Source organism: Vulpes vulpes, chromosome 9 (assembly GCF_048418805.1).
Source record: "Vulpes vulpes isolate BD-2025 chromosome 9, VulVul3, whole genome shotgun sequence".
Classification (NCBI taxonomy): domain Eukaryota; kingdom Metazoa; phylum Chordata; class Mammalia; order Carnivora; family Canidae; genus Vulpes; species Vulpes vulpes.
In genome coordinates this window covers 99,868,305-99,976,083 of record NC_132788.1, presented here as the reverse complement: position 1 = coordinate 99,976,083, position 107,779 = coordinate 99,868,305, and the positions used below count along the sequence as shown (strand labels likewise).

Below are 107,779 nucleotides of genomic sequence, written 5' to 3'. Positions count from 1 at the left end.
CTTTACAGATTGGGCCACCCAGGTGCTGGATTGTCCACTTGAAACTGGTTAATGGGGGGGCGCCTGGGTGGCTCAGTCCGTGAAGCATGCATGGGACTCTTGATCTTGGGGTTGTCAGTTTGATCCCTACATTCGGTGTAGATGCTACTTAAAAGTCTTAAAAACATTTGAAAGATAAAATGGTGAATGGCTTATTTTATGTGAATTTTACCTCTGAATCCAATGTTGGGCTCATCAAATCACTTTTTTCAACAGTGCCAAATGTTTACTCATTCAATTCTGATACCCAACCCTGTGAGAGTGGATTGCCCCCTAGCTCACCACGTTGTCTAATTTATCTATATAAATTAAAGTGTACCTGCATCAGATAGTGTTTTGAGAGGAGGGTAGTGGTATGGGGGCTCTAAGTCTGTTTGTTGAAAACCAACCTCATTGGCCTCAGTGTCCTTATAAAAGATAAAGTGGCCCAATACATATATTTAGATTTTTAAAGATTTTGACATAGGGGTCCCTGGGTGGCTCAGCAGTTTGGCACTGTCTTTGGCCCAGGGCATGATCCTAGAGACCTGGGATGGAGGCCCCCATCAGTCTCCCCACAAGGAGCCTGCTTCTCCCTCTGCCTGTGTCTCATGAATAAATAAAATCTTAAGAAAAAAAAAAAAAGATTTTGACACAGAGTATGAGGGGGTGGGACAGAGGGAGAAGCAGACTCCCCGCTGAGCAGGGAGCCCCACCTGGGACTCCATGTCAGGACCCTGAGGTCATGACCTGAGCTGAAAGCAGACACCTGAGCCACCGAGGCACCCCTAACCTTTTTAAAGGTGCTCTGTAAAGCTCATGGCCCCTGGTGTCTCACAGATCTGGATACTTTTTTTAAATAAAGACTTTATTCATGAAACAGGCAGAGACAGAGGCAGAGGGAGAAGCAGACTCCTCACAGGGAACCCAATGCGGGACTCAATCCCAGGACCCCAGGATCACGCTGAGCCAAAGGCAGATGCTCAACCACTGAGGCACCCAGGTGCCCCCAGATCTGTGGACTGATTTGGGTTATCTATACATCTTTGCTAGGGGACTCTAAAAGTTACTCTAACTGCCCCTGCAAGTGGGAAGTGACCTAAGTGAGGGACCTTGTTTATTCCCGTCCCTTCTGGGGACAGAAGGGCACCCCTTTGTGCAATCCAAGTAGTTACTCCCATCTTGGGGGAGGGGGGCCTGGTAAGCTCAGTGTAGAAGTAAAACGATTCATGTCCTTTCACACTGGGTGGGAGACGAAGAACCACACTGAAATGGAGATTTAATGGTGGGCCTTGGATCACATTTACAAGAGAAACAGAGCAGTTTCAGAGTTTTGTTATCCTTGAGGCTACTGGTGTTCAACGGCACCAGCTTTTTTGCCTCAAGAGAAGCAGCTTCAAAGAGCACACGCAACCTGTGTCCAAGGCACATCTGTGTAGTAGCGGCGACGAGCGCAGACAATTCAGAGACACCATTTTCTTGCGTACTGAGCAATTTATTTGTTTCTAGTTCTTATATTGACTTTTCATAAATATCCATCTCACATCTCCAATAAAGGCCCTTGAGAGCAGGGCCCATCTCTTACTTTTATTGTGAATTAGCACCTGGAACACAGTAGATGCTCAACTCTTTTACCATCTAGTAAATTCCCTCTGGCCAATGCTTCCCCAAATGAGACCGTTCAGGGGTTTGCAGGGAAATAGACCCAGCAGTATCATTTCAAAAGGGAAGCATCTCCCACTTCGATTATATGAAAGTCTAACTGTTGCTTGCTACCCTCTTAACACGTGCTAGCTAGCTTTTCTTTCTCACAGATTCAGAAAACCTCCAAAGGAATAGTATCTATTTGAAATGTATTTATTTCACTATATTCATTTCTTACAGGTAGCATCTATCTATGGCAATTTAGTTTGTTTTCCATTCATGAGAGTGACACCAAGTTTTCTTTTTAAATACGGTTAAGTAGTAGTAACTCAGTTTAAAGGGAAACAAAAACAAAAAACCCTGAAGTAACAGAGGTGGAACAAAAATGAGGTAAAAACGAAAAAAAAGAACAAAAAAACCTCCAAACTAGAAAGGTGATTCAAAGACTAAAGATTGGGAAAATAATGCCCTAGGCAAAATGTCCTCATTCTTGAGGGGCAAGAGGGAGGGCTTCCAAGGGTGCAGGTCTGTTAGATTCAGGAGGCCTTTGAACAGAGTTCACCAATGTGACAGAGCCAACGTCGCAGTAACAAGATCCTGCTACATCTTGTGAGGATCACACACCCATACGCGGTGTGCTACCAAAGCAGGTCAAAAACTGAAGCCAAAGCAAATTCTTAAATCTTAAAAAAATCCTTTATAAAGCAAGATATATCCTAGTATTAAGCTGGTCTCAGGGGAAAAAAAAATAATATAAAGGGCATTCAGCCAGTAGCTGTATTTAACAAGCAAAATATCATCAAAATCTAATGATCCAACTTTTATTATTCCAACTGCAGTGTAGCGACGTCACAGCCACTTGGGGGGAATGTACAACTTCCGCAGCCTTCACACCACGGCAGAAAGCCATACAACTTTAAAGATGATAAGCCCATGAGGTACGCTTTTTTGAAGGAAATGGCTGGGTCTCTTCACCAAGGTTTCCAGCATGTTCCAGTAACACACACCCCAGTTCTGCTTACAAACAAAAGGAGAAAGAGCAATGCATTATGAAATCCATCCCTTGCCACAGGGAGGTGGGTCATTCCGTGGGGGTGACATCTTTGGGCTCTGCCTCAGTCTGTTCTGCTTTGGTTTCTGTGACCGGCGGGGCAGGAGCTGCGCCCCTCACCGCGCCGTCCACTGCGCCGTCCGTCTCTGCCACCACCTCCTGCTCTTCACCTGTGGCTTCGGTGGTTTCACCTCCAGCCTCTGCGTTGGCGTCACCCTTCTCTGGAGCTGCGCCACATGGTGTCTCCACTTCCACCAGCTGCTCAGAGTGGGGACTGTGAGTTGCCTCGGCTGCATCCACGGGGCCTTGCCCTTCGGGCGGCGTGTCACTGCCTTCTGGGGCCGGTGCCCCCTCCCCATCTACTGCTCTCACTGCTGCTGTGATGACCTCAGCCAACACCTCTGCGGCCACCTCCTCGGGTGTCTCCTCCTTCTCACCTCCTAAAGTGTCATCTCCTTCGATTTCTGGGTCGACGGCTTCGCTAGTGAAAGGGTCTTCACCCTGGCCAAGAGGAGCAACAGGTCAGTGCAAAGGTGAGACAAGGGGCCCAGGTTGCTGGGAGTCAGGGTTTTGACGCTGAGCAGCCAACGGGAGAAACCCTTTCAGCTACGGCAGGTGAGTGCATCCCACAGGGGCTCAGCGCCTTCGGCTTCTCGGAAGAGCCTTACGGCAACCATTTTTGCATCTTTACACTTTTATTGTCTTACTTAGTTAGCTAAGGCCTGGAGTACAAATAAAGGGCTGAGTCAAGGGCTGTTCTTGTTTTCAGCACTAGTAATTTTGATATTTACAGTGGGTTTTTGAAAAATGTACTTTTCCCTCCCCCTTCAAAGACTTTTTTGGATGAAGTATTTACAAATATTTACTACAGCTGCCTACCTGCCCCCCCCCCCCCCACTGTTCTGCATTTTTCATTCAAGCATATAATGGTGAAGAAGTTTAAAAAGACCTAGGATTTCTTAACCCAATTAAAACAAAAAAGCCTCATAACAGAAGTTATGACTATTTACAATTTTAGCTTCATTTATTTTATTTTTTAAAGATTATTTATGTGTTTATTAATGAGAGACAAAGAGAGGCAGAGACACAGGCAGAGGGAGAAGCAGGCTCCACGCAGGGAGCCTGACGTGGGACTTGATCCTGGGTCTCCAAGATCAGGCCCTGGGCCAAAAGCAGCACCAAACCACTGAGCCACCAGGTCTACCCAATTTTAGCTTCATTTAAAAGCACACAGCCCTGGTTACGGTTACAAGGGTGCCCCATTCTGCAGATAAGGAGAGTCAGCAACTTGCCCAAGGCCACACAACTACTGAACTCCTGTCAGGACACAGAAGTCAAACTTAGACTAAAAACTGTCTCTGCGGGCACTGAGGCGGACACTTGACGGGATGAGCACTGGGTGTTTTTCTGTATATTGGTAAATTGAACACCAATAAAAATTAATTTATAAAAAAAAAAAACTGTCTCTGGCTTAGAAAATATAAACATCACTGGCAGATTAGCAAATAGGTTTTAAAATGCAGTATTTAGGGGGTGCCTGGTTGGCTTAGGGGAGCACGCGACTCTTGATCTCTCTGAGCAGCCAATGGGGGTCAGGAGTTCGAGCCCCACATTAGGTGTGGAGATAACTTGAAGAAAAAAATTTTTTAAATAAATTCAATAAAATTAAAACCAAAAACACAGGGATGCCTGGGTGGCTCAGTGGTTGAGTGTCTGCCTTTGGCTCAGAATGTGATCCCGTGGTCCTGGGACTGAGTCCCACATTGGGCTCCCTGCATGGAGCCTGCTTCTCCCTCTGCCTATGTCTCTGCCTGTGTCTCTCATGAATTAATAAATCTTTATACACACACACACACGTCTCTCTCTCCAAACACACTGACCAGGCCTGACTCTTAAATTGGTTGCTCTTTCTGGCTTCTTTCCTGGACAACTATCAGCTAACTTGGATTTTTCTGTGAGCATCTTGGCATCATTGCTCAGTACTTCGTGGATATTCAAGGTTTCTCATGGTGAGCCCACAACCATGCCCACAAGTGGGGAATCACAGGAAATCCATTGTTGTGGAATTCCCACTCATGATACATTCTTCAAAACAATCCGAACTGCTAAATACTGCACTCTGGATGCAACTCCATACTTGCAGAGTTCATCCTGCATCCCAAAAGTTTTTCCCATAAACTGCACTCCTCAGCACAAACCTTGAGGTATTTTTCCAGCATCTTCACTATGTGTCTGTTGTTCAAAACACTCTTAGCCACATGAAGACTGGTCTTCTTGAACTGTTCAGCAGCCAACTGTAAAGGAAACCAAACATGGACTTTGACACATGGTGTGCGCAGAGGAGCGAGCAAACAAACTGGCCAGGCTGTACCGAGTTGCCCCGGGAGCAGCCCTAGACAAAAAAGTGACTACCACCTCTCTTCACCATGGCAGATCCTGCAATGCCAGGGTCTGAGAATGAGAGAAAGAAGGCCCTGGAGGGACACCGGAGCTCAGACTATGAAACAGCACAGAGAAGCCTGATAATCTTAAGAGACAGAAGAACAGGCACAACACTGACGTCCAGTACCTTGTGCAGGAGCAAGGCAAGCTTTTTCTTTTTCAGTTCTTTGAGTTCTAGTGACTTTACCAGTAAAATCAGCAGCAGAAGTAGGAATGCTGCAACTATTTGGCTGTTTAGAGCTCAAGCCATTCAAAGGATAATCCCTTGTTTGTACAGTGCTCGGTGGACGAGCTTTCATGAGGTAGGAGATGTGTGGGCAGCACTCAGGACAGGCGGTGAGAGCCCGTGGGCCAGGCATGGCCATGCCCATGCCTTCCATCTGGACTCTGGCCACTCTAGCCCATGAGCAGCACACCTGAGGTGTTAGAGATCTCGTGTCCCACCAAGCCCGAAACATTTGCGATTTGACCCTTTGTAAGAGATCTGCTGATACCCTTGAGCTACATACACATTTAGCCACAGGCCCCAACGGCTAGTGAAGGCCCAGTTAGTTCTTGACTCCGGGTCCCCCAGGCCACTGTGCTCTTCTTAACGACCCTCAGCCCCTGCTTCTGGGAAATCCAGTTTGTCAGGAACTGGGAAATTTCCCTGTGTGGTTTATAGGGAACATTTTTAACATTTTTTAAGGAGAGTTTCAGCTACTCTATGTAAAGTCAACCTCCAGCAACACACTGTTTCACATGATACTAGAAACTGGGACACCTCCTACAGCCTGCTGATGAAATCATAGTCGGTGGAACCTGTCAAGAGCCCCTGATCAGCTAACATTCCCCACAAGACACAGAAGGCTCTGAACATCACTGCCAGAGGCCTGGAAGTGCTGGCCAGGCCTGAAGAGGGGACTCACCCTGCGGTTGTGATTGTGGTCCACCGAATGCAGGTGCCGTTGGAGGAGCTGATGCTGCGCAGGGATTAGCATGTCACAAGCCAGGCAGTGAGCAGCCTCTATCTTCTTGAAAAAGTGTTCCTGGCCAATCCCTGTAGATACAACCCAAGTCTGGTGTGATCCGGGACAGCAGGCAGGTGATGCTCTCCTCCTGCTCCCCAGAAGGGCTCCCATTTTCTCCTGGTAGTCCATGAGGACTAGGTTGGGAGAGAATCTGTGGGGTCATCACCCGCCCTCCAGCATGACTGTGTGGATGGAAGCACCTCCACATCTGGGGGTTTTATTCTTCAACTTTTCTCATCCCTCTGGTCATTTCTCTTCAAAAAAGGAAGACCTCAGAAAGCTTCATATCAGTCCAATAAGCAGCCAGTAGAGCTGGGACATTCATCAGGCCACACTTATGGGCTTTATATTGCGAGACAGCCTGGCTGAGGGTCTTCCTGTCACATTCTCAGCAGCCCTGTGTTGGGCTGGCTTTGTACCCAGCTGCACGCCTTAACAGCATGTGGAATAGTGCACCCCAGGATCCTGACTCACCTTTGAAAGGATCTGGTTTGGGCTTCGTGCTTTCCTTCTCCATCAACTCCTGCCGCCGCTTCTCAATCTTCTTATTCCTGTTCACAATATACTCCTAGAGGAGATGGCACCAAATGAAACGAGGACAGGGTGCTGTATGTGCCTGACTCTCAGTTCACCCAGGGCAGCTGCCAAGCCCCCAGCAGAGGATGGCCCGGTCTCAGCTGTCTCAGCAGCAACGTGGGCAGAACTCATGGGAACTACAATGGCCACAGCGCTTGGGTCTCCCTCTGACCTGGGACTTGTACGCTGTTATTGTGGAAAGTCCAGGCCTCTTATTTCCCTCCCCTTTCCCTTCTCTGTAGGGATCGGATTCCTATAGGACCATCAGGAAACACTCTGACAAAGGCTAAGTGTGCTTTACCTGGAGGAATTCCACTGTCTTGTCAGGGAGTTTGGTACTTATAAACCTCAGTGTCTCTTTGTGAAATTTGCTCTGTAGATGTTTCTGGATTTCTTCATCTTCAAAACTACGAAACTTGCACACAGAACAGGCGAACTGAATCCTGGAGAAGATAAAAAGAGCAATGAGTAGGAATAACCATGGGGATCCTGGGGTGGCTCAGCGGTTTGGCACCCGCCTTTGGCCTAGAGCATGATTCTGGAGACCCGGGATCGAGTCCCACATCGGGCTCCCTGCATGAAGCCTGCTTCTCCCTCTGCCTGTGTCTCTGCCTCTCTCTCTCATGAATAAATAAATAAAATCTTAAAGAAAAAAAAAAAAAAAAAAAAGGAATAACCAGCTCATCTCTGGTCAGAATGGAAACAAGATAGTAATTTCTGTACCCAGGCTTCTGATTGTGTGAGGCATCATAGTAAGTTGCCTCAGGTCTCCCCATTCCAAGAACGGGGGTAAATCTTGCAAGTGTTTCAGGAAAAGGATTCATGCACCCCATCAGTCTTTTTGGCCCAAAGTTCCACAAGAGAACACCCAAAAGTGGAGACTTTCCAAACTGTGGACTACCTAAAAGCCCCAAACCACTGCTCTGGGGGTGTAGTACCTAACTCCATTAACTTCTTTCTATAGCCACCAGGATAATACAGGGTAACCTCATTTTAATGTGAAGGAGTAATTCCTGAAGGCCTTCCACAGCTTAAAATTCACAAAACCCAAGACCAATTTTCCCATGGGACTCCACATAAAGCCCTATCATATCAAATTCTGTGGCTAGAAACTGACATCTTGGGGTGCCTGGGTGGCTTAATCAGTTAAGCTCTGTCTCTGGCTCAGGTCGTGGTCCTGAGGTCCTGGGATTGAGCCCCACATTGAGCTCCCTGCTCAGTGGGGGGCCTGCCCCTCCTTCTGCCTGTTGCTCCCCCCCTTGTGCTCTATCAAATAAATAAAATATTTTGGAAAAAAACTCAAAAAACCAAAAAAATCTGACATCTCTTTGTTGCTTACTTTAAATTTTTTTTTAAGAAAGATTTATTTATTTATTTATTCATGAGAGACACAGAGAGAGGCAGAAACACAGGCAGAGGGGAAGCAGGTTCCCTGTAGGGAGCTCGATTCGGGACTCGATCCACCAGGATGATCCAGGATCACACCCTGAGCCAAAGGCAGATGCTCAATGGGAGCCACCCAGGTGCCCCATGTTGCTTACTTTCAAAACCTCACAAATGCAATCATGCTGTAAGGCAAGAGGAGAGTAGCCTGCAGAGCCCTACGTCCCCACAGTGGGGCACCACTTCCCTTGGCTCTGGGCTAACAGCACAGGCCCTGGGGCACTCAGGATTCCTCAGGTACCAACACAAGACTCCTTCCTGCCAGGTCCCAATGCCTGGCTTCTGACCTCTGGAAAAGGCACAAGACGCTTATGTTTGCACATACGCCTAACAGAAAAGTGAAAAGAAAGCTCTGGGACCCTATGTGTACCAAAGAAGTGCAGGATTCATGACTCTTGCCGCATCTTTACCTCCCCTGTGACAATTTCTCCTAGTCTCTTTGAGGACCCTCCATTGCTAGGGTGGAGTCTAAAGATTCCTTCCAGAAAAAAAAAAAAAAGTCATCTCAGTTCTCCTGGGGCATGAAAATAATCTAGCCATCATATATTCATCTGTTTGAAAAACAAGCATTTTGATGACTTTCTGTTTAACACTCGGAAGCACCTACCTTCCATTCAGTTCCTGGCTTTGTCTCTGCTGTTGGTTGTTTTACTAATGTTTCTTTTGCATTTCTTTGCACAGGGAAAGCACAACCTGATCTGAGCTTTAGGAGCAAGGACTGCCCCTCAAGTCAGAAGGAGAGCCTGTGCATTAAGAAATAGCCACAGGCAGTCAAGGCCAGAGCAACCTAGGGCTCCCATGGCCACCAGTGATTTACATATCTAGTCACCAGCACCTGATCACTGGAAAGGCTGAGAGGCACATGGTGCAGTCACACCAACACCCTTTGCACTTTTGCCATTCTTTTCCATTTAGAGACAAGATTTGTAAGGCAACATCCCTGCATATGTAACTGTCACGGTAACTTCAGAGGTGGTCTGGATTTGGGCAAGACACCCAAAGCACCTTCTTAGCAGCTCTGCTGAACAAAGTTCACCTGTCTGGGGTGACAAATAAGAGCCAGGGACAAGGAAACTCCCCACAGGGGAGCCAGAGAGCCCCCTGCTGGACACAGGCCTCAAAGACTCAGTGGAAGATTGGAATGCCATCTATCCGTGTTCCCCAAGTTTTGCATCTCTGGATCTGAGCGGGATTTCCAAACAGACTCCAGAGGCCAATCAAACTGGCTGCCCCTGCACTGTCAGGTTAAGGTGGATGAACTCAGGAGAACTGGGACAACGCTCAGCTTCCAGCCAAGCTCCCACCTCACCGGCCTCCTCACCTGTCAGCCGCTCGGTCTCGCATTCGGTCTCTCCTCCTTTGCTTTTCTCTTCTCTTCTTTACTTCATCATCCTCATCGTCCTTCTCTCCTGCAACAGAGAAGTTCCTTCGAGATGCCCTGAGGACCCTGCAGAGGAGCTGAGCAGCAGGGCCTCAATGGCGGCCACAGCTCGGCCACCACACCCTGTACCTGCTGCCACCACACACGGCAGGGCCAGGACAGCCTGAGGCACTGGCACCAACAGTCTGTCCAAGGCTCCCCACAGGGATGGGCCTCTGATGCCGAATCCTTGGGAGTTCCCAGGGAGTCACCTTACCCCCTCCCCATGGCCTGATACAGCTGGGATGGCCAGGGAGCTGGCCCGCCCATCCCACTCACACCGTGGCCCACCTGCCTGTCCTTCCCTATCCTGCTTTTCCAATCCAGTGCCCTACCACTGGGTCTTCTCCCAAAGTCACTTAAAGAGAGAGAGAAGCAGTTCTTCCCAGATAAAAGAGGCAGCAGCTGGAAGGCCTCAGAAAATAAAGCAAGCCACTCTACCGCCCTCCGTCCCACCTCTAGGTGGACCATGACGACAGTTCCGTCAGCCTCCTCTGAACTAGGGCCTCAGCAGGTCTGACAGTCCTTGCTGGCCCAAACTCTATCTTCCACTCACAAAAACCGTCCATCTAGGGCTTTCCCAGGGCTATGAGGGAAGCAGTCCTAGAAACAAAAGTGGGAAGAGACCAACTGGTCCTCCGTCGTCCCCAGGGCCAGCGCAGGAGCTCCTCCGAGAGCTGTGCAGCCCAGCGTCCCAGCGTGAGGCCAGGCCAGGCCATGGCGGCTCAGGGCCAGGGCCAGACACTGAGGAAAGGTTGGATAAGCATCTGAACTGTAACCCCTACCCCTGATGCCAGTCACGAGACTGTCCCACGAAGATGGCGACCGGCGTGCGCTGCTCAGAAGCCTCTCAAAAGGGCGTGTGGGGTTTTTGGCAAGAGGTCACTGCCTGAAACTATTACTGCTGTTTAATAGCAAAGTCATCCCGGGTAGGCAGCAGGACCTGTGCGCAATAAACATGTCACCTTTGCTTTAGCATTTGCCCTGCTGCACGAGCTGCTAAATGCTCTGCGTGGTCCCAAGCTACAGGCATAACTGCTTTAGTAAATGAGGTGAGAGGGCCTTGGTGGGTTGGCTCAGCCTAAACACACAGGAGAAGGAGCATCTATGCCAGGGGCCTGCAAGTTTATGGGAGCAGAGCCACAAAGGAGCCAGCGTGTGATTCTTGGGGAAAACCAGCTATGGGCAGACCCATGGAAACAGGAAAAGAAACAAATGGCTTGTGGGTAAGTTCAAGGCCACGCTGTCTCAGGCTGCTTCTCTATGTTCCCCCCAACAAGGTTTAACTTTGCTCTGCTCTTGCCGCTTACTTTGGGCTCTTGGGTCCCCTATAAGGGCACTGGTGAGCCCTGCTGAGCAGTGATGGTCTCTGGAGGATCCTGGGCTTGGGTGTACCTGACTGGCCTCCCCTCCCCACAACCAGCTCCCAACCCGGGCATGTGTCTGAACTCTGTCCCACACAGCAGAGAGCGCTGCTGCTGTCAGCATCCCCACCACAGAGGCTGAGGGCACAACCCTGGGCTGGCAACTGAGGAAAGTGTGAAAAGAAGCCCAGGAAAAGACAGTACAGGGACCTGCACTGGCCAGTAAGTAACAGAGAAGATGGGCTAGAGTATGCCTCTTCTGTTCTTTCTTGCATTTCTGAGACTCTCCCTTCCCTACCACTGCAAGCTGTTGCAGATACTCAGGAATGAGTTTTCCCTCTCCACAGCCTGCCTCAAGTGAGGCAAACAGACCTGTTTCCAGCAAGTGTTGCTCTAAGCCTCAGGGTGGGCATCATGGCCAAGGCCCAGCCAGTGGCCACAGCCCCTCTTCTGCCCTGAGCCACCAGTCCCCTCCATCCAGGCCCCAGGCTTGCTCAGAAGGCCAGCCCGGCTGGAAGCGGGGCACACAGGAAAGTAAGCTCAAAGAGACACCGAGTGATGCCTACCTCTCTGCCTCCCGGGGTCGAAGAATTCATCCTCCTGAAAAAGGGCACACACAAAGTCGGGCTATGAGGTAGAGTTTCCAGAACCCTCCACAACTGACCCAGCACCCTGCCACCACCTGGTCATAATATGTCAGGACAAGTCCCAGGGCGGTGGAAGAGGCTGTGTGTCCTGTCACCGCTCTTGGTTGCCTTCTGAGATTCTGTAATGACCAATGTGCTTTTTTATTAAAGTCACTGGCCCTTTTCCAGTTATTTCTACAGCCAAAGAACCACCCTGGCAAACAAACGCGCACCTGCACAGTTCTGCAGTGGGAGCACCGATGGCCCATTCGTCCGCTCTATGTCAAGAGACTCTGACTGGTGGGATGCCAGTTCCAGCACTCTTTACCGAAAAGGGGCTTTATCAAGTTCCTGGCCATCTGTTCGTATTTATTGATGGTGGTAACAAACCAGGTGTAGATTAAAAAACAATACAACTGAAAATCGAAACACAGTCCTGTTTCTTAGGCATTGGGCTCAAGGTTAAAATAGGTCACCAGCAGAGACAGATTCCCAGAATCAAGATCAAAGCAAGCCCAACAGAGAGTGAGACTCGCTGATAACAGCTGGAAATACACTGTATCCTGCCCACCCCAGAGCTGACCATCAGAAGTACTTGGTCTAGGCCTTCATACACCCAGGTCTCCAGGCCATATCCCAGACACAGGTCAGAACTTACAGGGGCAGCAAGGGCTTACCACCTAGGTGCTTGTGCAGTCATGGCTCATAGGGCCTTATATGCCTTTCTCCTGCACCTGGTATTAAGGGCTGAGCGACAAGGAGGCAGCTCAGCACCAGCACAAGGCTGGCAGTACCTGAGTCTTCAGCCTGAGCCCACACAGCCCACGGCACTTACCACACGTGTGGCCCACGCCCATCACTGAGGACGTGAGAGCGGCTGGGGAGAGGGATGGGAATTTCCTTGGGAAGAGAAGGATTGTTACTAGTACAAAACTCTTAGAATCCTAGCTGCAAGTCAGGCTATTAAATACAATCACAAAGTGGTCAAGTCTACCATAGACGCTGTTGCTGCCTCTTTGGAAGAAAGGCTAACGCAAAGGAAAAATCCCATGCTACAGAAACAAAGGAGGGTGACCAGCGAAGATGGACTTACACCCCTGAATTCTTCATCTCCTGACCGGAAGTCAGCAGCTCCATCATCTACCAGACACAAAGAAGAGGGAAAGTCAGCCCCTTGGAGATTGGCCCACTCCGTTTCACCCTCCCCAGCTTGCCATCCAGGGTGACCGTGCTTGTCCTGACTGCAGTGGGGGCTGCAGGAGCGCAGAGGACACGTGCCACCCTCGAGTTCAACACCTGTCCACTGTACACATGGGTAGGCAGAGCACCAAGCACGAAACAGACTCATTTTACGAAACCACCCAGGGCCTACCGTTTTCGGAAAAATCTCCTTCGCTGTCAGCCCGGGCCAATTTGGCATCTGGCTCATCGTAGATCTGCAACTGCTTCCGTTTCCTGCCCATGCCGTCTGGGCCGCAGCGGTCAAACCCTCTCCGCCTGGGCTACAGACACAAGCACATCCGATGTACCGCTTACCCGGACCATTAAGATACCCCAGAAAAACGGAGAACAGAGAAGTTGTAAGATCAGAGATCAGAGGCAGAAAAGATCTTTTCAGGAAACGAAGATGATAGAGTCGAGCCCCACCCCCACCCCCAATGGAAGAAGTCAAGACACAAAAGGCCACGTGTTATATGATTACATTCGTAAGGAAGGTCTGGGAGAGGAAGCTCTCCAAAGAAGAAAGCAGACTGGCACTTGCCAAGTACAGAGGAGGGGACCAGGACTGGGAAGTACTGCTAGTGACAGTGGTTTGCATCTTTTCTGGTTGACGGCAATGTCGTAAAACTAGATGGTGGTGATGGCTACACAATTCTGTACGTTTTTACTAAAACCCGAACTGTGCACTTAACAATGGGCGAATCGTACGGGATACAAATTTATCTCCATAGAGTTGTTGGCAAAGAAGGCAGATTACAACTTCCGGAGGGCTTACCCGATCCCTCATCCGCGTCTGTGACCGGCCACATCCATAGGGTACTGAGTTGTCATAACCGCCGGCCCCCTGCATGCCCATCACACCGAAGTCGGGGGCCATGGACTGGGAGAACAGGGAAGGAGGCGGCCTGCTGGGGGAGGGGCCGCCAAGGCCCCGTCCACCCACATAGTTCAGCTCTGGCCAGGGAGCAGACAGGGGCTCCGAAGAGGCCGAGGGTGGCATGAAAGGGTCGCTGCGCATGAAGGTGCTGGGGTTGCTCCGGTCCTGGAAGCGGCCCTGGCCCTGGCCCTGGCCCCGGCCCCGCATGAAGCCATCAAGGGAGCCCCGCTCACGGGCTGGGTCCCGGCAGTCGCCATACTGACTGCTAAAGCCACCATTTCGGTCAGGCATGGGGTCAAAGTCATAATCGTAGCTATAGCTGGGACGATAGGGATGGTGCTCCGGGAGGCAAGACCTGGAGTCATAGGACTCGTACGACTGGAAGCGGAAGGAGCTGCAAAGGAAGCAGAACCGTCACTACACTCTAGGCACAAGCCCAAGCCTCCTGCAAAGCTGGCTTCCCAACATTCAGAACAGCACTCCACGCTGCCACACAGCCCTCCTAAATAGTCCGAAGGCAAAACAGAAAAATAACCCCCCTGAACATTGTTGATGAAGTACAGAGCCCTTGACCACAAAAACGAGAGAGTCTACAGGTACCTGAAGCAGAAATAAGGAACCTAGCACACTAGCTAGTTTAGCCAACAGTCATACCTTAAGCCCAATCACTCCGGACTCCAACTAGTCCTATCACAATGACCGCCCCAATAACTGCCCGACTCAACTACTCTGCACACAGGAGGGAGTTGTGGAAAAGCCCTCCCTGAAAGAGGGGGTGCCCACTGCCACCTGCACAAAGCTGGGGTATGTGTGTGTGTCTGTGATAAGATCCCCAGGGAAGGGTTCGGATCCATAATCACCTCTCCCGGTCCTGCATGCCCTCCCCACCGCCGCTGCTCCCGCCCCTGCCTCCTTCCTTGGACATCATGTCCAAACGCTGGTTGATCTTGGCAATGAGAGAGTCAGAATTGTCGGTGCATGGTTCTGGGCCATAAGAAGCCATGTGGACGGCAGGGCCCCCAGCTCCCAGGCCATCGCTGGCCTTGGTGGTCTCCCACGAGGCTGGACCATAGCTGTAGGACGCTCCTGTGGTGACGCTGGTATTCTGGGCTCCATAGTAATTGTAGTTTTCATAACCTGCCATACGAAAGAAGAGCCAATAAGATATCAGCAGCCACAAGGTCAGTCTACAGCAGACACGTCTGGGGAGAAGCACCCCACTACTCATATGAAGGAAGAGCATCAAGGAACCATGCTGTCATCACCCCACACTGTGCACATCACCTGCCAAAAGGCAGGAAGAGAAGGGCAGGGGCACAGCCTCAGCAATGAGTGGTGGGTTTTCTGTCCAGATCCAAATCTTGTTCCCCATCCAAAGCCAGAGGTGGCTGAGAGCCCACAGGTGGCAGGTGGAGCTGCTGCTTCCAGAAGAGAACCACAACCCCCAGCTTCCAGGAAGTTCTTGAGGATGCCCAGACCTGCCAAGCCTTCAGGAGAGCTAGGAGCACAGCTAGAATGGGAGATGGGGATGGGAGGTCCCTGTATCCCAAACCTTCTGTACAGCTGACCCGAGGCTTTCTTGCCCACCCACAGACACCCAGAGGGCCTACCTTGCCAGCTGGCCACACCAGTTCCATAGGCACCTTAGGGAAACAAAACACACAAGAGCTTTGCATACTGAGTTCAAAGTACCTGAAACAGCCTATGACAATTGTCACCTCATTCTACTATCCACAGGTTCAGGGCTGTTGTGGGAAGCACCCCTGGTTGTCCATTAAGGCCAGGAATGGCTGAGACCCACTAGCTGTAAAACTCATTTCCTAAAGAGCACTCAACTAAGCATAACCAAGACTTCTCTTGTAGGCAAGCCTGATCTCCCCCAACAGGACAAGCAGAAAGGACGCTGCAGCATTCCCAGGAAACGGCCGGTGAGGGCCACCAGCCAAGAGGTCAGATCCCCTGGCAGAGCCCTTCAAAAGTGCCAGTTCTTACCAGTAGCTGGAGCCTGGGCACCACTAACACGGACCATGCATCAGTGGAAAATCATGTCCCTAACTCAACTGAGCAAAGGGACATTATGTACCTTAGTGACATGGAGGGCCTCCTCCTGGAAAACTTAGCGATGGGTGAAAAAGTGACTCCACCACCCCTAATGGTGCTAGTGGCAAGTTCCCGGCTCAGAAAACAAAGAGAGCCCTCGTCCCATCCCCTGGAATAAATGCTGGCAAAAAGCAGAAAAACCTCACCACCGGGGAGAGGACATTCTGGTCCCTCAAACATACCGATCATCGTGATCTAGATTCCAGAGCAGGGCCAGCAAATAGGCCCCCACGCCAAATCTAGCCCACTGCCTGTTTCTATATGGCCGGCAAGCTAAAAATGGTTTTTACTTTTTTAAATGGTTGGGGGCAAGGGGATCAAAAGAATATTTCATGACATAGATTTTGAAAGGAAATGCATCATTCATATATCAGAACTCACAGAACTGTGCAACCAGTGATGACTAACTCTGGATTATAATTAACAACAAGGGGGACGCCTGGGTGGTTCAGTGGTTGAGTGGCTGCCTTTGGCTCAGGGTGTGATCCTGGGGTCCTGGGATCAAGTCCCACATCAGGCTCTGCATGGAGCCTGCTTCTCCTTCTGCCTGTGTCTCTGCCTTTCTCTCTGTGTCTCTCATGAATAAATAAAATCTTAAAAGACAATGTATCGACACTGACTTGCTACTGACAATAAATGTACTGAGGCAAGATGTTAATAATAAGAAAAAACTTATTATATCCTTGGCTATTTACTTAGAATAACCAAAATTCCTAAAATAAAAGCTGTCACATACAAAAATTATATTGTATGCAAATTTCAGGGACCTTACGTAATATTACTGCCACACCATCACACCCATTTTTTCATAAACATCTGTAACTTGCACTGCAGGGGAGCCAGTCAGAAAGCCCCCCAAAGCCAGAAAAAAAGTACTGTGTAGCCCTTTACAGAAAAGGTCTCTGGATCCACGGGCTAGCCCCAGTCCTCCTGTCAGCCCCCCACCAGGTTACAATCATGCTAGTGTTGGGGTGGAATCCATGCCTCCCCGTAAGGTCTTACCTTGGGTGTTGGTGGGTCCAGCACTCCATGCCCCATAGCCTGTAAAGAGAAGACATGTGAGTTAGGATCCTACTTGTCACGCCAGACAACGGGTGCTTCTGAGGTGCTCTGAGAAGCTTAAAGTGCTTGCCTTGAAGAAGAGTTTGGTGCCAGCCTCATAGGCAGAGGGCATAACCACAGTACTGTGCCTCTAAAAGTCCTTCACAGCTAGTTGATTGCATTACCACATTCCACCTATCTGTCTTTTCTATCTGCAGAAAAGAGCTGGGGGGAATAGGCTTTGGTGCCTGCTCTGCTGGTAGCCGGATGACGGACCTCGGCCAAAGCCTCAATCTGCAACTCAGGAGGACACAGGACACGCTGACAGCTAACCCAGTAGTAAGACACGGTTGTGCCTCCACCCCCCGTTCGGCTCACCTAGCAGCCATAAGTCCCCTGTAACCAAGAACAAAGTTCAGAATTTGGAGACAACAGGGCCTCTCTAGGCCTCACTTCTCTGTGACTTTGGACCATCCAATGCTCTCCTGGGCCTTTAAGTCCCAGGGCTTCAGCCTGGCCTAACGTATTGGGGCTGCACTCCTCTCTGTGGTGGTTCCTCTTGCCTCTGAGGACTCCCATGTCGGCCCTCTTCACTTCTGTGTCCCTGGAACCTCAAACAGAGCTGGGCACAGGTAGCTATCCATAACTGTCGATGATCCAACTTTTTGGAACAGGAATACCTCTCTTACTAGAACAACCTGAGCCACTAGCTAAGTGCCTAGTGTGTGCTAACACATGACAGGAACTGAGCACATGCTAGTGTCCCTGAGGGCCATTTAGAGATGGGAGAGCTCAGGCTTAGGCATTAGGGTACTTGAAATTTGCTGAAATTTACCCTCTGCAGGCTAGTCTCCCCATGCTACATGACATGTGTACGACAGGAAGAGCAGTGACAAGTAACCAATGACGCGTGACCAACTTGGAGGCACTGGTCTGAGCAAGCGTTGGCTAATCAGGTAAGCTCACTACGCCTCTTCAGATGGGTAACGTTTACCCTGTTGTACCCAGAGGCTCAAGAAGCTGTCACCTGCCCATGATCATAGAGCTGGAGAACGGAAGAACCGGGATGTGCCCTCAGATCAGATCTACGTGCCTCCTACAGCAGGAGAACAACCGTCAAGGTTCAGCAAGTCCTGAGAAGTAACTCTAGGCGGAAAAGCGATTAGGAGGATTCAGGGAGGCCCCACCATTTAAACTGAGCCTGAAGGGTTTTGGCAGATCAGAAGGGAGGGGAATAAAACCTCTTCATGCTCAGGGTGTGCACGGGGCCGGATGACTGGTGAAAGATCTGGTGGGAAGCCGGCGAAGAATTCTAAGACCCAGCTGAACTGAAAAAAGACCGAGAAAGCTAGGGTTGCTAGGGCAACCCAGGGCCCTGGAGACACGCAAGCACACCGTGCACCTCAGGACCTCTCTTGCAATTCCAGGTGCCGGATCCTAACACTGCCACCTTTCAAGACTGGTGCCTTCTCCAGCCGTTGTAGCAAAATGTAACTGCTTGTTTCTCCAACTTCATGTACTCGGAAAAGGACTGCACCCGCTCAAGCCCTGCCCCCCACGTATTCCAAACTTCGGCTGTTCCCAGCGGGCAAACTTGGCTTCCGGCACAGAGCAAACGCCTGCTAAGAATCTCGGGTTCCGGACACCGAGCCCAGGTCGCTCGAGAAGCTCCGTCCTGCCGCAGGCCCTGAGGCCCGAGTGGGGAAGGGGGCCTATTCTCCCTTTCGCAGCCCCCAGCCACCTCCAGGGCACCGCCGCAGCGCACGTCAGGACTCCGACTCTGCACGGAGACGCCCAACACCTGACCCCCGAAGTCCTGGGTCACGCACAGGCCAGGAGCCCGCCGCGACTGACCCCTGCAGAGGCCGCGCTCAGCTCCCCGGCGCTGCATCGCGGGGCTGGCGGGGAGGGACGGCTTCCGGGACCGGCGCGACGGACCACGTGCACCGCGCGGGCCCCGCCGAGCCCCACAGCCCGGGGACAGGCAGCCCAACTCCCTCGGCCTCCAGCCGCGGACCCCGCGCCCCACGAGCTTTCGCCGTGGCTCCGCCCCCTGGCGCCGCCATTTTGTGGCCTTCCAAAGGGGAAGGCGGGCCTCCGAGCGGCGGGGTCCACTGGCCCAGCCTCGCCGCGGCCGAGAGGGAGAAACGGCCGGCACAGCCCGAGGCGCCCCCCGAAGCCCGCCGCAGCGTCTGCCCGCCAAACCCCGCCCGCCTCCCCAAGCCTCGCCGGCCAATCCGCACGCAGCGCCCCGGGAGCGACGGCGCCGAGGTCCAATGAGCAGCGCGCGCGCGCCCCGGCCTCCTCTCCGCTCGGCCGGGTTGGAGTAACCGCGCTCCGCTGTAGGCCTCGGCCTGCAGCCTTGTACGCACCAGCGGCTGCGTCGCCTGAGCAGCGCCCGTCCGCCCCACCCCGCACCGAGGAACCCACACGAACCTCCGTAGCCCTGCTCCATGTCTTCAGCTCGGCCCGCCAGCAGCCCCTTTTTCTAGGCTGCCACAGGACGCATGCGCTCAACACACCTTCCGCCGTCCGCTACTGGAAGACCAGGAGCATACGTCACTCCTCCCGCGCCCCACCATTGGCTGGCTTTCACTGCGCACCCGCCCCTGTCGCCCCAGCGGGCCTTCCGGTTGCTTGGGCTCAGCTTTTACAGCATCTTGGGAGTTTTGGTCCGATCACGCAGTCTTACTGCGCGCAGGCGCTTCCCTCTTCCTTCCCGCCGCCAGTGCGCAGGCGCAGCCCCACCCTCCCCCGGGCCCCGCGCGCAGGCGCACGCCATTCCTTCCTATGCCGATGGTGCCGCATACCAACAAACGAAGGAGAAAGAGATGGGACGGGAAGAGCTTTATTAGGCTCAGCTTCCAGCCTTGGGCACGCGGGTCCTGCCCGCCCGGGGCCCGGGTTACGGTGCGCCCCCGCCACCCTCCTCCTCCTCGTCGTCGGCCTCCACGTCGAGGCCCGGAATACCGCGGATCTGGCGCTGAAGCGCCCCGCCCAGCAGGGGCACGGCCTCCTCCTCCTCCTCGGGGGGCGGTGGCGGTGGCGGAGACGCGGCCCCGGGGGCCGGCTCCGGGGGCACGGGGGGCTGCGCCGGCGCGCCCTCTGCACCCTCCGCGCCCCCTGCCGCTTCGACCAGGGCGCCCTCGTCCAGGGCGCCGCCCTCGGCCTCCTCCTGTTCCTTCTCTTCCTCGGGGCTATCGGTGAACGGGTTCTCACCCTGTGGGGAGGGAAGCGGACACTGAAGGGAGCGAGGACCCGTGGGAGCCGGAGGCCGGGGGCCAGGGGCCGGGGCACCTCACCTTCAGATAGCGCTCCAGCTTCTTGCTGATGATTTTGTTGTTGAGGATGCTGCGGGCTACCATGAGCGAGGACTTCTTGGACTGCTCCATCATGAGCTGCAGGCAAGGCAGGCAGGGCTGGAGAGGCTGCTCTGGGCGCCAGAAAGCCCCCCTCCCACACCCCACTAGATCTGCGGAGCCCTCCCAAACCCCTGGGCTCAGCACAGCCAAGCACTCTAACCACGTGATGTAGGTGTACAAGTGTACCTTGGGTACAAGCGTAGGGCCACTCTACAAGCACGGAGCTAAGACCTGATCTGATCTTTGCTCGAATGCTCCATTCTTCCACACCATACGTACTGTATGTAATTGATTAAAGACATATGTCTTTACAGCTGTACAGCAGAAATCTGATGTGCTTACATAAAAACTACAAACAGTGAACAAATTAGGAAACCTACTAAAAGCCAAAGTTGCAACCTATTATCAAGAAGCCAACTGCCCATACGCAAAGAACTCTTTAGAATCAACAGGGAGGATATGATCTGGAATACAAATGTCAAAGAGTACATTTAAGTGAAATACCTCCTTTTAACCCAAGAATTCCGAGGATGAAGAATTATACCCTAAATGGCAAGGGTGAAGAGAGGGGTCCTACCCTGACGGTGACAAGGTCAACTGTTAACTTTCTGGAAAGCAGTTTGATAAAATGTATCAAAATTAAGTTTGTCTCAAAAATTTGTCTCACTAATTCTTTACAAGAATAAGAATCTATCCTAAGACTTGGAAACATTCATGCACATAGTTGCAGAAAAACTGGAAAACACCTAAAAGTTCTGTGTAGTTAAATAAATCATACATTCAAAAGAACACCATGCAGTCCTTAAAATAGGGCTCATTTCTGGGACCCCTGGGTGGCTCAGTTAAACATCTGACTTCAGCTCAGGTCATGATCCTGGGATCTTGACCCATGTGGGACTTTGTGCTCGGCAGGGAGTCTCCCTCTATATCTGCTCCTCCCCACCAATGGTGCATGCGCTCTCAAATAAAATCTTATTTTAAAAAATAGGGCTTATCTCCCTCTGTGTGCTGAGAAAGGCAGTATGCATAGCATGCCAGAGTTTTTTGTCTGGAAGGATTTACACTGAAATGCTAAGTGGTTTTCCTCAATGGTGGAAGTACAGACAAATCTCACTTTTGTCAGTATGAAGATAATGTATATATAAAGCCACAAGCTGGAAGATGAAGGCTATTTCTGTTGGCATGGGGGAGCCCCACCCCCAGGAACCCTACTGCCGCATCCCAGCCAGCTCTTTATATCATCCTCTCACTTGCCGTTTCTATTCTGTTTCCCCACCTTCACTTTTTCTTTACTCATTTTCTTTACTATTTGGGGAAAATAGGGATAGTCCTCATACATGCTCAAAATGAAACAAGTTAAAGATGCACAATTAGGATGCTAGGTCAGATCATTTTGTCTGCAGCTCATCACTTGCCAACACATGATCCTGTCAGCAAAGATGTACATGCAACTCCCAAGGGAAGCCCACTTACAGGGTTTCCAGATTTTTGCTACAAGAACCAAACGCCACCAGAATAAACTTAAATACTTCCATGTTAGTGCTACCCAACAGGTTCCCCAAAGTGATGGTGTCTCAGTACTCTGCAAAAAAGTTGTAGTACGTTGTAGTAGTAAGTCGGGCTTCCTCCACCTGTATTAAAACAATGTACTTATCCTTTTGCCTCCTCAGCAGCATCAGATGTTCCCACTGTTGGGTACTTTTGCAGTTGAAGGAAAGAAAATAATGTATGCATCCTCTTGTGGCATTTCCCTGCCCACCAGCGAATCTGAGAGATCTGATACGCACATGGGGCCACCTGCCCAGCATTTCTAGGAGGTCATCTTCTCCACGACCTCTGGGTTTCCTGGCTTGCTCAGGAAGGCTTTCTGCAACCTCAAGGTAAACAATCTAAATTTTGCTCTTTTATTTTTCACATTTATTATTTCTGGAATTTAAATATATTGCAGGAGATTAAAGGTCCAGCTTTCTTGTTCAGAAATTTGTGAGATAAACCGGTTTCTCCATTAAATTGACATACAGGTCTATAATAATCCCTTCTCCACAAATCTGAAATCCAGAAGGAAAAAGTTTTCCCCTAAAACTCCATTGTGTTTTTGAGCCATCTTTATTTATACCACTATATAAGTCATTTGAGGCATTACTGATGGTTCAACTATAAGTCACCTTCCCAGGTCCCACCTAGGGATGTTAGTGATCATCCTAAGGTTTCAGATAAGGAACCTGTGCTGACTTTGATAATTACTAAGTTCCAAAACATACTGGGAACCTTCATTAGACTCTATTCTGGTTCCACCACTGTATTACTATGCCAGTATCGCTCTTCGTTTTTAATTGCAGTGGCTTTGAAGAAATATTTTATCTGCTAAGCCAATTCCTTAAACTCAACTATCACTCTTTCTATAATTTTCTGGACTGTTGTTAGACTTTTAGTTCTACAACACAGGGCGCCCAGGTGGCTCAGTGGTTTAGTGCCACCTTTGACCCAGGGCCTGATCCTAGAGACCTGGGATCGAGTCCCACATCAGGCTTCCTGCATGGATCCTGCTTCTCCCTCTGTCTGTGTCTCTGCCTCTCTCCCTGTGTCTCTCATGAATAAATAAAATCTTTAAAATAATAATTCTACAACATAAACTTTAAATCAATTTCTCCAGTCCTCCTCCCCAGAGTATGATGGGAACCCCCATGAACTATCCACATTAATATGAGGAGATGTAGTGTTTGTTTTGCTCTGCTATTAAGTCTCTATGAAGCACACTATATATTCCTTTATTCATTGAAGTCTTGTTTCCTATCCTTGGAGTTTAAGATCCCATACCTTTCTTCTTAAATCTATAGTCCTAGTTATTTTATATACTTTGTGGTTATTTGTGAGTATATTTTCCCCCATTTTCATTTCTAACTGGGTTATTACCAGAATGGAAGCTATTGCTTTCTGGTTATTATCTTGAATTCCACCCTTTATCAAATTCTGTTATTAACACCATTTTGTTGGAATCATTCAGCTCTTCTAAGAATATAATTTGCATATAAAGTTTCTTTTCTAGCATTTCATACAAATACTGTTGCTAATTTTTCTTTCTTTCTTTCTTTCTTTCTTTCTTTTTTTTTTTTTTTTTTTAAGATTTTACTTATTTATTTGAGAGAGAGAGAGTGTGAGTGCACACAAGCCAGAGGCAGAGGAAGAGAGAGAAGCAGATTCCCTGCTGAGCAGGGAGCCCAATGCAGGGCTCTATTCCAGGACCCTGTGATCATGACCTGAGCCAAAGGCAGACACCTAACCGCTGAGCCACCCAGGCATCCCTAAAAGTTTTACTTATAAGTAACCTCTACACCCAACATGGAGTTTGAACTCAACCCCGAGATCAAGAATTACAAGCTCAATGGAGCCAGCCAAACACCCCTACTTAGCACTTTTATTCTTTAATAATAGAATGTATGGTTTCTTTGTTTCTTTTTTAAGTTCTTATTTATTTATTTATGAGAGAGAGGGAGAGACAGGCAGACACAAGCAGAGGGAGAAGCAGGCTCCATGCAAGGAGCCCGATGTGGGACTTGATCCCGGGACTCCGGGTTCATGCCCTGAGCCAAAGGCAGACACTCAACAGTTGAAACCACCCAGGCGTCCCAAAATGTATGGTTTCATTTTGGCATTATCCTTATCCGATTATTGGAACTAAGGTTAAAAAAAAAATCTTCCTTAAAACACAACAGAAGATAGACTTCCAGTATGACAACTTGAGAAGCTACATGGACCTGCTCCCTGGTGAAACTGATAAAGACTATAGAAGAACACAACCCTTTAAAGTCAAGGGAAAAGGTCCTAAGGACATACAGCAAATGAAGAAACACTGAGCAAGGAAAAGCTACTAAAACTCAGTAAAGATTGTGAGTTGTGGTTAAAATATGACCTGTTGCTTCCCTGCCTTCCCCAGCTCAGTGATGGAAACCCCATTCCAGATGTTGCAGCAAGAATACAGGGCTCCGACTCTTCCCAGAAGGATGGAAGGGTTCAGCAGTTCTCATCTAGCCCCTAGCTACCTGCTGCTAAAGCTAGGTTCTAGGAAGGTTCAGCTCGGAGGTGGGGGTTCCCTTCTTTTCTCCTGTCCCCAGACTTCTGGAATGGAGACTTTGCTGAGAATACCAGGTTTCATACTGCTCTTGCTCTGGCTTATTCATAAAGCAGAGGTCTCATGCCTTGGGAGAGGCAAACCAAACCAAGATCGGAGGATAGCTAATGACCCCTCTCCCGAATATCTCCTAAAGCAGCAGATGCTCAGGAATAAGCATTCTATAGTCCCCAGCCCAGCTCCAGAGCACAGGCTTAGGTTTTACCCAGGCACAAGCCTTAAAAGTGAGCTTCTAAATCTTTCCAGAAGAACTCACTTTATTCGAAAGAATGTAAGGAAGTTCAAAACAGAGGGCTCTCTCAAAGCAGTAGAGGGTGTGGGGAAAGCCAATTAAAAGAAGACTAGTAGATTTGATACCAACATAAACTAAACCATCAGCTGCCCTCCTTACCAGAGACCAGTAAAACAGCTAAGAGCCTCCAGGGCTCAGAACTCTTAAACAATGACCTCAAAAATAATCCTATAAAAAGAGACTGGATTTAATTGATTGGATCAGATTAGAGAGCAATTTAATGCCTCAAGGCATTGCTGAAAACAAGACAGCAATCAGCCAACAATTTATGCAGTTTATAATAGTTTAAGTGTAGTCTGGAAAAGAAAAAGAGAACCTTCTCAAAACCACTGTTATCCCAGGCTGGCTGTGCACTTGCCTTGCCCATGGCTTCCTCTTCCAAGGCACCCTAGCAAAGGCTTCACATTGTAGGGATGAAAGAGACTTCAAAAAAATAATTTGACTAGACAAACAAATACAGGAATAAGACTGGGGTGGAAAGAAGGAAAAGGCATGATCATGACACTTTTTCATCAAATACAGAATATCAGTAAAAAGACAAATTATAAAAAACAAAAATAAGTAAGTCTTGGAGCTAGAAAGTACAACTGAAATGAAAAATGCACTAGATGGGGTTGATGGTAGATTTGAACTGGCAGAAGAATTTGAGAATCTATAGATTGGTAGAGATATGATCTGAAAAACAGAGCAAAGGAAGAAAAATATTCTCAGATAACCTTGGGACATCACTAGATGACCCGACATATGCATAATGGTAACACCAGAAGAGGAACAAGATGCAGAAAAAAAAATATATGAAGAAAAAATACATACAAACTTGCTAAATCTGATGAATAAGTCTAACCTAGAGATCCAACAAGCTCAACAAACTCCAAGTAAAATAAATACAAAGAGATACACAAAAAGACTTATCATAATGCTAAAAGCCAAAGACAAGGGAAAAATCTTGAAAACATCAAAAGAAAAATGAATCATCACTTAAAAGGGAATCCCAATAAGGCTAAAGTTTGGCTCCTTATGAGAAACAAGGCCAGAAAGCAGCAAAATAACTTATTTACAACATTCGGGGTGCCTGGGTAGCTCAGCTGGTTAAGCATCTGCCTTTAGCTCAGATCATCCTGGGGTCCAGGGATGGAGCTCAGTAGGGAGCATGCTTCTCCCTCGCCCTCTGCTGTTCCCCCTGCTTGTGTTCTCTTTCAAATAAAGTCTTTAAAGAAAAAGTGTCACCAAGACTTCTATGCCTAGCAAAGCTATCTTTCAAAAATGAGGTGAAATAAATAACATTCCACAATCAAGAATACCTGAGAGAGGGCAGCCCGGGTGGCTCAGCGGTTTAGCACTGCCTTCAGCCCAGGGCCTGATTCTGGAGTCTGGGGAATCGAGTCCCACATCAGGCTCCCTGCACGGAGCCTGCTTCTCCCTCTGCCTCTGTCTCTGCCTCTCTCTCTCTCTCTCTCTCTGTGTGTCTCTCATGAACAAATAAATAAAATGTTAAAAAAAAAAAAAAAAAAAAAAGAATACCTGAGAGAGTATGCTTCCATACCTTGTAAGAAATACCAAAGGAAGTTCTTCAGGCTAAAAACAAGTAATGCCAGACAGTAATGTGAATCCATGTGAAAGACAACAAAGGTAATTATAAAAGAGACACTATATATATGCAGTTCTTTGCCAGTCTTCTTAACTGACTTAAAGGAAGTTGTACAGAGCAATACACACACACACACTCTTGTACTGTTTGGCCTATAACATAGAAATATAACATGTTTGCCAATAACAGCACAAAGGTGGGGGGACTATAGCTGTATTGAACTGATAAGGAAATGAATACAGGTGATAACTTAAATCCACAGGAAAAACCCAAATGAAGAGAACCAAAAATGAGAAATAAGAAGGCTAAGATAACAGAAGCTAGAAGCTAGGAATATAAAATTGCTCTTTCTTCTGTCAGCTTCCTTAAAAGATATAAAATTACATAAAGTAGTTATGATCCTGTATTATACTATTGCCTTTTTGTTATTGGGATTATAACACATACAGATAAAAATTGTAGCAGTAATAACACAAAAACCTCCTATGTAAAGAGAGGTATATAGGAATAACTCAATCCCACTGCAAATAAGTTGTTAAATCTGAAGAAGATTCTGAGAAGTTAATATATGTAAGGTAAGGTCTAGAGAAACCACTCAGAAAATAATGCCCAAAAATGTAGTGCGTGTGTGCGCACGCGTACACAAAACATTAAGGAAATTAAAATGTTACACTAGAAAATTAAAACAGTAAAGAGGGAAGAGAACAAGAGATGTAAATCCAACAATCTCAGTAATAACGTTAAATGTGAATGGACAAGTGATCCAATCAAAAGAGAGTCAAACTGGATTTAAAAAAAAAAAAAAAAGAGCTCAAAAGATCCAAATTAAAAGAGCTAAAACTTATAAAACTCTTAGGAGAAACACAAGGATAAATCTTTGTGACCCTGGATTTAACAATGGATTCTCAGCGATGGCACCCCAAGCACAAGCTAACAAACGAAATAAACTGGACTTTATCACAATGAAACTTTTGTACTGTAGACACATCAAGAAGGTGAGAAATCAACCCACAGATTGGGAGAAAATGTTTGTAAATCATAGATCTGATAAGGGATTTGTGTCTAGAATACACAAAAAACTTGTTTTCAAGATTTTATTTATTTAGGAGAGGAAGAAAGAGAATGCACAAGCATGTGTGCATGGCGGGAGGGGCAGAAAGGGGAAGGGAAAGAGAGAGGAGACAATCTCAAGCAGACTCCCACTGAACATGGAGCCCAACTCAGAGCTTGATCTCACAACTGAGATCATGACCTGAGCTGAAACCAGATCAGGAGTTGGACACTTAACAGACTGAGCCAGCCAGGTACCCCTAAAACATATAAAAAAACTCTTTAACTCAAAAAGACCATACAATTAAAAAACAAATACAGGATCTTAATAGACATTTCTCCAACTCCAAGGACACAGACAAATGGCCAACAAACCCATTAAAAGATGCTGAACATCATGGTCATTAGGGAAATTCAAATAAAAAATAAACAGTGGATACCACTTCATACCCACTAAGAAGGCTAGAATGAGAAAGTCATAAAATCAATGCTAGAGAGGTGTGGAGAAGTCGGAATCTGCACACTACTGCTGATGGGAATATAAAACAGTCCAGACGCTCAGGCAGTTAAACAGAGTTACTACTGGATCCAGACAACACCTAGACTGGTACCCAAGAGAAATAAAAACATATGCCCACACAAAAACTTGTACACATTCAAATGCTTATAATAGCATAATTCACAATAGCCAAAAGATGAAAACAATCCAAATGCCTAAACTAATAAACTGCTAGACCAAACATGGTATATCCATGCAAGAGTGTAAGATTAGGCCATACAAAGGAATGAAGTTCTGACACATGTTACCTGGATGAACCTTGGAAACATGCTGAGTGGAAGAAGCTGATTATAGAAGAGACCACGTATTATGTGACTCCATTTATGTGAAATGCTCAGAATGAGCAAATATGCAGAGACAAACAACTGGTTAGTGGTTGCCTAAGGTAGGGGAAGCATGGGGCAGGAGTTGGGGAGTGATAGCTAAAGGGCACGGGTTTCTCTGAAGTGATAAAAATGTTTTATAATTGATTGTGGTGATAGCTGCACAACTAATATACTAAAAACTACTGCACTGTATGGCTTAAATGGGTGAACTATATGCTATAAATTATATCTCAAATGGTGACCGAAAAAAATAATTAGAAGCTTTCCATTCATATCTATAGTCTGGAATCTTTAAAAATACAGTATTTAAATTGTACTCAAATCTCTGTAAACTAATAACTTCCGGTGCTTTCTAACTTGCAAGTATCTTCTGTCTTTTGTCACCTAAGGAATCCCTCTATTAACAGCTATGGCTTTTTCTTTTTTCAAACTTTTTCTAGGATCAATTTTGAATTTATGTTTTACTGGCTATCACTCATTTCACCTGATTTTCCACATTTTGATACCATGCACCATCCATCCTCTGCAGTCTGCTCTATTCCTACCCCGTTTATCAGCTCCTAGTTCCAGAAACTGGTGTTGGCAAGATCCCCACAAGATTTCCCACTGTTGACAATCAGTGCACTAAGATCAGAGATGAATTTGATGGCCATGGACAAAGGGTGAAAAATGCTATTTCAACTACGCTCCCCAGACTGCTATAATCTGCACATAAATCCCCTCCACCTCCTTCAGGGTCATGGCAGTCAAGCCTCTCCAGGCCTAGATCTGGTCCTGGACCTCTCAGCTCTACTGCCCAGCCCGTCCACCCCGAGTAGACCTCTAACAGCCACCTTCAGCCTAGTGGGTCACCCCTCAATCAAAACACACCTTCCCTGGCTTCTTTGCTAGGCATTGAGGATACACTGGAAAATGCAACCGAGTTTGTTCATCTTCTTGCCAGGCTTGCTCCTTTCCCTGTACCATATCCCTACCCCCTTATCTTAGCAGCTGCTCTGTCCACCTAGGTCCCCAAGCCAGAAGCCTGAGACATCCCAGACTCCTGGTCTCCTGGTCACTTCCTTAAACAGACCCTCTGTCCAGCCTTTCTCATCACTCCCAAAGTGAGGGCCCTCCTGTATCTTGGTACTGCAGCAGTGCCTTGTGCGCTTCCTGCCACTACCCATCTCACTCCACACCAGGTGCCATATCAGCTCTAATCCCCTTAGTGCTCGGCTTAAAAAACTGCTAACAGGACTGAGCCCAGCCCTTCAGCCCAGGCCCCATGAACCCCTCCTCTAGCAACACTCACACTGTATAATTCTTGTTGGGTTTCTGAACCTATTTGGCTAGTGGCTCCTATGCACAACACAGAAGTTCCCGTATCTCACAGCCTTAAGATCCAATTCTAATGCCACCGTCTCCCAGGCAGAGTTCCCATTTCCCTCCCCTCGCCCTGTACCTGCACTGAATACACTGTCAGAAATGTCTATGTCGGCCTGCCCCACCATATCTCCTGCAGTACCTCATGGGCAGAGGTCATAACCCCAGGACCTTCCCAAGTCAATCCACAGGATGGTAGAAGGACACTGGTGGCCACTCACCCTGCGGTTCCGGTTGTGATCCATGGTCTTGAGGTGCTTCTGGATGATCCCAAACTGCATGGGAATGAAGAGGTCACAGGCTGCACAGTGGGCTGCCTCTACCTTCTTCACAAAATGCTCCATGGCAATTTCTGCAGGGGGGAGAAGGAGGGTCACCACGAGTTCCAGGTGCCTGAGACAGACCCAGCAGTTTAGGGAAACCACCAGACCAGCTCCTCACCTCACCCTGCCATTTCCACGTGGGCCTGAGGCTGTTCTCACTGACCCTCCCTGGGGGAACAGAGGGGTGTCGTGACCCCACTCTGAAAACCAGAGGAGGGCAGGCTGAGTCTCTGCCTGCTTGGAGTGGAATGGAACCTACTCACCTTGGGTAAGATCCTGGTCTCTGTAGATCTGCTGGATCAGACCATCAAGGTCCTCCACGGTTTTCCGGAGTTCCTCTGTCTTCTTGGTCTTATTGGCGACATATTCCTGCCGAAGATACCGAGGTTTATGCAGCTGCTCTGTGTTCCTAGGGTTCTGAGCAGCTCAGAGCAGCCATGCTGCTGTGCCAAGGCTCACCTGCAGAAAGTCAGCCGTCTGCCTGGGGAGCTTGGTGCCTACATATTTAAAGTGCTCCTTATGGAACTTGCTATCGAGGTGGCTGGTCATCTCCTCCTCATAGAAGGTCCGGTATTTGCAGAGAGAACACACAAACTGGATCCTGCCACAGGAAAGAAATGCGGGGCTGAGGCCTCGATGGTCCCAGGGAGCAGTGCTGCTGCCTCACCCAACCCAGCTGCGAGCCCTGAAACAGGCCTTGCTCACGGGCCTCTGAAGTGCGGTCCCGGCAGGGGGACAGGCTAGGACCAGTGGGGCTGGGAGCAGAGGGACAGAAAGTCTGCAGGCTGCAGTTACTGCAACGTGGGGGACATGGGAGGAACGCTTCCTTCCCAGACAGGAGGCTGAAACCTGAGGCAGCAGCTGCTGCCACAGGCAAGGAGTCGCTGGAAGGCTGCCGGTGGGCCTCTCTACCAAGGCTGGGCACGAGCGTGTGCATTTGGCCCAGCTGGGGACCGGAAGGAAGGATGCCCTGGCGTGAGCCAGGTGGCCCTGAGGTGCAGAGTGGAGTACGCAGTCCCGAGGCAGGGCCCGAAAAGGTGCTGCATCTTCCTTCTGGGTCTGGGGGACCGAAAGGCCCAGCCCATCCTCTGCTCAGAATGCTTGGGGGTGGTGTCGGGAGGGATGGGAGGCAAGCAGGCCTGGGCTCCTGCTGCCTCATCTTCCTCTTCCAAGAAGAGACCAGTCTGAGCTGGAAGGAGGACGCCCGCCTGGCCTGCCAGAGGGCAGCCTGGAGTCACCTGAGCGAGGTGCTCTGTCTGGGCCTGGTGTCCACAGCAGAAGCCCGGGGTCTGGGGCCTGGGCTGGAGCAGGCCGCCGTGGCAAGGGGCGGAGGAGGCCAGCCGCCACCGAGGCCTCGGGGCGGGTCCCTACCTCTGCCGGACGTCCTTATCTGGGCCACGGGGTCAGCTTTGTCTGGAGAGCCCAGGGGCCGGGCGCCGGCGAGGCTGAGGAAGGTCCAGCAAGAGCAAGAGTCTGAGGCGGAGGAGGAGGAGGCAAGCGCCAGTGCGGGAGCCCTGAGGGCAGACAGACCCGACCAAGGGGCGTGAAGGGCTCAGCCGCAGACAGGCCCGGCCTGACAGGGCCGGCGGGCAGGGCAGAGGGCAGGCCCGAGGCTGCCACAGCCCACAGGTGCTGCCATCTCTCCTGGGCGCGGCGGCGGCCTCTTGGCAGCTAGCTGGGGTGGCACAGGCGCCTTGGACCTTGAGTCTCTGATGAGTTGGCCCCCTCCCGCAGGGGCATCAGGCCCCCAGTGCACCTCGGGGCTCGTGCGCCGAGTGACCTAGCGCTGGAGCTTCTGGGCAACGGTGCCGAGCAGTCGGGTCTCAGGTCAAAGACGCTAGCGGTCGCCAGGCGGCCGCAGTGGGGCGGGGAAGAGTCAGGCCTTGGGAGCTGGGCCTGGCGGGAAGCAGGGTCCATGCACGGCCGAGCAGGTGGCAGCTCCCGAGGGAGGCCAGAGGGCGGCGAGGCGGCAGAGCTATGGCCCTGCTCTCCAGGCGGCAGCCCCAGAGCGAGGCAGAGGCAAAGGAGTGGAGGGAAGCTGGTTACCTTTCTACCATGCGGTCTCTCTGCCGCTTTTTCTGCTTGTCCTGGCTCTTCTTGCCTGCCTGCAACTTGCGCTTGATCTGGCCACTATCATCCTGGATGCTCAGGGCCCCTGTGAAAACAGAGGAGGAGCACAGTCACTGGCTTGGTTCCACCAGGTCGGGGCAGGCCCTGGGGCCTCTGGCTGGATCACCCGCCTTCTACACCAGACAGTCCATTCTGCAAGCAGCCGTCTGAACAAGGACTCTGGCCATGAGCAGGGCTGGGCACCCTGGCCTGGGCCATTTTGAGCCTAGGTCCTGAAGAGGAGAGGAACAGGCTGACCCCACCGCTCTCCAGAACACCCATACTCTGCTGTGGGCCACAGGGAGGCTGGAAGGTAAACAGAAGCCGTCTTGGAGGGGACACTGGCACAGGTTCAGAGGGGCCAGGTAGCGGGATGCAGAGAGGCCATGGCTGAGGCCTACGTGCAGCCCGCAGAGGTAAAGAACCCAAAGCTCACAAAGCTTAGCCCACCCCCCACGGCGCACCGCGGCAACAGTGGGCTGAGGCTGGATTTACTGTTAGGTACCTGCTGGCGCTCATCACTCAGGTAGGGGGACACGGACTCCCAACAGGGGCTGAAGAAGCACTAAGGGAGAGGACACGCAAACCAGAGCCGTAAAAACTGTGAGGGTCCCAGCTTGGACACCAGCCACCGAGTACTTGGAAGTGTGCACTACTGAAGGCCCTGAGGGCAAGGAGGATGCCTGTGCTTCCCGCCAACTCTTTTGCTTGCTGCCCCCACCAGAAGGTAAAACCAATGTGCTAGGCAGGGGCCAATGCCACTCATAGCCTGTCTGTGAAGAATGGTGGAGGTAGTGGGGATGGGAAGGGGGCAGAGGAACAGAAGCCCCCTGCCAGCACCTGCCCAGCCCCACAAGGGAGGGCCCATACTGGCTACATTTCTGTCTCAGCCCTGCCCTCAGCTGGGTCCCTCCAACTGGGAGCGCATGGAAGAGCCTCCCCAGCACCCAGGCCACTCAGAAGACTTACCCTTTTCTGCATCCTCTTTGCCTTCTTCTTTGCCTTCTTCTTTTCCCTCTTCGTCTTCTCCTTCCTAGGATACCATTTGAAAAACCCCACATTAAAGTGTTTATAGTTGTTTATAATGGCTCTGAATGATAAGGCCCTGCTAAGTGCCAGGCACTGGGCCAAGAGCCTCCCCCCCCTTCACCAGCAGCCCTCACGTAGGGGGTTCATTCTACCATTTTCCGGGAAAGAAACCTGGCTTCCAGCTGGGTGGCCTGCTTGCAGCCTGTACTGTTTCCACCAGACCTCCACCTCCCTGTGCTGGGTACATGTGCATGACCAGGATGGCCCATGGCTCCTGGGGAGCACCCTGCTCTGTGGCATAGGGGCTCAGCCAGCCTACCCTCCTCCCCAGGCCCCGCCCACTGGCAACACATGGAGGAGCCCAGCCACTTACTGCTCTGGAGCCCTTCTCCACAGCTTCAGTGCCTTCAGTGCCCTCTGCGGCTTCCCCCTCAGTGCCCTCATCTGGAAAAGAAGAGGAGACAAGCTCAGCCTGGGAGCCCCATGGGGTAGGGGGCGGGAAGCAGCAGCCTACTGCCCAGCTCACCATTGTCTGAATCACTATTATCTGAGCAGTCCGTCCGGGTGGCTTTACTGTCTGGCTCATCAGGACTGCCGCACTGCTTTCTCTTCTTCTTCTTGGTCTGGGGTTGGAAAGAGGGAGCTGGGTCAGGGCAGGTGGCTCCATGCCTCTTGCTCCACCCACTCAGGGGCCAGGAGGGATGAGAGGTCTCCTCCACTCACCCGGAAGTCGGCTGTGGTCCAGGTCTTCCAGGTCCGCCTCATCTGCTTCATGCCATTGCCAAACCCGAAGCCAAAGCGGGAGCCACCTGGGAAGGTGCCCCCGCCACGCATGCCCTGGAACATGCTGTACTCAGGGATGATGTTCTGAGAGAAGAGGGAGGGCAGCCGGGAGGCACCAGGCATGCACTGGCCCCGGGCCCCCATGGGGTCTTCCCACATGCGCCCATAGCCCGAGGCCATCGGCCGGCCACTCCTGGAGTCCCGGGCCCAGCCCTGAGCCCGTGGGCCAAAGGTGTCGCTGCCACGCATGCGGAACTGGTCACGGTAGGCATCGTACTGGCCCTCGTAGGCCATTTCCATCTCAGGGTCAAGTTCGCCATAGTCGTAGCCTGACCGGTATAGGTCGCGCTCGCTCAGAATGGCCCTCGAGTCACAGGCCTCATAGGAATCATATCTGCAGAAGCAGGTGGCAAGCATCAGGGACGCCCTCAGGTTCCACTACCCTTGGGTGGAGCCTACTGTTCCTGTCTATCCCCAAAGCTCCCAGTTCTGGGGACAGGAAGTCGTACTCCAGCACCTACACCACCCTGTCAGAGACGCTTAATGTTCAGGAATGCCAATAAAAAGGCCTCTCAGGAGCCTCTGCACCAGCTAGGGGACTCAAAGAAAAACTGACAATAGGGTGGAGAAGGTCTCAGAGCGCATCAGCCTCAGCCCTTCGGAAGTATGTACATATCTGTGGTAGCCAAAATGCTCAAGGCTATTCCTCAGGGGCAGAGCCAAGCACCCCAGCTGTCCTGTGGCATATGGGCAGTCAAGCATACAAATGCTTGTCCAACAGGGATAATGATGCCCACAAGAAACCCTGTGCTGGTCTCATCCCTTTTGGCTGAGGGAACTTCGAATCTCCCAAAGGACTTCACCACCCAACAGGCGAAGGGAAACAAACTGCAGAGTGCTTCCCAGGAAAGTCACTGAGTTTGCCCAGGGACTAGAGAAAAAGCTCTATCACATTGAACCCTCCATAGCAACTGGAAAGGCAGGCCAAACTTCCCTCCCAGGAGAAAGAGAGCACTGCAGAAAGCTCTTCTAACTGTGGACGCAGCCCACATACCCCTAGTCCCTAAACCCACACATCTTACAGGCATAGGGGCCCCTCCTGGCAAAGCCGGGCAGCCAAGAAGTGCCAGCAGTTGTGGGAGAAGTAGCTAGCACTACCTAGTTGTCACTCCCTCCCTCACCCCTGCTCCCCAGTTCTAGGCTATGGCAAGAAGGTACACAGGCAACTGGCACCAGCAGCGACAGGGTCCACACAGCCACTGAGCCAAAAGCCAAGAAGCCAAGCCCCTCCTGCCTTAAGTAGCCTCAGCTTTGAGTGCAGTGGCTGCCAAGCATGAGGTATGTCTGGGGATCCCTACCTTTTTACTTGCTACAGTGTCAATGCATACAAGTTCCTTTGGCAGCCTCTGCCCCCCCAGTGGCCCTAGGACCTCATCTGAACCCAGCAGTGCCTGGCTTGACTCATCCTTACTCTCTGCTCTCTTTTCATCTGTCAGCTAGAGCCATTAGACTGCTCCACACCACCTTGTGCTATCCTCACTGAAACCTCTCACTAGGGCACAAGGACTTCTGAGCCAGTACTAGTTTAGACAGTGACAAACAAATGCCCACAGCATGATGCTGTGGAATAAGGTAGATCTAGGTGGCAGGCCCAGCTCCACCAGCTATTCCTGGGTGCCTTCAGGCAAGAGTGTGACCTCTTGTGCTTCAAGAATGAGGACAAGAGTTCCTCACAAAGGTGCTTTTGAGGCCCAACAGGCACACATTCGTCAAGCTCAGAAGAGTGGCCTGGAAATGTCCAAATTTTCTCTCTTATGTGGGGATAGCCCAGCTTGCTGTGGTCAGCCCCAAAGGCTCATCATCCTGTTTCATGCCCAGGCCAATCTGTCCTGTCCCAACACTGTGTGGGATACAAAGTCTCATGGGAACTCCAAATGGCTGTCTCCAGAGGGAGGGGCCACTTAACGGTCTGGTCCTGAGTAGAGCCATTCAGAGGACATAGTGAAGCCGGCCCAGTTGGAACTTGTTCTTCCCCCTATAAGCTGGGGGGAGACTGGACAGCAGGCAATTGCAAAGGGCAGGGAGGGGGCCCAGGCCAAAGAAGGGAAGCATAGCAGACCCTGAGCAGTCTTTAGGAGCCCCCAGCAGCAAAGCGAGGGGAAAGGCAGCAGACACAGGAGGCAGGTCAGAGAGGGAGGTGCCAGCAGGCAGCAAGCGTGCCAGCAAAGCCTCAGCCCCTGGGCAGACACCCACTCACCTTTCTCCACCTGAGCCGTACATGCCTCCTTGTATCATGTCTGTCTCCAAGTGTGGCACCATATCTAAGCGCTGGTTAATTCTGGACAAAACGGAATCGGCACTGGCGCTACTCGCAGCACTAGGGTTTGCATTTGTGTCAGAGCTAGGCATTTCCCAAGAGTTTGAAGTGGCCATACCATACCCATAGTTGGTGGTGTTATCCTGGCCATAGCCATAGCCATAGCCATAGTTCTCGTAGCCTGCAAGGAGAAACACAGAGACAGACGGACAGAGATGGCAGGGACAGGGAGAGGAGAGGCAGAGGTAGAGAGACAAACAGAGAAACAAGAACATCTGCTGTCACAGAGACAAGCTGGGGACCCTAGCCACCGGAGGCTGAGTGGGGTCCTAACCACAGAACCTCCTGTCAAAGAGTAGCTGGCCCCAGAGTAACCGGGGCCCCCAAAGGCACCTCCCAATATGCTCTGGGCAAGCCAAGCAGTGGCAGAAAACACACAACCAGTCCAATCCCAAGGGAGAGAACAATAATCATGGGAATACTTGCCTCTGTTAGTCCCAGAGTTCCAAGTTCCATATCCTATAAAAAGTAAAAGCTCAATTACACCTACAATTGATTATAATACAAAAGCTTAATTCAAGTACAAATGAAGGCTATGATTCCCAGTATCTGACTGGTGACAGAAGAGCGAACCTCCCCTGAGAAGCCTTGAGCTTAAGAGCACTCCATAGATGACCCAGGCCCTGCCCTGCCCTGCCCTGGTGCTCGAACTTCTGTGGCTCTGACCATCTGCTACTAAAGGGGCCTTCCCTTGCCAACACTGCCAGCTGAGGAATTTGGCTCTCATACTCCTCCCCTGAGGAGCCAGAATTAGATTACCCCCACTTCCCGCTAACCACCAATCAGAGGACGAGGAGAATGGGTTCTGGTGCCTCACACAGACTGCGTACAAGAAGTACAGCACAGAGCCCACATCTACTCTGAAAACCGTGTCACTCATATCACCCAAAAAAAGCCATCACAGAGAAACTGACCATCCTAGTTCCCTACTTAACAGGCAAGGCCACCAAACCCTTGGATCTCATGTGTGTGCTATGCTGAAACACACCCACAGAGGTAAGGACAATTCCCATCTTGAGAAAACAATCTGGAACATAGATTAAATATGCTCTGGATTTTATCACAGCACATAAGAAAAAAATTCATTCCTTCAGGAACACAAAGCCATCAAGAACTGACGAACTGCAAAGCCAAGTGGGCATTTCAACTCAAGCAAACATGGTTCCTCCAGGGGAGTCCACCAGAACTCTCCCAGTTCTAATCTCCAGTGAGATTCCAGAGTTGTCTCTTATTCTGTATTGTCTCTACCCCGCAGACACACAGGACCTGCTCATCCCAGGGCAGAGATCAAAGCTCAGTGAGAGGGCAGCATAATGAACGGCAGAGTCCAGCCACAGAAGAGCAGGAGTGTATAAACTTGAAAAGATGGACAATAGGGCCAGGCTGAGGTCCTACACTTGGTTCCTCCTCGATCTAGCACATGAACAGAATGAGGAGGTGGAAACTTCAATGACCATTACATTTCATGCACCAGAGAGCTCACAGAGCAAAACTCCTCTTGGTTGGGAAATCAAAGCGGAGGCTTCTCATTGGTTCATTTATTCAGCAATTGTCATCCTGAGCACACAAAAGCAGAGGCTGGTGGTACTGGGCAATTCTCAAGCCTGGAGCACCATCTATTAGAGACGCTTCTAACTAGAAAGCGGCAAAGGACAGCCAGCAGCAGCAGCCACGTAAGGGAGGAGAGGCAAAGGAGTTCTGACAGGTGAGAAGAGAGGCTGGCAGAGACCAGGGAATACTACACACACAGCCCTGGCAGCTAACAAGAGCCTGGTCACATGGATGTCTGCACCAGGACAGTGGGCACTAGCTATTCAAAAGTAAACAGGAGAGGGAAGCAAAGGCAGAGCTGCTGGGCTGTGCTCATGAGGCCTATATACAGTCCTCCAGGGCTTTAGCTGCCAAAAATCTGCCAGAACAGAGCAAGGAGGCACAAAGAAAGAAGCAGGAATGGGTGCTAAACTCTATAAACACAAGGACAGGCAAGGGGACAGGTAGGTGATGGTCTTGAAACAGGACTTGGAAAGCACTCTCTATGTGCTGGCTGCTATGTCCAGAAGAACCCAGACTCCTGGAAGAGTTTCCCAGCCAGGTCCCTTCAAGGGGAAATTTTTGTCTACACTATGAGGCCTGGGGAGTCCCAAGATGGGCCCCTTCCAACAGAACAACAGAGCTCACTTTCACCTTCAGAGGGGGATGAGACTAGTGTTGACATAGGAATTTTAGGGACATATATATATATTTTTAAATAGATTCTATTTATTTGTTAGGGGGGGGGGGCAGGGGGAAGAGAGAGAGAGAGAGGCAGAGGGAGGAGCAGGCTCCATGCAGGGAGCCTGACACGGGACTAGATCCCAGGTCTCCAGGATCAGGCCCTGGGCTGAAGGCGGCACTAAGCTGCTGAGCCACCCGGGCTGCCCGAGACATATTTTTTTTCTAATAAGAGAAAGACAACAGAAGAAGAGAAAAGTAGATGGTCACAGCAAACAAAAGGTATAGAACAAAAATATAAAACAATGTAAACATCCAACTTCAAGGAAATTATAATCTACCTTCTCAGTGACATACTTCATAAAGGCATCAAAAAATAATCCATTAAGCCTCTGTAGTACAAGGAAATGCTTCTAGCCGTAGGCAAATAAATCAGGATACACAATTCTATCTACCTTTAAATTATTCAACTACTTAAACCAGGAATGCTGACAAAAGTATTAAAATGGTGGGATCACAGTTGACTGTTTCCCAAAATGTTATTTAAATGTTGTTATATTGGGGGAAAAAGTTGTTATATTGCTCTTATAATTTAAGCCAGAAGGAAATATAAAAAATATAAAATTGTCTTTACTCTTTCAGATTACCACCTACATAAAAAACAACAACAACAACAAAAAAAAAAAAAACCCCACAACTCTACGAGTTACAAGAATAATCAAGCTTAGCAAGGTTTATTAGTAGATATATATATATATGGAAAATCGGGATCCCTGGGTGGCGCAGCGGTTTGGCGCCTGCCTTTGGCCCAGGGCGCGATCCTGGAGACCCAGGATCGAATCCCACATCGGGCTCCCGGTGCATGGAGCCTGCTTCTCCCTCTGCCTGTGTCTCTGCCCCTCTCTCTCTCTCTCTCTCTCTCTCTCTCTCTCTCTCTGTGACTATCATAAGTAAATAAAACTTAAAAAAAAAAAAAAAAAAACCTAAAAAAAAAAAAAAAATCAACCCAGGGGATGCCTGGGTGGTTCAGCGGTTGAGCCCATCTGCCTTTGGCTCAGGGCGTGATCCTGGAGTACCAGGATCAAGTCCCACATCGGGCTCCCTGCATGGAGCCTACTTTTCCCTCTATGTCTCTGCCTCTCTCTTTCTGGGTCTCTCATGAATAAATAAACAAAAGCTTAAAAAAAAAAAAAAAAAAAACCCGGGATGCCTGGGTGGCTCAGTTGGTTGAGCACTGTGATCATGATCCCAGGGGCCTGGGATCGAGTCCCACATCTGGCTTCCTGCTCAGTGGGGAGTCTGATTCTCCCCCTCCTTCCCACTTGTGCTCTCTCTATCCCTGTCTCTGTCTTTCTCAAATAAATAAAACCTTTTAAAAAACTTAAAAATAGGGGATCCCTGGGTGGCTCAGCAGTTTAGTGCCTGCCTTCTGCCCAGGGTGTGATCCTGGAGTCCCGGGATCAAGTCCTGCATCAGGCTCCCTGCATGGAGCTTGCTTCTCCCTCTGCCTGTGTCTCTGCCTCTCTCTCTCTCTCTCTCTCTCTCTCTCTGTCTCTCATGAATAAATAAAATCTTTTTTAAAAAATTAAAAAATAAAAATAAATTGAATGACATTGTATTGATGGATCAGAAAACTTAATATCGTTAGTATGTTAATTCTTCCAAACAAATCTATAGATTCAAGGCCACTGGACTCAAAATCTCAGCAGGAATTCTTACAGAAATTGACAAACTGATTCTAAAAATTTATATGCCAAAAAAAGGGGAACTAAAATATCCAAGTCAATTCTGGAAAAAGAATAAAGCTGGAGAACTTCAATTAACTGACTTCATGACTCATTATGTAGTAATCAAGATGGGCTGGTACTGGAGGACATTCAGATACACAGGTGACCAGAATTAGAGTCCAAAATCAGACCGCCCCATATACAGTTCAAACTGATTTTCAACCAAGCTGAAAAAAGAACATTGACCTATACTGCACACTCTATAGAGATACTAACTCAAAATGGATCACAGAACAGATGTAAAACATAAAACTAAAAAACAAAAAAAACAAAACAAAAAAAAACATAAAACTAGGAGGCACCTGAAAGAAAACTCAGAAGACAATCTTGGTGACCTGGAGTCAGGCAAAAATTTCTTAGATGTGACCCCCAAATTACCATATACTAAAAAGAAAAAAAAGATTGATAAATAAGACGTCTTCAAAATGAAGAACTTGTGTTCTTTGAAAGATACTACTGATGAGAATAGACAAGCTACAGGCTGTGAGAAAAGATTTGCAAATGGCACATCTGCTAAAATGTTCCTGCCCAGACTATGTAAACCAGAGGGAAAAGAATACAAAAAAGCTGTGTAATCTGGGACTACAGTTTGGTTAGAAGGGATGAGGCAGACAGGGCAGGATAGGGAAGCCATACACACCAAGTTTCTACTTGTTTAGGAAGTATCGGATACCTTCTTACTCAATTTCAGAACATTTTAAGTCTCCTTCTCCCCCTGGGACTAGTTGCAAATACTTCAGGAAGCTTACAACCATTTATTCAACGACTCCTGAGATAATGCCATGGTGTAGGCTCAGTCTCTCCCCAGACCCTAGTAGTACAACAAATTCTCCATCTGAGCAAGCAAAGTGTTATCCTTATTAATTCCAAAGAGGGCTCTTCATGAGGTCACAGACTACATGGTCACAGATCACAGAAAGACTAGCATTTATTGGCAGGCGGTTAGAGGTTGCCAGAACATACCAAGAGAACATCTATGGATTCTGTCGAGTGGCTACTTCTGAGTTAAAGATTTAATGCATCTGACCGTGACTGAAAAATCAATTGGACATTTCCCCTCTATCCTGTGTGAGAAGCCCACTGGCTTGAGATGGTCTGACTGATGGTCTCTAAAAACCCTGCTAGACCCAGGGAGGTAGCCTCTCTTACTTACAGGTCCCACACAGTAGAAGCTAAATTGATGGCTTGGTTTCTGCTCAGACCAATCCTCTGGACTTTGATTGGCCACTCTCCTTCCCAGGCCCTCAAGGGGATTTTCTGAGGCCAGACCTTTGTCACAGACCATATGCACTTCCAACAAGATGTTCCAGGATCAAAGGAATCAATCATTTACAGTTCCAAGAACTCCAGCTTGCTCAGTAAGCAGACATCTTTCCCATTACTGCCTCCAAGGGAAGTACTAGCCATTCCACTGGTCCACCACACCGCTGTCTTTAAGATTGCATTTGGACCAGCAGACAGTGAGAGCAAAGTCAAAGGCAACTAAGATACCAGCTTGCTCTGCCACTAGAAGGCAGAGTATTCACCCTCTGGTTCCCCGGGGACCCACACTTACCATAATCACAGGTGGGCTGAGCGCTCGTGTCTGAGTAGGTCGACTGCAAAGTGGTTTCAGATCCCTGGACAAAGCCTAAATATATGCACAGTGTGGTTAATTTCCCAAAACAAGCCACATGGAGATGACCTAAGACTGCCCTTCAGTGTAAACTGGCTGGCAGTCCCTCCCCTCAATGGAAAGCCTCCAAGAACTACAGCTTCTCAACACTTTAATTATACCTCCAGAACATATTAGCCAATTAAAAGACAGGCTATATTTAACTTGCCACATTAGAAGACCTGGATAAAAATGTTCATACATTTTAAATCAATATTCAGTTTCAATAAATGAGTACCCAAATTATTCAGTTAAATGAGGAAAATACTTATATCAAATGACAGAAAGGTGAGTGGCCTCCAATTCAAACAAGGATGGAAGTTGGTTCCGAACAATGTTAGGGCAAATAATACCCCTTCCCTTCCCCCAAATCTGAAACTGAAACTGCTTTGTATTTTTTAGTTTTCTCACAAAAACCGTGTACATTACGATTACCTCTCGAAAGCAATTACTTGGGGGTGAGCAGGTTTTCACCGAACAAATATTATACATAGTATGCATATTATTTCCTATTTTCTCAATTCTCAAAACTATTTCTCAATTTAAAATGAATTGGTACCAAGTAAGGAAAACTTGAACCTCTATCAGAAACTTTTGCTCTTAAATGATGAATCCTGACACTATATATTTTTTTTATAATAATTTTATTTTTTATTGGTGTTCAATTTACCAACATACAGAATAACACCCAGTGCTTATCCCATCAAGTACACTCTCCTTAAAAGTGCATTTACAGGGCAGCCGGGTGGCTCAGTGGTTTAGCACTGCCTTCAGCCCAGGGTGTGATCCTGGAGTCGGGGAATTGAGTCCCTAGTCAGGCTCCCTGTGTGGAGCTTGCTTCTCCCTCTCCCTCTCTGTGTCTCTCATGAATAAATAAATAAAAAACCTTAAAAAAAATAAAATTACATTTACAAATATTTTAAATGATTTACCCTTAGCACTGAAACTACATACCGTAAGAGGCAATTATTTGCTTATTCTCATCAGATTCAATTCATGACCTAAAAATTAAAGCCAGTGCCTTTAATGCTTTTTTTCAACAAAAGTATACACCAAGTGCCTCTCCTGGGGTAGGCATTCACATGTTGACAGTCTCTCTAGCTCCTCTCTTAGGACCACAGCAACAAAGATGACCATAACAGCAGCCAACACTGAACAGGTGTTTCCCCTGCAGGGTGCTAAGAGCTTTATCTGCATTATTTTACTTCATCCTCAACACAGCCAACAAAGGGGACAGGGCCAAGATCCCTTACCCTGTAATTCCCAAGTCCAAAAAGGTCTGAAAACCAAGTGTTCTCCTCATATGTGGTGCCAACACTCATTGTGGGGCAAAAGTAACCTGTGAGGACATTAGGATTTTTCTTTACCCAACATGGTATAGAAATAATGCATTTAATTAAATAATGCATTTAATTACTGCCCTAGACCCCAGTGGGGGTGTTGTGGAATGCCCTCTCAAGCTAGAATTCCAAAATATACCCAGCTCCAAGGGTTTCAAGTAAAGAACAGCAGAGGCACACTGTCTTTACTTCCCAGAGGAGGGATCAGAGACTGAGGCACTGGGGAAGGAGGAAGATAAAAGTACCCACACTAACCTTTTTTACCTTCCCTAATTAAAGAGGGTACATTATAATGGACTCCCTAAGGGACCCAGGACCTTCCCAAGAGGTCCGCATCCGAAATACTGAATGCATGCTTTGGATGATTCACTTTGGGGAGGCCCAACAGTGTAAAAATCTGTACCCTACACCTACCTTCTCCACTGTTTGCTCAACTAGCTTCCGGAAACCTGTTTGTTCAGTAACACAGCCACCAGCAAAATGGCTCCAGCCTTTAGGTAACCTGGCTTATACACGTTTGCGGCTGCAGCTGGAACCACCACACCCTGCCAGGAATACTAACTGGAACACAACAGAAGAGCTACAGAGCAAGAGATCTAGGTCTATTGAGGGGGGCCCTCGTTCTTCCCTGAGAAAAAAGAAAGACAATCCACTAAACCTTCAGAGATCAATGGCAACCTCTGCTCTAGTTCTGTCCTTTCCATGTTAACATTTTGTTCCACAATACTGTCTATCTCTAGAACAGGAAGTTATGCTTCAATTGTGAATAAATTCTTGTCTGGTTCATGAATCCTTCTCTTTTTGGTTTGATTTACCAGCCTGATCAGCTCTGGGTGAAAAAATAAAATAAGTGTTTGCCCCTATAATTACACCATGGATTTATGATAATTACACATCATGATCCCTCCTTCCCTCTTAGTCTGAAAGACTGTGACATCTTTTCACTCAAAAATACAGAAAACTTCTCCATTTTCTTCTTCTTTTTTTTTTTTTTTGAAAGGGAATCCTTTGAAGAAATGGCTAAAATGACTAAAAACTAGAGGACAACTGGAATGAGGTTAGGTTGACTCCAACCTCTACCATTTGGTGGTAACCAGCCTCCAAGATGGCTTCTACTCATTCTTGCCTCCTGAAATTGCTGTCCCTTCCCAAACTAACAGAGGTAGCAGTGTAACCAATAAGATTGCAGAAATAACTCAGTAGGACTTTTAAGGCTTCTGCCTTGCTCTCTATTAGATCATCCACTCTGGGGACAACCAGCCACCATGCTGTAAGGACCTGCAAGCCCACATGGTTAGGAACCCAAAGCTACTAGCATCAACCTGCCAGCCATGTGACTTAAGAGTCATCTTGGAGATGGATCCTTTAAGCCTCCATCAAGCCTTCAGATAACTACAGTCCCAACTGACATCCAAAATGTAACCGCACGAGACATCCCAAGCCAAACCATTCAGCTAAACTACTTACACATTACCTACACACACACACACACAAAACTGTGAAATCAATGTTCTTATAAAAGGTTTGGTAGCATCTGAGGGCCTGATTTTAGATTTTTCTGTCCTGTTTTTCTATTGCTCCCATCCTTCCCCGTGGTGTCAGAGATGGAGTCCCCTTCCCCGAGTACACATAAAGTGACTGGGTTCAAAAGCTGGACAAGTTATTGAAAAAATTACTTATTTTAATCACCTCCCATGCTTAATAATAATGGTAACATTTGCTTCAAGGCCTCCAGAACTCCTTTTTTTTTTTATTTTTCTTTTTTTCTTTTTTTCAGAACTCCTTCTTAAAGGCAAATTGTTTGAAATGTGACTTAAGGGACGCCTGGTGGCTCAGTTAGTTAAATGTCAGCCTTCAGCTCAGGTCATGATCCCAGGGTCCTGAGACAGAGCCCTGCATTGGGCTCCCTGCTCTGCGGGGAGCTTGCTTCTCCCTCTCCCTCTGCTCCTGCTCCCCTTGCTTGTGCTTTCTTTCTCTGTCAAATAAATCTTAAAACAAACAAACAAACAAACCCAACAACATACAAAGCAAACAGTGAAATGTGACTTAAATTTTTTTTTTCTTTAGTGGTCTGCTTCTTAAAAGGGAAAGACAATATAAAGCTGCTGTGGTTTTCAGTTGATTAAGATCAAGGAAAAAGTAATCATTACCTCATTATCATGGCTCCCTCAGCAAACCAAGAATTAGAGCCTACAGGTCTGGAGTTGAAATTCAGATCTGGCCACTAACTCAGTCTCCTTGTCCATAAATATAAATTCTCCATTATTAAGCTACTCTATAGCACCCAACCATTCACCTTCTATTGTTGTTGTTGTTTTTTTTTCTCCCCAGCAGTTCTGCTCCTGAAACCAAAGAACTATCTTCCAGTGCTCACTAAGACTTGGTGAAAAGGGTTACATCTCAATTCCAGAGATGTCAGCGACTACCCTAGTGACTTTCCTCCTGAACCAGAAAGCTACAGAAAGACTGGGGCAAGGTTGTCCAACTTTGGTACTACTGATATTCTGGGCTGGATAATTTATTTGTGGTGGGGGCTGCCCTGTGCATTAGAGGATGTTTAGCAGTATTTCTGGCCTCTATCCACTGGATGATGGTAGCAACTCCACTCCCAGAGGTGACAATTAGAAACATCTCCAAACGTTGCCAAATGTACTGGGGGGCGGAGGTGGAGGGAAGAATCACCCTTGGTTGAGAACCACCGGCCTAAGGGATGGCTCCTTGAAAAACTAGGATTCTTGCCAAGCTCCTCACCTGGGGGCCAGAGGAGGGAGGCCTGGCATCACTTCCCTGCTGAGGCCAACATAAAGCAGCCTAAGGAACAGCCCCAAAGGCTCCAGTTCCATTGTCAGACCCCAACATTCCAAGCAGAATGTAGGTAACCCGGCAACCATACCTGCTCAAGCCTAATTCTCCCGTCAAATGGGGAGGCCTCGTCTATGGCCCCGGGCTGAGAAGCTTCCTGTGTTACTGCCAAGGCAGACGCAGGCGTGCTTTCAAATTCCCCCACAAGCGTCCAAGCATAGCCCAGGGCCCCCTCTTTGATCTCATCACCCACCTTCCCCTTTGCTCAAATCCCACTGGCCTCGCTAGCTGATCTAACCAGACGGTTTCTGCTCCTGGGCCTGTATGTCGATGGCCTCGCGGGTTAGATACCTTACCCCCTTCATCCCACTCAGGTCTCTGACTCAAACGTCACCTTTATACGTGGATCCCACTCACCCCCACCCCACCACTGCCCCTGAGCAAGCCCCTCGGCGTCAGATCGCCGGGGAATACATCCTACGTTCATTGGTTTCCCTGCTAAGGTCCGCCCCTAAGCTGCTAGAGGATTTCCTGTCCATGTCTCCGCGCCTGTTCAGCACCTGACACCATGACTGCGACAGATGGTGAATGAATTAATGGGGAGGCCGGTCATTCCTCGCAGGGCTCACGCTCGGCCCCTCGGATCCTCCGCTCCTCGCCCGGCGCCTCTCCCGGCCTAGGGCAGACAAAGGGGCCGGGGGGCGGGCAGCCACGCATTCCGCAGGGAAACTGCGCGGGGGAGGCTGCGGCAATGGCGACGGCGGCCCAGCCCTCTGACCCCTGTGTCGGGCTGAGGCCTGAACAACGGCGACCTGGGGCGTCTAGGTCCGAGGCCGGGCCAAGCGGGGAGGCGATGCGCGCAGAGAACGCAGGTGCGCAGGCGGGGCCCTCGGACACAGGCGCCAGAGGGCAGGACCTCGGGCAGCCGCGGGCCGGGACGCGAGGCCAGGAGCGCAGAGAACTGAGGCGCCAAGGCGTGAGCCGGGGGAACCAGAGGCGACGGGCCCGCGGCGCCATTTTGTGACCGCAGAGAGGGCAGCGTCCGGGCCCCGGGGGAGGTGAGGGCGAGCCCGCTGTGGCTCTGGCGCGTCCCTGTCCTTCCCCCGCCGAAGCCCAACCCCTACCCTGCGGGCCCACCTGTGTAGCTCATGGTGGCAGCGAACACTGCACCCGAGGAGTCAGGCAGCTGTCCGACACGTCCGACGCCGGGGTAGCGGCGACAGTCCCCGGGGCCCCTTCTAACACAGCCGAGCCCCACCCCCCGCCCCCATTGGCTCGCGTCGGACTCTGGCCTTACTCCTATTGGAGGAGAGCGCTGTCTATCCCAGCCCGTTGTCAGGCTAGCGACGGATGGCGCTGCCGATCTCGTGAGGGCCCCGCCCCCCGTTATCCCAAGCCCGCGGTGATTGGCTGAAAGAAGCAGGCCGGGAGAGAGAATCTTGCAGATTTCGAAGAGGCGGAGCCGTGTGCTACGGGAAGACCCGAGGCCCAAGCGCGACGGGGCCGGAGGGAGCGCCGGTGCCCTGGAGGACCGCCAGAGGGAGTCGGAACTACCGCCCGAGGCACTGTTCCAGTCTCCGCAGCGCTACGGACCTGCCGTGCAAACCCAGCTCGTTTCTTAACTTCCCTGGCCCTCAGCTCCTAAACGAGCACGGTGCGGCCTCGCTGGAATGAAAATTACAACTAAGTATCACGCAAGATGCTGGGCTCCAATCCAGTTCAAACGTATGAGACAATGTATATAAAGAAACAGGTCCAAGGTGGGGTCGCGGGGTGGGGTGGTTCTAAATAAATGTTACATTTTGTGGTTAATTGTTGCATTATGATAATGGATTTATTTGTATAGCATGTTTATATTGTATACGTAATATTTGTACTGTTTATCATCTCAGATGCTCCCCTCATTCCTGCAAGGTCCTTTTTAAAAGAATTTCCCATTTAAAAGATAAAACTGAAAAAAAAAAAAAAAAGATAAAACTGAGGTTTGGAATTCATGACTTGCCCGAGGTCCCTGGCACAAGTGTTAAAGCTCGAACTCCCTTCTATAGCCCTCTGGGTTTGTTCCTGTAGCAGTGCAGTCTGGCGCCAGCCCTGTGTCCTCAGCATCCTCACTGGATGTGTGGCATCCACTTTTAGAGACCTCTCAGAACTTCTGAGAGATGACTTGACAGAGCAGCAGATACTGAAAATGGTACTTAACAGCTGTTTGTACATATGCTTTTTGTTTTACAAGTTCGTTTTAAAGTATGAGCAGTGTTGCTGATGTCTTGATATGAACGAAGTGTCAATCTCTTTAGGTAGAATGACGTATTTAAAAGTCCCTATCCTTCAGAGAAAGTCTGAAATATTAAGAGATTGATTCACATAATTATAAGGATGTGATTCACCATAATTCAGATGAGGAAAAGGAAGGGGGTATTAAAAAAAAAAAAAAGGAAGGGGGGTATTGAGTTATAGTTGAAGAGATTGGTCTTGAGTTGGTAACTGATAGATGGGGGTTCGTTTTCTATCCTATTTTTGTATGGTTGGGATTTTCCATAAAATCTTATTAAATGGCATATGCAGAGTTTGCTGCCACATGGGACAAGGCTTATGATGTGTTAAGAAACTCCAAATACGAAGCATACAAAACTGATTAATATGCACTCCAGCTTTAAGGCTCACTGCAGTGTTACCCTCAGATGCCTGCCTGTTCTCCAAATTAAAGCTGAGCCCCCTGGACACCTCTTAGAGACCCTACAGCTTCCTTCATGGCACATACCACAGCCATCATTTTACCTTCATTGGGTGATTTTATTAACATCCTATGCTCTGCTTCTGAAACGGAACGGCCTGAGAAGAGAAGAAGCATGCTCAAAATTTTAGGAAAAGATCCCTCTGTGCTAAGAACCTTAGGCTACCCTTTTGAGGACCTGCACGGCTATCACTGCATGTGTTCATGGGAAGGAACTTCCCATGTTATTTTATAAGGTCTTGTGCCATTTGAATTTTTTGTAATCCAGCTTCCATCATTTTTATATTTTTAAAGCTGATAAAAAGCTGAAAGGGGAAGTGCCTTTGGGTCAGCTCTCATCCCCAGAGATGCCCTTCTCTGCTTTCAGAGTCTTAGACTTGCCCACTCCCAGTGTGGGATGGACAGAAGTGCTTGAGTCTTTCTCCTACCAGGTGAGATGTGTGCCCTGACCTCCTCTCAGGACCAGAAAAGCCAAGAGTGTAGGCCAACGCTACTCTTGTGGGCATATTACCACAGCTTGTTAGCCTGTCCCTCCCAGACAGAGGCACAATGGGGGTCCTGGGGCAATAGCATTCAGGGTAAAGGAGGCCTCTGCTGTCTACACCCCAAGAGGTTATTCCCACTTTCCAGCCCTTGGCCACTGAAGTGAAGATGATGAGCTGAAAAACCGCATGCAATAAACAAGAAGGAGCAGCCAACAAAATCTCTTAAAATCTCAGAAATGTTCAATAAACATTTGCAGAGCGAGAAAATAAATAACATCATGGAGCCAGCAGCTCCCTATTCCCCTCGTGTGATTCGGGTTCAGGGTGCTTGTGTCTCCAGACAAGTCATAGGTCTTGAAGGCAGGCTGGCCCCAGCTCTCCAAAGGCTGCCAGCAACTGTGCACTTCTCCCTCCCCACGCAGGTCCCCCACACCCTCCCTGGACAGCTTCTGCCCTTGGAGAGCCCTTCCGGCTTCATCACTTCATCCTGGCCCCCTTCCTAGACCAGCTGCCCAGAGTCTTGGTTCCTCTCCTCTGCTTACAGGAGCCGCTTCACCAGCCAGCCAACCAGCCAGAGCCCCCCACCAACCGTGCCATTGAAAGCCAACAGCTGGGAACTTGGGCTCATCCCCAGCTGGGTCTGGTGAGCTTGGCGGCCAACAGGAAAACCCAGGGCCTCCGGGGGCTCTGGGAGGAGGCGGCTCAATTCCAGCCCCGGCTGCCAGACGATGCCAGCCTGTCCACTCGACAGAAAAACACACGCTGGCCGCCTGCCCCGGGGTGTTTCCAGAAGAGAAATTTAATCTAATTTACATACTTCTAGGTACATCGATAACCAAAATGTGGCCACTGAAAAAAGTTAAAAGGTCAATCAGCTCCCGGTCTCTAGCTGGCCCAGGATTGCAAAATAAAAAGATCCACGTTCCTTATTCTCTACACAAAACGCGTTTTTAAAAAAGTGAAAGGTCTAGGGAGCTATACATAGAAAGCAACAGTGAAAAGAGGGAGGGGGGTGGGGGTGGGGGAGGAGAGTCCCATCCCCACCCCCTCCTGGGCCCCGGAGTCCCCCAAGGCTCTGGGGGGGCCTTGACATGGCAGGAGGCAGCTGTCAGCTCTGAGCTCTTCCAGGCTGGGAAGGCCCCTGGGAGGGGGCGGCCAACAAGGATTTCCGTGGCATCATGGGCTCAGTGGGGGGCTCCCGGGCCCCAGCAGGACCTCAGAGGGAGCGTGCCTTCCCCTGAGCAAGCACCGTGGCATGATGTGGTCGTTTGACTCAGGAACTGGGGGGCTGGGGCAGATCCCGGGTCTCACGAGGTGCGTGCGTGCATGTGTGTGTGTGTGTTTGCGTGTGTGTGTATATGTGTGTGTGCGCGTGAGTGCGTGTGAGAGGATATTCACAGGGGCAGGAGGGAACCAGGACAGGGGTCTTTGGGGTCTTTGCAAATGGCCACGGATGGCAAACATAGCCCCGCCTGGCTGCTAGATTCGGGGGAGCGCTGGCCTTCCTCCCCTTCACCAGATCAGCTGCCACCGCAAGAGACCTGGCCTCTGCCCCTGCTGGACCAGGTGGGCAAGGCTGAAGGAAGATGCGCTGTGTGTGGCCCAGAGCCCTCGGGCTGGGGGAAGGGCCGCTAGCTGGCTCCTGGCGCCCCGGCTGTAGTGTGCCCGGCCCCCAAGGGGTACCGGTTTGAGGTTTTGGCTTGCTCCTTTGGAAACGGAAAAGAAAGAGGAAGGAGAGGGTGGAAGAGACGGAGGAGAAAGAGGAGACAGAGGTGGCACGAGAGGGAATTTGGAATGCTTTTGTGTTAGGGTGCCTCTGCCGCCGCTGTCTGTGCCTGCGGGGCCCGGGGCTCCTCAGGCGGGGGGTCCGCTTTGGAGAAATTCATCTCCAGGATGTGCCGCTGTAAGTGCCGCACCCACTCCTCCTGGATAGAGAGGGGCCCCTGGAATTCCACCTCACAGAACCTGTGTGGAAGGAAGAGAGAGAGAGAGAGAGAGAGAGGAGTGGCCACTGCCATGAGGAGAGGCAGATGTGTAGCCCTGCCCATGTCCCTGAGCACACCTGCTGCTACTCAGTGTGGAGAGAACATGCCTGAGATTTCAGGGAAGGGGACCCAGAAGCCAGATATTTCCTCATGGTCAGCTCCCTGTACCCATTCCAGGATCAGGGTAAGGTCCCCTAAAGACCCCCATCTCTATGTTCAGGGCAGTCAGCTGGCTCTGATGCTGGGAAAGTGCCACTGCCAAGTGACTAAAGCATGTGATCTGAGAGGGGAGAGAAAGCCCAGAGAAGCAGATCCTACCCCGCCAGGCTTTAGGACAGATGGACAGCAGCTGGGGAAAGGGGGTCAGGCACTAACTCACTCCCACCCTGCTCATGCACCCAACTCACCAACTCCCCGGGCTTGAGGTCCCAAGGGAGGCCTCACAGAACAGGGGCTCAGGACCTGAGCTCATGACTCCAGAGACCTGGGTTCTAATCTTACTTCTGACTTGACCTATGTGGCCTGAGGCAGGCCACCTTAAGTCTCAGACTCAGTTTCCTGGCCTCTGATGTATGCCCGGACTCTGGTAAAAATGGACTAAGATCTATTTTTTTCTTAATCAGGCAAGTACTTGTTGAGTGCTTACCGTATGTCAGGCACAGTTCGAGTGCTTTATAAATATTCAACTTTTTAAATCCTCACAGCTAATCTGTTACCAACCCCATTGGTATAGGTGGGAATATGGAAGCATGGGGTGGGAAGCCCTTGCTCAAGGTCACAAGGCTGATGAGTGTCAAAGCCAGCACTGGAACCCTCAGGGTCCCAGCTCACTGCCCTGAGGTGATGCTGTTGAGAAGCTCTTAGCCTGGGTCCAGCCACACTCGAAGGCAGTCCTTGAGGCTCTATCTCTTGACCCCCACGAACCCATGTCCTTTTCAGAGGCACTTGGTGACCCAGCCCTAAGTGGGTGGTCTTTCTTCCCCACCCACCCAGGGGGCTGCATACCTGCACTTGAGGGTGTAGATGTTGCCAACAAACTTGACCAGTGATGTCTGGGGGGGCCGGGGTACCAAGGAGGGGACCGGCCGGACCCGGGGCGGGGGCTGCCGCACCTCCTCCAGCTTCTGCTGTAGATCATTGGCCTCTTCGCCCCCCCGGACCGCAGAGGCATCTGGAGGGCGGGCTTGTCGGCGCTCAAATTCTGAGGCGTGGAAAGGTACAGAGAGGGACAGGAGATAAGCCGGAGGGCAAGATTTCTGGGGAGGTTCCTGCCCTTTTTTATTTTTTTTTTAGGTTCCTGCCTTTAAAGCAAGATGGGACAGTTGGTGACTGGATGCTGCCTGGGCCTTGGGACAGGTTGGATTGTGGCCAGATGGGCAAACAGGTGAGAATGATCGGGGAAGTGACTAAGAGCAGATGCACAGTGGAGAATCCTGGTGGCAGGAGCCCCTTGCCCTTAAAACCCCCTCCACCAGCACTCACTGTTGATGTTCTGCCGCTGGTGCTCCTCGGCCTTCACAGTGCCCGGAGGGCTGGCTGCCAGAGGCCGCTCACCACTGTCTGCTGCCCGGCCAGCCTCAGGCCCTGGCTCACCCCCAGCACTACGGCCCACCACAGCCAGGCCCCCAGGTGCCAGCCCGAGGGGTGGCCGCTTGTCGCTGTCGCGGCCATGTCCGGCGCTGCGGAACTTCTTGGTGAAGGGGCGGCCGCCCTGGATGTAGCTGCGGTAAGCCCCCACCTTCTGAGGCCGGTGCTTGATCCACTCGCTCAGTGTCTCAATGGGTGAGCCGTTCACACACCACTCGGTCACGCCAAATTGCCGCAGGTGCGCCCGCGCGTGGCTGGCCAGGGCCTTGCGGTTTTCGAAGTAAAGGCCACACAGCTCACAGCAGGCCTCAGTGGCTGCAGGCAGAGGGGGTGTTGCTGAGTCCCAGCCCAAAGGGAACAAAAGTACCCAGAAGGCCCTGCCCAGGTCAGGAGTCAGTCCCGCCTCCCACTGGGGCCTTGCCACGGGCCTCTGCTGGGGGTCAGTGTATGTGCGGCACTGCCAGGCCCTGCGGGCCCCAGCAGATGCCCTCCCAGGACCCTGCCACCCACTGCTTACAGGAGTGGGAGGTCTTCTCGTGGAGGGTCTTTGCCTTGAAGGGCAGTTCGGTCTGGATGTAGGTCTTGGCCTTGACCTCTGCTGGGAGGAGGCGGTCCTCCTGCAGGGGCCGCTTGGCTGCCACTGAGCCCAGATAGCCAGTGGCTGTGGGCTTGGCACCAGTGATGGGCGCCAGGCTGAGCTCTCGAGGAACCTGGGCCGGCCCAGCTCCTGGTTTGCCTGGGCGGCCAGCCATTGGCACCAATGGCAGGGGGGCCTGCACAGGCCCAGGAGCAGCCGTGGGGGGCCCGTCCTCAGCCAAGGCAGGGGCCAGGTCTCCGGCTGGCGGCTCTTTCTTGATGAGGCACGGTTTGGACTTCTTCTTGAGGATCTCCCGCAGTGTGTCGATGGGCGAGCCGTTGACGGACCACTCGGTCACACCCATCTGCCGTAGGTGGGAACGCGCGTGGCTCGACAGGCCCTTGCGGTTCTCGAAGAATTCACCGCAGAACTCACAGCGGATGTCACGCACAGGCTCTGCCCGGGACGCTGCAGAGGGTCCAGGGTGGAGGGAGGGGAAGGAGAAGGAGGCAGCTGCTGCGGCGGGAGGCTCGAAGCTCAAGGCTAACATTAAGTGCCTGGCTGTCCCGTCCATGCAGCCCCAGACCCAAATGACCCACTCCCTCATCTGCTTCCAGGGGCCCTTGTGTACATTCAGCCCTTCTGCTTGCTCTGTCACCTCAAATTCACCTCATCTGGCTTCAAGATGATTCCCTGTGACACCAAGAAGCAGTGAGGAGCAAACCATCCCGGGCTCAGGCACTGGCTTGGCTGTGACCCCCTATGTTACACTGGGCCAACCACTTCCCCTCTGAGCCTCAGACTCCTCCTCTACAAAATGCAGATGAAAACCTCCACCGGGTGGGAGCAGCTCCAAGCATGTGGCACACAGCTGATATGAAATGCACATGAGCACCGAAGCAGAGGCCTGGGCCATCCTCGCCTGCTCAGCACACGACTCAGCCAATTCGAGCAGAGAGAACACAGTGACAAGGACAGTAAGACTACTGACTAAAGTATACATATGGCTCCGTTTAAGCGGGCACCGTGCTAAGTGGTTTACACTACTTTGGAACTACACGGAGCTGGGACCATGCTTATCTTCCACCTCCAAGAAGAGGAAACCTGCCCAAGGTCACATACTGCTGGAGTGGAAGAGCTGAGCACTTAATTTGAACTTGTCTCCAAATGTCAAGCACGTAGCAACCAGGAATGTCAGAAAGAGGGTGCAGCCGCCCACTCCCAGTGCCTATACTCCAGCCCATGGGAGAATCACTAACTGACCCATGTAATCCTTCTCCTTAGGAATCTGGTTGGTAGACACTACCAATCGACTGAAGATGGCCCGAGACGTAAAATCTTCTGGGCATCACTGAGTGGCACAATTCTGCCTCCCCAACATGGATGGAGACTCAAGGAGTAGCTCAGTTAGAGGCCTACAGAGCAGGATTGCACAGCTAACCCCTTGTCCTCTGGTTCTGGGTAGCCTCTGTTCTATTTCTACCCTGGGTGCTCAGGGTACCCATCAAATGAGGGGGGCGGGGGGAGACCCCTCTATGTGTTCTCACTGCCCTGCCCCTGGGGTCACACTTACACAGGTTCAGGGGGGCCATGTCTTCCCGTGGCGCCACCCAGGGACCCTCAGATGGGTGTGGCTCCCCATGAAGGGCCCCTGGTAGCATCTCCCGTTTGATCTCCACCCGCATTTGTTCAGGCTTCAGCTTCTTGGGCAGGGAAGGTGCGGCCAGGCCTGGGAACATCTTCCGGGCCGTGGGAGGAGGAGAGGCAGTTGGTGAGTGGCCCAGGGGGCTGCCTGGTGGCGGTGGCAACTTCTTGGCCAGGGGTGAGAGGTGAAGGTCTGCGGGGCTGCGGGCTTCCAGCGAGCTGCCAGGACCTCCGCTGCCCACCACCTTGGCCAGGGCTTTCGGGCTGGGCCCTGGTGGGTTAGGGGGGCCACCAGGCCGGGACTGGGTCCGTCTCTTGAGGATCTCCCGTAGTGTGTCAATGGGTGAGCCGTTGACATACCACTCAGTCACGCCCATCTGCCGCAGGTGCGAGCGCGCGTGACTTGATAGGCCCTTGCGGTTCTCGAAGAACTCACCGCAGAACTCGCAGCGGATGTCTCGAGCTGGTTCTGGGCCCGAGGCTGCAGCAGGAGAAAGGAGTAATTAGCATCATGGGGAATCATTAGCATCGTTGTCTGTGGGTCTCCTGGTCAGCTGGGCTGGGCAGCAGCATGCCCACAGGTTGGGATGGTGGTGGAGGGCAGGTGCAAGTGAGGGACTGAAGGGCAGGGGGCAACTCAGCAAGAGCGAGGGGAGGCTCCAGAGAGCGCATGGGCCCTCAGTCCTGGCAGAGGATGGAACCAAGACTCCACAGCTCTGCGGGTCCTGGGTCCCAACAAGGACAGGGGCAAGAGGGCAGGAAGTAGCAGCCTAAGTGCCAAATGCCATCCAGACCAGGGGCAACCATGGACACTTTTCACACCAAAAGGCAGCACCCCACCCTTGGCCTTCATTCTCAGGGAAGGTCACAGTCATGGAGGTCAAAGGCCAAGAGAGAGGGCCTAGCAGCCAACTGCCAACAAGATCTCTGGGCAGAACCAGCCCACTGCCAAGGGCCCCTGTCTACTCCCTGCCCTGGCAGGAAAGGAGTAGGGAGGGGGCTACGACCCCCCCGGGAGGGGCGCCAGGGCCCGCAGGGAGGAGGGAGCGGCTGAAGCGAGAACCTACAGAGGTTGAGAGGAGACGGCTCCACATCAGAGGCCCAGAAAATGCCGGCGGCTGCGGCGGCCGAGAGGTCCTGCTTCCCCCAGGGGCTGGCCGTACCCGCGGCCTTCAGCTTGGCCTTCTTGGCCGGCGGTGGGGGGGGGAGCAAGGAGAGGGCCGCAGAGGTGGGAGGAGGCCGCCCCAGCTGGGCCAGGGTGCCGCGCCCGGGTGGGAGGCGGATCTGGACGCCGTCCCTCCTGATGAGCCCGTGGAGCACGTCTATGGGGGATCCCTTGGCGTCCGGGTCGCTGACGCCCAGGTGGCGCAGGTGGGCGCGGGCGTGGCTGGACAGGCCCTTGCGGGTCTCAAACCAGGCACCGCACAGCTGGCAGTCCAGCTCTCTGCCCCCGTCACTATCTAAAGCTGCGGAGACAAAACACAGGGGGGGGTTCACGGCCGCCACCTTGGCCGGCCCTGGGGGACTGAGGCAAGAAGACCTGATATGATTTAAGGCTTCCCAGGCCATTCAGGGTTCAAGATTTGTGCCGCAGATTTATTTTAAGAGGTTTTGGGAAACAGAAAGTCCTGTTCCCTGCCTAGCCCTCTGGCATCAAGGTGAGTGTGGAGAGCTTAAGGATGTGGGGTGGAGAGGTGGTGGCCAAATTCCAGTGGCACAATCTGATGCTCCCAGGGCCTCTTCCCTGGGACCCCAGCGGTGGGAGCTGTGTGGGTGCAAAGCAGGGGCCCCACCCAGCTGCCGAGCATCATATAGCCAAGGGCAGACCTGCCCAGGGCCTTGCTCCCAAAAGCAGAGCAGACAATGGAAGCGGCTTCATGGGAACATGAGGTGCCAACTGGGATGCCCCATTGGGCAGGGGGCCAGACCTCGGGCTCATCCCAGACTAACATAAATGTGAGGGAAGGCCTGACTTCCGAAGGGATGCCATGCTAAACCTCCTCACTGTACCCGGGAGGGTGGGGGTGGTTCTTTCTAAACCCTTCTTTGCCATGCCCACAGGCAGCCCAGGAGGTCTGGCTCCACCCATGGGCACAGAAGTGCCTCTGCACAGACAGCCAGGAAGATGTGAAGACAGGGCCAACTACAAAACTTCCTGTCAGGTGGACCACCTCCCTGCCTGTAGGACCCAAGATGCCCTTCTGGGGAAGACAGGCCCACAGGACTTCTGGTTACCTTCATTCACTACCCCAACCCTCAGGCTCAGAGAAGGCCAAATGCCCCTAAGTGGTGAGGATGACCCTGGCAGGCTTAGCAGCCACAGCCAAACCTCCAGAGGGAAGAATAGCAAAGTAGAGTGGGAGGCAGATGATAATATGCTGCAAGGCCAGCCCAACAGGAGACACAGTGCTCTGACCAATATTCTGACCCAGTGGACCCAGGACCTAGGAGCTGTAGCCCCCACCATCCCCACCCTGGGCTCTGCAGCCCTCCCGGTGCCAGGACCTCCCTCAGCTCCCGGGACCCGCACTCACTGAGGTTCAGGGGCCCTTCATCCTCAGACTGAGGCCACTGTGCCTTTGGGGAGGCTGGCCGGGGGCTCAGGGACAGCTGGGGGCTCTTGTCCTCAGGATTCTTGGGGGTGGGGGAGCCCGCCAGGGCGAGTGGTGCCTTCTTGAGGAGTGGGGAGCTGGGTGGGTGGGCCAAGCCCTTGGTAGAGAAGCCAGGAGGTGACTTGATGGCCTTGTTGACAGCAGGGGCATCCAAGGGCTTGGCCAGGGCAAGCAAGCCAGGCCGGGGGGCACCGGCGACCACCTCCTTTGGTGAGTTGGACTTCTTAGACAGGCCTGGGGGCAGCCCAAGGGGTGTGTCAGGCAGGCCCTTCTGCTTCACAAGCTCGTAGAGGAGGTCAATGGGGGCACCGCTGCTCTCCGATTCGGCCACTCCCAGCTGACGCAGGTGGGAGCGTGCGTGGCTGGACAGGCCCTTGCGTGTCTCAAAGCAGGCACCGCAGACCTCGCAGGTGGTCAGACTCTGGGCTGGAGGGCGAGATGGAGGCCAAGAGAGCTGGCTGTGAGGTCCCTTAAGCCCTGCCCTCCCACTGCCCCTCCCCCCAGGATCCCACTTACCCAGGCTCCCTACAAGCCTCCCTGATCCTTAAAATGACCCTAATTAGGCAGGGATCAGCCTGTCCAGTTTGCAAATAAGGAAACTGAGTCTCAGAGAGGGAAGAGTTGTGCCAACGGCACACAGCAGGAGGCAGAGCCCTTCTGTGGCCCGGGCAGCAGAATGCCTTTCGGATATCCAACATACCAGGGTGTCCTGGCAACAGGTGTTCACACAAACACTGACCTGCCAGTCACAGTGCTTCCCAGAGCTGTCCTTGCCAGCCTCTGCAGCTCAACTCATGCCCCAAACACTGGGTTGGAGGCCCCAGCCAACAGTCCCTCTGGTGCCCTACACCCTGTCTTGTGCAGAGCCCTTATCACTGCCTGTGTCCTCCTCTGCCTCCCTGCTCTAAAACTTCAATAAGTCCAGCATAGTGCCTATCAACTACTTAATAATGATCTGAATATCAACATACAGACAAGACAATATCATACAAAAGATCACATAGCTAATGAGGGCCAAAATCAGCAAATAAATTGGGTCTGAGTGTGAGCTCCTGAAAACTGTGCTGTTTCCCTGGGTGCCCCTCCCCCACCCGGTGAGGGTATATCTCAAGGCCATGCATGCCCAGAGCAGCAGAAGCTGAACAGAAGACAGCCAGATGTCTCCTTAGGGCTTTGGGGTGAAGAGAAAGCTGTGGACCCCACACTAACCCCCAGGCCCAAGAGTTCCCTGTGAGTGTGACCAGCCGGGCCTGCACCCCCACCATGCCACCTGGGTCACTCACCCTTGAGATCTGGCAGCTCCTGCTTGCTGCCATGAGGAACCTCTGCAGCCACTTTGCTGCTCAGCCGATTGGCCACCTGTTCCAAGGGCCCAGGGACAGGCAGGCTCTTCTTGGGGAGCGGGGGGGAGCCCAAGTCCATGGCCACCATTGTGTTTTCCTCAGAACCCAGGCCTGTGAGGTCAGGAAGACAGGCTCAGCCCAGGCTGGGTGGGAGCTGTCTACTCCCATAAGGACTGAGAGTAGGGGCATGGAGCCTTCTTCCTCATCCTTGGCATCTGCTCTCACTCTGGGAGGCAACTCACCATATGAGAACAGAGGCTCCATCCAAACCCCCAGCACCAGTGAGATGCAGGGATGTCACGGCTGCCCACTGACAGCGGGGCCGAGGAGCAGTTTCCACCCACCAGAACACACACTGGTTGGGGCAGGGACTCCGATCCTAGACCTGACAAAGTATCTCTCTAGGCAGAACTTGTGCAGGGGAGCATGTCAGTCTTGGGAGCAGGTAGGTGGCAGTCAGAAGGGAGATCCAGTAAGAGAAGGCCTGAGTCAGAGGCCAGAGAAGCAATGCAGAGTTGACAAGCCAAGGACAGGAAGGAGGCTCCGCAGGACTCACGGGGGAATCTCCACCCCACAGGGCACCTGGGGCTGCGGAGGCGACTCGGGGCTGCCTAGTGGTCTGCTTATCACAAGCTGAGCCCTAAGTGGGGTAAGGGGAGAACTGGGAGCCCGGATCAGCCGAGATCTGAATGGGGACAGGAAAAGCGAGAATCACAGAACTTTGCAGGAAGTTTCCGAGGCCTCGGACAAGTCAGGAAGCCTCCCTGGATGAGGTGTACAGGAGAACAGGGAGTGGAAGGCATGTGTTCGCGGTCTACTCTTCTCGGAGAAGGGGGCCCGCGGGGCCTGCTGAGCCCCGGGTGTCGTGTTCAGGGCGGGGAGACAGCTCTGAGGCTGAAGAAAACTGTGTGTCAGATGGAGCTTTGCAGCCGGTCAGGCCTACGAGCAGGAAGCCATGAAGGTTCTCCGCTCGGCTGGAGTCCTACGGAGGCGAGCAGAAGGGAGGCAGGGGGGGCCACGAGGCCCGGGACACCGAGGACTTTGTCAAAGTCGCCGGGTGGAGTGGGCGCGTCTGTCAGATGGTGCAGGGACCGTGTCTGAAGTGACTCGGAGCGGGCTTCTGCGCCGCAGGGCCGGAGACTGTGGCGAGGGGCGCTCCCGGGGCTCCAAGGGGGACAGGGGACACCTGTCAGGCAGGGTGAGGGTCCCACGGAGCGGCGGCGGACAGTGTTTCTGAAGCCCGGGGCCCCGCGAGCTGCGACAGGAGGCCCCGGGCCCGCGCGACTGGAGGGCCTGGGGGGAGGGGGAGTCCCAGAGACCGGGCGGCGGGCGGCGGGCGGCGGGCGGCGGGCGGCGGGGGCGGCGGCAGGGGGCGGGCGGAATGCCGACTTTGCCCTCCCCGCACCCTCCCCGGCGCGGGCTCTTACCCGGCGCGGGCGCCGGCCCGGGCCCCGGCTCCGGCTCGGCCTTGGGCCCGTCCCGCGGCGGCGGCGGCGGCGGCGGGGGCGGGGGCGGCGGCGGCGGCGCGGGGAGGGCCGCGGGGCCCGGGCTCGGGGGGCTGGGCGGGGGCGCCCCAGCGGGCGCGCGCTCCCGGGCGCCCCCCGCGCGCGGCCCCGCCGCCGCCTTGCTCTCCGCTTTTGTCACTCGGCACTGGGCGGTGGAGGCGGCCATCTTGGCTCCGGCGCACGCGGGGCGGCCGCCCCAGGCGGGAGCAGCCGAGCGCCGAGCGCCGCCGCCGAGCCCGCTCCGTTCCGCCCCGCCCCTCGGGGCGCGCCCAGGGCGGCCGGCCGAGCGCCGAGCGCCGCGAGCGAGTGAGCGAAACGCTTGCCCGGGCCCCGCGGGCCGGGGGTGGGGGGGTGGGGCGGGAGCCTCAGGGAGCCGCCCGCACCCTGGCTCGGGGACGCACGCACGCCGCGCTGGGCGCGGCCGCCAACCGCACTCCCACCCCTGGCCTGGACGGGATGGGACGCTCTCCCCCCCGCCCCCGACCCCGAGCGCCCCTAAGGCTAAAATGGGAATCCTCGGACCACACGCATTTGCCTTCCCCGCGTCCAGCTTCCTGGAGCGCCCACGGGCGGAGCTAGGACCTGCCCGGGGGTCCTGTTCCATCCTCTATCCTGGAATTCTCCCTTCGTGTCGGAGATCTGGAAGACACCAGATCCCAGCTGGGAGGGCCCCACATCATCCTGATATCTAAATGTCCCCCCGACGCCGCCGGCGCTGTCCCGCAGTCCCGCGGAGCTCCCCACACGGTCGCGAGCACCCCATTCCAGGCACAACCTGCTTCTTCCCAACATCAAACCGATTGCCCCCAGCTGTTTCTTGACAGCTGGGTGGGGCCAGAATCTGACGGTTGCCCCGCCCCCAACCTGGCACCCGCCCCTACAGCCCACTTAGGTGCGAGATGCTTCTAGGAACAATCAGGGCAGGCCGGGTGCCCAGACCTAGCCTTAATCTTGGACATCCTTCTGGAAGGCAAGGCTTCCAGGCTCTTCGGAACCACCCATAAACAGCCCTCCAGCCCACCAGGTGTTAACTGAAAGACTGTTCAGAGCCACCCCACCCCCACCCCATCCCCCACCACGGACAAGGCCCGGACAGTACCAGACTGAATCCTGACACCCCAAAGACTTAGCCATCTCCATTAGCACTGACCGGGGGCTGCCACGTTGGTCTTCTAGTGGAAACAGGTTGACCAGAGCTGAGGCTGACTACTGGACACACCCTGCCATCCCTGAGGGGCTTGACCCAGTGCCAAGTAAGGAGTGTGAGCCTGACATTCAGACCTCTACCAGAGTGACAGAAGAAGAAGAAAAGAAGAAGAAGAAGAAGAAGAAGAAGAAGAAGAAGAAGAAGAAGAAGAAGAAGAAGAAGAAGAAGAAGAAGAAGAGCAAGCAAGCGGGGCTGTAGCTTACAGACTACCTCCTGTGTCCCCCAGCCATCCTCAGAGCCAGCTCCACTTCTCAGCCATCCCTGAGGCACTGCAAACCCAGCCAAGTGTGTGAGCTGAATGCCCAGGGGACAGCCTTCAGCAGAGGCAAGAAGCCTGAGGTCAGGTCCCTACTCTGGCTCTTTCCAAACTGTGTCCTCAACCAGCCACTCTGTCCTTTCTGTGCCTCAGATTCCTTGTCCAAGGAGGAGAGGGAGCTTTCACAGCACCACCCTCCACTTTGCAGACCCTCAGATGCCCTTTACTGGTAAGGGGGCTGGCAAATGGGTCCAGTGGAGTTCAGAGCACAGATGGAGGTAGGACCCTGGGAGCTCCAGGTAGGAGAAACCCAAGGAAACCTCAGTGCCACGCGGCCCCTAGACAGTTCCTCTGTTCAGAAACTTCTCCATTCCCCAGAGCCCACTGACTCCTCACTGCCAAGTTCTCTGCTTTGAGTTCAGTAAAGGCTCCTACAAAGTCAGGCTTTGCAAGGCTGGGTCCTACAGCTTTTTACTCCCCCAGTGGTGCCCAGCCCCAGGCTCCTTCACCAAAATATTACTTCCGGATTTTCCAAGCCATCTTCCACTGGAGAGACCACCGAACATGGTGTTCAGAAATCTAGCTCTGCTGCTTCGTGGCTATGTGGCAAAGCAGATGACCCACAGCTTCCTTGTCCACAAAACAGCAACACAGCAATCCTTAGCCCCACAGAGCTGTTTGAGGCATAAATGAGATAAAACCTTAGTATACAGCAAGTATTCAGTTATGGGAGGGGTTATCAATGCTGCTGGACAAAGTAGGCACTACTGAAAATCCAGAATGTAGACTCTAGCTCTGCAATGTTTGGCAGAATTACCACTAACCTTGCACTAGCCACGTTTCACATGCTCAACACCATATGTGGCCAGTAGTAACCTATGCGCAGAACACCTATCTAGAGAACCTTTCCACCTCATAAAGTTCTATAGGACAGTGCTGCTCTAGACAGATGATTTTAAGAGCAAGGATGCTGGAACCTGACCTGTCTGGAGTTTCAAGTCCCAGCTCCACCACTTCTGGCCATGTGTCCTTGGACCAGTTAATTAATTTCGTTGTGCCTCAGTTTCCTTATCTGTAAAATGGGGATAATAATAATAACACCTGCCTTATAGCATTGTTGTGAGGATGCAAATAAGCTTGTGTTTGTAAAATTCTTAGAACATATCTGGCTCCCAGTAGAAGGTGACTAAGCATGTGTGAAAATCACTGTCAGGTAGGGCAGGGATGAATTGGATCCAGGAGTAACCCTGGACCAGCCCCTGAATAAAACATAAATAACCTCTAAGTGGCATGGCAGTTGTGAGGACAGTTGTCAGTATACTTTGTAAAGTGACTTGAAACACTACCAGAAAAGTGGAGTGGCTGCCCCCTCCCACCTCCTCTCATCTCTCTGGGGCCCTGAGAAGGGTCAGGGCCCCACCCCATCCACACCCTCTCCCCTTACCATCTCCGTAGGCTGGCCCAGGGTCCTCAGCCCAGGTGGGTGGAAAGGGCACTGCGAGAGGTAAGCGGGGCCGACGCGAGGTCAGGAAGCCACTGGGTGACCCCCCAGGCTCGCAGCCCAGGGGGCTGGGGGGCCGCTCAGCAGCGGAGGTGGCCAACAGCTCTTGCAGGATGTTGATGGGTGACACGGTGAGCTCCCAGTTAGTGATGCCGAAGTCACGTAGGTGGGCCCGGGCGTGGCTAGAGAGGCCGGCTCGGGTGTCGAAGCCAGCCCCACAGAAGTCACAGCGCATTAGGCTGAAGGTGCCTGGGTCGAAGTTAGCCACTGTGGAGGAAGAGAGGATATGGACTGCCTGGAGGGGTGACCCACTGGCCCCAGCCCTCCCCGTTCCTGGGGTTGCTCCCCCTCCACAGATCACACAGCCAGTGCCATCCCTGACCCTAGACACCTCCCTTTCCCTTTGTCATTCATGCTCCTGCCTGCATCAGCTCCTGTCTGCTCCACGTGTTCTCCAATCCTCCCACTCCAGGAAGCCCTTTCTGCCTGACCTTCCAGGTTTCCCTTCACATAGTTCTCAGCATCAGGGACTCCACCCCCCAGAAACCCTCCTCCAGTTGTGCATTTGCAATCCTTTGGCTGAGTGTTTGATTAATATCCTTCCCGTGTCTAGAGCGCATGCCTATTTTTGCTCACTATCACTCCAGTGCTGTCAATGAAATCTTTGTTGAATGAAGAAATGGCCAAATGGATGGGATGTTCTCCTCTGGAGAGCCTGCTTGGATGCCCCCAGGTGGAGTCAGGGACCTCCTGTCCATTTCCTCAGACCCCAGTTTCCCCCATCACAGCCCTGGTCACTCACCATTGTAAGAACCTGGTTTTATGGCTGTCTGCTCCTGGCCCCTTACCCCCAGTACATGCACACTTGCACACATGCACGTGCGCGCGCACACACACACACACACACATACTCGTATGCACTCCCTCAAACAGCACACCAGCACCTCCCCCAAGTGGGATCCATGTCTGCCAGCGTCAGAACCACCCAGGGCACTCGTGTTGGAGACAGACCTCCAGAATCAGAACCCTGGTGCCTGGGAATCTCCATACCTCACAGGCTGCCCCGGGGGTTCTGAAGCCGGCCAGGGTCCCACACTCCTATTACTGGGCCGTGAACTCCAGGAGAGCAGGGACTGCTGTTTCCTTTTCTGCTGTGTCCCCAAGTGCCCAGAACAGAGGGGACCTCTCTCAATAAATATTTGTCGAATGAAGACATCAGTGAAATTCCCTGCCTGGGGCTGCCTCCTCTGCCCATACTCCTTCCTCCAGTTGCCGGAAGGGCCAGGGCATTGGGGCATCCCCACACCTCCACCGATGCGGTGGCCTTTGCCGCAGCTCCCAGTCTTCCAGAAGGGGAGGCCCTGACTTCCCCCTGCTTGGCACTATGGGATGATTTAGAGTGAGGATTGCTTGGTTCAGAACTCAGCTGCCCAGCTGTGCGTCTCTTGGGCCTCGGATGGAGGTGGGTGCCGGAGCGAAGCCGCCCTACCTTTTTTCTTCTTCTTCTGGAAGGAGAACCTGCGCTCAATGGCCTTCACCTCCTCGGCAGAGATGAAATGCCGCACATTGTAGCTCACGCCTACACGGTTCAGGTGGCCCCGGACATGGTTGGCCAAGCCGATGCCGTTGTGGAAGCGATCGGGGCAGTAGGGGCACTTCCGCTCCTCGTGCTTCAATGCCACTGCTGGGTCCCCATCGAGGAGCATGTCCAGCCCCAGTGGGCCGCCCAGCGGCGCATCCAGGAGCAAGAAGTCCAGGGGGTGGGCGCCCCCCAGCCCCAGCTCCTCAGGCTGCAGCCTTGGGGGCATCCTGGTCGCTGCAGCCATGACCTGTGGCCCCAGCTTTGCCAGCAGCACAAGTGGCACCATCCCTCGGAGCTGCTGCTGCTGTGCCCGAGAGGCCTCAGCTGCCCTCAGAGCTTTTCGGAAAGTCCGCTTCAGGTCCAGGGCCAGCTGTGGGATGAGGCCAGGGGCAGCTAAGGGTGGAAAGACCCCATTTTCAGGGGAAAAGTCCATCTCTGAGACCAGCGGTATGTCTTCCTCCTCCTCTTCACTCCAAGGGTGTCTCCGGTCCCCCAGCTGGGCTGGGAGCCCCTGCAGGTGGACCATGCTCTTGTTTCTACTGGGCTGTAAGGAGTAGGGGGCAGATGCCAGAGGGGAGGGAAAGGCTGGCCTTCCTGGGGGCCTTGGGTCTGAGCCGTGCAGAAGTGGCTTTGACAGTGGGAAATCCCTCACGCCCAGCTGCTGGCAGCCTGGGCCAAAGGCCAGGCTGGGGTCATATCCAGCAGGGTTCTCCTGCCATGTGGGGGCCAAGAGAGCTTCAGCTTTGCCAAAGTAGTCCTCAGCAGCATCAGGGAAGCGGGCATATGCATCCTGGCTGGTGCCTGGCTGGCTGGCAGGGTCCTCCTCGAAAGCCTCGGCGTCCTCCTCCCAGTGGGGATGGGCATGCGCAAGCCTCATGTGCTCCCTGAGCAGGCTCTCACTGGGCGCCGGGAAACCGCAGAAAACGCAGCCACTGAGCCCTGAGGAGGTTCGGTAGGGTCGATAGGTGAGGGTGGTAGCATCGGGGCCTGGGCTGCCAGCCCCACTGCCGCCCCCAAAGGGCTCCCTGGCAGGCTGGCCTGGAAGCTCGCGCACGTGCAGTTTGGCATGCTGCACAAAGGCCTTGGAGGAATTGGTGCCAAAGACACACTTGGGGCACTGCAGCCGTGCCTCCCGGCCCTCATCACCAGGCACCTGCTTCAGTTTCTGGATCTCTTCAATGATCTTCTCCCGGGAGGCCTGGTGCAACTGCCGGTGCTGCTCCAGGGCACTGGGGTCAGCAAAGGCCCAGCCGCACTCCCCACAGGCCAGCGGGGCCAAGTCAGCAGGTGGCTCCTGACCCGGCGCTCGGCGGTGCTGGCTCATGTGCTCCAGAAGGTGCTCCTTCTGCTTGAAGTAGATGCTGCACTCAATGCATGGGAACACGGCTGGCTCCTCATCCTCGTCCTCATCCGGGCTGGCCACCCCCTTGGCCACCTCCTCCAGCAGCTCACACAGGTAGGGCCCTGTCCGGATCGGGGAAGGCAAGGGCTGGAGCCGCTCCACGGACGCCTCCGAGTTCACCGTCCAGGTCTGTGTGGCCACCTCCGAGGCCGACCTAGGCAGGCCCCACTCAGATGGCTGAGCCAGCTCTTCGAGGTCTGCCAGGTGCTCCCTGGTGTCCACCACTGTCACATCCAACGTCTTAGTGGTGTCTTCTACCGGCACGAGCACCGTCCTGAAGGAGGTGAGGGGCAGGGGCTGGGGCGGCAGGTCCAGGTGCAGCCCAGCATCCTGGGGTGGGGCCGGCTCATCTGTATCTTGGAGCCAGTCGAACCTGGGGTGGCCCCGGGGGGCCTTCTCCAAGAGCTTTGCTTCACCCTGATGGTGCAAGAACCTTCTAGATCCCTCAAGCTCAATGTGGGGCTTCACAGTCCTCACAATGACTGAGTCCTCGAACCTCCGTTCAGATGGGATGCCCTCCCTGGCTTCCTGGACCAGGGGGTGCTCCCAGGACCCCTGGCCATCAGGGGGGCCGGGGAAGTGGCCCAGGAGGTGGGGTGGTGGGGAGCCCGGCTGGAAGTCCAGGCTGCCTCCATCCCAGCAACTGCAAGGAAGTGCCAATGGGGACAGGTTAGCCACAGGCCTCAATTTCTCTTCCTTGGGCAGGGGAGGGGGTTCCTCATAGGCAGCCTGAGATAAGCCCCAGAGACCCAGCCCGAGGGTGACCTCAGAGGGGCTGGGAGTGTGGAGGTGAGGGTGGGGAGGTAGGGGGAATAGATGTGGCCCTTCCAGAGCTATTAGACCAAAAAGCACCTTCAGCTCCCAGGATGCACCTGTCCATGTAGCCCAGCCCCGTTCCATGGTGGGAGAGTGTGCAGGGTCCACCAGTGGTCACACCAGGGTCACAGGGCATGTCCTCAAGTCTGGTGGCACAGTCAACTCTCATCTGTCCCGCAGGAAGACCAAGGCTCTGATCTGTGCCCCCAGCTGCCTAAGACCAAGAGGTTTTCCCCAAACCAAGGTGATTTAGTTCATTTAGCCTCACTTTCCAGCAAATGTGGTACAACTCTGTGGTATAAACAATTCAGGGAAATGCCCTTTCCCCCTGCAGCTCCCCTCTTGGAAGGGCAGAGTTAGTAGTGGTAGAAGGATCCTGCTCAGCCTCTGGCCCTAAGGACCCTGACCTCCTTGGGGGAAAGGGGGCAAAGCAACCTCACTGAGCCTCAGTTTTCCAATCCTAAAAATGAGAACGAGACCCCCAAGCCAGGAGCCTCTGTGTCCTTCTGCAACATCTAAGGAGCTTTCTCATATCCACAATAGAAGAAAAGTTCACATGAGGGATGTGCTCATTTAAATGGTCACAACTAGAGCCCTTCAAATGGGGACCTTGACTCGGACCCTGGGAAGTGTAGGGAGGACATGACTCCATGCTGGAGAAATGCTTCACTTTACCAGATGCCTGGTTTATGGTAAGCCCACAACCAACATGGGTTCTTATCATGACACTGATAAATCTCCCTTCGTTTTCAGGACTCTGCCTCCAAGAGGGGCTATCGATTACGCCCACCAAAAAGTGCAGAAAGGGGTTCCATTGAGAGGCAGAGCAGAAAACACAGGGTCATCTCTCTCAGCCCCATTGGTGATACCAACAGGACCACCCACCCTCCAGGTCCATGACAAAGATTAGAGGGGGAAACCCGTGCCAAGAGGCTAGTACACAGCAAGCGCTCAACTAATGGGAGCTCTCATTGACACATCGCAATGTTTATTACATATTAGCACCCACCCAGACTTTATAAAGGGTTGCTGCTGTCACCACTATTGTCATTTCCTGCTCCTGTCCAACCTCTCTGGGGTCCTCAAAGCCAGTTTGTGAGATGCATCTTAGGGACTTTATTTTACAGATGGGGAAACTGAGGCTTAGAAAGGACTGACATCATTCTAAGGGTCATCTGGCAGAGACAGGACTCCAAGGGTCTAACCTTCAGGCTCCTGTCCCTCTGGCCCTGCTCCTGGCAGGGATAATGAGAGTTGACTGTCTGTGTTCAACCCAGTTTTCCCCACCCCCTGCACATGCCCAGGGGCTTGCCTGCTGGGAGCCATCTCCTCCTGCCTGGCCTCCTGATTCCCTCCTTTCCCCTTCTCACTCCCCAGGGGCTTCCTTTGGGGCCTAGGCACATCCTGCTTGCCCCCCTGCCCTCCCTGAGGTCAGGGCCAGCGTGGCACTCACCAGCTGCTGATCCGATGGGTGGCGGAGGTGGCACGGGGGAGGGCTTCGCTGAGGCCAGGATGGGGCTGCCCGTCTGCAACAGAGAGGGGAGACCCTGAGGGGCTGGGGTCCCCCTGGCCGGGGTCCTTCACAACACCCCAGCTCTGGGAGCCCTGCCGGGCACCTCGAAGGGCCTAGCCGGCTCCGCACCCCTCTCTGAGAGGCCTTTGGCCTCTGCACTCCTGAGCCCTGAAAGGAGTCTCTTTGGAGGAGTCTCCTGGGGGACCCTGGGGCTTCCTGCCTTCAACCCTTCTCTCTTTACTCCCACCCAGCAAGCCAAGGTGATTCTTAAAAATCATACCCTGGTAAAAACTCCCCTGACTTATTATACCTATGATAAAAACCAGATTCCTGACCACTACCTACAAAGCCCTGTGGCGAGGTGGGACCTCTGCAGGTCTCTCCAGCCTTGATTCCCTTTCCTTGCCTTTGCTGGCTCTGTCCTGACTCCTCTTGATGCCTCAAGCCCACCCAACTTTTCCTGGCCCCAGGGCCTCAATATTGGCTATTCCTTCTGTCTGGAGAGTCCTTCCGTGCTCGCTTCAGCAGCACATATACTAAAATTGGAGAGTCCTTCCCTGGCCACTGACCAACGTGAGCCTCTATGACTTTCTCTCTTGTCACCTGTTTCATTCCTCTCTTCACCCTCTCCCAAATTGCCTGGTTCCTCTTATGGATTACGGTTTGCCTGCGCCCCTGCTGGCACTTGAGCACCCCCTGAGGGAGGAGACTTTTTCAGCCTCATTCACTGTAGCCTCCCAGTGCCTGGCACACAGCGGGTGCTCAACCAATACTTGCCAGATGATGAATGAGGAACTCTAAGCCTGAGCTGCAGAGTGCCTGTCCCTGCCTCCCAGGCCCCCTTCCAGGCTTCAGTCCTAGAATCAAATCCCCTCCTGGGACCCCTCACACAGATAGAGCCAACTCTCCATTATCCGCCTGTGGAGCCAACGCCTGGAGCGACCACAGGAATCCTGGCCTGTGCCTCCTCTGCCTGCCACACTCGCCTGACATGGGTGAATGTGCCAGTTGGGGTACAGGCCAACTGCCTGGGCCAAGGTTAACACACGGGGGGAACTTGTGCCCCGTCCAGAGCCTGACAGATGCAATTGCTGGATTAGCTTCAACTGGAGGATGGTCCAGAAAGAGGGCTAGGGCCAGGGCTAGTTCTTTTTCTGATCCCCCATGGTTCAATTTGCCCAGGAAATTGAGAGCTGTCAGGAGCCAAAGAATTAAAAGTGCCATCAGGGGTAGCGTGGGGGATCAGAAAGTCATGGTCACTGGCTAAGGGTCTTTCTACTGCGCCTCAGAGAAGGTCTGTGACTGTCACATGGCTTCTGGAAGGTGAGGGTGGCAATGGGGGTACATAAATTTGCACTATCGAGAGCAGTTTCTCAACCATGACTTTCTGTGCACTGGCCTCTCCCCACTAGATGCTGGTAACCCCCCGGCCCCTGGCCCTGCAGTCATGACAACCAAAAATGGCTATAGGCACTGCCAAAGCATCCCTTGCAGGCAGAATGGCCGCCATTTGAGGACCCCTGGAGTAGGCTGATGGGGAGCAGGGCCAGGCAGGTATATGTTCGGGTGCCAGGGTGAGTGTCAGGGTGGGAGGTCGAGGTGAATGTTAGAGAAGGTGTGAGGGTTAGGAAAGCAAGGCCTGGACCAGCCAAGGGAGAGAGACCCCACCAAAATGGGGTCTCTTGAGAACACAAGATCAGAAATGTGAGCTCCTCTGGGAGGGCAAGTGATTCAGTGGCAACAAGATCCTGCACAGCCTAGAGGTGCAGGTCTGAGGGTTTGGGCATCCTGCTTCTGAGATTCTGGGACCCCAGCTGCCGAGATTCTGGGCGTCCCAGATTCGTTGGTTCTGCGATTGGCGTTGTCTAAGGATTCCACGAGCCAGGGGGCTGTGTTGGCCTCTTTGAGCAGCTCCAGCGAGGCTCCTATTTTTAGTGGCAGCATTTTGGAAGAAGCAGGCCAAGCAAGGCCCCGTGTCTAAGACACCTGGGGGCTGGGGGGCTTGCCCAGAGGCCTCCATAGCTGGCGGGGATCCAGAAGTCCCTGCAGGTCAGACGAGGTGCCTGGATGCAGCCCTTGGTAGTGGCCACGCCAAAGGGCCCTCATGGACTCCTGCTATCTGCGGGTCCCCGAGAGGGTTTGAAAATGAGAGAGGAAAAATGATAAGGGTATCCGCAAGCAGCTTCAACCCCAAGCCAGGCAGCTTGGCATCATGGCCAAGAATATAGACTTTAGAGGTAGACAGATCCAAGTTCAAGGCCCAGTGGTGACCGAAGGGCACGCCTTTCCCACCTGTTTCCTCCTCTGTATAAAGGAAACAGCTACCACCCATCTCGCAGGGCCAGCGACGGATGCCAAGGAGATCACACAGTACATGCTCCATCCAGAGAGGCGGCGATGGGGGGAAGGAAGGGCTGTGAGGGTGCCTGGGACGGGGGTCAGGGCTGGCTCGGAGTCATCCCAGGTTGCAAGCTGAAGGCTGGACCAAGAGCCTCAGGTCTGCGCACTCCATGCTCTGGTTTCCTCCCCAGCCTGGGGTCCCACGTGAGGGCAGAAATAATGTGTCGTTCATCCTCTGGCCCCCTGGTCTCAAGGCCAGGCATGCACCAGACTCTATCCATCCATGTGGACGCTCTCAGCCCCCCAAGACTTGGCTGTACCCAGGAGGCCAAAGAGAGGCCAAATATCAGGCGGGGGCTGCAAAGAGGCAGTGGGGGCTCCAAGCCAATAGCCATAACATAGGCCAGAGAAGGCAGTGGAAGTATCCATGTCCAGGTGGAGAAGTTTGCAAGTAGCTGCTCCAGGGGTACCCCCTGGTGGTCCCTGAGGGCAGGGTCGGGGTGAGGGAGGGCCCGGGCTTCAGGGTGGAACAGCAGTCCCAGAGGCTGTTCCTATTTATAGGCATCACAAGACTCCTAGGGCAGGTGCCTGAGCCAGGAAGGGGGGTCAAGCAGGCTGAGAGGGCAGCGGGGGAGGCGCTGTGTCCCAAGCCTAGGCCCTCCTCTAACCTCCAGGCTGTGACCCCGCGCAAGTCAAGCCACCCCTGTCCCATGCCCCCAGTTGCTCAAGGACATCGTTAAGGGTGGGCTTGGGCCCCTTTGGCAGCCACATTCCCTTCCTCCCCAGGCACATGCACTGGAGCCTGATTGAGGGAGGAAGGAAGCACCTACCTACCCACCTGCTCACCATCCCCCTCTCATGCCAGACCTGGGGTTTCTGCCTGGCAGAGAAGTGACAGATTCCTCAGAACCAGACCCAGAGAGGACTCTGGGACCCTAGATCCTGCTTCCCTGGGACTGTCACAAAATCAAGGTCTCAGGTCTGCCCTGGCCAGCCATGTGACCTGAGACCTGAACATGGTCCTGCCAATCTCTGGGCCCTGGTTACTAATGATTTGGAGGAGGGGCTTGCTAAGGTTCCCTGAGCACTGATACTCTCACCCTCAGCGGCCTCACCCTGTCATCCCCCTGTGTAACACCTTCGGGTGCCACCCATCACCTCCATGCCATAGCTTATATGGAATCTGATGCCTAGACTTCCTTTGCTCTCTGTCTGACTCACTGTTCCTCATCCAGGACCCCAGGATGGCCTCCAGGCTGGGCCTAGCTGGGCTTCACCCACTGCAGCCCCAGCGACTGTGTCCTAACACCCGGTGACTAGTTTGTCTACCCAGTGCCTGATGGTGAGGATGGAGCGTGTGCGTGGTCCCAAGAAGGTGCTCTGTAAATATCCAAACATCGTGCATATTGCTAATGGTGACTTGGGGCAGGTCAAGGATGTCTTGACACAGGGTGGTGGTTAAAGATGAGAGCTGTCAAGCCAGGTTACTGCCAGCTGTGGGACCATGGGCTCCTTAGGGCTTGGGGTTTCCCATCTCTAGCATGGGATGATTGTAACTGAGGCTACCCCACAGGAATCTTTTAAGAATGACATGAGATGATCATATAAAGGGCTTGGCATGTAGGAAACTCCTGATGAGGTACATGAAGTTTCCTGGAAACCAAGGCCTATAGGGCAGGCCAAGCAGATGAAGGGAGACATCTGGTACATCAGCCTGCACTGCCCCCAGCACTCTGCTCTTCCTGCCTGGTCCTTGAACACACCAGGCTCCTCCTCACCGCAGGACCTTTGCACCTGCTGTTCCCACCACCTGGCTTGTCTTTCCCGCCATTCATTCAATGCTCCATTCAAATTCCACCCACTCAAGGAGGATTCCCAGGTCCTCCGGGCATGATCCCGGCACTCTGTTTATTACCTTCACAGCATCTGTCACTACCTGCCCTTATGTTATTTATATAGTTGCTTGTTGTCTATCTCTCCTACTACAATGTCAGGCCTCTGTGGGAAGGGAGTTTTGCCTCTTTTGTTTATGGCTGTATCCCCAGCACCTAGAACATAGCCTGACACATAATAGTTGCTGAGTATTTAATGAATGAATAACAAATCGTGAGGTGGGGACAGTGTGAGATCCCCTTTTGCTGGGTAAACCGAGGCACAAAGGGGTTAGCTGGTGTCCCTAATTACCCAGTCTCTCCCCAGCCACTAGAGGGCCCAAGCTGTTTTGGTCCATGGCTCAGGAGCAGGACTCACCAAGACAGTGCAGCAAGAGGGAGCTGGGATATACATGGAATGGGGTATGCCTGGGGAGCAAATGGGCTCTCAGGGCAGGATGCTGGTCCACTAATTGGACCCCAATTAGTGTGCTCAGAGGAGGGAATCAGGCAGATCTGAGGTCAAGTCCCAGGTCCTTGCTACCCACCGGGTTGGGGGGGGGGGCATTCATCAGGTCATTGGCTCCCAGGGCCTCTATTTTCACAACTGTTAAATGGGAAAATAATCAGAGTACAAAGAGAAGGCTCTGGGCCCAAACAGAATTAGGATCCCATCTCAACTCCTGCTGAGGTGGGTGACTTAGCCCTCTCTGAACCTCAGGGACCAGGCTGGATGCTCCCCCAGAGCCACAGGGCCCATCCTCTTACCAGAAATGCCACCTCTGCCATCCAGAATGTCTCGGGGTCCCTCCTTGGTGACAGGCAGGTAATGAGTGGACCGGAAGATGCCACCTTCCCCTTCAGCAGCCTCGGCCCCACCTTCGATGTCTTCCCTTGGTGCTGGGCCAGGCAGTCTCTCAGGACCACGAGGGCGATCTGGGGCGGCCAGGCCGCCTGCCAGGGGCCCATCCATGGATGCTCTCTGCCTGGCTCCACTCAGCTCCGGGGCTGGCTCAGCAAGGCATTGTAGGCCTGGGGGCAGAGAGACAGGTGCTTAGGGGATGTGGGAAAGGGATGCTGCCTCAGTTTCTCCTTCCTTGAAGCCCCAGTCCTCACCCTTGCTGCTCAGTGCCTCAGTTTACCTCCCAGCCCAGGAGAGCTAAGTAAATGGTGCTGAGGCCATATCTATAGCATAGTATCCCAGTTGGCCTGTAGCCTCAGTATGCCTCAGTCTCCCCGCTGGTACCTCCTCTTTACACAGCTCCTGCACTGTACTGCCTCAGTTTACCCTATTTTTACACATGCAAACTCATCCACCTTGTTTTCTTCCAGTATTAATCCTTTCACTTCTCCCAGGCGCCTCCCTTCATTCACACACTGCTGCACTTTTCCCAATTGTGCCCTCGCTTCCATGCACATGCATCTCCTATGCCCATGCCCCGGCATGAATCCCAGTCACTTCTGCACACTGATCCTATACACTATCTCAAGTGCCCCCATCATTACCTCTGCACTTTTCCCACACTCCAGCCCCCATCCCCTCAGGACCTTAGGGTTCACCAGCATTAACCCTTTCACCCTCACACGCAGCCTCAAGTGACCCCAGCATTAACCCCTTCTCTTCTCCCCAAATCACCCCTCATGCATACCCAGCCTGGGCTCTTCCATCCCACCCTCCCAAGATTTCTCTAGTCTGCGGACAAAAACGACGGATAGGGCTCCTGGTCCAGAAATGAGGACCCTGGGGAGGCCATGTGTGTGTGTGGGGGGGGGGGTGGGTGCTGTCCTCTACACCTATAAATACCTTCAAGGTAACGGCGGAAAGTGAAGGGCAGGAATGAGGCGCCCTCCCCAGGGAGATGGTGGGGAGGCCGGGCCCAGGCAACCGGGGCGGGGCCCGGGCTCCAGGCCTGGCTGCAGGCGCTGCCCTCGGGGGCCTGGGGGCTCCCAAGGGGCTAGTCCGTGGCCTGGCAGTCGTGGCGGGGGTCCCTGCCCAGGCCCAGAGGAAGCACCTGCGGGTGCCCACCGGGTGGGCACTGCCCGCGGGGAACAGGCGGGACCGCAACTTCGGAGAGCACTTTGGCAGCGTGGGAAGGGGCCTCCCGCCTGGACGCCCCCCGGGGGTCGCAGGGGTAGGGGCGGCGCCGCGCCAGCGCACCCCTCGTTGGGCCAGGGTCCGGGAGACGCTCCCTCCGCCCGTGCACTTCGGGGCAGGAGACCCCGTGGGACGCGCCGAGGTGGGGGGACACCTGCCCCAAGACCCCCGCTCCTCCCCCCCCCAGAACGGCCCCGCCCCCGGCCAGGCCCCGCCCCTGCCGGCCCCGCCCCCGCCCCCCGCCCCGGGGGGTCCCGCCTGGCCCGGCCCGGCCCCGGCCTCCCCCTCCCCGTGCCGGCTCCGCCCCGCCCGCGGGCTCCCCAGGCCGGGCCGGGCCTCACCGGGGAGGCGGTGCCGCCGGCCAGGCGCCGGGGTTCGAAGCTCCCCTCTTCGGTGCGGCCGTCGCTGCCGCTACCGCCGCTGCTGCTCCCGGTGCCGGTGCCGCGGCCTCCGCAGCCGCCGCCGCCTCCACCGCTCGGGGGACATTGTCCCTTTAAATCGCTCCCCCCGCCGCCCCGCCCCCCCGGCGCGCCGCCGTGACCTCAGCGCGACAGCCCCGCCGCGCCGCCATGATGGGGAGGTCCAGGCCCCCCCACCCCACCCCCCCCCCGCGCCGCCCGGGGGGGGGCGGTCAGCGGGCGCGCCGCCATGTTGGGAGTGGCCAGGCAGGTCACCCTTAAAGGGGCCGCGCGGCCTGAGAGTCCAGGGAGGGTCTGTTTCCATGACAACACACTTGTCCCCCTGCCCCCAATAGCTCCTCATCACCCTACTGGTTCTTCCAATGCTAGGCCTACTAATAGCACCAGAAGAGTGAGGAGGAGGCAGAGAAGTTCCCCCATGGGTCATTTATAGGTCATTGAAAACTCCATCCAGCCAATCCGTATCCTTCAGTCCCTTGCCCCCAATCAGCTACCTTCCAACCACAAGTCTTCTCTCTCCTCTCCCATTATCCAAACTGGACTTCAGCACCTCCGTGTCCCTAGAACTGCCGCAGGTGCCCATGCTAAGCGCCCCTTTCTCCATCCAACCCCAAGGATCCCAGCCTCCAAAACTACCCCATCATGAATACATAACAGATCTGCTTTCTTCCATCCACCACCCATTCATCTCTCCACCCATTCATCCAGTCAACCATTCATCTATCTATTCAGCCAATTAACCAACTATCCACCATCCATCCAAACACTCAAACCTCCCATCCACCTCCTATCTACACACTCACCCATCCACCACTCAACCAACGTCTGGTCCTGTCAGCGTTAGCCACCCACCCAAATTCCCATTCACCCATCTGAACACCCACTCAACCCATCCATCCACTCCCAACTACCTGCCCATCCACCCACCACCCAAGTAAATACATATCCAAACAAGCAAGGAAGCATCCACCCATCGCTACACACATCCTTTCACCCAGCCACGCAGACACCCATCCTTTAGTTGCACATTTACTTGTCTCCACTAGGGTGTAATTTCCATGAGGACAGGAGTCCCGTCTGCCTAGTTCATTATTGTTTCCCCACTGCCTAGCTCAAGAGTCTTAGGAGGCCCCAACAAATATTCATACGATGTATATAACCAGTTACTCAACTAGAGCAAATATTTATTTCCTACTGAGATCCAGGCCTTTTCTAGGCAGACATAACTGTCCCAGCTAACTGCCTACTTACTCACCTACCAGGGCAGGTATCCACCAAATGCTAATCTATTTTTCTGCCTATTGTCCCATTCACCTTACCCCTCACCCATGTTTCAAATGCCCAGTCATTTACCCAACCAACAGCCATAGAGCTCAACTGTCTCCATACCTACTCACCCTTTCCTTTATCTGCCTCCCAGACCCATGCTCTTCCAGCTATGAGGGAGTTGGTGTGGGATTTGGGGGCCTAGGAAGATGCTCTCATCTAAGGCCCGGGCTTCATTCAGAAGCAGGCGCCGCCCCTAACAATGACAAATACCTTTTATTGAACACCTTAAACAATGGGTCTTCTACTGTGTAAGGAACTTTAGATCCATTTTACAGATGAGGAAATTGAGGCTCTAAGAGAGTAAAGGTCTAAGGTCACACAGCTGGTGAAAATCTCCTTATATTGTCCCTTCCATGAGACCTCTAATTAGGAGATAATTTGGGAGACTTGAATGGTGGGAGAGGGGTGCTTTCTGTTCGGCAACACTTGGGGGCAAAAAAAAAATTCCATCCATTTTACTGAAATCAAAATTTTACTAGGTAACCTCACAGTGCCAGACTGGTTGACATATGGCTCCACTTTCCACTCTAGGCCACTGTAGGGCTGAGGCAGGGGTCGGACAGGCCTTTTAAGACAGCTCCCAGACCACGTGGAACAGCGTGGGCAGCTCAAGTGGTATCTCCGTTGATGCAGGGTGGTTTGAGGGGTAGGGGCTGGCTCCGGGATCCCGACGTTCTGGGAAGAAGCTGCAGGTTCTGGACCACATTCCTCAGCTGGGCCTGAGTATTCTCCATCTCAGCCAGGCGGCGCTCCTGGAGAGGCAGTGGCTGTGGGCTCGGAGGCAGGGGAGCGTTGCACCCCAACCCTGGTTCCCTCCCCGCCTAGATCTTCCCCAGGGCTAGGGCAGGGGTCTCACCAGACTTCTCAGCCGGTGATCCTCACTGCTTGGAGGGCCACGCTCTTGATCCAGCTGAGGGGTCCTGTGGGGATCGGGGGCAAGAGGGGAGGGTCAAAGACTGATAAACTCCCCTCCAGAAACTCCCCTCCCTGGTTGGACAGCCAGGAATTTGGGGGGCGGGGCTTGTCTGGAGGCGGGGTTTGCCAAGCTAGGGGGCGGGGCCTATACAAACTTGTAGCCGGGGCTGAATCAGAGCCTTGAATGGCTGGGATGAAAGGACCAACCAACTCTTGGGGGCGGGGCTTGGTGAGTCGAGGGTGAGGTGGTGACAAAGATGAAGGTGTGCCCAGACTGGGAGACCCGGGACCAACCTGTTTGGGAGGGACTGATTGGGGAGTCGGGCGTGGAAGGTAGGACTCGCCAGCCACCTGGGGTGGGCGGAGCTGACCAAGAGGCGGGGCGAGACAGGTGTGTCGGGGCGGGGCTGGAAGGGGGCGTGGCTTGCCAGGAGTGCTTGGCTGTGATTGAGAGGCAGGGCCCGAATGGAAGTGGAGCCTGGGCAGATCTGATTACAGCAGGCTCACCCGGGGCAGAGCTAATGGAGGGGGCGGGGCTCACCCTTCTCGGAGCCTGGCGTCCAGGTCTTGAAGCTGGCGCTGAAGCTGCTCCTGCTTCTCCGTCAAGGCCTGGATGTGGGTGCTTAGCGACTCCACGAGGCCGGACAGAGCCTTCTGTTCCTCGCGCAGGGCGGCCACCTCACACTGTAGCTCTGCCAACTGTGGGGAGGGAGCAGCTGTCACCTGACCCGCCGTCCCGCCCCATCTCCTCCCCGAAAAACCCTGACCTCCTTGTCCCCTGCTCTCTGCCTTCTCACTGCCCTGCCGGGTAAGGAAACCTCGTTCCCGTTTTACAGAGGAGCAAACTGAGGCTCAGAGAGGGTTGCACTAGGCCCGAGGTCACACAGCGCAGACAGCTTGCTATTTGAACCCAGACCTGCCTGGTTTTTCTGTCTTCCCAGTCCCGTCATTCCTCTCCGTGCGCAGACCTGAGCTGGACCTCACCTTGCCCACAGGTCGGTGCGTGCCCGTCGCCTGGTCTCTGTCCCGCGGCTGGTCCAGCTGGCGCTGCCAGGGCACCGACGGCTTCCGAGGCAACGATGCTGAGGCCCCGGTCCAGGGCCGGCCGCGGGGAGCGGGCCCCGTGCGTAGCGAGCTTTTGGGTCGTGGCCGGGGTCCTGCAGAGGGGCGGCGACGAGCGGGGCGGCCAGCCGGGACGCTCTGCGTGCGCTGCACTGGCCGGGGCAGCCGCGGGGGACGCTCTTCTTCTGGCTGCTGTCGCGCCCAACTCCCTGCGCCGTGAACGCTGCGTAGAGACTGGCTCTTGGAAATGAGAGGGGTGTGCTTGGGGAGATCCCGGGGAGCCAGGAAGCCTGGCTTCTCCCCTGCAGAGAAGCTGGGGGTGGAATGGGAGAGCTCAGATCCTTGACTGGCCTCTGAGCTGACCCCTGGCCAGAAATGACTCCACTTCTAATATCTTACTTCTGTATGACCTTGTCACTAATGGAATCAGTTTGATCTCTGACCCTCTCCTGGATTTCTGACAATACTGTCCTCTCTATGACCATCTTTATAACCTCTAAGTCCAATCTGACCACGGCTTGACCTCTGCTCACAGGGATACCATCTTCCTTCCCTGTCTGACCCCCCTTTTGTACCTGATCTCTGACCTTAAGCTGACCCCGTCTCTGCCTCCTCACAGACCATGGTCGCTGATCTCTGACCGAATGACTTTACCTATAACTGTTGACCCCATTTGGCCCTGGGCCTGACCTCTGCTTACCATATGCACCTACTCCTGACCCTTGATGGTGCATCTTAATATCTGACCCTGATCTGACCCCATCTACAACCTTTCACTGAAACCTGACCCTCATCACTGACCACAATGTCACTTTCTTTGTGTGATCCCACATGTGACCTCTCCCTGACCTCTGCAATGACCAATCCCCACCTTGGACCTCAATCTGACCCAGTACCTGCCTTCTGACTATAACGTGAACCTCTCTCTGATCCCTTGGATGACCCCATCTCCAGCCTCTGATCTTTATGCAACACTGTTTCTGACAGTGAATCCCAACCTGACCCTGTTCTTGACCTCTGTCATGATCGTGTCTTCACCTCTGGCCCATCTCACCCTGTGCTTGCCTTTGGTCCTGCCTATGCTCTCACCCATCAGAAGTGGGCCACACCTGAGGCAGGTAGGTTACCTGGAGTGAACCTGGGCTCGGGGTGGTGGGAGACGCATCGGCACAGTGACAGGTACAGGCCGGCCCTCCTCAATGGCTCGCAGGATGGTGGGCAGTGGTTCCAGGCTGTCACAGGTTGCCTGACGATGTATGCAGGGACAATGGTAAGCAAGCTCTCAGGACCATAGGCTCCCTGTCCTCTTGCCTCCCTACCCCAAACTCTGGGCTCTGGGCTCCCGCCATACCTGGTCAAGTTCAGCAAAGATGGTACAGAGCTGGGCATGCAGGACCGCCAGCTGGAGGGCTAAGTCACTGCTGCCCTGGTAGCCACTGGGTGCTGCATCCACATCCACCATGGCCACTTGGTCCAGGAAGTGTTGCATGGCTGGTCCGTGATCCTCCAGAAAGCTATTCATGAAGCCCATGTAGGCCTCCTTCTCACCAAACCTGGGCAGAGGTCGGACTGGGTTGGTCAGACCAGGCATCTGCAACCTCACTGCCCTGGCATGCCCCCCCTCCCCACTGCCTCCCAGCACCTACGGGGCACTGTTGGCGAGGTTCTGGATGACCTTGGCAATCAGCGTGAGGGCGCGGGCTGGGCTAGGTGCAGGGTGCTCTGATGCCAGACCAAAGAGGCTGGGTGCCAGGATGGCAGGACACAGGAGCCTCAGGAAGAGGGAGGCACATACCAGTCGGGGGCCCAGTGCCTCAGAGCCACGTGCCTTGCATGCTTCTCGCCAGCCTGAGAACACAGTGCCCAGCTCTGCTGGAAACCAGCTGGGGCAGAAGAGGCAACAGTCAAAGGAGAGGGTATGGATATAGAGGTCATGTTCATGTCAAAGTTTTAAGGTCAGAAGTCAGGAGTCACCTGCACTATGGGTTCCAGGATTAGAGACATTGAGGATAATAATGCTTGGGGTAAGGATTTATGCTATAGTTATTCTGGACTCAGTAATCTTGGAGGGGGGGGATACAAGGTCATAAGGGGATACAGTCCATGAGCCTGGGATATAGCTATAAGGGATCATGAGATTGGCGTGCCAGATAACATAGTATTAAGTGGGATAGGCTTGAGGTTACAGGGTCACGTAGGTTCAGAAATCATGGTGTTGATATCCCAAGTGACATGGGACTGGATATATAGGTTAACATAGGGTGGGAGTTTAAGGAATTGGAATCCCAGGTTTCTTGTGATCAGTTGCATGATATTTGGGGTATGGGGTCATTTAAGGTCAAGGGTCATGGAATTGGGGGGTTTAGCATCACCTGGAATCAGAGGTCCTATGTTAACTGAGGTCAGGTGGCAAGGAATTAGGGTATGGGGTCACCTATAGTTAGAGGACAAGGAATTGAGTCCTAGGTTGCTTGGGGTCAGTAACCCAAGCTGACATGACATTGGGAATGGGTTACCAGATTTAGCGAACAACTTCAGTTAAACTTGAATTTCAGGTAAAAATGAGTAATTTTTTAGTATAAGTATGCCCCAAATTTTGCATGCATCCCATTTAACTGGGCATCCTTTGTTTTATCTGGCAACTCCAACTGGGGTTCAGGGTAATTAGCACAGTGGCTGAGAAGTAGGGCTAGCTAGGCTCAGGCGCTGGGGCCCTGATTCTCACTTGTAGGAGTGGATGATGTTTTGGAAGACTTCTTCACAACTGTTTCTCAGTCTGGCCTGGTGCTGTGGCAGCTCTGGGGCCGGGCACTTGCTGGGGTCCACCTCACAGTCCTCAGTGGAAGCGCAGAGACGCAGCACGACCTGCCCTGCAGTTCAGCACAGCCAAACAAGGGGCCAGGGCCAGTGACCACTGGAACCCACTGCACTCTTGCTTCCAGGATTCCAGCACCCTCTAAGGCACTACCCATTCCCGGCATCCAGGTTACCTAGGAGCTCCCAGGTCCCCCATGGGGTTTCCTAGCCCGCCCAGATGGCTTCGGACATCCACCCTCTGGCTCACCCAGAGTCTTTTGGAGGTAATCTTGTGCCACCAGCTTCATGTACTCATCGATGGCCTTGGTGGCTAACGTATTTTCCCGGAATAGCAGCGCCTCACGGCCTCCACTGCGTGCCAGCTCTGCGGTGCCCAGGTCTGTCACCAGTGCCTGGGTATATTGGAGTTCACGTTGCGCAGGGAGCGGACTGAACCGGGGCTTACGAGGCCCTGGCCTATCCCTCACACCTGGGACACAGGCCGCACCCCCTCATACCTGCAGCTCGGGCCCAGTCCTCACTGCTAAGGCTCACGAGGTTGGAACCTCCAGCCCTCGCTGCAGAAATTTAAATCTTTCGGCTCCGAGGCTCAGTTCAGGCCCCGCCCCTCGCAGCTGAAGCGCAGGCCCCGCCCCTTGTGGTGCCCCGCCCCTCCTCCTTGCAACTGGGGTCCCCAGCCACCAGTACCCCCCCCCGCTCCCCGGAGCGCGAGATCAGCCCGCCTCTGGTCACTCGGGGCCGCCCCGTCGCAGCGCCGCACCTGCGCCCGGCCGGTGGCCTGCAGCACTCGCACCATGGCAGCCGCCAGCTCCTCCTTGGCCTGGGCGGACAGCGCGGGCTCCAGCGCCCCGCAGAGGCGCGCGTAGTGGAAGGTGAGGAACTCCGCCAGCTCCTTGTAGCGCTCGGACGGCAGCACACGCAGGCGCCGCGCCCGGATCCGCGCTCGCAGCGCCGCGCCTGCTGGCGCCCCGAGCAGCGGGAACCAGCGCTCCAGGCCCGCGGCGGGCGCGCGGGGGACGCCCAGCTCTTCCAGGGTCAGCGCCACGCGGCCTAGCGCCGCTCCGCCCGGGCCGACTCCGTGCAGCCGTAACGACAGGCGACGCGCCGGCGGCAGCGCCTCGAAGTGGAAGCGCTCGGCCCAGAAGAGCTGGCTCGGGCCAGCCCGTGGCGCGGTGCGCGCCAGCAGCGCGCCGTCCAGCCACAGCTCGGTGCGCACGCCTGCTGTCGCCGCCGCTCGGGGCAGCCCCTTTGCCTCGTGCACCCACACGCTCAACCACGTCTCTTCCCGCTCCACGTTGTCCTGCAGACCGGAGTGGGGTAGGGGGGGAGGCGTCGGTGCTCGACGGGGGACACCATGCCCCCAGGGAGATCGCTGGGCCCTTGGGGGGAGACAAGGGCCACGGCGGTCTCAAGGTGGTTCTGTGACAGCCCTCCAGCGTTACTGGGTCCCGGCGACGAGATCCGCAGCCGCGGGGTGGGGACTTGGCGTTTGCCGGGTAGGCGGAGCTTTGGGTGCTACTAGGTCCCGCATTGAATCGAAGGGATGGGGTTGTGTGTGCCAGGGGCTGGTAATAGGCGGGCTCTGGGGAGGGTCTCCGAGTGGTTGCAAAGTGTTAGCGGGCAGGTGTGTCTAAGAGGCAGGGTTAGGGCGCGGGCGGGGGCTTGGGTTGCTGGGGAGGGGTGGGGAGGGGGAGGGCGGGGCCCGGGCTGTGGGCGGGGCCTCCACGTCCAACTTAACTGCTGGTACTGACCTGGGTGGGCTGGAATTGGCGGCGGAGGTCCTCGATCCAGCGGTCTCTCTCAGCCGCCGAGCGACAAGAGAAGCAGCGGCTCCCGCCTGCCCACGTTACCTGTTGGGGATGCGGATTCAGGGGTGTGGTTGAGGCCAAGAGTAGAACCAAAGGGTCGGGGTAAGGTGGAGAGTTGTCTGCATTTACCTGGAAGCAGTGAGGCTCCTCCAGGAGGCTGGGGTGCAGGGGCCAGACCCGCACATCCCGCTCAGCACCCAGGTCCAGCTCGGAGAGTGTGGCCAGCGATTCCCGAGAGCCCAGAGCACTGAGGGATCCCGGGAAGGGGCGATTGAACAAGTGGTCATCCTTCCCTCCTTCCCTCCTTCCCACCAACCCACACCCTATCGCCTGAAGGGTGGAGAGAGGTCAGGATGAACTTGAACCTAAACTGGACTTTTAGGATAAAAACTCAACTCCTCATGGTAACCTGTGTCACTTTATATAGTACAGCCCTTGTCACCTTTCGGCCACATTTCCCTGCACTTAATCCCTTTCTCTGAGTTCCAGTCATCCTGGCCTTGTTTTTGTCACTTCATCTGGCCTTTTGGCCTTTGTGGTCCCTGTCTCCTGCCTGGAATGGGTTTCCTGCCCCTCCTGGGCTGGAGAACTTCCATCCATCCTTCAGATCTCAGCTCAGTGGTCCCTTCCCTGACACTCCCAGGCCAGGGTCTTTCAGTAACTCCAGCATCGCTCAACATGGACACAGAGAGGCCAATGGGAGGTATTTGGTGAAGGTAGGAATGGTAGGCAGGTGGAAGTGGTGGGGGAATGTGTAATCCCAGCCCCTTGGGCCCCTCAGAGACTCTTACCCATCCCGAGAGGCACTGGCTCCCATCTCCGACCTGGCCTTTTTCTTCTCTTTCAGCCGCTTGAGCAATCCCTGCGGGAAGGGGGCTATCAGCTGGATAGAATCCTATTCTCCCTCCTCAGCTTCTTTCCGCCCCAAGGTGTCCTGGTTGGCCTGTCGGTTTGGGGGGACCACAATACTACTGCTGTAGTAATAAAGGCAACCTATAGCTCCCTTATCTAAAGCATCCATCCTATGCTTTTCTGCATTCTCTGTTGACGTCTCATAAACAGCCCCGAGGGGGGTTTCTCTCATTAGTTCCATTTGACTGCCAGAGACCGTGAGGGCCAAAAAAGTGAGCTGCCCAAGACCACCAAGTAAGAGTCCCCGTTCATTTCTGAGCATCTAGGAGTCTTTGCTCTCCCCTCCACCTCCCACTGGGTGGATGCCTTACCCGAACGTTGTGGACCTGGTTGGGGCCAGCAGCATCGGGCTCAGTCTTTCCAGGGATCCGATCTGTAGGTGGTCAGGGGTGGGAAGGTGAGGGGATGGGATCGTCTTGGATTCTGCTCCACCTTGACATCCTCCCAAATGCCCCAGCCCTCCACACCTCTGACACTTACCTGGATCCCTGAGGTTCCCCATGGCTACCTGGATGCTGCCCTCAGAGCTAGCACTCCCCGCCCGGGACCGGCGAGGACCCTGTTGTCCATAAGAGTGGGAAGTCATAAAGGGGAGGTAGGCCCCTTTCCATTATCCTCTCCTCCCCCCACTCATCTATCTCCTCACCCTCTTCTTCCCTCCCCCTTGCCCCTGTGACCCTTCTCACCTCCTCCTCACCCCCAAGCAGCACCAGCTTCCCATCGAGCAGGGTGAAGGCTCCAATGTTCCAGATGGGCACGTCAGGTGTGGGGGCCTCAGGGATCTGTGGGGTAGGGGTCTCTGGCTCCGGCTCAGGCTCTGGGTAGAGGAGTTGGTACCAGGGACCTGGGAGTCCTTTCCTCTCCCTCAGAGGACCCTCTCCATTCGCAGAGGTTCATCAGGTGTTCCCTCCCAGGTGTCTCCTCTCTCCCTAACTCCAGCCCACCCAGCAGCCTTGCCAGGCTGTTGTTGGACAAGTTTCCACCCCTCTCAGGCCCTTATCCCCACAGGCCATGGAGAGTAGACACATGTGCCCTATATGGTGTTTACTGCTCCTGGTGCCTTCTCTCATTTAATCCTCCAAAAGCCGTTCAAGGGCTTTTATAATCCCCATTTTGCCAAGGAGGAAACTGAAAACCACAGAGGTTGAGTGGTGTGCCCAGGGTCACACAGCTTGTGAAGTGGTTGAGCCGGGCTTCAAACACAAACATTCTTCTCTTAACCAAGACAGTAGGTAGGTCTAAGAGGTTAAACAACAAGACAGCATCCTTGGTTCCTTACATAAATAACTAATCTAAGGTGGAAAGCATTCAACGTTTAAGAGAGGAATAGAAAGGGGATTCCTGGGTGGCTCAGCGGTTTGGCGCCTGCCTTTGGCCCAGGGCGCGATCCTAGAGTCCCGGGATCGAGTCCCACGTCGGGCTCCCTGCATGGAGCCTGCTTCTCCTTCTGCCTGTGTCTCTGCCTCTGTCTGTCTGTCTGTCTCTCTCTATGTCTATCATGAATAAATGATAAATAAAAATCTTAAAAAAGAGAGAGGAATAGAAAAAAGATCAGAGTAGGGGGAGGTGGTGGTGCAGTGGGACAGGGAAAGCCTCCAGAGATGGTAGGTTTGCAATGGATCTTGAACAGCAGGTTGGATTTTGACAGAGCTGGAGGAGACAAGGGCAGGAACAGCTTGGTTGCAAAGGCTTGGAGATGACAAGGCCCAGGAAAGGTAGGAAGGGCCCAGAGGGCTCAGAGGCTAGAGGGGGAAGATCCAGGTTGAGAGTGGTTCAGAATCTTGGATGCCAGTTAGAGAACTGGAGGTTTTATCCTGGGGGGTAATGGGGAGCCATGGGAAGTGTTTGAGCAGCAGAGGGGTGGGAGGGAGCAGTCCTGCTTGTTGGAGAACTCTCCATACTATGGTTTGAGCAATACCTGATACCCTGGAGGGGGTTGAAGGGAATGCCTCTGCAAAATGGGAATATGAACAGTGAGAAATGAGCTTCCAGGAATAGATAGGAATAGATAGGCTGAATCAACCCTTCCAGATTACCTGTCCATCCTATTGTTTTCCCATCAGGGGAATAAATAACTTGTTAACAGATCATTTAAAACATGTTGGGCCCTGGGCTAGTGCTACATTCCTGAACTCCAGTCTTTGTGGCATCCCTTTCTCCTCTAGATCTCTCTGTGGAACAGCCCCATCTGTCATTTTGGTTTGCTTGTTTACTGTCTGTCATGCCCACTACACTGTGAGTGAACTATGTGGGGTAGGCAGTTTCACCTGTTTTGTTCACTGCTGTGTCCTTAGTGCCCACGTCAAGGCCTGGCATGTAGTAAATGTGCAACAGACCTCTGTTTGGATGAGTGAATGAATGAATAAATGAATGAATGAATGAATGAATGAATGATTGAATATGAGCAAGTGAAATAATATATGCTTTAAGGTAGGGAATAGGATCTCCATCAGTTAAATGGAGAAACTGAGGTTCAAAGAGGTGAAGAAACTGAAGATACGGAGGCCAGGGGGCAAGAGAGTAGGAGGTGGCTGAGGTGGCTGGCCAAGCCAGAGAGGATGAGCCTGAGCTGCTGGATATGAGGAGAGACCCATTAGGGCCAAGAGCCATTTAGCGTCTGGACAGTGCCACCCTCCGTCTCTTTCCTCTCCCTTCCCCAGGATGGACCCCCAGCCCACAGGTTCCCGGCCACTCCCCCCACCTCTAGTCCCCATGTGAGAGGGAAGAGGGCAGCTGGGCCCCAGCCACTTCCTGTTGGGCTTTTGCACTCCCCACAACTTCCTGTGTCTGTAGAGCTGATGCTCCGGAGGCAGACATACACCCAGCATCCGGCCTCCCAGCCTGGGTGGGGGAGCCATGTACCTGGGGCTTCTGGCTCTGGCTCTGGCTCCAGCGGCGGGCTCTTATGCCTTCCCCAGAGGGTCTTGGATAGCCGCAGGCGGCTTGTGCGTGACTCCTTGGGGGGCGAAGAGAGGACACGACGGAACAGCGAGCGGGAGGCAGGCTGGCTGCTGACCATGGGCTCCTGGTGGCTTAGCGCCCGCCCCCAGCTTGCAAGTCGGCCCCAGCGGGACCCTCCAGCTACTTTCTCCCCATCGCCCCCTGTGTGCCAGCGGTAGGAGGTTATCGGGGACGAAGCTGCAGGCTGGGTTTGGGAGGCCTTGCAGGGTGATGGTGGTTCCATGGCAGAGGTTCTCCTGGGGGGCAAGAGGGTGACAGTGCTGCCCAGTGTGTTCCCGTATGCTGTCCTCATCTTGGCCCCCTCCCCACTCTCAGCTCCTCCCCCCAGGGAGCCCTCTCCGTGGCCACATGCAGTCCCTCCCTTACCTTGATTTGTAGACCAGCCCCAAATCAGCAGCGTCTGTACCCTGCCTGGCTTCCTCCCGCTGAACGCAACTCCACGTGACCCTGTCTGTCCCACCCCACCCCACAGCCTGGCTGGGAGGGCACAGTGGCGGCAGGATGAGGGAGGGAGAGGAGGTGACAGAGCCGGACCCACAATCTCTTCCTGACCGGGAGGCAGCGATTCCTCTCTCTGAGCCTCAGATGCCATCTCTGCAAAATGGGTACATAACTGACCAAGTGCTGGTGAGAACACAGAGCACCTGGAGCTCTCCTCCACTGCTGGTCAGAGTGTAGATCAATTCACCTAAGTTGGAAAACTGACGTGATCTCCTAACATTGACTATACACCTCTCTTCTGGCCTTGCATTTATAGTGCTAGATATACACCCAATAGACATGCCCACTAACACTCTGTAATAGCCCCAAGCTGGAGGCAAGTCAAGTGTCCATCTACTCTAGAATGGATCAATTGTGATCTCTTCCACAGTGGGATACTACGCAGCAACGAAACGAGCAAACTGCTGGAGGACTGAACTTGGATGAGTCACAAACAATGAAGAGTAAATACTGTGTGGTCCCTTTTATATAAAGTCGCAAAGGAGGCAAAACTGGGTGGAACAAGTCAGAATGTTGGTTTCCTTTGTTTGTTTGTTTGTTTTTTAAAGATTTTATTTATTCATAAGATACAGAGAGAGAGAGAGAGAGAGAGAGGCAGAGACACAGGCAGAGGGAGCAGCAGGCTTCATGCAGGGAGCCTGATGTGGGACTTGATCCCGGGGTTTCCAGGATCAGGCCCTGGGCTGAGGGCGGCGCTAAACCACTGGGCCACCCGGGCTGCCCTGTCAGTTTCCTTTGGAAGAGGGTAGAGGAGCATGTGGGAAACTTCTGGAAATTGATCTTTTTTTTCCCTTTTTTTCTAATGGTGGCAAAAGTCACGTAACAAATTTAACATGTCCCGTTTCTTGAACTGGGTGGGTGCTGGTTACATGGGTGTGTTCTGTTGTGAAAATTTTTTTTAAAGATTTTTATTATTCATGAGAGACGCTCAGAGAGAGAAAGACAGAGACATAGGCAGAGAGAGAGGCAGAGAGAGAAGCAGGCTCCACGCAGGGAGCCCGATATGGGACTTGATCCCAGGACTCCAGGATCATGCCCTGAGCGGAAGGCAGGTGCGCTGACCTACCCAGGCATCCCCTGTTGTGGAAATTTATTGGGCTATACACTTCAGTGCACTTTCCTGTATCTCTATTGTACCTTTTTTTAAAAAAAAGATTTTATTTATTTATTCATGAGACACAGAGAGAGGCAGAGACACAGGCAGAGGGAGAGCAGGCTCCATGCAGGGAGCCCGATATGGGACTCGATCCCCAGAACCCCAGGATCACGCCCTGGGCCCAAGGCAGACCCTCAACCGCTGAGCCACCCAGGCGTCCTTCTCTGTTGTATCTAAAGTAAGTGTTTACTTGTAAAAAAGAGGTGAGCAAATGCTGTTCTAATAAGTGAGTGAGTCAGCATTAGGACTGGTTGAATTCTGGACCAGGGGTGCGTTCTAGTACCAGCTGGTCCTTTTCTCGCTGTGACCTCAGGCAAGTCACTTCCTCTCTGTGAGCCTCGGTTTCCTTATTTGTACAACAAGATGACAACATTAGCTCCAGAGGCTCATAATAGGAGCCTCTGTTTACTCAATAAATGTTTCCTGAGTGTCTACTATGTACTAGGTGCTGGAGAAGCCACAGGGGACTAAAAAAGCTTGGCTCTTGCCCTCCTCTTGGAACTCACAGTCCAATGAGGGAAACAGATGATGAACATCAATGCAGGACATTTCTAGCTAGTGAGGACGACTTGGAGGAAAACAGACTGGAGTAGAGGCTGAGTAGAAGTGGAAAAATCCAGGAGGGCCTCCCTGGAAAGGTGATACTTATGGCCCAAAGCATAAGGAGCTGACCATGGGATGAGCACGCCAAATAGAAGGAACAGTTTGTGCAAAGGCAAAGGTGACCAGAATTCACAGGGTGGGGTGAGTTGGACCATTTTCATGGGCACGTGGCAGTCACCCAGGACCCCCATGCTTACAAGGGCACCACACTGCGTTTGATTTAATACTTTGCTGTTGCTGTCTTAAAGTTCTTGCGTTTTGAACAAGAGGCCCTGCATTTTCATTTTGCCCCATGTCTTACAAATTCTAGAACCTGTCCCAAGGAGTAGAATATTCCGTGAGGGCCAGAAACCCCTTTCCTGGAGCTGGACATGTTCACACAGATGCACACACCTTAGGTATGCCCACCTCATTCATACTGCACTCAATCCATTCACTGCACACACACCTAGAGTTTTCTCATGTTCCGATGTATCCCTGGGCCTTTCCCACTTCACTGACTACTGATTCACTTCCAACTCCCTGCATTTTTACTGGAGGTCTTTCTCTGATGATGGAGTCCACTCTCTCCATGCAACAAGCAGCCCCAAAGTGTCAGAGAATTAATACTTCCCTGAGATCAGCCCTTAACCAATGACTATGAAGGTGGGAGGATCAATACCCCAGCTTCCTTGGATCAATACTCCACCCCTCTCTTGGGTGGGATGACTCTGAGGAGTGTGTCTTACACTGTCCCCCAAAGTCCCCAGTGGGATTAAGCTCCATGTCCTTTCAGTGCCAACTTGCTTGAGAGGACTGCCTTCCTTTCTCTACCTCTCTTCCTCACTCCCCAACTGATAAGTCCTAGGATCACCTTCCCCTCCCAAACTACTTGTACTCAAATTCTTGCGTCAGGTCCACTTCTTGGCAAACACAAAGTAAGACAATGTGTGCAAACACAGATGATGCATAGATACAGGCTTTCTTTCCACTTTCTCTTTTAAAAATATTTTATTCATTTATTTGACAATGTGCACAAGCAGGGGGGAGCGGCAGGCAGAGGGAGAGGGAGAAGCAGGACTTCCTGCGGAACAGGGAACCTGATGCAGGATGATGCAGGACTCGATCCCAGGACCCTGGGATCATGACCCGAGCTGAAGGCAGATGCTTCACCGACTGAGCCACTGGGGTGCCCCTCTACTGTCTCTTTATTGGGGGTCTGTGGCTGGCAGGATCATTGGAGGTGGCTTCCTTTTGGATCTCCAGGAGGCTCTCCTGGCTATTCTTGGATTCACATTCTAGAAAAGACAGGGGAGTGTGAGGCTTGTGGAATAGGGGCCTGCCCCTGTCATGGTGGGACCCTGGGTAAGGAAGTGGATGGGACCCCAAAGTTAGGGGGTGGGTGCAATGCCAGCTGCAGGCCAGCTTAATGAAATAAGGTGGCAGTGTGCAGATAACATGAGAATGTGCAGGTGTGAATATAGAGAATTTTTGGTAATTGAGGTCAGGGGCTAGGTGTGCTGGCTGGAGGTAGACTGCTCCATCATAAGAGCTGTCATCGGGGGTCAGGGAGGCTGGGGCTGAGCAAGCATCTTCAGGGCTGAGATTGGGCAAAGCACTGCAGGACAGCACTAGATGCTGGACAGAGTTTGCACAGGCAAAGGGGTTTTCTGTAGAGGGTGACAGGCTAAGTTAGCATTGTGTGGACAGGGGGCCCTTTGGGTAGGGGGTGAGGGTGAGGCCAAGGTTGGGTATTCTGGGTGAGGTTGTGCAGGCAGGTAGGGCTATGTAGGGCCAGGGTCCATGCCTTGGTTGGGAGGGCAGGGGTGTTAGGAGTGGATAAAGGACAAGCTGGCTGGGTCAGGGCTGAGCTGAGATTGTACAGGAGCAGGACAGTGGGCAGGGGCTGTTGCAAGTAGAACGACTGAAGTCTGGGCCTAGGTTGCCTGAATCGATGGACTGCAAGGGGGACCTGGCTGAGGCTGTGTGTGGGCACAGGGGTTACAGTAAGGAGTCAGGGGCCTGCCGAGGTTTTGCAGGCAGACAGGGGTCAGGGCTGCGCTCCCAGCTTGTGCGGAGGGACCCGCCACAGGCTGAGGTAGTGCGGCGTCTCGTACTCACCGCTGCGAAGCGCGGCCAGGTGCGCAGCAGGTTGAAGAGCGCGTCCCCGGGGCAGTCGGTGCGCACGAGCTGGCGGTGGCCGAGCAGCGTGTAGTCGGGCCGCAGGAAGCCAGCGCGCACTGCGCAGCCAGGGAGCACGTCCTGCACGGTGCGAAGCGCAGCCTCGGTAGGCAGCTCCGCAGTGTAGTTGCCCACGAAGGCCACGCCGAAGCCGCCAGAGTTGTGGCCGAGCGTGTGCGCGCCCACCCAGTGCCAGCCGCGGCCCTCGTACACGTAGCCGTCTGAGCCTATCACGAAACTGTAGGGGGAAGAGGGAAGCAGGCGCCACGCGGCGCGACGGCGGCCCCGCCTTTCCTCCGGCCCCCGCCCCAGTTCTGCACCTGACCCAAGTCCCGCTCGGTCGCTGTGGCTCTGCCCTGTCCATCCTCCTCCAACTCCCCAAGTGCCACTGCAGAAACCATCCCATTTTTCTGGATCTGTCCGTCGGCATTGGCCACCTCCCTTTCTACCCAGTGCCCTCGGTGTCTCAGGTACAGCTCCTGCCCAGTTCAGAGACCCTTTCAGCCTTAGGTCCTATTTCATCACTGCTCCGTCCCAGACCCAGGTCTTTTTTTTTTTTTAATTTTTATTTATTTATAATAGTCACACAGAGAGAGAGAGAGAGAGAGAGAGGCAGAGACACAGGCAGAGGGAGAAGCAGGCTCCATGCACCGGGAGCCCGATGTGGGATTCGATCCCGGGTCTCCAGGATCGCGCCCTGGGCCAAAGGCAGGCGCCAAACCGCTGCGCCACCCAGGGATTCCCCAGACCCAGGTCTTAACCACAGGTCCTGCGTCCTTTCCTATAGCTCCTACCCTAGACCCAAGAATCCCACCGCGAGAGCCAGGACCGGGCCAAGACCACGCACCCTTTCACCTTTCTCGGCTCTCCCCAAACTCCTCCTCCGGCCCGCTCCCTTGGCTCCAGTCCAAGCCCCGCCCCCTGGTCACGCCCCGCCCACCCCGTCTCTCTCCTAAGAGGTTCCCGAGCCCACCGGCGCAGCTTACCTGTAGCCAATGTCGTCCCAACCCCGGGTATCCTGGTGGAAGTGCTGCATAGAGCGCATGTCGGCGGCGCAGTGCGCGAAATCCGTGCAGGGTGGCGCGGGAATGTATGTGTGATGCACGTACAGGAACCCGAGTGGCAGCTGCAGCGACCTCGGGCTGCCCCGATAGGGCGCGGCGCCCCAGCGGCAACGGGGGTGGATGGCGGGGCACCCTGCAGAGAAGGAAGTCCAGGGCTGGGGTCAGCCAGCATTTCTCTGCCCGCCGCCTGCACCCCCGTTAGAACGCACATATGGACCATCCCTCCAGACTTGAGGACACGTCCATCTCGCACCAGACACCCCCCCCTCCCCGCCACTGGGATCCAAACTAAATTTAACAGCATCTCAGTCCTGTTGCAATATCTGCTATGCTTCCCATCACCTTGAGGATGAACCCCACGAATCTTAGCTCTTATTTTAAGGCCCTTTGCAATCCAGGGCTCAACACTCTGCAGCTGGCTCTGCTCTGAGTTCTAGGGGAGGGACAGCCACAGTGAGAAAAGAGGAATTTCAGCCCCCATTTATCATACTCTGATGTGTGCTACTTGCTTTACTTGCTTCGTCTTTAAGCCACCCAGCACATCCAAGAGGAACCAATGATCTTCCCAGGCTTCACTAAAGAAGGTGAGTTTCGGAGAAGTGAAGCAACTTCCCTAAAGATGCACAGGAGTAACTGGCTGAACTTCCACTTGAACCTCTGTGCCTTTGTATGTGCTGAGCCCACCTCCTCAAATGCCCTCTACCTCCCCCAGCCTTTTTTTTGGGGGGGGGGGAGGATGAACTTTTATTCATCCTTTAAGACTCAAATCTAGCCTTTCCTTACCTGTGCAGCTGCCCTGGCTCCCCAGCCTGAACTGCTATTTCTCCCTCTGGAATCGGTCCTGGATCCCCCTGACCCAATGAAGCTATGAGTGTCTGTATCTGTGTTGGGGGGTGAGGGTCATAGGGTGTGGGGACCCTTCTCACCCAGGAAGGCCTCAGTGAATTCCTTGGTAGCATTGGTGGCCACCTCTGCCAGCTGTTCTTGGCTCATGCCCCTCAGCTGAGGGTGTGTTGGCTCCAGCCTCTGTAGCAGGATGAGGGCCCCCCATACCTGCTGGGTCAAGGTGGGGGTTGAAGTTAGAGCAGCTGTGTTCTGCCGTCGGAAGTTGCTGCGAAATCCTGGATCTCCAGCCACCCCGGCTCCATAGTATTCGCTCAGCAGGTGGCTGAGAGGTGGCCTAGGCTCAGGGGTTCGGCTGAGATAATCTCCAAGGAGGACTCCATCCAGCGCCCCATTGAGGAAGGCCATGGTGACTGGCGATGCCCCAGAGTGTAAGAGTGTGAAGGTCTGGGGGGCAGATAGCTGATCCCAGCAACCCTCAGTCCCCAGGCCTGCATGGCTCCAGGTCTGAGGGCCCTGGAGGAAGGCCAGACCCAAGTCTCTGGCCAGGGTGACCACCAGGAGGCTGTCCACAGTGGTTGGGGACCTGGCTTTGGCACCTGGCAAGGAAGTGTGGACATCTGGAGAGGTGACTGGGACATCTGGAGAGCCAGGTCTAATACCTGTAGAGGTGGGTTTGACATCGAGATCGGTGGCTCTAATATTTGGAGATGTGGCTCCAACATCTGCAGAGGTGACATCTGGGGGGGCATCCCTGGGTTCTAAGGATGTGGCTCTTACATCAGGAAAGGTGGTTCCAGCATCCAGAGGGGTGGCTGTGCTGTCCAAGGGCAAGTTTACAACCCTGCGACCCTGTAGCCCTGCCTCCAGTCCTGCCAGAAGAGGCTCCACAGCCACTGTTGAGCCATCGGGTGCCAGCACCACTCCGTATTCCTGCCTGTCCCGAATACCATGGTGGGCCATGTCCTTGGTGAGGCCTCTAAGCTCTGGGCTCAGTTGGTAGGGATCCAGATTGGTGGCTTTGAGATTTTGCCGCTCCAGCAGGAAGTGATGGAGGAGATCACGGGGGCCAGAGTCCTGGACTAACAGCAGCCACGCAGAAGCCACGTGGCTCGCCTTGGTGGCTGGTACCTTCTGCTCCAGCTCAGCCAGGGCCTGGATGACAGAGTCCATGAGCAGGGGTAGGGTTGCTGCAGGAGGAGGAACAACATTAGTCCAGTGGCCCAGCACCCCCTTGTTCCTCTCCCTGCTGCTTCCACATTTTCTCAGTGCCCCCAACTCTTCATCAGACAACCCTATGACCACCACCACTGTCCTTGTGTAGATGAGGAGACTGAGGCACAGATAACAGGTTAAGGAGCTTAGACGATCAGTGAGCACTGGGGAGCCATGGCAGGTTCATGAGCAGGAGAGAGACATGGCCTGGCTAATATTCTAAGATTGCCCCTTTGGCCACCCTGTGGAGTGCAGACTTGGAGGAGGCTAGAGTAGGGAAGGGGACACAGTGTGGGTGTAAGCAATGAAGGTGGCCGAAGCCAGGGTGGAAGCAGTGTGATAGACAAAAATGGGCAGAGTTCCCAGGTGTTTTGAGGGGGAAATGGACAGTTCTTCGTGATGGATTGGAGTTTGGGGGATTTTAGAGGGAAAGGTGTCTCTAGGGATGGCCGGGGGAGAGAGTGGGCTTGTGCCCAGTGAGGGAAATGTCAGTGGCTGAACCTGGAACCTAGGAATGCTGGGCTCAGAGCTGAGTGGGATGTTGAATGATAGCTGATAATTATTAAACATTTACTATGTGTCAGGCATCATTCTAGGTGACTTATAAAATTTAACCTCTTTAATCCTCACAATGACCCTGTGAACACAGAGAAGTTGAATCATCTGCATAGGGTTACACAACTAGGAAGTGGCAGAGGCAGGATTTGAACCCGGGAAGTTTTAATCCTTACACTGTCCAGAATCTAGGTTCTTCTCCAGACAGTCCACACTATGATTCCTCTATAACTTTGTTCATTTCTTTGCCTAAAATGCCCTTTCCTGTTTCTCCATCAAGTAGAGTTTTTATCCTTCAACATAAATCTATGTTGTCTCCTCCAGGAAACTTTCCTGATTTTTGCTCTTCTGGCCCCAAGCCCTTCCCCTAGCTCCTGTCCTGACCTCACGGGGAGCATCTGGAGACTGGAGGTTCTTTGGGACTGGGGCCTCCTGAAGTATCCAGCGTCACCCTGTACAGGGCTGGACACAGAGGGGGCAGCAGTCCACTTTTGCAGCACTGAGTCCTGGCCCCAGATCTCTGCCTTCTGACCCACCTGTCCCTGGCTCCAGCCGCAGCAGCAATCCGAGCAGGATCCAGAGGACACCCTGGGCCACCATTGGGGGGTTCCAGCTTCTGAGGGGCATTTCCAGTTGACCTTAGCTGAGACCTTGGCAGAACTGGAAGAGGATAGGCATGGAGAACTGAGCAGTGCCTTTGGCTACTGTCAAAGTCCAGGGGTGAATGACATGGCTGCCCCTTGCGGAGCTGTGGGCGGGAGGTAGTGGAAGCATGGAAACAGAGTGCCATGGGTCAAGGTCATCTGGATTTCAGGGGCTCTCCCATCCTATCCTGTCCCTCCCAGGCTGAGGTCAAGGGTCAGCAAGCCAGGCCCATCCCAGGAGGAGCCTGGAGCCCAAGTAGTTTACACTCCAACAACTCTGCCCATTCCCAAGAGAGGTAGACTGAGGCCAGTCCAGCAAGCCCTACTTACTTCCTGTGATTATTATTCTGGAGCTGCAGCTGGCCACCAGAGGGGACTCTCACCTGCCTGCCCAACTGGTAAGACCGGCTGTGCTGGTGGAGGAGAAGGAAAGACCTTGTGTTGGGACTGCCTCTTGCCTTCTTTGCTGCCAGCACCTCAGTCTCAGGCAAAGGGTGGGTGCAAGGGCTGGGGATTGTTTTTGATGAAGCCTGCTCTGAGCCCCTGGGATCAGGAGCTATCACCTCTTACCCAGTTCCAGGTCCTGGGCCCAAGCATCCAAAGGTAGCGGGGGAGCAGGGATGGGGTTGGAGCATTCAGGACCCTGGCTTTGTCCCAGAAGCTGGCTTCTGGGCTCACCTGGGTTGACAGTGAGGGGTCCTCCTCTTTTCTGGTGCAGTGTGGGTGGCTGAGTCCTGTACTGATGAAGCTGCCTCCCCTTTATCCCAGTGTCAGGTGGGATGGGCTCCAAGTGGTTGGGGCTGCGGTGTGAATTGCTTCATTGTGGGCCTCCCACCCCGAAACCAGCCTGGGGAGTTTCCAGGAGGCCCACCAGGCTGAGGACTCAGCATGGGGCGGACCCTGGGCGGGCCTGGGAATGCCCAGGCTGAGCCAGACCTGGGATTCCCCAGGGGGAAGTGGGGGGGCTTCTGCAGATATAGAGTATCCTCTCTCTGGGGACCCAGCATCACACAGTGGGGGCTCAGGAAGTAAGGTGCCCTGGGAGGGAGGGGATGGAGGCCACTCCCCAGGGGATTCCAAGGAAATCTCTGTGTCCCAGTTTCCAAGGATTTGGGGAAAGGGGCGGGGAAGGGGGGGCAGGGAGAGAAGGTGGCTCTGCCTGGTAAAACCACATGGAGGATTTGGACTGCGTGTCTACCTGGTGGGAGGGCTGAGTGAGGAGAGGAAGGCATTCACCTAGGGTGTAAAATTGAAGGTGTTGCTGAACATCTGTCATCAAGTCATATATATATATATTTTAAAGTCATATATTTTTTTAATTTTTTAAAAATTTTTATTTACTTATGATAGTCACACAGAGAGAGAGAGAGGCAGAGACACAGGCAGAGGGAGAAGCAGGCTCCATGCAGGGAGCCCTACATGGGACTCGATCCCGGGTCTCCAGGACCATGTCCTGAGCAGGTCCTAAAGGCAGGTGCTAAACCGCTGAGCCACCCAGGGATCCCCCATCAAGTCATATTTTAATGTGATATTTTAAAAGACCAAAGTGGATGCAAAAAAAAAAAGTCCATGTTAAACAAAATACCAACTTTTTAGAGAAAGACAGGATCAAGAACAGCCCTGTGCTGAGGCATACTAGTGTCAGAGGTGAAAGTTAAAATCAGGAATTGTGATCCTGTCTTTGTCTCCTTTGCTTTACCGCTAGTGCTCCCAAAATGGGGTGGCTAAGGAGATCCCCACCTAGTGTCCACCTAGCAATGACTTTGCCTTGGCATATGGATGCTGGGTTTGTCTCTCTGTGTCTCTCACCGATTGTAGCCTCAGGGGACCCTTCTGGCTTTATGTCACCATCCATTTATGCTCATTTTACCCAGCAGGAAGGTAAGCTCAGAGGGGTTAAGTAACTTGCTCAAGGTCACATAGCTGAAAACTGGGGAGTACTCCACTATTCTGTGTCTGGGTCAAGGTCAGAGTAATTCACACTGGGGACCTGTTTGCAGACTTGCTGTGGAGTGACTTCACACCCAAGAATTCCTGGGCCAGCCGGCCAGCCAGCCAGCCAGCCGGCCTTGATTCCCTTTTGAAGCTTGGAATTGGTGGCAGAGGCTAGGTAGAGTCCAAGCTAGAGGCATGTCATGGCTGGCCAGCATTTCCCTCAGAGCCTGTCTGGGATTTGTGTCCTGGGGTAGGACCCTTCCTCCAGGAAGCCTCCCTGATTACCCCTGGTTCCCCCCTTTTCCCATCCTGGCTCTCTGGCCCAAGGTACCTCCCTTTGACTTGGGCCCATTCATACAGGGCTAGGAGTTTCTCTGTCAGGTTCCATCTCCCCCATACTAGGACATGCAGAGTCCTCTTACAGTGCCCAGAAGTACCTGGCACAGGCCAGGGCCCAGGTGGGTAGCAGGGAAGTATTGCTGAGTGCATAAAAAGTCCTGATTGAGGATGTGGGGTCAGTTTGGGATTGGATTCGAACGAACACGTACACACACACATGCAGGCACCCACACTCCAAAGGGCCTGGGCTGGGCTGGGCCTGGGACTTACAAGAAAGGCTGGGATTCCCGTGACGAATCACCACTCCCTGCCCCTACTTCCCTTATAACTCCTGAGGACCACCTGTCAGGTCAAAGCCCCTCCAGGCTGCAGAGAGACCACTAGTCTCAAGAGAATAGTCATTGTCTGGGGCCTGGGGACAGCTCTAATGGAGGTAGCCTTGATCCAGCCCTGGGCCCTGGATCTGAAGTGAAGGTGGGATCATGGCCAGAGGAAGAGGAAGTTGGGCAAGACTGGGCTTGGGGCCAACTTCAGAGTTAACCATGTTCACTTTGGTAGCAGAAGAATAGTCACGAAGACCCTGATAATAATAATAATCTTTAATAATAAAAACTGCGGTATGCAGGGCTTTAAGCTAAGATTTTATATTCCTGCGTTTTTTTTTTTTTTTTTCTTCAGCTCTGGGTTTTGTTAAGAGATGTAGAACAGGAGTCTGCAGACGACAGCCTGTTATGTATACAATGTCTTTTTTTGCTTTTGGGGTTTTTTCAAGGTGAAATCCACTCAATATAAACTGAACCATTTAAAAGTGTATAATTTGGGGCACCTGGGTGGTTCAGTGGTTGAGCATCTGCCTTCGGCTCAGGTTGTGATCCTGGGGCCCTGGGATCGTCGAGTCCCGCATCAGGCTCCCTGAGGGGAGCCTGCTTCTCCCTCTGCCTATGTCTCTGCCTCTCTCTCTGTGTCTCTCATGAATAAATAAATAAAATCTTTAAAAAACCCAAAAGTGTATAATTTTATAGCATGTAGTACCTTCATAATGTGCAACCATCACCTCTGTCTGGTTCCAGAACATTTCCATCACCCAGAAATAAAACCCTGTACCCATTAGCAGTCACCATCACTTGTCTCCCAGCTTCTGGGAACCACTGACCTGCTCTCTATCTCTATGTGTTTGCCAGTTTTGGACGTTTCACATACATGGACTCAGATACTATGTGACTTTTGGTGTCTGGCTGCTTTTTCACTCAGGATAACATTTATGAGGCTCATCTGTGTTGTGGCATGAATTGGTACTTCTTATCATGGATCATTCTTTTTTTCTGGCTGAATAATATTCCATTGTAGGGATGTGCCACAATTTGTGTAAATAAACAAAGAAATTTATGTAAGTAAATTACTAGAGCACATCCTCCCCCATTCACTTACGTATTGTCTATGACTGTCCTCATGCTGCAATGGCAGAGTTGAATCTCAGCAGCAGAGACCATCTGACCTGCAAAACCGAAGTATTTAATACATGGCTTCCCCTCCCCCAGCTTTATTGAGATATAAATGACATGTAACATTGTGTAAGTGTAAGTAGTGCAACATGATGATTTGATATGTGTATGTTGCAAAATGTTTACCACAATAAGGTTAGTTAACACATCCCATCACCTCACATAGTTATCTTTTCTTTCTTTCTTTTCTTTTTCTTTCTTTTTTTTTGTTGTGGTGAGAACTTTTAAGACCTACTCCCTTAGCAACTTTCAAGTGTTACGATACAGTACTGTTAACTAGAGTGACATTGCTGGACATTGGATCCTCAGACCTTATATATCTTGTAACTAGAAGTTTGTACCCTCTGACCAGCATCTCCCCGTTTCCCCATCCTCAACCCCTGGCAACTACTACTCTGCTTCTATGAGTTCATTTTATTTGTTTTTTTAGTTTCCACACATAAGTAAGATCACACAGTCTTTGTCTTTGTCTGGCTTATTTCCCTTAGGATAATGCCCTTAACTTCCATTCATGCTGTTGCAGGATTTCCTTCTTTTTTTCTATGGCTGAATAATACTCCATTACATATGTATACCACCTTTTAAAAAGTCTATTCATTTACTGAGAGACTCTTAGGTTGTTTCCACTTCTTAATGATGGTGAATCATGCTGCAGAGAATATGAGGGTGCAGATATCTCTTTGGGATAGTGATTTCATTTCCTTCAAATATATGTGGACTTTCAATAAAAAGTTGAGCTGAGCCATTTAAGCCAAGTCCAAATCCTCACACTGCTGCTTACTAGCTGGAGTGAGTGGCTTAATCTCTAGCTCTCATTTGTCTCTCTCCAGAATGGGAGAATAGTACCAACCTCATAGGGTTATTTTGGGAGCTAAATGAGGTGGTCCTAACTGCATAGACCATCCTTGCATGGGGAAATCGGGCAATGAGTAGATTTTTTTGTGCTCACTCAGCCACCGGCCCCAGCCTCCCCAGCAGAGGTCCCAGCCCAGAGGATAATCTATGATGGCTGGAGTCACGTTTCCTGTATGAGTCTGGATTCACAGGCATGTATTATTTCTGTATCTGGAGTATTTGTCTAAGCCAAGGCTTCCCTGCTGGCCTTGCCCTCACAGCAGCCAGCTGGGCTTCAGGGCTGGGCCTTCAGCCAGTCTGGAACCACAGCCAGATCACTGAAGCCAGGTAGACTAGCCCCAGAATTGGTAGAACCCAATTTGGTAAAGGAAAAAGCAAAGTTGTAGTGTGAGTCAATGACCCCACAGCCTCCAGCCAGGGGCTGGCAGGGAGAAGTTGACTTCAGTTGCATCTTTCTAGGAGAATAGAGGTGAGATTTAATCTCTCAACACCTGGTCCTAGAACTGGAGAGGAGGGAGTTTTGTAACTGAGGACATGAGATATTTTAGTGAAATCGTGAGCTCAGCCCTTGGCGGTATGCTAGAGGCCAAGAATGAGTGTGGAGTAAGTGGGCTAGATGTTGGTACACCCTGGGGAATATTTACTGAGCACCTACGGCTCCTAGCTGTTGTCATCCTGCTATGAGAGAATGACACAGGGCAAAGGGCTTTAACCACTCTTTTCTTTTCCTTTCTTTTCTTTTTTTAAAGATTTTATTTATTTATTCATGAGAGGCACACAGAGAGAAAGAGGCAGAGACACAAGCAGAGGGAGAAGCAGGCCCCATGCAGGGAGCCCGATGTGGGACTTGATCCCGGGTCTCCAGGATCAGGTCCTGGGCTGAAGGTGGCGCTAAGCCTCTGGGCCATCGGGGCTGCCCACTATTTTCTAAACAAAAGAAATATATTCAAAAGTAGAGAGAATTATATAGTGAATCTCCATATGTATCCATCATCCAATTGACAGTTATTTTTTACATAACTGCCACCGACTGCCTCTCTTCTGTGATGTTCTCTGCCATTGGTGATCATTGCCTAGCCCTACTAATCTGCTAGCAGCTACAACAGAGTGGTATTGGGATGATTTATTCCTTCTTTATTTATTAGCTGGAATACGTCTAGAGAGAGAAACAACCTCTCATCTACCATTTGGTTTCCCAGTGATACAATTCACATGGAAAGACAAGATCAAGGCTTGTTATCTTTCCTTCCCTGGTTTTCCGAGTCGTTACTGGGCTCCTTAAAATCCTCCAAGGGTAAATAATGAGATTTCCCTCTCCCCCCATATTTTTACAAATCATGGATTTAAACTATTGAAATGTGTCAATACATTGCTGTTTAAAAAAGTTATAATATTCAAACTACTATGTCTTCTTTGGCCAGTGGGAGCCTCTTCACTTTGACTCCTGAGTTCTTTTGACAAGACTGTTTCTTGCTTTATGATGTAACAAGATAATCTTGTATATTTCCTGCCACAAGCCTGGGAAATCAACCATTTCCCCAGGGAGCCCTTCTTTCTTTGATTGGAAAGTGGTACTTAGAGATAGCAATCAAGGTGATAAAGGTGCTCATGGCTGCTGGGTTAGTTGTTGGTTCTAGGACTTTTCATTGGACAGAAATAGGAAATCCCATACCATTTTTTCTTTTTGATTATGTATTTAAAAATTTTTTGAGAGAGTTAGAATGTGGGTGTGAGTGGGGGGAGGGGCAGAGAGGGAGAAAGGGAGAGGGAGAATCCCAAGCAGGCTCCACGTCCCATGCCCCTGCATGGAGCCAGATGTGGGGCTCATCTCATGATCCCTGAGATCATGACCTGAGCCAAAATCAAGAGTCTGGTGCTTAACTGACTGAGTCATCCAGGTGCATCCCCCTATCATTTTAAAAATAAAATACATTGGGGATCCCTGGGTGGCTCAGTGGTTGAATCTGCCTTTGGTCCAGGGTGTGATCCTGGAGTCCTGGGATCGAGTCCTGCATCAGGCTCCCTGCATGGAGCCTGCTTCTCCCTCTGCCTATGTCCCTACCTCTCTCTCTCTCTCTCTCTCTCTCTCTCTCTGTGTCTCTCATGAATAAATAAATAAAATCTAAAAAAAAAAATACGTCATGAATTTATGCTGATACTTCCAATTCTTATTCAGAATTACATGGTTCTTACTTAAACTGATCGACCTTATACCTATATTTTCTTTTTCCTCACACTGGAAATCCAAATTCCCAATTTGCTTCATTCCACAATCACGGACATCAATCTTACAATAACATGCCAACGGTGCCTGAAACAATATGATTATTGGAAACTGGTTTAAGCCTTTCTCTCTCTGGTTCTTTTCATCCTTTGGGCATATCCCACTGTGGGTGTGCTATCAAATTACTGTGCTATTTATTAGGTCACTTGAAGTAGTTTCTTTATGCACATTTGTACCATTCACCTGAACTTTTTGATTTTTAAGGAATTTTTTTTAAGAGCAGGAAGTTTTAACTTACAACAGCACCAACAAAAAAAAACACACCTCATGATAAGATTATACATTACTGTGTAACAAGAAACATTACATAACTAGAAAATATCTAAAACGATAGGATTAATATTGTAATTATTATTATTAATTTGTTACGATTGTTGAAAAATTCATCTCATGATTCCACCCTTCTGTTTAAAAATATCTCTGAAATATTGTATTATAACAAATTCAACTTAGAGTAGCTGGGCCTTTCAAATAAGGTAATGTCCCATTACTTTTTTAAATTGTGAAATATACATAATATAAACCTTATTATTTGAACCATTTTATGTGTACAGTTCAGAAGAATTAAGTACATTTACATTGTTATACAACTACCACCATATTTATCCCCAGAACTTTCTCATCTTCCCACACAGAAACTCCGTCCCCACTTAGCATAATATCTTTAAGTTTCATCCATGTTGTACCCTGGGTCAGATGTTTTCCTTTTTTTTTTTTTGAGAGAGACCAAGAGAGAGGGAGAGGGAGAGAGAGAATCCCATGCATGTTCCGTGCCTAGCCTGGAGCCTGACTTGGGGCTCCATCTTACAACCCCAAGATCATGACCTGAGCCAAAATCAAGAGTTGTATGCTTTACCAACTGAGCCACTCAGGCGTCCCTGTTTTTTTCCTTTTCAGGCTGAACAAAATTCCATCATATAGATAGACCGCATTTTGTTTATCCATTCATTTGTTGATGGACATTTGGGTTGTTTCCTCTTTGGGCTTTTTTTTTTTTTTAAAGATTTTATTTATTTATTCATGGGAGACACACACACACACACACACACAGAGAGAGAGAGAGAGAGAGAGAGAGAGGCAGATACAGGCAGAGGGAGAAGCAGGCTCCATGCAGGGAGCCCGACGTGGGACTTGATCCGGGATCTCCAGGATCACTCACGCCCTGGGCTGAAGGCGGCGCTAAACCGCTGAGCCACCCAGGCTGCCCCCTCTTTGGGCTTATTGTGAATAGTACTGCTGTGAACCTGAGTGGACAAATATTTGTTTGAGTTGAGTTGCTGTTTTCTTTTCTTTTGGTATATAGAATTCCAGAAGTGGAATTGCTGGATCGTGTGGTAATTATATGTTTAATTTTTTAAGAAATTGCCACACTGTTTGCCATAGTGGTTGCACCATCTTATATTCCCACCAGTGGTTCACAAGGGTTCCAATTTCTCTACATTATTGCCAACATTCATTATTTTCTTTTTTATAATAGCCATCCTAATGGGTGTGAAGTGAGGGAATTATTTTTTGAATTTAATATTACCGTAGAATTATGTAAGATATTTACATGATTCTAAAGTCAAATCTGCAAAACAAGGTATATAGAGAAACATCTAGCTTCTATTCATGTACTTTTCATCATGTTCTTTTCCTCTTCTTTAGGTAATCATTTGTAATTTTTCATGGTCTCTCTATCTCCCACTTCCCTGTTTTTCCACTTTAATATTGTTTCCTGGAGATCTCTTCATGCTAGGATAGAGAGAGATTCCTCATTCCTTTTTACAGCTGCAAAGGACTCCATCATGTAGCTGTGCCTTGGTTTATTCAACCATTTCCTATTGATGGGCTTATGGGCTATTTCCAGTCTTTTGATATTTTAAATAATGCTCTTATGAAAAGCCATGTTCATTTGCCTTTTCTTACTTTTGCAAGGGAATCATTGGGATATATTCCCCTAAATGGATAAATGTGTATATATTTTTGCCAGATATTACCAATTTCTCCTTCCGAGGGCTTATATCTCTTTGCCTTCCCACTAGTAGAGCTTTTTCATTTGATCTGATGGACTTCTATACGTACTTCAAAACCTATCTCCAAGTATCCTGGTTTTGGGAGGCCTTTCCTTCTCCTCTGGCTTTCTCCTCTTGGCTTTTCCAGCTCTAGGGTTCTTTCTCTGGCTCAGCCCTGACCCTGAGAGGTTGGGAGTATCTGTGTCCAACTCTATATTTTCCAGACCGAGGGCTTCTTGAATGCAGGCTCTAGGCCTGAGTCTTCCTAAGGCATCCAGCACAGAACTGGGCACAGAGAGGTGACAATGACAGATTTGCTGTCTGAACAAAGGACAGCCCCTTAGCCCTGGGCCTCCCTTGCTGGCTCCTCCTAGGCCAGGGGAAAAGAACCAGGTCAAGCCGGCCAATACCCTGGCTTCTGCCATCTGCCCTCTCGCTGAGACACCTGTACCCAAGGGTGGTAAACTCCGTGTGGGTGTCTGTCACCTGCATGGCTCCCACGCAGAGGGATGGAAATCTGCTTGAGGTCAGGGAGACCCCATGTCCAGTTCAGTCTTCCCTCTCCCTAGGTGGAGCACCTCCCCTCTCTGTGCCTTGATTTCTTCAATCTAAAACAATAATCATGTGTCTATCTCATGGCCTGAGCCAAGGAATCAGTGGTATAAAATCATATCAACTCACTTTCCACCATTGATTTATTTGCTATGTATTTATTATTGCAGTGAAATACATGTAATGTAAAATTAATCATTTTTATTTTATTTTTAAAAGCATTTTATTTATTTATTCATGAGAGACACTGAGAGAGGCAGAGACACAGGTAGAGGGAGAAGTAGGCTCCCTGTGGGAAGCCCGATGCGGGACTCCATCCCAGGACCCTGGGATCACGACCTGAGCCAAAGGCAGATGCTTAAACACTGAGTCACCCAGGCACCCAAATTAATAATTTTAAAAAAGAGAATAGTACAGTGGCATTTAGTATATTTACAGTGTTGTGCAACCATCACCCCTCTCTGGTTCCAGAACATTTTCATCGCCCTGGATGGAAACTCCATGCTGATTATGTAATGACTTCGCATTTCCCCTCCTTTCAGCCCCTGGCAACCACCCCTCTGCTTTTTTTGTCTCTAAGAATTACCTATTCTGGACCTTGCTTATAAATGGGATCATACACTATGTGACTTTGGTGATTGGCTTCTTTCATTCAATGTGATGCTCCTGAGATTCATCCATGTTGTAGTGTGTGTCAGGGCTCCAATTCCTTTTTACAGCTGAATAACATTCCATTGTGTGTGTAGGGGGCATTTTGTTTATCCATTCGTGATTTCATGGACATTTCAGGTGTTTCCAGTTTTGGCTATTGTGAATAGTGCTGCTGTGAACATGTGTGTACACATACTTGATAACTGTTTTCAATTCTTTGGGGTCTGTACCTAGAAGTGGATTGGCTGGGCCATATGGTACCTCTGTGTTTAACTTTTTAAGGGACCACCAAACACTTTATATCTCTGTTGCCTCACAGAGCCAGTGAAGAGAGAATTCCAACTGAAGAAATCTAAGTCCCCATTTTATAGCCAAGGAAGGGGAGTCTCCCCACACCATTCTGTGCTATTGACCATCAGAATAACCCCTGTCTGCTTAGTGACCCCTGGGTACCAGACACTTGCTAAGGAGGGGATTAGGATTGGGGCACCCCTTTAGGGGCACCTGGGCGGCTCAGTTAGTTAAGCATCTGCCTTCAGCTCAGGTCATGATCCCAGGCTCTTGGGATCAAGCCCCACATTTGGCTTCTTGCTCAGCTGGGAGTCTGCTTCTCCCTCTGTGCCCCGCCCCTCTTGTGCTCTGTCTGAAATAAATAAAATCTTAAAAAAAAAAAAAAAAAAAAGATTCATAGTCTCTCCAACTCTGGAATCTGACAGATCTGTGTTTAACTCCCAACTTGGGCAAGTTGCTTCTTTCCTCGGAGCCATCATCTCTCTACCTATAAATGATCATAATCCAAGTCCTTCCTTTACTGTGAAGAATCAACATGGTAATGTAGGAGGAGGATGGAACCTATATTATACTTCTGATTTATGATGGGTCAAACCAACAAAAAAGTGGTCGCCTGAGACTTGTGTGGGGGGTAAAGTACGTCACTAAAAGTCACAGTTACACAGCAGTTGTGACCGGATCCACCCTACAAGCATTTTTGAGAAGTTTCCTGAAGCTTAACCCTTCTGGAAGCTAGGGAGGAGAGATTCCTAAGGGAGATCCTCTGGGGGTGGGGGCAGTTTGCTGCTCGGTTGCTTTGCTCTTTGGGGAGCTGACTTTTGACAACAGAGAGTCTTGCTGAATCAGCCTGGGGGAGCCTGTGGTCATGAACCACAACTGATTCCCTGGTGGAGGTCACCTCTGCCCCCACCCACTTATTCCTCCTCTCTGTTCTACAGTTTATATCAGCACAGCAAGAGGCAGGGTGACTTCCGGTGCCCCAAACAGGCATGGGCCAGGCACTTCCTTGCTTCCAGGCATAGGTCTTCTCCTTCTGGTCCCTCTGTTGGGGGGCACCCTTAACCCTTCCCTCTTCTTTCTGTAGTGCATATATTAGAACTTTCAGGATCTGGTTTCTAACCCTTCTAATCTCTCCTCAGAGGTCACTTTCAGGTTGGAGCCTCAGGCCCACCTTAAGAGGGAAGGAAGATGAACACTCATTTTACAGTTGAAAAGAAAGAGGCACAGGGATGCTAAGAGATATACTGAAGGCCTTAGAGCATCGTGGTGCGTGGGGCACCCAGGCCTAGACACCCACAGGCTTCTTCTAAAGGGACATTCTTATTGGCCAAGGGACAAAAGAGTTGTTTCTGATAGGTAGAGGTATGTGGGGAGCTGCCCAGCCTGATTAGTTGAGGGGTGAGTAGTTTGACCCGCTGAGGGGCACGAAGGTGGAGCCTAG

At 52.5% G+C, this 107,779-nt stretch overlaps 5 protein-coding genes across 19 annotated transcripts; all 5 read right to left on the bottom strand.

Annotated features, from left to right (window-relative positions):
• Positions 1-1,492: 1,492 nt before the first annotated feature.
• On the bottom strand, positions 1,493-19,567 carry AKAP8 (A-kinase anchoring protein 8). Of its 2 annotated transcripts, none has more exons than XM_025989750.2 (14): positions 19,270-19,567; positions 16,795-16,833; positions 15,303-15,335; positions 14,553-14,829; positions 13,591-14,086; positions 12,967-13,096; positions 12,688-12,734; positions 11,535-11,568; positions 9,506-9,593; positions 7,043-7,184; positions 6,640-6,733; positions 6,064-6,194; positions 4,912-5,007; positions 1,493-3,214 (listed from the first exon to the last, which is right to left on the bottom strand). In XM_025989750.2, the coding sequence occupies exons 1-14, from the start codon at positions 19,286-19,288 to the stop codon at positions 2,744-2,746; spliced, it is 2,097 nt and encodes a 698-aa protein (XP_025845535.2). In that variant the 5' UTR covers positions 19,289-19,567; the 3' UTR covers positions 1,493-2,743. The 2 variants fall into 2 exon arrangements, with proteins under 2 accessions (XP_025845535.2, XP_025845534.2); XM_025989749.2 differs by lacking the exon at positions 19,270-19,567 and adding an exon at positions 18,688-19,263.
• A 98-nt stretch (positions 19,568-19,665) lies between these two features.
• AKAP8L (A-kinase anchoring protein 8 like) lies at positions 19,666-47,187 on the bottom strand. 3 transcript variants are annotated; one of them, XM_025989752.2, is made up of 15 exons: positions 47,054-47,172; positions 41,676-41,750; positions 36,549-36,581; positions 36,186-36,243; positions 36,003-36,083; positions 33,686-34,139; positions 33,489-33,585; positions 33,336-33,406; positions 32,903-32,966; positions 31,871-31,979; positions 30,284-30,425; positions 30,088-30,193; positions 29,723-29,853; positions 20,136-20,231; positions 19,666-20,053 (listed from the first exon to the last, which is right to left on the bottom strand). In XM_025989752.2, exons 1-15 carry the CDS (start codon positions 47,064-47,066, stop codon positions 19,739-19,741), a joined length of 1,845 nt encoding a protein of 614 aa, XP_025845537.1. In that variant the 5' UTR covers positions 47,067-47,172; the 3' UTR covers positions 19,666-19,738. The 3 variants fall into 3 exon arrangements, 2 of the variants coding, with proteins under 2 accessions (XP_025845537.1, XP_025845536.1); XM_025989751.2 differs by having other exon boundaries at positions 36,003-36,243; positions 47,054-47,187; XR_011994460.1 differs by lacking the exons at positions 19,666-20,053; positions 20,136-20,231 and adding an exon at positions 23,267-23,397 and having other exon boundaries at positions 27,333-29,853; positions 36,003-36,243; positions 47,054-47,187.
• Positions 47,188-49,353: 2,166 nt separating this feature from the next.
• Positions 49,354-75,493, bottom strand: WIZ (WIZ zinc finger). 11 transcript variants are annotated; one of them, XM_072721348.1, is made up of 13 exons: positions 75,313-75,488; positions 73,645-73,908; positions 68,606-68,678; positions 64,842-66,979; positions 63,296-63,619; positions 58,824-58,994; positions 57,463-57,966; positions 55,996-56,394; positions 54,858-55,409; positions 53,225-53,752; positions 52,603-53,022; positions 52,126-52,321; positions 49,354-51,100 (listed from the first exon to the last, which is right to left on the bottom strand). In XM_072721348.1, the coding sequence occupies exons 2-13, from the start codon at positions 73,847-73,849 to the stop codon at positions 50,941-50,943; spliced, it is 5,670 nt and encodes a 1,889-aa protein (XP_072577449.1). In that variant the 5' UTR covers positions 73,850-73,908; positions 75,313-75,488; the 3' UTR covers positions 49,354-50,940. The 11 variants fall into 11 exon arrangements, with proteins under 11 accessions (XP_072577449.1, XP_025845528.1, XP_072577451.1 ...); XM_025989743.2 differs by lacking the exon at positions 75,313-75,488 and adding an exon at positions 74,681-74,782; XM_072721350.1 differs by lacking the exon at positions 55,996-56,394.
• A 1,679-nt stretch (positions 75,494-77,172) lies between these two features.
• On the bottom strand, positions 77,173-87,646 carry RASAL3 (RAS protein activator like 3). The gene is made up of 18 exons (XM_025989742.2): positions 87,561-87,646; positions 87,096-87,430; positions 84,920-85,050; positions 84,714-84,792; positions 84,545-84,606; positions 84,113-84,183; positions 83,451-83,568; positions 83,265-83,363; positions 82,274-82,813; positions 81,761-81,905; positions 81,422-81,566; positions 80,343-80,579; positions 80,048-80,249; positions 79,824-79,942; positions 78,619-79,009; positions 78,176-78,333; positions 77,576-77,639; positions 77,173-77,471 (listed from the first exon to the last, which is right to left on the bottom strand). The coding sequence occupies exons 2-18, from the start codon at positions 87,415-87,417 to the stop codon at positions 77,328-77,330; spliced, it is 3,027 nt and encodes a 1,008-aa protein (XP_025845527.2). The 5' UTR covers positions 87,418-87,430; positions 87,561-87,646; the 3' UTR covers positions 77,173-77,327.
• Positions 87,647-90,425: 2,779 nt separating this feature from the next.
• Positions 90,426-96,015, bottom strand: PGLYRP2 (peptidoglycan recognition protein 2). Of its 2 annotated transcripts, none has more exons than XM_025989868.2 (5): positions 95,828-96,015; positions 93,605-94,711; positions 92,601-92,811; positions 91,555-91,852; positions 90,426-90,731 (listed from the first exon to the last, which is right to left on the bottom strand). In XM_025989868.2, the coding sequence occupies exons 1-5, from the start codon at positions 95,916-95,918 to the stop codon at positions 90,642-90,644; spliced, it is 1,797 nt and encodes a 598-aa protein (XP_025845653.1). In that variant the 5' UTR covers positions 95,919-96,015; the 3' UTR covers positions 90,426-90,641. The 2 variants fall into 2 exon arrangements, with proteins under 2 accessions (XP_025845653.1, XP_072577448.1); XM_072721347.1 differs by having other exon boundaries at positions 90,591-90,731; positions 91,555-91,695.
• Positions 96,016-107,779: the final 11,764 nt, after the last annotated feature.

Excerpts from the sequence above, each read along its gene's own strand:
- AKAP8 (XM_025989749.2), bottom strand. The coding sequence starts at position 18,724 with ATGCAGCGCCGGGGAGCTGAGCGCGGCCTCTGCAGGG. Across the intron at positions 12,735-12,966 it reads AGGAGATTTTTCCGAAAACG|ATGATGGAGCTGCTGACTTC; the intron begins GTAGGCCCTGGG and ends TGTGTCTGGTAG. Across the intron at positions 7,185-9,505 it reads CGAGACCGAGCGGCTGACAG|GATTCAGTTCGCCTGTTCTG; the intron begins GTGAGGAGGCCG and ends TATCTTCTCCAG.
- AKAP8L (XM_025989751.2), bottom strand. Across the intron at positions 36,582-41,675 it reads TCAGCCCACCTGTGATTATG|GATATGGAACTTGGAACTCT; the intron begins GTAAGTGTGGGT and ends TACTTTTTATAG. Across the intron at positions 30,194-30,283 it reads AGACGGCTGACTTTCTGCAG|GAATATGTCGCCAATAAGAC; the intron begins GTGAGCCTTGGC and ends TATCTTCGGCAG.
- WIZ (XM_072721348.1), bottom strand. The coding sequence starts at position 73,849 with ATGGATGGGCCCCTGGCAGGCGGCCTGGCCGCCCCAGATCGCCCTCGT. Across the intron at positions 68,679-73,644 it reads TGGCAGAGGTGGCATTTCTG|ACGGGCAGCCCCATCCTGGC; the intron begins GTAAGAGGATGG and ends TCTCTGTTGCAG. Across the intron at positions 51,101-52,125 it reads ATCTACACCCTCAAGTGCAG|GTTCTGTGAGGTGGAATTCC; the intron begins GTATGCAGCCCC and ends CCTTCCACACAG.
- RASAL3 (XM_025989742.2), bottom strand. The coding sequence starts at position 87,417 with ATGGAACCACCATCACCCTGCAAGGCCTCCCAAACCCAGCCTGCAGCT. Across the intron at positions 81,567-81,760 it reads TTACCTCCAAAAGACTCTGG|GGCAGGTCGTGCTGCGTCTC; the intron begins GTGAGCCAGAGG and ends GCTGAACTGCAG. Across the intron at positions 79,010-79,823 it reads CGAGCCCAGGTTCACTCCAG|CTTCTCTGCAGGGGAGAAGC; the intron begins GTAACCTACCTG and ends TTCCACCCCCAG.
- PGLYRP2 (XM_025989868.2), bottom strand. The coding sequence starts at position 95,918 with ATGCCCCTCAGAAGCTGGAACCCCCCAATGGTGGCCCAGGGTGTCCTC. Across the intron at positions 94,712-95,827 it reads GCGGCTGGAGCCAGGGACAG|CAACCCTACCCCTGCTCATG; the intron begins GTGGGTCAGAAG and ends CTCCTCCTGCAG. Across the intron at positions 90,732-91,554 it reads CCTGGCCGCGCTTCGCAGCG|AATGTGAATCCAAGAATAGC; the intron begins GTGAGTACGAGA and ends TGTCTTTTCTAG.